This window comes from Diospyros lotus, chromosome 8, assembly GCF_014633365.1.
Source record: "Diospyros lotus cultivar Yz01 chromosome 8, ASM1463336v1, whole genome shotgun sequence".
Lineage (NCBI taxonomy): Eukaryota > Viridiplantae > Streptophyta > Magnoliopsida > Ericales > Ebenaceae > Diospyros > Diospyros lotus.
In genome coordinates, this window is record NC_068345.1 from 26,630,209 (window position 1) to 26,774,387 (window position 144,179).

The following is a 144,179-nucleotide window of genomic DNA, read 5'->3' on the forward strand; positions in this document are numbered from 1 at the left end:
TTGAGGAATTAATCAAAAATAATATTATAAATATTTTTAATTAATAATATTGATAAAAAATAATACTTTTTTTTAATTAATTGAGGAATTAATTGATAAGAAGATTAATTGAGTTTAAAATTAAGTTATAAATAAATATTATAAATAGTATTTGAAACTCATGCTTAATTTTTTAATTTAATTACTATCTTTAATTTATTAAAAAATAGAAGCATTTAATTACTGCTACTTTTAGTAATTAATGCAAATTTTGAAGGAAAAAATTCTTTTACAAACTATCATATTTTTTTATATATAAAGATTTTTAATTAAGATTCCCTTTTGACAACCTTTGAAATTAAAAGCACAAATGTCGTATTTGAAAATTCAATTAAAACCCATATTTACTAAGAAAAATCAAAAAAATATGTATTTAAAAATTCAATCAAAAATTGTATTTACTAAGAAAATACAATTCGTTGGAGATTATTTTGCTTCCATGATTCAACGATAAATTGGAGAATGATTTGCTTTTATGATTCATATGAAATGGATTTCACTACTTACACTATGGATTGATTGACTCTTGTACTTCTGTGGAGATAAATTGAGATTTTACTTGGGTCTAGTCACTGATTAGGTTAATTATTATATTTTTCAAAATTTTCTCTATTTTTTCCCTCTCATATAATCCATTGGTACCTCTTTTCCTCCACTTAAGAGTAAATTTGATATTTTCATTCTTTATTGATTTGTAATAATAGATTATGTAATTATTTGAAATTAACTACGGCATTATGGTTATTGTAATATTATAAAAATTTTGAATATTAAAAAATTAATTAAAATTAAACCTAAAATGGGGTTTGCCAATAATTTTAAAAATTATCGGGGCTTGAGATAAATTTAAAAGGACTAAGGTGAATTTATAAGGAAATAGGGTCTAAGGGTAATTCTTCAAAATTGCTCCAATAAGCTATTTCCACAAAGTTAAGGAGCTTACTAATTTAAACATAAAATTCGACCAAACTGATAACAAAATAATGCTTTTGGATTACATCATTGACTCTCGAATTAAAAGTAATTGAGTTAAAAAAATTGTAGAAAAATTATCCACCAACAAGACAAATAGTCCGAGTAAATCACTTTGAACCCAAAATTTGAGCAAATTCCTTTGTATTGGATTGAATCGTTTTACAATGTTCAACATCATGGAAAAGAACACATCGGTGTTTCTGACACTTATCTTGGACTATAGAAGAACAAGATATTGAAGGTCGAAATTTAGCAAAATAACCAAAAGAAATTAAAGAAACCAATGAAGTACTGTTTGTTGAGTAATACGCATGCCCAATTGAATTTGAGCTTCAATTAGTCAAATTTGATTATAATCAATTACATCTTCAAGAATGATAAAGAACTCTAAGAAAAACTATGAGAAATCTAAAGCAAATCAAGCAAAAAATGGCAAAACTTAGGTTGAAATATGTATATGTATCAAAAACTAGAATTTTGTTTAAGGAATAGTGACTGTGATGGTTAGACATGATTCAATGGCGAAAGGACAACAAAACTATTAACGGAAGTGGTGATCAAGGTGTTAGGCAATGACATACAATGGTGGAGGTGATTAGTGAGGCGATGATGGCGTATTGGGGTCACCAAACTTTTCTTTAAAATTCGAAGTCTTCTTTGATTTTGGATGCATTCACAAAGCAAGTGAGAATGGTAATGAGAGGATAAAAATTGAAGAAACTAAAAGTTCTGGGTAACCAAAAAACTAGGTCATTTGAGAAGATGAAGTGGTAGCGATTGCTTTAGCATTTTTAGGTGACAAAGTGTTGGACAACAACCAATGATGTTGTATGGAAACTTTGACAAAGAAAATGGCAATTCGAGATGGTTAAAGACTGATTAGAGCATCATCAATAAGGTAGCTTGTTGGAGATCAAAGGGGAGTCATGTGTTGTAACGCCCCACTTTTTTAAATACGCAATAACTTAAAATATAATTAAGACATCACCAACGGGCATTATGGAAACCCTTACCAACGGAAGCATTGGATCGAACCTGCAAGCTTAACCAAAGCTAAACAAAGGGGTTTCTACTAGATTTCATTTACAAGTACAAAAAATGTATACGACCTTCAATACTCCATGAAACACAACACATCACAGCAGATACAATTGTAGGACACCCACACATACTCTTTACAACCTTGAGTATCCTAACTACTATTTACAATACATCACTTGGTTACAATGGTACATAATGAAATAAAACCAAAAGCTAGCTACAAAACCCAAAGCTAGCCAAGCACCACATTTTTGCCCTTGCTCGAACCAGAACCTGAAACACCTGTCACTTCTGATAAATCTGGGACGTTGAATGTCCTAGGGGTATGAAATACTCGAGTTAGATAATGACATCTAAGTGAGTGACTTAGAAAAGAAAAGTATGTGCGTGAAAATGCAATAATGTTATTATGAAATTCACCCATGTGGTAGCAATGACAGGGTGTTGCAATCACCCCCATAATCATCATAGTCACATCTGTCTCACCGTAAGAGCACGAGTTCTTCCATAATGGCCCAACAACTAGCCACAATTACCAACACGAACATGATATATGACAAAGTAAAAAGAATATGCATAAATTAGGGAAAATATAACATGTAAACCACAAAAGCATGATATGCAAACCAATATCCACACACAAGTGAAGCAACAAATGCTCGAAATGTTACAAAACATGCATGAATCACTCACATTGACTAATTACCTTAGGAAGAATGGTTTACAATGAACGGGATGGGTTTTCTGACTGCTTGACACGAACTTCGAGAAAGACTCGAAAACTCCGGCGAGACCCGTTCCCCCTCGATTCTCCCACCAATTTTCTTCCTTCTTTTTGCAGGATTCTCTCATTTTTCTCAAGAACAAGATCCTCCCATTTGTTTCCCTCAATTTGGAAGAGATTCTCCTCTGGAATGTTTGAAATGATTTGTGATTAACATAGGCCCCTATTTATAGACTTTTCTAACCAACCACATGTCGCCACCTCAAGGGTCATCATGAGTCCTTAACTTAGCTTCCAAGTAGTCCAATGGTTGCTTGCCATGTGTACTTGAAGATAAAGTTTGGAGACTTTATCAAACTTGGAGACTAAGTAGTTTTTATGGCCAATCACTCGATGTCACCTTAGGGGGTCATTATGAGCCATCATGAGATCTTATCTTTTCTTCCAAATAACCAATGGAAACTTGCCACATGTCTCTAGCTTGGAGACTAAGTAAAAAACTTGGAGAAGACTTAGAAAATACTTGGAAAAGAAATGAAAAAGACTTAGCAAAGACTTAAAAAAAACTTGAAGAAGACTTACTTTAACAAAGACTTGGACTTGGACTTTAAAACAATTCAAAGTTACATTTGATTTGAGTTTGAAATCCAATATATTTTGAAGAGATATTTTAAGGTTTCAACAAACGACGCTTCGACCCAAACTTTTCACGAAATTACGCTTAGACCCTTGCATCTTGGTCTCTAGGCTATTTTTAAATTGCACTTTTTGGTCCCTAAGAAATGGATAAATTACACTTAACACCCCAAGATTTTAGATAAATTACACTTTTATCCGACTTCAATATTTATGATTTTGCCATTGGTTCGGAAATTGAACCTTTGTCTCAAGACTTCTATAATTCTTTGAAATGACCTATTTCCTTAAGTTTTAGAACCTAATAACCTTAGATATCACCTCATATTTGAATTCGAAAATTTGGAGTATTACATGTGTTATTTTTGAAAGTTCTAGCTTTTGTGCAAATAACACTTCCACCCCTAAATTTCTTAGTTATTACAATTAAACTTGCTATGTTTTGTTTGAAATTTACATTTTATTATGCATGAGACTATTTAATTGGCATAAATTACATTGTATTTTTTAAATTTATGCACAAATGTGAAGTTTATAATTATTGTATTAAAACCCTTTTTTAATGGCACACATTCATATATGATCATATAATTATCCTTTACAACTTTGTGAATAAATAAAGGGATATATCATTATAAAAAGAATGATTAGTGTTTCATTATAAATAAAAAAACGTAAGTTCACTTCATAAATAATTGACTAAAAATCTCAAGGGTGTTCTTTGAAAGTTACCCTTTTATTGAATCTAAAAATTTATAATAGTTCTATTTAAATTTATAATTATTTTATCTAAATTTAATAATAAATTCATAAAATAATTTTAATTTATAAAAATTATTTATGAGTAACATTTATGTTTGCTTTTGCTTCTGCCATTGTCCTATCTCTCTCCTCCGCCACAAGTGGGATAGGGGCCTATATGGGCTTGGTTGCAAAGGTGTGGTGTCTATTTTTCAATTTAATCTTTATATATATTGTCAATTTAAAAAAAAAAAAAAGGAAGACAATTTAAAAATATTAAAACCCTAACAGAGAATCACATCACAGCACCAAAATGAATGGTTCCTTATTTCATATATAATAATATAAGATCGATATAGCTGTTTGGAACATTAAGTTTAAGGGTCCACCATAGACCATACCATGCGATTACAAGATCTTTGATGTTTGTGGTTGACGTACTACGTACCACCTTGCTTCTACAACGATCAACCTCTAATCTTGCTTATGCATTTCACTCTTTTTCTTTTCTCTTTATCTATCAAAGCTAGCTACTACAACGTAAATTAAAGCAACCAAAGCTGTGCATGTCTGAGGAATAATCGACTCATCAACCAAAGGTGGTGGTGGTGGTGGTGGTACTGTATTAATTGGAGAGTTCCATAATATACCATCCTATAGGCTTGAGTTTTAATTTTATGTATTAATCTATAGATGGTTTTAGAAGTTACAAAATTCCAGAATTTATTTAGGTATAAAGACTCAAAAGTAAAGTTGTTAATGAGATTCTTTCTAATAGGGTATATATGAAGCTAACTAAACGAGCCACCCACACAAATCCATAATATTTTTCCCTTTTTACAAATTTCTTAATAAAATGAAACTAGTCGATTAGTAAATTTCATCTCGATTTAAGTCATTCTTATAAAGCACTCTTTATTTACATTTTGGGTATCTATGTTTTTTTTTTTCTTTTAAACATATCTTGCAAGAAATTCACATTTTTTTTTGAAAAAAAAAAAGACCCAAAATACTAAAGAAAATGTTTATATGCCTAGTATATGTTATTTATATATATGTATGTGTGCGTTAGTATGAAAAGTATATAACGCTTTCTTTGTGTGTAGTTGGCACGCTGAATTTATTTGTATTATCATAATTAGATGTTGCTCACAATCACAATGATGACAATAGATAGAACAATATTCATGGCCCTTACAAGATGCCAACCATTTGGTAATGTTTATTATTGGCAATAACCCACATATACTTTTGGACCATTGGCTGTCTCTTCTTTCAGGCCTGGCGTCACTATCAACTTCTCCTTCTTGTCATTTTCACGTTTGCCAGAAAGAATAAATCACAGAAAATATCCCCCCAACAAAGAGGAAAAAAATAATCAAATTTTCTCTTGAAAATTCTACTACAATAATATATATGACTAAGATTCTCTCGGAGACTAATTAAGAATTACAAAATTTGTGGGATTAATGTAATGTATATTTTCGTGTTTGAAAGTAGAAATAAAATAGTCACCTCACGTTTGTTTGAAATTGTGATCGATGCGAAACAAACTAAGTTGTAAAAAAAGTATTCGATATATTTATCGAGACGAGTTGAATTATGGGTGAACATAAAATTAAAAATAAGTAGAAATTTTAAAAAGTTAAAGTTGACAGAATTGTGATTTTACTAAACACGAAATATACTGATTTTGAAAATAAAACTTAATTTAACCTACTCCCAAACTCAATCCTAAACGAACACTAATCATTAGAGATTTAAGTTTGAAAGTTTTAAATTTAAAGGAAAGGGTAAGTGGATGAATTATTAACATCTTTCATCAAGCAATATCCCTATCCCTAGTGAAAATTATTAGGAGTCACCTTCTTATCAAGCAAAAATCAAAATAAAATCATTTTTGTGGGTACAAATTGTGTTATTAAATTAAAAAAAAAGACTAATAACGAAATTAATAATAGTCTCTCCAAGATCTTAAGAATGGTTTAATAAATTGAGTTTAAAATTTAAGATTTAGGGCTCTCAAGATCATTTTGTATTGCCTTGCCATATATAGATTTGAGACCAAATATTTCTAATTCCACCAAAGCAACCACTGAATGCTGCCAATAAATGCCCCAAATCTATGAGAATCACACTCACGAGCAAAAGTAGGTGTGATTTAAGTTAATTAGTGATGATAGTTTTTGGGATCGATCATCACGTGTCATCTCTGCGAATGGATCTTGAGAGTCGGATCTCAGATTTAGCGATATTGGACCTCGGTGATAGGACCTGCAAGACAACGGAGTGGCGGGGCTAGGGTCCCTCGGGGTGGACTCCGACGCTCAAATTAGTAGAATAAATATAAATCGTAATAAATGTAAGAGCTGCAGAACTTGGCGTACCTAGTGAGAATTCTTGTCCTTTTATGTAGACCCGTTATGAGGTACCCAAGATAAACCCGTGTTGAGCGGGGGCACGACTCCCGAAAATCTCGGTCAAGGTAGAACGGGTCTTAAGGCCCGGTCCGAATTTCTTGGGCTCCGCTCCGGATTGTTGACTTGCCATGTGTCAGTCTCTCAAGCGATCCACGTGGCGGATAAGATCGTTGACATGTAGGAGTATTTTGGTAATTTTAGGTGATGCCACATCAATTAATTTAAAAAAAAATCGTAATTGAGTTTGACGAATCAATTAAGATGAGAGTAAAACATATATAAACACAATTATATTTACAAAAAATAAAATATTATTTATTATAATTACACTTTCAACTATTAAAAAATAATCAAAACATAATTGATATATAATCGTGACTGATAATTATATATATAATATTAGTTTTGTATTGAACTAGTATTATAATTTTTTTTATTACTCTTGTATTATGTGGTGGTTTCGATATTCTTATTTTAATTGCTAGATTTGTTGAAGTCAATTTTAATTTAATTATGTAATCATTAGTTTAAGTCTAATTTAAGTGTATATTTTTAATTTTGGTTATTAAATTTGTGAATTTATGTGTGTTGTCTGCCCCATTCTTTGTCTTAATAAAAATAAGATATATGATTAATTGGTTATTATGAACATAATTATAAAAATCTAAAACTAATGTCATTATAATTACAATAATAATAATACTCCCATACTTGGGCAAGCTGAGCCTGATGCCATACATCATCATGTCATGTGAAGTGAAGTTATTTTATACAGAGAGAAGAGAACAAGGTGACTGTGACATATGAATGAATAGATGATGGCATGGCATGCAGTACGTGTGCGTATATATATGTATGTATGTATAGGCATAAGTGTATTTAATATAAAATCATAATAATAATAATAACAATAATAATAGTAATAATAATAATTAATAAAGAAGGAAAATATTTTGCTTGGGAAAAACGGCATGCCTGTCTGCTCCTTTTAGTTGCTTTTCTCAGCAGCAGCAGCGGCCGAGAGGGGGATTGGTTTCTTCTGTCTCTCTCACTTCTTTGGCTTGCCTTCGAGTCCATTCGCATGGAGAGAAAGCAGCAGGGCTTCTTTTCGGCGGTGAGGGGCCTGTCCCCGGGGAGGTCCAGGGGCCGCAGTCCCTCCAGGAGCGTCTCTCCTGGCTCCGGTCTTCTGCGGCGGCGGAGAGGCGGTCACCGTGCCCCGCCTCCGGAGATCCTGATCTCGAGATCTGGTAGCCTGAGGCCGGCGGAGGCACTTTCGCCTCTGAAGGAAGGGCCCGATCCCGACGGCCCCGACGCCGGCGATTCCAGGATGGAGCGGTGGGGCCACTGGATGAAAGGCCAACTCTGCAGGGCTCCTTCCGTTTCCGCCTCCTCCTCTTCCTCCGCCGCCTGTCAGCGCTCCGATCTGAGGCTTCTGCTCAGCGTCTTGGGTGCGCCTCTCGCCCCCGTGCACGTTAGCAACAACGACCCCTTGCCTCACCTCAGCATCAAAGACACCCCCATTGTTAGTCCTCCTCTTCTTACTTATAATTCATTCTTCTATTTTGTGGGTAAAATGCAAATACAAGGGTAGCCTAGCCTACATTCTTGAATGTTTCGGGGAATGTTTGATGTTTAGGTTTCCATTCCAATTAAATATATATATATATATGCTTGCTCAATCTGTTGATTTACTTGTGCAATCTGTTGATTCATGGAAATTTCTGTGGGACTGTGACTGCAGGAAACTTCGTCGGCCCAATACATACTGCAGCAGTACACAGCAGCCTGTGGAGGGCAGAAGCTTCATAACGCGGTTCTGAACGCTTATGCTATGGGCAAGGTGAGGATGTTAGCTTCTGATATAGAGACGGCCACAAAGGTCATAAAGAACAAGAATTCCTCCAAGGCTGCCGAGTCCGGGGGCTTTGTTCTCTGGCAGATGAATCCTGATATGTGGTATGTGGAGCTTGCTCTTGCTGGTAGCAAGATTCATGCCGGATGCAATGGAAAGCTCGTCTGGCGGCACACACCATGGCTCGGTCCTCACGCCGCCAAAGGCCCTGTTCGACCCTTGCGCCGAGCTCTGCAGGTATAAGTGTGTTAGAAATAGAATAGAAATGACCGGTAGCCCCTTTTTCACGTAAAAACATTTATTCTGCCCATGACCCTGATCCTAATCAGCTCACTGTATTGGCCATATTATTGGGAAAAAGGGTGCTAAAACTTTGTGTCATTTGAGTTATAAAAGTTATGGCAATAGATAGAATAGAATAAGCTACATACTAGTGTAAAGGCTTGATGTTTGATGAGATTTGACGACTAGTCTACCTGCAGGGTCTCGACCCAAGAACCACTGCAAGCATGTTTACTAATGCAAGATGCACAGGGGAGAAGAAGATCAATGGAGAAGATTGTTTCATTCTCAAGCTTTGTGCTGATCCGCATACTCTGAAAGCCAGGAGTGAAGGGCCAGCTGAGATCATAAGGCATGTTTTGTTCGGCTATTTCAGCCAGAAAACTGGGCTCCTTATGCACTTGGAAGACTCTCACTTGACTCGCATCCAAACGAATGGAGGTGATGCTGTGTACTGGGAGACTACAATCAATTCATTTCTTGAGGATTACAGGCCTGTTGAGGGGATCATGATTGCACACTCTGGCCGGTCAGTTGTCACCCTGTTCAGGTTTGGGGAGACGGCTATGAGCCACACAAAAACCCGGATGGAAGAAGCATGGACCATCGAGGAAGTGGCGTTCAATGTTCCAGGCCTCTCGGTAGATTGTTTCATCCCACCTGCTGAACTAAGATTCAGCCCTATGAGCGAGGCCTGTGAACTTTCCCATGGAGAAAGGATAAGGACTGCTGGGGCAGCTGCAGCAGCTTATCAACCCAAAGTTGCAACACTGGAGAAACGTGACGAGAAGGTGAATAACATTGTTTTGAAGATGGATATTTAGGAATGTGGCAGATTTGAGCAGCAAATATATATCCTAGAATACTAGCTTATCATCGGATGAAAACACTTTTACGTCTTTTGTGATAAAATGGTTACTGAGGAGCTCAGCTGATTGAGAAATTTTGAAGCTGGACGCAAGTCCCTTAGAATTTTTGTATATAGTGCAATGATTTGCCAATTAAGTTGTTGGAACCTGGCTAGAACCTTTTTATATTCTCAATCGGGAGTTCCCTGCTGGTGGGTTTCTGTAGGAATGGAGATAAGGTAGAGTTTTTGTTTTCTTCAATTTGCTTTTTGATGCATATATGTGGTGTAGCTTTGACATATCAGATCCACCTTTGTAAATTGTCTCGTCCCCTTTGAAGATTTAGCTTCATTGCTATAGAGGATGATGATAATGATGCTTAGAACTTCTCCTGTACAATTAAATTCTCATGCAAAATCAATCATCCATGGATTGGCTTCAAACACAATGCCTTTTATTCAGTTTACATGGTGCAGTACAAATTCAAGACCTCAAATCCTGCAGGTCTTTAATTTGATCAGAATTATTGTTATGGGTGATGGTCATTGTCTTTCTTTCTTTCTTTCCCACTTTCTTTTTCTCTTTTCTTTCTTTTTCTGCAGAGAAAGATGCAAGCTTATCATGGGATTCCATCATATATTATGAGTATTTGTTGGAAGAATAAACATGCTTGTATGTATATATAGAGACATTCATTTGGGTGGATTGTTCATGTACATGGTGCCTTTGAAAACTTTAGAACATGACACACAAGAATTTTTCAAGACAATTCAGGCTCAGGCTCAGGCTCAATCATGTGAGGTTGGTTTTGAGTACTCTCAATATAATCCATATATATGATTGAGATACTGGTTGAGTCCTATAAATAGTCAATACCACCTATAGGCGGCCGCTTCTTCCTTTTCTCTTATGAACAGTGTGAGTGTTTCCTAAGAATGTGATAGTAGGGCTTATGGGTTGGGTGGGTGCAATTTCTTACCTATAAATCACTGTTACAAGGACCCACCCCAAAGCTCCATAGAGTGCGATTTTGTTCACCCCCTTTAACGGGGGTGAAGATAACCCCAGTCCTTTGGGGGTTATCTTTCACATAGGGGCAGCCAAACATCAAATCAATTGGCTGTCCCTCTGTGAAAGATAACCCCCAAAGGACTGGGGGTTATCTTCTCCCCCGTTAAAGGGGGTGAACAAAATTGCACTCACTCGATATGGCGCCAACAATGCCACTTAATTTTATCTATTATTATTATAGCTATAAAAGATTCATATTCATAAAAAATATGAGATTTAAGTTGTTCAATCATCCATATATATATATATATTATCCTTCTGGTCTTCTGCTGTAATTTTCAAGGTTCGCCCACTTTTCATTTAGATGGGCCAGAAGTTGCAGCCCAAGTGGTTGGGCTTTGTACATCTGATTGGACCAATTCAGCCCTTTTTTACTTATATTATAATAATTATTAAAACAGCATCAAAGCATGACTCACTAAATAAATATTCAAATTTCATCATTACATTATAAACACAAAATTAATCAAAATTTTCAGATTTCATCTTTCAAACATATACAAATAATTTTTGACATAAACCTTTAATACTTTCTTTCTTTACTTTTCATTTTTTAATCACAAAGATTTTTTTTATTTTATTTTAACACTATTAAAGAAATGAAATCTATAAAAGTGGTAGGCTATATATATAGTTTTGATTCAAAATTAACCTAACCAGTTTATTTGGTTTTACTAATTTAATCCTTTTCTTAAATCAAGTTGATATGCTGATTCCTTTACAATTCAATTGGCCAAACTTTATCTGATTTTAGTAACTATATATATGGTTAAGTGTGAAGAATTGTTTTTATTTTAAAATATGTTGAAAATTGTTGGAAAGAACATGAGTTCAATTGTTATATATATATATAACATAATATAGTGTTGTTACTGATATTATTACTGTATATATTAGAATACTATATATGTAATATCATTGTTGTACAATTGACAATATTATCAATTCAATATTTACAGACGTCACGTGATTGAAAATTTTCTTAGAAAACAATATTTATAACTTTACTATAATTTATTAATAATGGTAATATTATTACACTATTGTTGATAGTTATTAATATTGTTTAGTGGTGTCAATTAATTAAGATAAAAATGTGATAGTATTACATGTTTTTATTTAATAGGCAAACACTATGTACGGCTTCTCCTATGCCATTGCCCGTTGGTTAAAAATAGAAAATATAATAATCACTTTTTTAATCAAATTATTTAGTTATATTTTAGGCAAAGAGTTATTGTCTCCTTATAATAAACCTGGAGTGTGTATATTAATTATTTCTACTTATTGTCACCGAACTACAACAATGAATTTATGTATGGGAGACCGTCTAAAAATGGTACAAGGATGGCTCATCTGGATGATTGATGACTATCTGGAGCAATGGATGACTCTTTCATGGAGGAGCGACAGAGATGAATGACTCACTTAGGAAGAGCGATAGCGATGGATGAGTCTTCGGGATGGAAAAGATCCCATATTTATAACGATGGTAAAGGCTATCAGGTGTTGGGTGGTTTGATCTTCTCAACGAGTAACTTGAAAGTAGTTTTGATCGGGTCGCGAGGGTGATGGCATGCGGATTAGGAGCCTGCTGGTGTGTAGGTGCAGGAGTGGGCGGCTGGGCATGGGCATGGGTGCGCCTATGGCACCCCCTAATGAGGGTCAACCAAGGGTGTTGAGGCAATGGAGCGCATGGGCACGCCCATGGCGCCCCGAGTGAGGGTCACTTAGGGGTATGAGGCGTGTGCACGGCACCCCCCGTGTGACCTCACTTGGAGGCAAGGTCATGGCCTTTCATGAGCACACACACAGCCTTGCCAGGGGGGCCCGCCTTGTCGCACCACCCCTAAGTGATCCCCATCTGGGGATCCAAGGTGACTGCTTGAGTGGCCACATGGCGCGACCTTTTTCCTCCAATTCCTTTGGTTTTTTTTTTGTCGATCTCTTTTATATCTTTTATTTTGCAAGGCATGTCATTTCCAAATCTTAGTTATTTATGTTGTTTGTTTCAGTGACTTTCCTTTCCCTTCCCTTCCCTGTATGTATATATGAACACCTTGCACCTACCAATGCAGTAGACAACTTCCTTCCCAAGTAGAGCAGATCAAAAACTCATTTCTCTCTCTCATTCTCTTCGCATGCTCCGTATAGATAGACAAAGCATTTTCACACTTACAAAGGTTGCTCAACACAAGTCCAAGAAGGATGGTGGTGTTCCTTTGTAAATCTTGTCACAACCCACTTTCCTGGCTCCTCAAACTTCACCAAGAATGTTGCATTGCATCCCTCTTGTGCACTAGGTTGTGGTTTCCTATCTGTTCTAATAGAGCCATAATTACGAGAAAAACATTGCTTGTTAACTCCGAGCCTACGTGCAAGTGTTCTCTCATCAATTCCTAGCTAACGACGTGTTAGTGTTGTGTGCTCTTATGCTAGATTTGGATGACATCTGGCAGGCTTATTTTATGCATTTATTGTAGCTTTGTATAAATCTATAAAAGACAAGGTTTTATTCATTCATATTTTCTCTAATCAATTATATGAATGAGTCACTAGATCTTCTATGTGAGAATCTTATTCTCAAGGTGTTGAGACTGTGTGATAGGATTCTCTAGTAATAGAACTTCTTAAATTATTTCTAGTTCTTAAATTCTTTGGATGGGGACTCCGATTAATTGAGTATGGACTAGCACAAGGGTTACTACCTCGTTCGATATGGGAATATCGATGGGAGAATGGTGTGTCACGCGCCACATAACATGACATGTCCCTAGTAAACCTGTGGGTGGTCGTTAGGGGATGATCAGCCGAATGTGAAGCCGATGATTGACCACATGGTATGGTGAATAATGGTTGAGTCATCAGGTTGTGTGGTGTGTTAATCCTTAGAATTGAACTGGCACAATTGTTTTGTGTATTGGCGTGCGAGATTTATTAATGAGCCAAACCATCCAATTGAAAGGTGGAAACGTTCATCTATGTGGTTCCGTATTGCTGATGTATGGAGACAGGTGTTGGAAATATGATTTATCTTTGTTGTTGGTATTTGATGGGGTGAACGTCCTATGTAATCTATTATTAATGTGATGACAGGACACTCCTTGGTCAGGATAGATTAAAAGTCAAGAAAGTGTTTCTTGATGTGTCATCTGGTCACATTAATGAGATTTGACATATAGTTACTGAGTTTGTGAGTTTATCGCTCCATGACTCTTGCTCAGTCGGGACATTAGGTGATGGAAGAATTATAGCACACGGTAATCGTCAACTGTAATAGGTTTGCTTAAAGTGAGACTTCACTACCACGTATATTATCTTAAACCGTTGTTAGGCGCTATTCAGGAACTCTCAAAACGTCGTCAGGATTTGGAGAAGTTTTAGTGATGGGTAAAGGAGTTGACCGATAGTGAATCTAGAAAGTCACGTACCATATAGTATTGTATTTGATATAGATATCGTGTACCCAAAATATCTCCGGAAGTGATTAGTCAAAAATTGACCCTTAGGCCCACTTGCTAATAGTGTATAATTGAAATGCATAGTGTATAGTTGATTACATAGTAAACTCATGAATAATTGTAGAGAGTTATTAGAAAGTGGGGCTGCGGACGTGAGGCTTGGTTTCAATTTGGAGGAAGATAGAATTATGAAGAGAGAGAGAAATTAATTATTTTAATCTTTCTCTCTCCCTAATCTGCTTCTTTATCAGTTGCTTCTTCTTTTTTCTGTGAAATCCTCTTTTGTTTCATCTTCTTCTTCTTCCTCTACTTTCCTCGAAAAAAATTTCTACTGCCATAAATTATGCTTCTGGAGGTCATGGGTATAATTTTGAGACGTGAGTACTGGTGATACATGAAATCTCTATGTCTAAAATGGAAAGAGGTGATCGGAACTGTACCATTCGACATATTAAGTGTGGACCTACTAGAATCACCATATTTTGAAATGGATTTAGTCTCAGTATAGAAACCACTTATGTACTCCATCCTTACATCCAACAACATGTATGTATTTATTTATATTATTTTAATAAATATGCATATTACTTAAATACCCAATCTATTTATAGCGTATATATTATATTTCGTTGCGTGTATCTAATACACAGTAAAAAATTTATTTTTTTCTGTACCACAGTACATCCAATTCCCTTCACGACACCCCATAATACGCATAGAAAATCCTACCCTTCTGTAATACCCCGAGAGCTTAGAGAAGTTAGTATATAACGAGGATAGTGTAAGAAAGGAAACAACACCAGCTGGATACCTTTTGGGCTGAATGTTGGCAAAGAACTCCCAAGTTAAGCGTGCTTAACCTGGGGTAATCCAGGGATGGGTGACCCCCCTGGGAAGTTCGTGTAGGCCCATCAGGGTAAGTTGTTCCGGATCTTCCTATCGCTCGATGCGGGATGTTATAGGTGGTATCAGAGCTGACCCTTGGCGAAGGCGGTCTGATGAGGGCGGGGAGTGGCGCTGGGGCTTGAGGGCCTGTACAAGGAGCGGCTTCTGGCAGGCTTCTAGGATGGCAGCCCCCAAGGGGAGAAGGTCTGAGACCAGTTGTAAGGTCGCATGACGGGAACGTCATGTGCTTAAAGGGGGGAGAATGTAATACCCCGAGAGCTTAGAGAAGTTAGTATATAACGAGAATAGTGTAAGAAAGGAAACAACACCAGCTGGATACCTTTTGGGCTGAATGTTGGCAAAGAACTCCCAAGTTAAGCGTGCTTAACCTGGGGTAATCCAGGGATGGGTGACCTCCCTGAGAAGTTCGTGTAGGCCCATCAGGGTAAGTTGTTCCGGATCTTCCTATCGCTCGAACGGGATGTTACACCTTCTAGCATAGTTAGCATAAAATGTTTTGGCAACATATTCAAATTCAAATGCCATCCCCATGTATGGTTCTAAAATTTCACCAACTTTAAACGAATTGACATTTCCTTTTGCAATCCACCTGGTTTAGGCATTTTATCAAACATATGATGTATTTGTACAACTAAAACATAAACAATGAACCCAAGTAATAAAGGCAAAACCAATTTAGGACAAAAAAAAAAAAAAAGAATCAATTCAAGACACAAAGATGATTACAAGGAGAAAAAGCACAAACTAGATTGACGTATGTTGAGTCAGATCAAGAGGTGTTCGAACTACCACTTTTGGGTATTGAGGAAGCTGCCGGAGTTGGATTACAAAGGAATATACAATTACCTCTGTTGGTCTTTCTGACTCAAAACGCCTATTAATTAGTTTACTGTAAAAAGAGTCTTGCGAGACATTTGCAATCGACATGGTCGGAGGTGGAGGCCGTGTTCTACAACCGCTGCGTGCGTTGGTGTAGGGTGTCGTCGTTAAAGAATTAATCAGCCTAGATTTGAACAAGTGATTAATCGTGGGAAGAAATGGAAGTTTTGGTTTGCACAAAGGATTTGGATTCGATAGGAAGAAACAAAAGTTTGGATTGACAAAGGATTTGGTTTGTACAAGGATTTGATTTGAGTTTGGCAGGCTAATTTTCATTTAATTTGAATTTTCTAAATGTATATTTTAAGGGGAATGTTTTTCGTTCATTTTTTTTATACTTTTTAATTTTTATTTGAAAAGATTAAACTTATCTTTTAACTACAAATTAATAATTTTGTAGCAAATCTTATTTTTTCACTACACAATTTAGAATAGTAAATAAAACTTTAGTATTAAAAATTTATATTTGGTGGAAAAAAATTAGCTTATTTAAATTGCCTATGATTTAATAATTACATAGAAAAATATCAACTTTTGACTACGAGACTTATAGTGTAGATAAAATTTTGATAGCTAAAAACCATATTTGGTGGAATTTTTTTTAATTATTTTGAATTGTCTACAATTTAATGTTTTGTAGCAAAATGCTAGTATTTTGCTACGAAATTTGTTACGTAAAAAAAAATAATAATAATTGTAGTGAAAATGTTGTTTTGTTATAGTGTGAGGGCTTTGTCTACTTGCCCTTCTATGACCAGCCCTTCCTTGATTTTTTCAACGAGGAGAAACTTGGGTACGAGCCCTTCACATTGAAGACTTTGGTTGATTGTTTTAAGCAGTGGATTGAGAATGAATCTCGAGAGTAGCCTCCTGATAAGAGTTGTTTCCTAGTACCTCCTAACGAGCCCCATTGAACGAAACTATTTTTGATATAAACTTTTTCAATGTGGTTGGCATCAAGGCGCAAGGAACCATACTTTACAACATCTTAGTCATTTCACGAAGGACTTGAATCCTCTCGACATGCTATTGCCACAGTAGATTGTACTTAGCTCAGAGAATCATATGCAAAGTCTGTATACTTGAGCCATTAATGTAATGGGAAAAATATGATCCTGAAAGGATATGTGAGGTGTTAAAGGGCGAAACTTGGAATTGAATCTTCAATAGGTGTGGATGCCTAGGGAATGACAACTGCTGCTGATGAAAGAGGAATTGATGACTTTCACATGGAGACTAATGAGTATGGGTGGAGTTAGCATTTTTTATCTAATGAGGCTTCAAATTTTTTTTTTCAATAGTAAGATTCATTAATAGAATTTTTTTTTTAAGGGTAGAACTAGAATTTTAACAGAATCTGAGAAAAAAAAGAAGAACGGTGGGGGAGTTGGGCTGGGGCTTGGGGGGTTTTTAATAAAAAATATTATTTTGTAATGTTTACGATCTACTTTTTAAAAAATTGGGTGGGCTAAAGCCTCCCTGCCCACCCCCTGCCTCCGCCCGTGCTAATGAGTGAAGGATAGCTGGCTCTAAGAGGACTGATAGGTGAAGGGTAGCTAGCCTCGTGGGAGGACTAATAGATGAAGGTTAGCTATCCCTCACGTGATGCACCTTCACTTCCTTCAGGTTATGCACCTTTTATTTTGTTGGGCGTATAACCGCCAACTCTCAATTATTTTTTTTGTTACAGTGACTTTCCCTTCCCTTCCCTTCCCTGTATATATATATATATATGAACACCCTACCCCTACCAACGCAGCAGACAGCTTCCTTCCCGAGCAGAGCAGATAAAAAACTCATCTCTCTCTCTCTCTCTCTGCGTGCTCCGTATGGACAAACAAAGAATTTTCACACTTACAGAGGTTGCTCAACACAAGTCCAAGAAGGATTGCTGGCTCGTCATCCATGGCAGAGTCTCTCTCTCTCTCTCTCTCTCTTTCTTTCTCTCCACACACACACACACACACACACCACGCCCATGCAAATGCATATGCATAGGATGAAGTATATGCATCTTCAAACAAATTAACATTAATTTAATATAGTTGATTTGATGGCCGTTTTGCGTCTGGTTCGGGCTGACCGAAAATTGCAGGTGGTGAACGTGACAAAGTTCCTGGAACAACACCCGGGAGGAGACGATGTGTTGATGGAGTCGGCCGGGAAGGACGCAACCAAGGAATTTGAAGATATCGGCCATAGTCGTGCCGCTAAGAAGTTGCTCCGCGACTACCAGGTAGGGTTTCTCCAAGGCTACAAAATTGTTCAAGAAGAAGAAGATGCTGATGAGGTTGCTCCCAATAAATCCAAGAGAAAAGAGGTGAAAGCGTTCGTGATCGACGACGATTCACAGCCCAATCACGAGTTCTTTATCGACTTCTTGCCGCCTCTGATCGTCGCCTGCTCCTACTTGGCTTACCGGTACCTCACCGGAGCTGCCCAATTCACCTCTTAATTAGATGGATTTGGAAAGCCTATTAAATAAATCTTCTATCTTAAATTCAAAAATTTCTATAATATATGATTGCTGCTTTGATGATATGATCATACCTTACTATATACATGTCACGAACCTTCCTAAAAGGCATGGGCATGGAGAATAAGAATTTATTTTATAAGGCAATTAGTTAAACAAAACAATATCGATCTCCATCTTAATTGGAATTGATTTATTAATTTCAAATCCCATTACAAGCAGCAGAATAATTAATCAGGACCTTAAAACCCAAAGTCCTCCTGCTAATTCAATATATATCCAATTAATTGTTTCAGTCTACTATCATATATTTCTCCATCTCTGTAAGAATTGCCACAAATTAAAGTCAGGAGGAAATCATTAATCAACTGGCCACCTCCGGCACCGGCGGTCGAGATTTGAAATCATGCATTAAATGACCACCTAATATTAGAGAAGGCATGCACGTGGTTAATACTTCCAAAACAAGACCATGCATGTGCACCTTGTTGCCCCACCCACTCCAGGGCATCGCGACGCAGGGAGGAATATATTCCTGGGAATAGATTCTCTCCTAATTTAGCCTAGCCTAGCCTAGCCTATTTATAAGTTATTACCTCTTAATTTGGTATTTGACCAAAGTGAAAGACCTAAAATTACGCACCTATCAACCCTTAATGTTTGGGTAGTGCTCAATTTAGTTAAACTAATTATTATCCTCCCCGATACGTTGGGGATAAGGATGCTCGCCTTGATCATCCAAGGCTATCCTCAGATTTTTGCCAATTTTGGGCGATCCTTGGTTCCCTAGCAGCTAGTTCTTTCATTCATTCAGAGTGGTCTATTGGATCTTTCACCTTCTACTTTTACTAACAAGTAAAAAGGTGCTTGATTAAAAAATTATTTTTATTGAAATAGTAATATATTAGAAGTGGCCGTGTGGTCCCTTCTCCATCACTGATAAAACTTTTGCAAGTTTTGGAAGTTCCATGTATTCTTGGTACATCTTCCTTCCATATCCTTTAACAGTATGTGATACTTAATTTATGCACAGTTAATTTAGATAAATATACCTTAGTTAAATATGTATATTGTGACTAAAAAATATCGATCTCATAAAGACTAGATTACAATCTCACACCAATTTTAAATTAACCTAAATTGAAGTAATTAATTAATTGTATGAACAAAAAAAATTAACAAGAAAAATTAATGCAAAATTAAATTCTTTCTTAAAAAAAAAAAAAAAAAAAACTAATAAATGAACGCAACTAGAGTTTAGATTTCATTTAATCTAAGTTATACAATTATCTATTCAATCTAATTTAAAACCAAAAATACCCTTAAAATATTTTAAAATTATTTGCAAGTAATGGTGAATTTTTCTCAATTAATCAAAAAACTTTCTCAAGTCATATTAATCTTTTATTAATTCAATTATATCTTCAAATTTTTAAGTGGATGTCAAAAAAATAAATAAGCATTAATTTATTTGAAAATCTCTAATATTGAAAGTAGATTTAACTCGCTAATCTTCATCGATTCTCACACATGAGCTAATCATCTTTTAATACCATAGTGTGACATGTGATTTATATTACCGATTTAATTTATAACAATTCTTTAGTCAGTCATGAATAAATCATTAAAAAGTGTCTAATCTTTTAAAATATTAAGAAAAAGAATATAAATTACTCATGTAAATAATAATTGAGTTTTAAATCTAATTAAATAAATAATAACATAATTTCAAAATTAAAATCCATATAAACCCTAACTAAAAGAATTTAGCTAGACATAACTAAAATAAAATAAAATAAAAATAAAATTTAAATGAAGAAGAGGAAGCTACCTACTCAAATCGCAACAGATCTACTCCTCGCCCGTGTCCTAATAGCTGCTTTAGCCACTTGCGCCTGGCTTGCGTCCGCCCTTGGTCCAAAAGGTGAAATCGCTCACCCCGAACGCCCCCCACACCCGGCCCAACAGAACGTGGGATGAGGTTAATCATGGTGACCCAGCCGGACACAAAGGCTAGACCCGGGCTCACCGCGCACAAGGAGCCCCCCCTCACTTTGGAGAGAGATACCCCCACACTGCCGCTTGCGAGACTCGATCCTTGGTCTTGGTCCAAGATTCACCACGGAAGGCACTTTGTGCCCCCCTTCTTGATCAACTGGGCTGCCCATGTGGGCGCCTTGCGTCCGCCCTTTGCTACTGCTTTCGTGGGCCAAGCCTCATGGCTTGCTATGCATGCACGAGGGATTTGCAGCTGATTGCGTCTCGGTGCGACCTTGTTGTGCGGCTTCTCCAATTCTCCTTTAATTCCAATTCTCCTTCCTCTTTTGTTGCTTTCTCTTTTATATTAATATTCTGCTGCCCTAGTCCTTCTCCAATTTGAATTTTGTTGTTTTGCTCTTTATTTTGATTTTGGAGGGATGATCTCTTGTCAGGGTCGCTCGTCATGGGCTAGTAGAGGGGTGGGTGTGTGCGTCTCATCCCCCTGTGGGGCCCACACTCCCTTCTTTTCTCTCAATTTTCTCGCGTTGGGCAAATCCCTCTATGGGGATGACGCGGGCAACATAAGAGTTTTGTTTACTTTTGATGATGAAAAATTATATTATTTTTATAATACAAAATTTTTCTAAATAGCTTTGTGTTTGGTGCATCTAATTTATTTTTCAAGCACCCAAATATCAATCAAATTCATGAGAATCAATTTCTTTAAATACCACAATCTTGTTCTCTAAATCCAATGCTCAAATCTTTCGATGGCATTTGAAAAATCAAAGTCTTATGTCAAAATAATTGATTAAAATTGTTTTGTCAAAATATTTTTTGGAGCTTTTGAGAAATAAAGCAAGTTTTTAAAGCAGAAGGCCAAGTTGTCGACCGACTATCATAGCATGTCAACTGCAAGCTCTCAATCAAGAGCGATCAACAGCCACTGCATAAAAATTGATTGACTATTTTTATCCTTATCGACCATTTTTGCTTCCCCTGTCGACCGTCTCCTTAGGCCTTACCCTAACCGATCAACCGTCTCTTAACCCTGCCGATTGTTTTTATCGCATATCACTTTAACGACTAGTTTTGCAAATCATTTATGGTGACCAATGACTATTAAATTCAAAAGGTTGGTGAAACCTATAAATACTAGGTTATTGGTGCATTTAATGGTTAAAGAATTCATTATAAGCTTCAAGTGTTGAAATGATTAAGTGCTCAAGTGTTTTCCAATTTTTCTCTGAAAGGCTTTGTTCTTTTGTATTATTTGTTTCAAGCCTTGTATTCAATTGTTGAGAGATTACAAGAGAGATTCATCTCTCAAATTCTCTCTTATTGTAATCTCATTGTATTTACCTAACAAGGTTGCTAAATGGCTTACATTGCAAAGTACACTACAAAAAAATTGATTTTTTGCGATGATTTTGAAAATCGTTACAAAACATGGTATTTTGCAGCGATTTTCTTAACGTTTTGCTACAGTTTTGAAAAATCACCGCAAAATTCATTAAAACATTTAATTTTACAGAGATTTTCAAATAACCGTCGCTAAATTAAGAAAATAATTAAATAATTAAATTAAATTTAGCGACAATTTTTGTGAAATCATCGCTAAATTCAAAAAATAATTAAATAATTAAAAATTAAAATTTGCGACGATTTTGAAAAACTGTCACAAAATTCATTAAAAAAAATCAATTTAGCATTCAAAAATAATTAAATAATTAAAAATTAAAATTTGCGATGATTTTGAAAAATCGTCTCAAAATTTATTAAAAAATCAATTTAGCGGCAGTTTTTGAGAAACCGTCGCTAAATTCAAAAAATAATTAAATAATTAAAAATTAAAATTAAATTAATTTTTGTGGCCGTTTCAAAAATAATTAAATAATTTAAAATTAAAATTAAATTAACATTTACCGCAAAATTCATTAAAAAATTAAAAATTCCTTAAGATAATAATTAAAAATTAAATTAATAAAATATATAAATCTTAAAAAAATTTAAAATTTAATTTAAATTAATCACAAATTCGTTAAAAAAATTAATTTAAAAAATAAAAAGAAATTTAATAAAATTTTAATATTTTTTAAAAAATATATAAAATCTTCTTTTTATTTTTTAATCAATTAATTTGTTTAATTTAACTCAATTAATTTATTTTTAATTTATTCCTTTATTCTTTTAAAAAATAATCAATTAATTAATGTTTTTTAATTTATATTAAAAAATATAAAATATAATTCTGTAAAATATTAGTTGGATTAAACAATTAAAAATTTAATTAAGTTTTTAATTTTTGCGGCGGTCTGCTAAAATTAAAAATTCAATTGTTTTGAAATTTTTTGTGGCGATTCCGAAACCATTGCTAAGTATTTTAAAAACTGTCGCTAAATCACCTATTTTGTGAGAGTTCTTAAACTGCTGCAAAAAATATGACTTAGCGACGGTTATTCCAGGGGTTACTGAAAATCGTCGCTAAATGCTTCGCGACGGCTGATTTAGACCGCCCGCTAAATACAAAAAAAACGGCCGCTAAAAGCCATTTTTTTTGTAGTGGTAGAAGGTTGTATTCCTAGTCTTGTGACTAGGGGGCTACTTGGAATCAAGTAAGAGGCTTTAATGGATGCTTTAAAATTCTTAGTGAGCAAAGGTAGTGGATTAAGAAATTTGGTTAAACAACTCTAAATTGCTTGTGTCTCTTTTGCATTTATTTCTCATTTCATTTATCTTAACAAGCATTTTTCTCAATCACCATCATTTTTTACTAAAACCTCACCATTTGGCAAAAACATTTCAAGTTCAATCAAAATTTTAATCACCCAATTCACCCCTCTTCTTGGGTGTGTGGTGCCATTGCTTAGAAAAATGAAACCACACACCCAAGAACTAAGGATTTGTTACACATTGTGCCGATCAAATTATGGTTGTCTAATAAATTCTACAAAAAATATCTTGATGATGTGACTGATATCTTGGGAATCCAAATCTATAAAGATAGGGTGAAAAGGTTAATAGATTTCTCCCAGAATCTATACATAGAAAATATGTTAAAGAGGTTTAGTATGGAGAATTCCAAAAAAGGTTTCATACCTTTCAGACATGGAATTCATCTCTCCAAGGGGATGTCTCCCAAGACACCAGAAGAGAGACAACATATGGAGAAGATTCCTTATGCTTCAGCTATTGGGAGTCTTATGTATGTTATGTTATGTGCTAGATCTGGTATCACATATATTGTGAGTGTCACGAGCAAATATCAGTTTAATCTAGGTTTAGAACACTTAACCACAATAAAATGTATCCTTAAGTACTTGAGAAGAACTAAGGATTTGTTATTGGTTTATGGAGAAAGTGATCTCCGTGTTAACGTGTTTACTGACTTAGATTTCCAATCTGATATGGATGATAGAAATTCTACATTCAGGTTTGTGTTTGTCTATAATGGATGGGTAGTTAGCTGGAAGAGTCCCAAGTAGGAAATAATTGTATCCACTACTGGCATGCGATGCTGTGAAGGAGACTGTTTAGATGAGGAAATTTCTTGTTGAACTAGAAGTGGTTCCAACCATTAAGTTGTCAATATCTTTATATTGCGATAACAATGTGTCTATTGCACAAGTTAAAGAACCCAAGTCTCATAGGAAATCCAAACTCATAGAGTGACGCTTCCATCTTATTCGAGAGATCATAGCACATGGGGACGTACAACTGCAAAGATCCCATCATTGGAGAATGTAGTGGACCCACTAACCAAAACACTATCATATGTTTTTCTTAATTGCCACCTAGAAAGGATGGGTATTAGATACCAGACGACTCTAGAATAAGAACCTATAAATCAACATTAGTACAAGTGGGAGATTGTTAATGTTAGTGTCCTAAATACTGGATTTAGATGACATCTAACATATGTATTTAGGACTAATGATGTACGTCTTGCAAATATAATAAAATATATTTTCATATTTTAATGGTCATATCTTCATTCATATCTCTCTAATTTATATATATGAATGAGTCTTTAGACACTACAAAAAATCAATGTTTTAGCGACGAAATTTGTTGGCATTAAAAAATTTAACCACATATTTAGTGACGGGGGCTTTTCCGTTGCTAAATTTCAGCGATGAATTTAGTGATAAGGGCCTCTCAGTCACTAAAGATGGCGTCGCTAAATTTTAGTAACGGAATATAGTGACGAAAACAACGACGAGAATATCACTCGTCAGTAATCAGTGATGGGTCTTTACCCGTTGAATTAGCAATGGGCATTTTAGCCATCGTTGATTAGCAATGGGGTTAAGCTTCCTATCGCTGATTAGCGACGGGGCTTGATTAGAGATGGGCATTTTTGTAACGCCCCACTTTTTCAAATACGTAATAATTTGAAATATATTTAAGACATCACATACGGGCGTTATGGAAACCCTTACTAACGGAAGCATTGGATCGAACCTGCAAGCTTAACCAAAGCTAAATAAAAGGGTTTCCACTAGATTCCTTTATATGTACAAGAAATGCATACAACTTTCAATAAACCTAAAAGACACAACTTACTATTTATAGGTACAACTGTAGGACACCCACACACACACACCTTTTACAACCTTGAGTATCCTGGCTGCTATTTACAATACATCATTCGGGTTACATAATAAATCAAAAAAACCATAACAAATCGAAAAGAACCCAAAGATGGAAAAGCTCCACCTCTTTTCCCACGCTTTGAACTGAAACCTGTAACACCTGATACTTCTGATAAAGCTGAGACGTTGAATGTTCCAAGGGTATGAAACACCCGAGTTAGATAATAACATCTAAGTGAGTGACTCAGAAAAGGAAAGTACATGTGTGCAAATGCAATAATGCCATTATGAAATCCACCCCTGTGGTAGCAATGCCAGGGTGTTGCAATCACCCTCCGCAGTCATCATAGTCACCCCTTGGCTCACCGTAAGAGCACGATTTCTTCCATGATGGCCCAACAACTAGCCACAGTCACTAACACAAACATGATATATGACAAAGTAGAAGAAATATGCATAGCCAAGGAAAAATATGACATGTAAGCCACAAAGGCATGATATGTAAGCCAACATCCACACACAAGTGAAGCAATAAATGCTCAAAGTGTCACAAATATGCAGGAATCACTCACCTTGATCGTTTTCCCTTCGACAGCACTGTTCACAGCCCAGTTTCAAGCATTAAGGGCTGTTTCTATAGAAATCATGTGTTTCAGTGAACCAAACCTTAAATATTTTTACATGGGGTTGTAGGTAATTAAAATAGGAGAACAACGGTGAAAATTTCAGGCCAAACGGAGGTTGGACACGCCCTCACGCGCCCTCGGAAGGGTGGCCACGTGCTGCCTCCTTCCTTGTTAAGGATTTTGCAACCTAAAATTAAAAATACTATAACTTGCTTATTTTTGCTTCGATTCGCTCTCCGTTTGAACCTAAGAACTCCTCTTTTCATGCTCTACGATCCTATGAAAAGAAATTTGACTTACCTCTTTGATTTCCTTTCTGTTTTTTCTACTTTCCGACCACGTATCTCTATCTTTCCTTCTTTGCTTTTCTTGATTTTCTTTCTTTTCTTGTTGCACTTGTTTTCTTTCTATACTCTAGCTTTACGTGGCCTCTCCTCCTCCCCTTTATATAGCCTTTCAAATCTCAAATCTTCAAGATATCTCTTAGCCCCTAAGTTACCTCATTTTCTACCCTAGCAATCATTACAATCTTTTATTCTATCTTCCAATGCAAGCCTCCATGCCTTCCAATCCTAAGCCTCCAAATACACCCTCACGTGGCCTTTAAGATAAGCTCTATTATTTTATTCTTTTGCAAGCCAATACAAGTCTTACAAGTTATGTCATCTTAGGCTTTTAAGGTAAAATCAATCATTACAATCTTTAAATATTTCCCTTGATGTTTATCTTCCTATTCAAACTTCTCCTTTCTTCCAATCCCAAACCTCCAAATCTTATCTTCACATGGTTTCTAGGGTAAGAACTAATCATGGCCCTTATCTCTTCCCTTCCAAGCCAATCCTAGTCTTCCAAGCTAAGCCATTCTAAGATTTTTGGTGTAAAATTAATCATTCTTTCATAAGACTTTAAGGTGAAATTCCAAATCCAATCTTATCTCTCCAACTCATGTCTTCTAGGATAAGGAATCATTATTGCAATCATTCCCTTTATTAGGTTAATACCCTGAATCAAAATACCATCCATTTTGCTACTATAATTTTCATTACAACATCCAAACTTTATATCAAATTCTAGGGTATTACAATTTTACCAGTCGCTGATCAGTGACGAGCCCACCCCCTCGCCAAAACAACAAAGTAAATAAATAAAATTATTTTTTAAACAAATAAATTTACAAGAAAAAATAAAAATAAGATTTTTAAACTTAAATTAAAAATAAAATTATTAAAAATTTAAATATAAAAAAATCATATTTAATTAATATTCAAAAAATTAACAAAATAAATAAAAAATATTTTTTAAGTAAATAATTTAAAAAAAATAAAAATAAGATTTTTAAACGTAAATAAAAAATAAAACTATTAAGAATTTAAATATAAAAAAATTCATATTTAATTAATATTCAAAAAAATATTTACATTTTATATTTATTTTTAAAAAATTATATATAAATAAAATTGATGATAATTAAAATTTTAATTTAATTAATTAAATAGAAATTAAAAATATATTTATATAATCATTAATTTAAAAAAAATCAAAAATCATATAAATTTATAAAATAACAAAACTAAATATGTATTTCAAATCGATTAATTTAATTAATAAAATATAATCATAAATATTCAATTACAATCATCATCATTTTGTTCCTCATTATCATAAAACTGATTACTCGGTCCATCTTGAGTCGACGGTCTAGGTTGCTGCTGATAAGGGCGAGTTGACATGCCAGGTTGTTGTAACGTTATCATTTGTTTATTCATCTGCTCTTGCCATACCATCATCTGTTGCTGCCACTGACGCAGCTGGACATTCTCATTTTGCATCTCTGTCACCTAGATCTGAGCGGAATGCAGCTTATTTTGCACCTTGATCACCTGGGTCCGAGTGGAATGCAACTCTTCTTTCATCTGGGTGACCCTCACTCTCATTTGTTCTAATTCCGACGACAACCCATATAAACCACTAGACCTGTTATCAAATCCAACTGGGTAAGATTGCCAATCTTGAGAGCCAAGACCGTAGACATGACCATTATTGTTCTACCAGAGATAGCTTGATAAAAATTGTAACGCTTGTCGACTGTAGGTGGAGAGGACGACTCGCTACAACCGGCTAATGCTGAAGATGCCTCTACACCTAATCTCTCGAACACCTCCTATATAAATTAAAATATTGACATTGTTAATTAATAAAAAAAATCATTAAATTGTACATAAATACAATTACCACGACGACCTTTAATCTATTATCGACCCACACTTCTTGTCCTTGATCATCATTTCGAGTGTGGGTTCTCCTGAAAATCTAAAATTCATTGTACTCGCGGTCTAATTCCTTTGTCTACATGAAAAATATATGAAGTAAATTAAATAAAATATAAACTACTATATAATTTTATAAAATTTACATTTAAGTAGAAAAATAATTGTCATCCTTCTTCGGCTCTCGGTGAAAGGAATGGATCCGCCTGTGTGGACTGACCCACCAATCTCAGAGGTGTGATTCTTTTTATTTTGTTCTACTCACTTCTTGTACTCGTCTTCATCCCACTTTGCTTGCAATGCTTGCCGCACCATCGGATACATCCACTCACCCTTATCAGCACCTCTTTTAATTTTATTCAAATTAGTTTTGAAACTTCTCCGACCAAATTTATTCCAAATGATTCATATACGATCACTCTCATCGGGTTGCCATTTGAACTCATTTTACAAGAAATTAAAAATGAATAAATATGTATAAAATTTTAAATTGAAACTTTTCATAATTAAGAATTGCAATTATACTAATGCTAAATTCTTCCAGCCACATCCGTCGTGTTAATTCTGGCACGTCATCCCAATGTAGCCAAGCTTTAGTGTACCGTCTCTTTCAAATCCTTGATTGTACACCTGGTGGGCCAACCTCAGGGAAAAAAGTATAAAACTAATATTTCTCAAGTAAGAACATACATTTCTGTGTATAATAATCAATTAAAAATAATATATATAAGATATTCACTGATCACAGTTCTGATTGCAGGATAACTCTACTCGGTGATCAACTCGATCGATATCAACTGGCTCAAATGGAGTCGGCTCAACATTCTGCATAGGAAAAGATGACGAAGGATGTGCATATGGTGTCGGCATAAATGAGTATGGGTATGGACCCATTGTGGTGTCGGCATAAATGAGATGGGATAGATTATGGTGCAGTCTCAAGTGGATAGAATGTTGGTGGGATAATATAACCCATAGGATATGGTATAAAGGGAAATGGCTGTTGGGACTGAGTCATGGGAATGAAAGCATGTGGGTGTGATGAATGAGGATATAAAGGAGTAGACGGGACAACATGTGTAAAGACAGAAGGAGAAAATTGTAAACCATCACTACTAGAATTTAGGGAAGGTGTGTCCCTATAGGATCAACGTCTTCCTCTACCCCTACTACCCCTACCCCTGCTTGGTTCGGGAGATGAATGTCCTGACATATGTTTTTGAAAATTACATGAAACATAAAAACATGGTAAGACGTACAAAGTCACAGACATTTAAAAATACAAAAAATATTACATCATAGCATATATAAATAAATTCACATATTCACAAATATATCAATCTTTTTCTACAAATTTATCATTATCTATGTCATCAGACAATAACTCTTTCTCAAAGTCTTTTGATATAGATTCTTCCTTTGCATCATTATTTTCTTCTTACTGAACAACATTTGAAACATCTATTTCCACGACTATCCCATCTAGATCTTGTAAAGTACCTCTAAGGTCATCATTTTGATCAATTTATGAGAGTTCTAGTATTTCATCCTCTTGGAAAGGTTCTTCCATGTTAGCTTCAGGAGCTATTATTATAGCACATGCCTTTGTTTTAATAACAACCATACAATCATGTTTATCATGGAAAGTGTTGGGGTACGACGCATAATACACTTTTTTTTTTTGGTTAGGCAAATATGAAAGAATCATATTTCTTATACTTTCTTGACGATCGAACCTCGACAATACCATACTTATCATGGATTTTGGTTTCCCGATGACTTGGATTGTACCATTCACATTTGAACAAAACTACACTTTTGATTGGTAGGCTTGCATATTTCAATTTAATAATGTCTATAATTTTTTCGTAATAATAGGTCTCTGAGGATCTAACCCCTATCCCAAGCATATAAACACCAAAATTTTCAATAGATCTATTATTACTCCATTCGACGATATGAAATTTATATCTGTTCACGAAATATATTGGCCAATACTGCATGTTTAGAGTTGGTCCCCATCCTATATTCTGAATTAATGGATCTGTAACAACTTGACTATTCGAATTAACCTGATAAAATGTTTGAATTACTTAATGTATAACTAAAATTCAATTTAAAAATAATCTAGTATGAAGTAACATACTTGATGATCGAACCACTTAGGAAAATGTTTCTCGATTTGTTTGTCTATTTTTGCGTTTGTGATATTGGAAGATATCTGACGCAATAGATTGGTGTACATGCTAAAAAATTAAAATGATGTATCAATCAAATAATATGAACCAAGTATGAACTTATAAATATATTCATTTAAATTTTAATTCTTACTCGATATAAGGTTCGACCTCTGGAGCATTCAATAAGACATATAATTTGGCGACTTAAACTCTTTCCCATCCATCTACCTGATTTTCATTGCTCCCGCTGTAATACCCTTGATGAGTTATGATAAAATTGTCAATTAAGAGAATAATGGTATATGAAAATTTTCACAATTGCCCTTGAATTAAAGAGAAGGCACATAATATATAGGATGCCTTAAGAAGGGCAAAACGGTAATTTGGAGTCCCATCCCATAAAAGGTAAATTATTTTGGAGAAAATATTTATATTGGAGAATTGATTTTGAGAGAATTTAATTCTTATTTAAATGCATGGGAAAATGAATGGAAAATGTGGAATTAAAATGGAAGCCAAGTAGGGTAGATCAGTGACATTTGGCAAGATCTCATGGAAGAGATTAAATTAAAAATTTGGGAATAAGAAATTGTTGGATTAAGTGTAAGTGGGACACTTGGCATGATCTTGTAAAGTAAGAGTGAGATTAAAAATAATTCAAAAAGAAAAAGAAATTAGTCTCTCAAGCATTAAATGAGAGTCATTATGATGAGAATTAAAGAAATTCCTTATTAAATAGAAATTAGTCATGCATTTATATGGGAAAATGGTGGATTAAAGTAAATGCAAATTAAAATGAGATTATGTTTTTCAAGAGTGATTTAAATTAAATAAAAAAGAAATAGATATTAGTCTCCATTAAATGCTTGAAAATTTATGGGATTTAAATTAAATGAGAAATGAGGAAAATAGTTAATCTTGAAATTAGTCAATATTTATTAATTTTGAAAATTTGGGAATTATGGGAATTGGAGATTTGATCCAATAGTTGAGGATTTAGCTTGAAAATGATCAAGATCTAATGGCTACAATTGATTCTTGAAAGTGGCATGGATTGCCAAATTTGTAAATTAAATAAATATCTAATAAGTCTAATAAAAGAATGGATGATGGAGATGTGTGTTAGAACAGTAGGTTCTATGGCACACATCAAGAGGGGGGGTGAATTGGTTATTTTAAAAAAACTTAATTGATAGAACTTTGAAATCCTTTTGATTGAAAATAAATAACTCAATGCACGTGAGGATAATGAAATGCTAGCAGCGATAAACAAATAAAAAGAAACATAAGCAAGAGAGAACACAAAGATTTATAGTGGTTCGGCTTAACCCAAGCCTAATCCACTACCTTAGCTCATCACCAAGGATTTTTCAAACCATTCACTATCAACCCCCTACTCAACCCGAGTAGATCCTCTAGTCTGAGACTAGGAATTACAACCTCCCACTCAAATGGGCCCTCTAGCTACACAAGATAGGAAAATAACAACGATACAAATGAAAGAGAGAAGCTAAGAGTTAACACTCTTAGTTACAAGTTCTCTCACAATGAAAACTAGGCTTAAGAATAGATTTACAATGATAGAACAAAGCCTTGCATAGAAAAATATAACAATGAAAGCACAGAGAACACTGTAAGCACGAATAAAATGATTTGTAATATTTAGATCATCTCGTTTCCGTCCATTAGCCTTCTCTTGATCATCCATGACATGTATATATAAGTGTCTCACAAAGTTAAAGAGAAATATAGCCGTTTGGAGCCGTTGGGATTTGAAAAAATAGCCGTTGGAAGCTTTCTGCGAAACACATAGTCGATAGAGAAAATAGGTTAATCGACTATTTTATCAAATAAGACTAGCCATAGTCGACAGACAGAAAAGCATAGTCGACTATCTTATAACACAAAAATCTCATAGTCGACAAATCAAAAATAACAAAGAAAATTTTGAAATTCATGAACAAACATAGTCGACAGATGAAATAGCATAGTCGACTATCCTTACACAATAGTCGACAGAATGAAATATAGTCCACAGAGGCCATATATAGTCGACAGATTAAACAAGCATAGTCGACAGCACTAAACAACATAGTCGACTATCTTCTTGAAAAATCTGAAAACTTAACAGATAACATGTAGAAGCACACTTGATTAATACAAAACATCACCACATATTTACATTTCTTTACTTTAAGTAAATGTCCTCATTTTGTTTAATTTATATTTTACCTTCCATTTACTTTAATACATAAATGTAAATAAGAAAGTACCCCCCATTTGGATTCAATAAAAATATCTAAAAAATCAAAATCCATAAGAATAAAAAAGTAAAATTTGGATTTTAGTAGGAACTTGGGATTTTGCGATTTCACCACCTCCAAGATATACACTTTTTATTTCTTGAAAAATTCTTTAAAAATCATTTTATCACTAATGAATGTTAGATATTGAATTACCGAGAGTTAGTTTTCTAAAAAGGAAATATTTTCATATATGTCTCCTTATAAGGTGCTAGTCTTCCAAACTTAGAAAAAATATTGAAACGTTATCAAAATGAGTTTCAAGATATGATGCATGAACTAAAGGATTTTTCATACGATTAAGTTTCAAGCCAAAACCTTTCATGCACGTTTCAAAATATGAAAGCTTATTTTGAAGTATGAGATTAACATAAATGATTTTTCATACTTAAGATTGGATTTTCATCAAACACATATATGTTAAAGATGGTCTTTTGCCTTAGAACAATTTTAGCTCTATGTTGACCAGCGACTTCAAAGCTAATTTGAAAATCATTTTAGGAGATTCTTTTAAGACTAAATACTTGACTTTGCAAATCTCCAACTAATATAGAAAATGATAAATCTTTTTGGTTTTCATTTTAACAAAGCATTTGAAATTGATTTTTGTTGAAAACAATAGACTTGACTCATGACTTAGGGATAAAACAAGGTATTATTTTTCATCATCAAAACTAAACACAAGGGTAGAACATCAATGTGGTCTCTAGTTTATCATCAAGGGTGGAGATTTAAAGAGGCTAGATGGCAAGTATTGTGTTTCTCTAGAGAGTAGAGATTAGTTCTTTCTAAATCAAAAGGCTAGGATTAAGTTTATCAAAAGCACAAGGACTGTGCTAGTTTCAAGGGTTGAGATTTATTCTTCAAAAGATTGATCAAGGGCTAGTAATTAGTCTTGAACTTGTGAGATGTCAAGACATTATATAAAGGAAGTGAAATCTCTAAGAGGAAGTTTTGCTTGGTGGAAGAAATTAGAGATCAGGGGAGAGTCTCTTGTGAGCTTCCAAAGGAGAAGAAGATAAGCCTTGATTTAAATCTCTTCTAGGAAGAAAGAAAGTCTTCATTTCTCCTTTCATTTCTCTAGTCTTCAAGATCATTAATGCTTTAAGAATTCTTTTCTTATGGTGGTTGAAAGCCAAAGAGAAAGTCTTGACAAGTGAGGGCTTGAAGCTTCAAGGAAAAAAAGAGATAAGGGATGACCCCAAGTGGTGGGGTTTACTTGCATTTGTAATTGTTTTGTATGAGTTGCTTGTAATGGTCATATTTGCATGTTTTGTGTTATAGTGGACCTATGGCCATATGGAGGACTAGTGATGTGGGAGGGGTTGGTTTGTGCCTTAACCTATGTTGTTATAAGGGCATGGAGGACAACCCATTATATGCATTGCATTTGCATTACATGTTTATTTCTCATGTTACATTTACTTTTGCATAGCACCCTTACTAAGAAATGGCTCATAAGGTCCTTTGACCTCTATGTAGGTGGGGAATCTTCTAAAGAAAATAGAGTTTTGGAAGGTTGAAGGTAATGGAGCAAGAGAAATGCATGTGAAGTTGGATGTATTTTGTTGATTTAGTGGATGTTGATCTATTTATTTTAGTTAAATATGTATGAATGCTTAATGTGGATGAATGGTGGAAAACTTAGATGTTTTGGAAGGTATTTAATGTATCTACGTATTCTGAAAAGTTTGAATTAAAAAAGAAAAAAAATATTTTTTTTAAATTAAAAATGGGGGTGGCAGCAAGCTAGGTGCGTGGCAGGCGGCCAACGCGCGCGCGAGGCCCGTGCGCTGGGGCATGGATGGGCTGCCGCTGCCCCCCTGCTGCTGTTTGAATTTTTTTTTATTTTTTTCTGTTTATTTAATTACGTATGCTATTTTGGGATTTTCTGAAATAAAAGCATGTTTAAGTAAATAAATAAATAAGTATTTAAGCCTCTAAATTAATTATTAAATTAATATAAATTTTGAGGCAATTGTGGGAAAATTTCTATATTTTGGAAAATAAATAAGGGAGTATTTTTCTTGGATTTTGAAAAAAATGGATGAGGATGCTTGATGTTTGAATTTCAAAAATTTATTTCCTAAGGATTGGGAATTTGAGGTATTTTGAAATAAATAAAAAAGAAAATCAATGGAGATTTGATAAGAAAAATTTTATTAAATTTTTTTCAAAGAAATATTAATCCAAATATTTTCTAAAAGATTTGAAAATGAGAAAAATGGAATAATAGTTGGGGCAAAGAAAAATTAATTTTCTTATAATTAAGGCCTTATACCATAATTTATATGAAGTAAGTGAGTTAGCTTATTTTGTCGAATCCTGGGAAGTCATCCTTACCTCTTCACTAAGAGCTTGAGAAAGGGTGACACTTTGCGAGGTTTCGGGTTTTATTTTCGCAGGTCGTTTCGATATTTCCCGGATCTTTGAGTGGAGCGAAAGGAGGGCAAAGCCTAGTTCCCACATAGGTCGTTTCTCATTGAAATGTAGCCGTTTCTTCATCTTTGCCCTAGCGTGTGAATAGTAAGCTAATTATTCGTGAGTAACCCCCGTAGGTGGGAGCGGGGCGTTACACCCGCAGCACGGCCTAGATAATTGAAGACGAAATTTTTTGGATATGAAGAATCTCCCCCATCGTCATTTCGAGGGACTCTCTTTCTTCTTGATGGAACATTTGGTGCAAAATAATATGAACCGAATGTGCACGTCTCCTCAATTAAATATGTCTCACATATAGATCCTTCAACCTGAGCTTTATTGCAGACCTTCTTCTTTAAAGTGTTGAGGAACCTAAATCATTCAAATATCTCCTCAATATAGGAAAATTTTATTTTATTTAAAAATAAACAATTCAAATTATATCAGACGTACATTTGAAAGGAATACATCCATTTGTATTATACTGGTCCCCCACCTTTGCTTTGTAAACTAAGTGCATTGGGAGATGCTCCATTGGGTTAAATCATTTGGGAGGAAATACACGCTCTAATTTGCATAAAATGATGTGTATATTTTGTTCTATGACATCTAAGTGTTCAATCCTCAATACTGTTGAATAAATGTCCTTGAAAAACTGGCATAACTCAGTAAACGGAATCCAAATTTTATCTGGTAATGCTGTAAATGCCATTGGAAGTAATCGTTCCATGAGAACATGACAATCATGACTTTTCAACCCAAATAACTTTGTGTTTCTCATATTAACGCATTTACCCAATCTGGAAGCATACCCATCAGAAAACTTAAGTTCTTTTATCCACGTCAAAATACTTAATTTTTGTTCCCTTGTGAATGTGTATTGGGTCTTAAGTTTCCAATGCTTACCCCCACCACAGTCTATTAGTTCAAGTTCTTTCAACCTACAATATTCTATAAGGTCCATTCTAACCTTGATATTATCTTTACTTTTACCCTTTAAATCCATTATTGTATCGTAAAGATTGTCAAAAACATTTTTCTCAATATGCATGACATCTAAGTTGTGTTGGATCATATTATCTTTCTAGTATGCCAATTCCCAGAAAATGCTCTGTTTTTCCAATTGTGCTCCACACCATACCCAGGCATCACACAGTCATGTAGTTGGAGGATAGATGAAAAATTACATACTCTTTGAAAAACGTTATCTCCAGTTAACTGTGATGGTAGAGAAGAGTTATTAACTCTGTTATTTCTAAATGCACTTGTATTTCTACAAAAGGCATGATCCATAGGTAAGAATTGCCTGTGACAATAAAAAAATGACGTCTTTCCACCATACTTGAGGTTGAAAGCTTTATTTTTCTCCATACAATTTGGATATACTAATCTACCCGATGTCATCCAACCAGATAACATTCCATATGCAGGAAAATCATTGACGATCCACAATGGAGCAGGCTTCATAAAAAAATTATTTTTTGTTGATGTATCATAAGTTAGAACACTTTCGTACCACAACAATTTAAGTTCATCAATTAGAGGCTGTAAAAACACATCTATCTTGTTTTTTGGATTTGATGGACCTAGAATAATAGCCGTAAAAAAAAAAAAAAAAACTCTCTTTTCAAACACAATCTAGGAGGCAAGTTATATGGCTTCACAATGACCGGCCAACAAGAATACATGCAACCCAATTTACCATATGGAGTGAACCCATCTGCATAAAGACCAAGCCTCACATTTCTAAGATCGACGGAGAAGTTAGGATATTTTCTGATCAAAATGTTTCCATGCTTCCCCGTCATATGGGTGAGACAATACACCAGGCTCTCTCCAACTTTCATGATGCCATCTCATACTCGCAACTGTAACCGTAGAAACATATATTCTCTGCAGTCTTGGTATGAGAGGCAAATACCACATTTTTTTATAAGAAATTTTTTTAAATTTTTCCTTCCCATTTCTTACAAGTTTTAAATAAGGATGACCGCAAAACTTACAACTCTTCTCGGATTCATCATCCTTATAATAAACACATTCTCCTATTTGAACAGCAATCAATCTTCTGATAACCGAGGGCAAGCTGCGAAACCAACTTCTTGGTATAATAAAAGTCAGTTGGCACACGATTACTAGTTAGCGTTGTTTGATGCATAAACTGCATGATTTCATTATACCCATTTTTGGGAATATTGTAATTAGACTTAATACTCAACATCCTAACCGTAGTATAAAGTTCACTTTTACTTCCCAGTTTGGATACATTGGAGCTTGTGCAGTAAACAACATGTCATAAAATGCTTGTGCAGTTTCATTCAGTGCTTCATCTACTTTGTAAGTCTGATAACCATTTCCACTACCAGTACCTTGCATTATATATGTCGCATTTGATGGTCTGGCCGTATCCATTACCATCTATTCATAGGAATTAAACGGAACCCTAAAATTGTTTTCTCTATAATATTCATTTTCAACAATCGAATGAGTTACAACGGGTACTTCTTCACTATGATGCATCCAATAATAATAACCCTTTATGAATTCATGTTTGCAAATATCTCTTTTCACCTTATTAACTGATTTGAACCTTAGACACTCGCATTTCATAAAAGGGCACTTTAACTTTCTTTTTAGTCTTATGAAACTTTATTGGGTAGACGTAAATTGAAAAAATTCATCGACCCCCTCATAAAATTCTCTAGTAATTCTGCCCCTTCTTGGGTTACACCTATTATCAATTCACTTACGATGCGATGAAATTTATATTTTAAATTTAATAATATAGATAAGACAGAAATTTTTTTCTTAAAAATCCACAAAGTCATCTTTCAGTACTACATACCAACATAATTTTGAATTGCACTTTCAGACGTACACTATTTTAAATTTTTTATCAAGTAACAAAAGTTTTAATCAAATAATAACATTGTATTTATAGTTATAATTTTAAAACTATATTTAATAAATAACTAACTCGACAACAATATTATCAACATTCAACTGTTATATATAAACGTATTGTTTATCGTTAAACTAATCATTTTTTACACCAAACAACTAAACTAGACTACAAATTTTTATTTATTTCAATTATGTATTATTGTTTAATTTTGTTAAGATTTGTTTTCATTAAACCTAGAATAAAAATATCCCATTTAATAGTCAAATTTTTGTATTTGTATTTACAAGATTATTTAACAGCCATGTTATTAATTATTAACTAATATTAATAACATTATAAAATTTTTAATTTTTAGTTTTGTTTTAATTTTTAATTGAAGCTAAACTAAATTTTAATTTTAATTTTATTCAAAATTTTAATTTAACCCCCTTCTTAAATTTCGAAACCCTCCCCCTTAACTTTTAACCCCACCCATTCATTTTAAAAAAATTAGAAAACATAAATTTAATATTTTTAATTAATAGGAGAAATAAAAAATTTATAAAATTAAATTTGTTTAATTTCTAAGAAGAGATTTAATAAAAAATTAAAAAATATTTTTAACAACAAAACTAATACACAAGTTTTTATTTATTTCAATTATATATTATTATCTAATTTTGTGAAGATTTATTTTAATTAAATTTAAATTCAAAATTGTAACGACCCAGATTTTCACTTCAATCTTTATTTACATCAACGGAAGCAAATTGATTAAAATTATACATCTCAGGGGCTCTTACATACATACGATAGTATCAGCTAAACAAATCTAATGAAAACACCCTCATCTGAGCCCTTACTCACACTCACCTCCAAGTATCTTTTCGGTCGGGAGAGCTCCGTACACATGGCTATCGGCAAGGATCCGCCACCACCGAATTTGATCTCGAACTTTTCTTCCTTAACTTGGAATGATGTTAGAAAAAAGTGAGTCACAAGACTCAACAAGCATAATTAAAATAAGGGGAATCAATCACCACAACTAGTATTAACAAAGCTTCCCACATTTGTTCCCCATGTCATGTCATAAGTTATTGCATATATTCAGTATACCCACATCAAGCTTTACAAGTTTATGTGGCACGTATTCATAATTTTGTAAATGGCCATTCGGGCCAAGTTCGTATTATATACCGTGCACCGTCATTCACGTTCTCGTTCACATTACTTTTCTTTACAACATGTATTCTCATGAAAGGTTCCATATCATAATGTAATACATGCACATACTCAACAAAATACAAACAGCCCTTAGGCTCACACATGTTAATATGCTCAATGATACCATATGCAATATCACAACTCATAATATTCATCAACCATCTGTCACTCTCTTTGGCATAGCAGCACACGCCTAACCTGCCCGGACGTCACCGGCATAGCAATAGCAGTGCCCTCGCTCAGAGGCCGAGGAGACAAATACCCATCATAATTCTCACTGAACAATCACATATATACAATGTCATGCATGATCATATGCAACTCACACCACTATATACGTGCAAGGTTATTTACACAGTTGTTATAGGAATATTTATTCTGATTGTTCCAAGCAAAAGCCCATATGTTCCACGTTATACAATCCACGCCATTGAACTCATATTTGTACGTTTCCAACACATTTATGGCATAAGATATTAGCCCATTATTCACAAATCAACATGTTGTTTCATATGATTCTAGGGTCAGGATATGAACCCTGATACGACATAAGTATTTGTACTGCTTTACTTTCAAGATTAAGGACACTGCTTGTTGTTACTCACATTATGAGCGGGTCCAGCGTATTTGACATTATTGAAGATTCGACGGAGGCTGGTCAGTTGACCACCACAATCACATCAAGTCTCCTCGATTCTCTAAGAACCTAACCCATATTGGTTCGGCATCATTCCCAAAGAAGTAGGGGCGATACAAAGCCCCGTGAAGGTTGAAACTAAATATCACCAGGAGTCACATATTTAGCTCTTCGTTCACAGATTCGATAAAAACTCACATATTATAAAAGGGTTACCACGCGTATTTGCATTATTAATGCGTAGTACCGAGTCATGGTAAGGGAGAGATTAAAATACGAGAAACCACGAAGACTCTCACAGGAAATTAAGAACATGAGGAGAGGGTTAGGAACTTGCCTTTACTTGGCCGATTCTTGATCTTTTAGCACTCTCGTTGCGAAGTAAAATGTTCTACAGAAAATAACAAGATTACGGCTCAAATTAATTAAATCTAATCGTATAATTCGCGTAATCTGCATAATCTAACCGTACAAAATCTATAATTTAAATGTATGATATTTCAAGTAATTTTACCTACTTACCTGAATATTTTAAACACCAAATAATGCCAAGATTCCTCATTTTCCCCATAATTTCTCCCTTTTTCGTGACTGCTCACGCCCTTCTTCTTTTCCCTCAATTTCATCTTTGCTCGTGGGCTTAAAGAAAGCCGAAATTGGCCAAAACAAAGGGGCTGAGACGCGGCCACGTGGCAGCCCCTGGGTCGCGCACGCGGCCATTGCCTTTGGGGCTGAAACGATATCGTTTCAACCCTCCTTCTTGGCCAAATTAATTGGCATTTTTCCTCTCACGCGAGCAACCCCCCAAAATCGAACCCGCAACCTTACCTTGCACACACGCACTCCCGACCGTCCGCACCAACTGCTTCCTCATGCATATAATGCACCAATTTTATTTTAAGAAGATCCTCAACTCTTTTTCGAATTTGCACCAGCACTCCCAAAACTTTCGAAATTCACACACACCCCTACATCTCTTTTCCCTTTATTACACTTATACCCCGAACATTCTCAAAAATTCACCAACTTAATTCCATCATTATTTTCATAAATATTCCTAAATAATTTAATTAATTATCTTAATTTCTCATTTCCTCAAAATATCATAAATAAATATTTTCTCTAAATGTCCAAATATTCTCAAATACCGAAATTAATAATTATTACTTATCTCCAAATTTTGGGATGTTACAAAAATATTTCATTTAATAGTAAAAAAATTTAATTTTAGTATAGTAATTATTTAACCACCATATTATCAATATTAATACTTTATAATTAAAATTAAATTAAAATTTTAAATTTTATTTAAAATTTTAAATTAACCACCTTATAACCCCAACTGCGAAACCCCCACTATGATTATTATTAATTTAATTTTAATTATTTATTAATATCTAATTTAATTAAAATTTATTTTAATTTAATTTAAAATAAAAAATATATCTTTTAATAGTAAAAAAATTATTTATACCTTAGAAAATTATTTAACAATTATATTATTAATATTGATAACATGATAAATTTATAATTAAAATTAAATTTAACTAAAAAATTTTTATTAACAAACCCCCCTAACCCAATGTAAACCCACCCACGCCCTGAAACCCAATGTACCCCTCCATGATAATTTTATAATTAAAATTAAATAAAAATAATAATTTAATTAAAAAGTTTTATTAAACACCCCCCCCCCCCTTCCTCCCTAAACTCTCCCCTGAAACCCCACTGTACCCCCATGACAAATTTATAATTAAAACTAAATAAATAAGTAAATTTAATTTAATTTTTTTTATTAACCCCCCTCCCATCCCACTGTAATCTTTTAAATATTATTTTTATTTAAATTGTATAATATATAATGATAATAATGTATACAGAATATATAACAATATGCAATAAATATAATGTAGTTCAAGACTAAATCAATAAATAGTTAATAAGCAATAAACATTAACTGTTTAGAGCAATAAACATTAAATCAATATAATCAGCAATAAACATTAACAGTTAACCAGCTCGAGACTAAATCAATGTAAAATAAATAATAATAAACATGTAAAAAATATAAATAACACAAATATTAAGATTAACAGTTAATCATTAAACAAATATATTAATCAAGTAATAAACAACTATTTACTACTTAACAATTAACCAAATAATATCTATTATGTAAGAAACATTCAATATTGTATTTTAAATCTAAAATGATTAACATCAAAAAATAAAAAATACATTCAATTCTTGATGAGGTTCGTATTTTCTTAATCAAGATTAAATCACAGCAAAATAAAATTACTTTCATGATTTCAAATGAGAGTGAGACAGGAGCAAAACAGTGAGGAGAATAAAGAAATTAGGAGCAAAATAGTGAGGAGAAGAAAGAAATTTGAAAGCATAAATGGAGAAGAACGGAGGGGGAAAAGATCTTTAAAGGGAAAGGAGCGCAAAGTATAAGGATAGGGGGAGGGGGGCATTGGGGAAAGAGGGGCTAAGTGTCAGGAGGAAGGGGGGCGGGCTGGTGCCCCCTAGAATTATGCCTGTCGCTGATGGATAGTGACGAGCACTTGCCTCTCCCTGGTTTTGGCGACGAGCACTATTCGTCACTAAAATCAATTGAATATTTTTAAAAAAAATTAATATATTATTTTTAAAATAAATATATATTTTTTAACTATTTCAAAATATAATTGATTTATAGATATTTAATTTTACAAAATTAAACTAATCAGGAAAGAAAAATTTTACAATCAACTGAGAAGAAAAATAAAAATAATTAATAAAAATAAATCATTAAAAGTATTTAAAGAATAATGACTGAAAAATAAATAAAATATTTTTTAATAATTTATAAATTTATTATTAATTCTAGAATAAGAGATAAAAATTTATTTTTTATTTTTTAAATAATTAATAATGTTTACGTTATAAATAATAATAATTTTATAAAATATTTTACTAATTAATTTATAATTTTAAATTACATATATTTTGTAAACTAAAAATGATAAGTTTTTTAATAGGAAACTAAAATCAACAATCATTTGTGACGGACAGTAACCCATCGCAAATGGAGAATTAGTGTTGAGTGATTGTTTGTCGCTGAATAATAAATTTTTTAAAATTAATATATATTTTTTAACTAATAAAATTAATATAATTATTTTTAGATATTTAATTTTACGACTTCACATTAATTAGAAAAAATAAGTATAAGAGATAAAGTAATAGAAATAAAACACTAAAGAGTACTTGAAAAGCAATGACAACGGAAGAAGGAAATAAATTATCTTTTAATTAAAATATTTTTTAATAGTATGCAAGTTTATTCTTAATTTTAAAATGGGAGATCAAGATTAATCTTTTATTTTTTTAAATGATCAACAGTTTTATGTTATAAATAATAATAATTATATAAATTATTTGACTAAGTAATTTATAGTTTTAAATTATATATATTCTTTAAACTAAAAATTATTTTTAACAAGTACATTTAATGTAGTTCAACCATCTTCAACAGCTTAGAGAGCATTCATTACAAGCGTTCAAGTGTTCTAACTTACAAGTGCTTATATTTTATCTCTCATGCTTTAAATTGACACAATTTTTCTCAAGACTATTGTTGCATTCATTATTATTAGTTATTTATTAAACCTTGTATCAATTGAGAGATATTATAATTGGGAAGTTTAATTCTCATATTATCTCTTTTGATTGAAGCAAAATTTTTTGTATTACTTAACAATAGCAAGTGTTATAGGCCCTACAAGTATTGTAGGAGGTTGTATCATCTAGCATTTTTACTAAAAGGCCTATCTTGTGGATAAGATAAGTCTTTTAAAAGGAAAACAAAATGAATAATCATCTATTTAAAAGTGTTCTTTTTGAGATAAAGTTGAATATCATTTCATTGATTAAATTATAATTTTTTTATTATTATTAAATGAGTAAAACAATATAGATATAATATAGTAGCAAAATAGACTTTGTAGTCTTACTTTTATATTTTTCACTAAAAATATTGAAAATATTATAAAAAATTATTATTCATCTCAATTATACAATTAATTGGAGTGTAGCATAGTAAAAAATATAGTTACCTAATTAAATATATAATTTTAGAATATATAATATTATAATTAAAAATATGTATCCGTTAATGCGCACTTCCTATATCAATATTAACAAAAATATGTACCTACTATTGGGAATTATTATTTTTCTAGCGAACGAGTCATTCTTGCATTTTCCAAAAATTGAACATGTTCCTCTCAGCCTCTAAAAACTTGCACGCGCATGTTCGACCAACTGATCAGAATGTCTCCTTTATTTATTATGCGCATAAAATATTTTTATTGTATTTCTGTTTAAAATTTCCAGAATTACATTTGTACCCCAATATTTTTTAAACTTATTTTCAAAATATGTTTGACAACTCATTTTGAATTTAATTTGTAATTTCATATTTTATTAATTTACAACTTAAAAATAGAATATTCCCTCACCAATTTTGAATTTAATTGAAATTTTTATAAATTATATATTTAACTATGAAAATTTTCATTTTCAAATCAAATTTTAAATTTGATTTAAATATTTTATGAATTTCACATTAAATTTTTATTGATGTTTTGTTAAAGGTTAATTTCAATAACATTATTAAGTTCCTATGTAAACTCCTAAATTATATAGCGTGGTATCATATAATTAATGATAAAATTTAAAACAAGTGAAATGTATCATCTAAACATCGTAGATATTATTTTTATTCTATCTGCATATTATTCATTTAAAAATATGGGTATTCGCTAAAAGATAACATATTACTAAATAATAAAGATCAATATTTTTAAAAGATGTATGCGTATATGGGGCACATCTAGATTTTTATTTATGTACTATTACGTTTTTTTTTTGTTTAGTCATTTTAATTTTTTGTTATTTAATTACACTTATTTATTTATATTTTTAAGTTAAATTTATTTTTATGTTTGTATTTTTAATTTAATTTAACCACTTACTTTAATGTGAAAAAAGAAGAAGATAAATACAAGTACAAAGATGTAATCAAAACTAATTCAAATAGAAATGACATAAATTATATTTATAACATTTTCTTCCAAACTTTCTAGAATTATATTTTAAAAATTTTCTTTCACTTTAATTTAATTTTTTTGTTTTTAGCGACGGCCATATCTCGTCGCTAAATTTTAAATTTATTTTTTTTATTTTTAGCAACAGGTGTACAATCGTTGCTAAATTTTGATTTTTGAATTTAATTTTTTTTTCTTTTTTAGTGACAGGTTGACCCAATTGCTAAATTTTGAATTTTAAATATAATTATTTTTTAGTGACGGTGGAACCCGTGTTGCTAAATTTTGTATTTTAAATTTATTTATTTTCTTTTTTTAGCAATGGGTGCATACTCGTCACTAAATTTTGTATTTTAAATTTATTTATTTTTTCTTTTTTTGCTACGGGTGCACCCCTGTCACTAACGTTTTTTTATTTTTAATTTATTATTTTTTCTTTTTTTTAGCTACAGATTTTTTCGTCACTAAATTTTTAAATTTATTAATAATATTAAAAATTATTTAGTGACAGATTTTTTTGTCGCTAAATGTAGTGACAGGTCTTTTCATCACTAAATTAAAAAAAAAATTTAAAAAAATTAGCGACGGAAATCTATCGCTAATTAGTGATGAATTATGTCCCACCGTTAAATAGTTTATTTCTTGTAGTGAGATTTCCTTATAACGGTCTTATTCTTAAGTATTAAGAATATGTGACAAAGACTTTTGAATTAAGGATATCTTAAAGTAATTCTCATTGCATAGATTTCTCAGAAAATGACTATGAGTAATCGATTATGGATTAACAAATGGGCTACTACTTTTAATTAGTATGAGATACTAATAATTAAAGGATGGTAAGTCACATGCCATAATTAATGAGATAGATATAGTAGACATGTGGGTGGATGTTAGTTGAACATCTATTGAATATGATACAAGTAAAGGATCACATGACTGAGAGGATTTATGATCTATCACCGGCTTTGATTGTGTTATTGGTCCTTAGACCGGAGGCAACATAGTTATCTTGTATGTTGGTACTAGAGATTTGCCATTGCTTCTAACCACCCAGTTACCGCTGTGGGAATATGCACTATGTGGTTTCTATGCAGTAACGTATGGAGATAGGTGATTGATAATGGGATCCATTGATCTCCAATATGAGATGAACTTCCTATGCGATCAATGGTGGTTTGTGATTGTATAAACCCCTGGCCAAGGTATGCATGATTGGAAAGGATTTTCCAATGTTAGAAGGAGTTCTAATATGTTATTCCAATCATACCACGCTAAGTCTTACCATAGCTATCGAGTTAGTGAGTTTGATCAGTCCGTGACTCTCACTCAATTAGGATGTTAATTGATGGAGGAATTGTAGTACATGGTAATCGAAATCCCAAATAGGTTATCTTGAAATACAACTGTATAGGATCATCCTAACATAATGCTAGTTATCACTCAGGACCCTTTGGGGTATATCAGAGAGATGGAAAGATTCTCATTGTAGACCAAAGTGTTTGACGTGTCTCGATTGCTACTTAGTGGTAAACTTAAAAGGTCACATGCATATCTGAGTATAGTGGTACACTAGTGATGAAAAGTTATAATTAATTAATGATTGTCATTAAGAGTTAATGATAACACCGTTAAGAGTTAATGAAACGCATTTAAATTAATTGGAGCAAATAAGAGTTGGTAGGCATGTTGTTAAGAGTTAATGAAGGGCTTTGGTTTCATTACGAGATAAAATTGTAACAAGCTTTGAGTACTTGGGCCATCGACACTTACGGGGAAGCATTAAGCAAGGCCATAACCATAGAAAGAAACCTCCTACGAGTGAGATTGATGAAATATGAGGAAACAAAAGGAAGCATGGAGCATAAAATGCGGAATAAGAATTTTCAAGGCAACAGACGATACCCTCGATGTAAGAAGAATCACCCAAAGAGAAAATGCTCGTTAAGGCCTATCAACTGCTTCTGTGTGTAGGGAAGAAGGGCACATGGGGAGAGAATGTCCCAAGAAAAAAGAAACGCCTTATGCGGGAAACTAAGGAAAGATTATATGCTACAAATGCAAGCAACCCTGTCACATCGCACGAGATTATCCGAAGAGGCAGAAAGACAGAAACTAAAAAGATGGGGGAAGCTCGTGAGACCCACCATGGATGTATTTTTAACTTGACAAAGGAGGATGCAAGGGCAGATCCTGCAATCATACAAGGTACACTCTTTATACTAAAAACCCATGTGCATGCATTAATAGATCCAAAATCTACGCATTCTTTTCATTTCACATGCATTGGTTGGGAGTGTGGAGATGGAAACTAAACCTTTAGGGTGTCTGGTGATTATCTCAACTCCTATGGGAAAAACCATGGAGACCTCGAGACTAATTCAAAGTTGTTTGGTTAGCATAAGTGGCAGTGAATTTCAAGTTGATTTGATACTGCTAGATGTGAACGACTTCGATGTCATCTTAGGGATGGCCTTTTTGTCCAAATATGATGCCAATGTGGATTGTAGGAGAAAGATGGTGACCATAAGGAGGGCTGGTGGAGAACTGGTCAAATTTCGATGACAGAGTAACCCCAAGAAAAGGAAAATGATTTCAGCACATAAAGTAGTAAGATTAATGAGAAATGGGGCATATGGATACCTAATTAGTGCTCAATTAGTGGAAAATGAGACACCAAGGGTCAAGGAGGTGCGAGTAGTACAAGAGTTCAGAGATGTGTTTCCAGATGATCTACTAGGATTATCAGCACCTAAGGAGATCGACTTCTCTATCGAGTTGAAACCCAAAACTCGACATGTATCTATACCCCCATACCGAATGGCATCGATAGAATTAGGAGAATTAAAGAGTCTGTTGTAGGAGCTGACTGATAAAGGATTCATTAGGCCAAGTATGTCACCATGGGGCGCATCAGTATTATTTGTAAAAAAGAAAGATGAAAGTCTAAGAATGTGTATCAACTACCGTCAATTGAATAAGGTCATGGTGAATAATAAGTACTTGCTCCCACAAATCAAAAAATTATTTGACTAACTGTAGAGAGCGAAAGTATTCTCGAAAATTGTTTTAGATTCGGATACTACCAATTGAGGATTAAGCCCAATGATGTACCAAAGATGAAATTTCGATCTCGATATGGATATTATGAGTATTTAGTAATGTCGTTTGGTCTTACCAACGCACCAATCGCATTTATGGATCTCATGAACAAGGTATTTCAGCCCTATCTGGATGAATTCGTAATTGTGTTCATTGATAACATACTAGTATACTCCTCAGATAAGAATGAGTATGAGGAACATTTAAGGATAGTATTGAAAACTCTTAGGCAGAACTAGTTGTATGCCAAGTTGTCCAAGTGCTAGTTCTGGCTATCTCAGGTAGCATTTTTGGGACATGTAATATCGGCCAAAGGAATCACGATGGATCCAGCCAAGACTAAGGTTGTTCAAGGGTGGAAGTAGCCGACCAATTTAACTGAGGTGCAAAATTTTCTAGGGTTGGCAAGCTATTACAAAAGATTTGTGAAGGGATTTTCAAAGATAGGCACACCCCTAACAAGGCTTATGTAGAAAAGAGTCAGATTCGAATGGACTGTTGAATGCGAGAAAAGCTTTCGAGAGCTTCAGGCTAGGCTAACCTCAACACCTATCCTGGCTATGCCAAGTGGGTCTAGAGGATATGTTGCGTATACTAATAGCTTGAATATGATTGGGTTGTGTATTAATCCAACATGGATGAGTAATTGCATATGGGTTACGACAATTGAAAAGGCACGAAGTGAATTACCCGACACATGACTTGGAACTGGCAGTGCTCTAAAGCTATGGAAGCACTACCTATACAGTGAAACATTTGAGGTGTTCACGGACCACAAGAGTCTGAAGTATATGTTCTGGCAAAATGAACTGAACCTTAGGCAACAACGGTAGATGGAGTTCCTTAAGGACTACAACTGCACCATTCAATATCACCTGAGGTGTGCCAATGTGGTGGCTGACACTTTGAGTAGGAGTGTGCCTACTGTTATGGCTGGGTTGATGGCCTATGAGTGGTGATTGTTGGAGGCTTTTAGCCAACTGGTAGTGAGTGCAGTACTGAGAGGATCGTCCATCTTTATCGTTGGCATGACGGTACAACTAGATTTGGTGAATGAGATACGAGAGGCCAGTGTGGATGACAACACATACGTCTATCAGTAGATAATCATGGCCAGCTCAAGAATATCGAATTCGAAATACGGGATGGTATTCTCAGGTTTCGGGGAAGGATATGTGTGCCTAATCTTTGGTACTTGAGACAAAGGATTTTAGATGAGGCCCACAGAGCTCGATATATAATACATCCTGGAGCCACAAAAATGTATAGGGATCTTCAAGAGATTTATTGGTGTCTAGGATTGAAAACTAATGTGACAAGAAAAGTGACTCGATGCGATACGTGCCAAAGGGGTAAGATTGACCATAAAAAACCATCAGGGCTAATGAAAGCCCTAGATATCCCTGAATGGAAGTGAGAACACATCATGATGGACTTTGTGACAGGGTTTCCAAAAATTTGGAAAGGCAACGATGCAATCTAGGTCACTATGGATAGACTAGCAAAGTCGGCTCATTTCTTGCCTACACGAATGGATAGGTCAGTACAAAAGTTTGCAAAACAATACATTGGAGAAATAGTCAGACTCCATGGCGCACCAGTAAGAATAATCTCTAATCGATATCCAAGGTTCACCTCGAGATTTTGGAAAAGCTTACAAGAATGCATGGGGACACGATTAAAACTTAGTATAGCTTATCACCCATAAACCGATGAGCAATCTAAAAGGACCATTCAAACACTCGAGCATATGTTAAGGTCTTGTGCCCTAGATTTTAAAAGAAATTGGGAAGAGCACCTGCCGTTGATAGAATTTATGTATAGTAACAGTTAACGCAACAGCATTGGGATGGCACCTTACGAGGCTCTATACTGAAGAAAGTGTTGATCGCCTATCTATTGGACTAAAGTAGGAGAAAGACAAATATTGGGACTTGAGCTCGTGCAGCAAACCACGAAAAAGATATAGCTAATTCAGGAAAAGATTCGAGCCACACAAAGCTGACAAAAATCGTATGCAAATAGGAAAGTGTGAGATCTGGAATTTGAGGTACGGGTTCATGTGTATCTAAAGGTTTCGCCTCCATACTTGGCGACGCGAGGGGGAAAGGGAGATAAATTAAAACCGCGATATATAGGACCATATCAGATTATAAGACGAATTGGGCCTCTAGCTTACCACCTTGAACTTCCACTTAGTTTGTCCAACATTCAAGATGTCTTCCATGTGTCTCAACTTCAGAAACATATACCTGATCTAACCCATGAAATTCGGGTAGAGACAATGGGGTTGAGAGATAATTTGACCTATTTGGAATCACCCGAACGAATCCTGGGCCATCACGATCAAGTCCTAAGAAATAAGGTAATTCCCTTAGTAAAGCTTCGGTGGAGAAATCACACAGAAGAATAAGCAACATAAGAGCTCGAGATTACTATTAAGAAGAAATATCCCCAGTTGTTAAGAGAAAGGGAAGTAGAACAGAAATTTTTTTACAACTTTTCTGGGAATTGTACCAAAGATCCTTGTGAATAAAGAGATATTTTAGACAATATGATCAGATTTTACAAAAATTGCGTGTATTAGGCAAAGAAAAATTTCGAGAATGAAATTTCTTTAAATTTTTGTGTATTTGAGTGAAATTTTTGCAGGTTTAAGTGTAATTTTATTGGGGCAAAAGTGTAATTTTTTAAAGTTATGGGGCTAAAGTATAATTTTTTAAAACTTAAGGACTTGAGGGCAAGGGGCCAAAGTGAAAGAGGGCAAAAGCTGAGGGACCAAAGTATAGATAGTAGTGTGAACATTGTAAACAGTCGTTGGTCGCATTGTGGTCGTTGGCAACACGTTAAATCGATGTCCAAGAAAGGGGCTAGGCCATCAAGGCCTAGGGAAAGATAACTGGTGCAAGGAAGCAGCCAGATTGGCCAAAAAATTGACTTGAAATTCCTATAAATAGCCGGGGCTTTGGCCAAGGGTTTCATCAATTTTTAGTGAATAAATCCGAGCATTTGGGGATAAATTGAAGGATAATGATAGAGTGGTTTTGATCTCCAAAGGAAAGGGAAAATTTTTGAAATGTTTGAGAGATTTTGGTGTAGATTTAAAGGTGTTTTGAAGCCTCACTAAAAAATTGGGTATCACCGGAGCCAAAAATTAATTTACCAAATCGAGCGTGTTTTGACCAATTTTTAAGCCACAAGTGATTTCATTGTGTTCGAAAGGAAGAATAGAGCAAAATAGAAGAAGAAAACCAACCAAAGAAGATGACCGACTTTAGGCGCCTGGGAACACATGCAAGGCACATGGGTGCGAGCGCGTGAGGTAAAGAAAAATAAAAAAAGAAAAAAATGGGAAAAATTATGAAAAATTTTCAAAAAAATTAGGGAATTTAATTTTATTAATTTTTTTCTGAAATTTAGTAAGCAAAAATATCAAGGCACGAGTCTCAAGGTAGGGCACGAATTTCAAAAAAGATTAAACAGCTAGAATAAGGTGAGTGGTTTACCCCAGAAATTTATACATGATATGTTTTGCCTGAATAAACATGAAAATCGCGAGGGATTTTACCAAGTCTATGTGATTTACGTGCATCTTGTTATACATATGCATATTCATTTTATTGATTCAGTAATTGTGATATTGCAATGGGCATGAAATTATTGGCATATCTATAATTTTATCATCTATGTTGAACATGATGGGATGAGATGTTACCCTAGTAGCGTGACCTGCATTTTCCTAAGTGCATTTTGCCGGAATGACCATAGAAGACTGTCGAGGGTTCTGTGTCGAGACTAAAATGCTAACAAAAGCTGCTTTAGGGTGTCAATTCATTCATGTCCATGCATTATAGATTCATGAAAATTATTTTAAACTCTCACTTAGAAGATTCATCTTCTAATTTGGACTCTATCCCTAAAATATTCAACTTTCTAGGTGGGACAAGCAGTAGAAAGGGAAATGAGGTTGGGGAAACATGATTTCAATTGTATTTCTATCCGACGCCCATAACAAGATGAGTCGTGAGATTTCTGATAATGTTAGGCATGTTATTATTATGTTGATTTGTCTACTAGATATTGTAATTTTTATGGTTATTGAGAACAATATTGTACGGTTTGAATTCATTTACGATTATAATATCCCATCATGTTTCGATTCTTCTTCCACAAGTATTTAATTTACCATTCCTCAACTTATCATTTGAAATGCTAAATATATATGTTTTAAGGGATTTTTATGGACTATGGTATTTTGGGAATTTAGAAATGTTGTTACAAGGAAAAAAAATCCCATAATAGTGACATGCCTTGGGAGGATAGGTTGTTACAACTTTATTGCATCATAATATTTCTAAAGATATTTTCATTATTTGTAAAAATAGTCAAAACACCCAATTTACCTCCTTCTTGGGTAATCTTTCATTCTCCAATATTCTTGGTGGAGCAGGATTTGCTGATACCCTTGAAAGCATCCCATAAGTTCATGAGTTAACATATGGTTTGTGCCATCAATAAAGCATATATTCTTGGCAAAGGGTTATTATCCTTTAGGCATGCTTGGTTTAGGTTAGTAAAGTCTATGCACAGCCTCCACTTGCCTAACCCTTTAGATAATAGAACCTTGTTTACTATCCAAGCGGGATAATCTTCCTCTAGAACATACTAGATTGCCATCAGCCCTGGCCTTTACTGGGGCAAAGTTTCTCTTATTTTGCTTCACAAGTCTACTGCCTAGCTTCATGTTGAGCTGATGAGTGATGACGTTAGGGTTTATCCTTGAAAAATCTTAAACTAACCAAGCATAGACGTCTGTATATCGATGGAGTAAAAAGTACAACATAGTTTTCACTAACTCTTTTAGTTCGACACTAATAGCTACAACTCAATTAGGCTACTCTTCCCTTAATGGCACTTCTAATAGCTTATCAACTAGCTCTGTTATCTTAAGTTCCTCTATACCCTTGAAGATAAAGCTGGTGGCCATATTTGGCTATTGTGGCACTTCAGGGATCTTCCCAAGCTCTTGGTTTCTTCCATATCTCGACTCAAGATTAGTTTTGGAAGCGTAAAGGGATGCCACATAACATTCCCAAGTTGTTCTTTATTATCCTCGTACTTCCTCATTCCCATTAAAAGTAGGGAATTTCATGTGATAGGTGCTCGGTCTAGGATGGGGGGGCAACTAAGATTAGATCACTACAAGATCATATTGTAAGCCAAAGGGATATTAGCTACCAAGAAATCAAGTTTCACTGGTACCTTTCAAGAGCCACTACTTATGGGTAAGGGTAGATGGAGATGCTTCTCAATTCCCATTTCTCCATCATAGCTAAGATGCTTCCTAGATCCATTAATATCCTTCTCAATTCCCATTTCCACAACATAATTGAGATGACCAAGGGGTCGTTATAGCTAGGGTGTCTTATTATGTCCTCATTGGTGAAATAAATTACCTCATTTTAGCATGATCTCTTAAAGCTTAATTGATGGGAATAATAACTGTTTAGGGATGCTCTCTCTCGGCATGGTTTTGACCGCCAAGGTGTAAAGGATGAGCGATTGTTTCTACTTATCCATCGGTCACTTCCATTCTCTTCTTCGTGGAAATTGGGTTGATTTTTACTCTAGGAAGGGCCTCGTGGCTTGCAAGGGCTTCTCCCTTTATTTTTCCTGGCCTTCCAATGGTGTTCACTTTCTTCAGCCATAAATTTGCTAAAGACCCTTGATCAATCAATGCAAAGATATCTTACACCCATGGTCACAGTGGATATGATAATAATCATTCCAATTTCTTTCATATGGGGCCTCTTGAGGTTATCTTTTCCTTCAATAGCAACCAAAATAGATTGAGCTTTTATGGGTATTGGTCAAGCCCAATCAGTCTTGAGTTTTTACCTTGCAATTATTAGTATAGTATACTTTAATGCTAGATTTAGATAGCATCTAGCATGCTTGTATTAAATGTTTATGTTGTATGTTTGTATATATTAATAAAAGACAAAGTTTTCATCATTCATAAACTTTTCAGTTTGTGATATGAATGAGCCCGTAGATCTTCTGTTTGAAAATATTATTCTCAAGATGTTGAGATTGTGTGACAAGATTCTCTGGTAACAGGACTTTTTAAATAATTCGTAGTCCTTAGATTTTTCGGATGGAGACTCTGATTAATAAAGTATGGACTAGCATAGTGTTACCACCTTATTCAGTATGAGATACTGATGGGAGGATGGAGTGTCACATGCCATATGACATCAAGATGTCTCTGGTAAACCTGTGGGTGGTTGTTGGAGAATAATGCACTGAATGTGACACCGATGATTGACCACGTGCCATAATGGATAATGGATAATGGTCATGTCGTTTAGTTACAATGATGTAGCTGATCCTCGAACTTGAACTGATATTGTTATCTTATGTATTGATGTGCAGGATTTGCTAATGAGTCGAATCATCCAATTGCAAGATGGGAACGTTCATCTGTGGTTTTGTATTGCTGGTATATGGAGACAGGTGTTCAGGGATAAAATCTGTTACCCTTGTCGTTATTGATGGGATGAACGTTCTATGTGATTTATTGTTAGTGTGACAGGACAATCCCTAGCCAAGATAGATTGAATATCAGGAAAGGTGTTTATTAAGGTGTCATCTAGTCATACTAATATGATTAGACACATAGTTACTGAGTTTGTGAGTTTATCGTTCTATGGCTCTCGCTTAGTCGAGATGTTAGGTGATGGAAGGATTATAGAACACGGTAATCATCAACTGTAATAGGTTCACTTGAAATGAGACTTCACTGCCACGTATATTATCCTGAGCCACTACTAGGCGCTTCTCAAGAACTCTCAAATCTGTTAGAACAGGTAGGTTTTATGGCACACACCAAGAGGGGGGGTGAATTGGTGATTTTAAAAACTTGATTTAAAACTTTGAAATCCTTTTGATGGAAAATTCGATGCAAGTGAGGATTATTGAATTGCTTGAAATAATAAATGAAATAAAACCACAAGCATAAGAGAAGAACACAAATGATTTATAGTGGTTCGGCTTAACCCAAGCCTAATCCACTACCTTAGCTCCTCACTAAGGATTTTTCAAACCATCCACTAAAACCCCCTACTTAAACCAAGTAGGTCCTCTAGTCCGAGACTAGGAATTACAACCTCCCACTCAAATGGGCCCTCTAGCTACACAAGCTAGGAAAATAACAACGATACAAATGAAAGAGAGAAGCTAAGAGTTAACACTCTTAGTCACAAGTTCTCTCACAATGAAAACTAGGCTTAAGAATAGATTTACAATGATAGAACGAAGTCTTGCATAGAAAAATATAAAATTGAAAGCACAGAGAACACTATAAGCTCAAATAAAATGATTTTCAAATTCTAGATCATCTCGTTTCCGTCCATTAGCCTTCTCTTGATCATCTATGACATGTATATATAAGTGTCCCACGAAGTTGAAGAGAAATATAGCCGTTTGGAGCCGTTGGGATTTGAAAAAATAGCCGTTGAAGCTTTCTGCAAAAAGAAATAGTCGACAGACAAAACGAATAGTCGACTATTTTATAACACAAAATTTCAATAGTCGACAGACACATTCCAATAGTCGACAGATGCTGAGATATGAAGAAATTTTTGAATTTCATGAATAAAAATAGTCGACAGATCAAAAGGCATAGTCGACTATTTTTACTCGATAGTCGATAGATGCTAAAAATAGTCGACAGATGCTTAAATAGTCGACAGAACATTAAAAATAGTCGACTATTTTGAAGCATAGTCAACAAAATGATCCTGACAGTCGACTATTCTTTAGAAAAACTTGAATTTTCAATACATCCTTATTCGATTCTTTAAAAACTCATTTTGATTATCTTTAAAGCAAGTTGAGATTATCAAAAGTATATTTTGAAACAAATCACTCTCAACCATACTCAATATTTCTTCTATAAGTTTTCATATCTTGCTTCAAAGCTTATATACTAAAAATTCATTTTCTCATTCATATAATCCACATAGTAGAAATTGATTTTCATATAGACATTCATCAAAACCATTTCATTACTAAGAGATATTAGATATCAAAATACTAGGAGATAGTTTTCTAAAATGAACATACTTTCAAAAACATGTTCTAGTTGGTCTTTTGCCTTAGAATTATTTTGACCAACGATTTCAAGGAGATTCTTTTTAGATCTTAAAACTTGTTTATTCTAATCTTCAAATAATATAAAAGATCATAGATCATTTTAACAAAGCACTTTGAAATTGATTTTTGTTTCCAAACCATATGCTTTAATTGAGAAAAAAAAAATACATTTGAAATTTTTCATCATCAAAACTAAACACAAGAGTAAAATATCAAAATCATCACCGAGATATGAAGAGATTTTTGTAATAGGTCAAGGAGTTGGTCGGTGCCAAAATGAGTTTTGGTGTTATTTGATTGCTAGTCGGTAGTGAACCTAAAAAGTAATGTATTAGTGTTGCGTTTGGTATCAACATTGTGTGCCCAATATGTCTCAAGAAATAGCGGGTCAAACATTGACTTACTAGAGCAAGAGAGTTGACTCCCAGTGGTCAAGAAGTCGACTCTCGCATCGCCCTAGCCAGTAAAAGTGCCATCCATGTGGCAACCAATTGGAGATAGGTAGGGGTTATTCAACAGAATCAATTTAGACGGACATATATATGTGAAAGGCCATTTTTACTACATGCTCACTCTCTATAATTTATCTGCTTCTGTTGTTTTCTTATGCTTCTATTTAGGTGCATGACAATTACGTGGGAATTTTGAGACACAGTTGTTGGTGATACAAGTAACCTCTGGTCTAGCACAAATAGAAGAGACACTACAAGAAAAATAATTTTTTGCGACAGAATTTAGTGACAAAATTATTCTGTCGCTAAAAGGGTTGGCAATGGTTTGGTTTGGTTTCGATTTTTGCCAAAACCATAACCAAACCAAACTTAAATTACTAAAACCAAAACCAAACCATTACCCATTTGGTTTTAAAAATTTAAAACCATAACCAAACCATTCGGTTTCGGTTCGGTTTCGATTTAACCATGGTTTTTTTAGTTTAATCCATATCAACAAACAAAAACAAATAGCATTCATAAAATTTTTTGATAATTTCACAACAAACAAAGATAAATTGTAATAAAGTTACCTTATTCTTGCATAAAGTTACAAAACTTATTGGATATAAAATCACATTTCCAAACCTACAATTGTTAAGATCAATAAATTAATATGTGCATAATTAAATTGTAATTTAAGCTAAAAAAAATTAGCTACGAAAGTTAATACCTTCATCAACAACATTAATATATTCTTCGTAAATTGATGTATATCCATCTGAAATGAATGAGCCAACTCCATCTAACAAAATTATAAATATAAAAAATAAATTAATATGAAGAGAGATGAGGCAGAGAGCGAGAGGCAGCGAGGGTGAGAGAGATCGAGGGCGAGCGAGAGCAAGAAGGGCCGAGCCCTAGCGAGAGCAAGAGAGATGCAGAGAACGAGGGCGATTGGCGAGCTCGCGCGGAGGAGCAAGAGAAATGAGGCAGAAAAGGTGAGAGAGATTGAGGGCAACCGAGAGCAGAGGCCGAGCCCTAGCAAGAGCAAGAGAGATCCAGCAAGGGCGAGCGAGAGCAAGAGACATGCAGAGAGCAAGGGCGAGGGCAGGCGGGCGGACGAGCAAGAGGCAGCGAATGTGAGAGAGAGTGAGAGTGAGGTTGAGAGAGGAAGGAGAAGAGAAGGGGAGAAGGATTTGCAAGCAAGGCAATTGGGTTGGGGTGGGCTAGCCTCAGGTGGGATGGGCTCAAGTGGGCGGGGTTGTATATAATATATTATATATATATATATATTCAGTTTAGTTCGGTTACCCACCATTCGGTTCGGTTTCGATTCGGGTTTTGGTTCGGTTTTAGTGAAAACCATAACCAAACCATACCCATTGAAACAGTGTTCGATTTTTCTCCAAACCAAACCATTACCCAGTCAAACGATTTTTAACCGCGTTGACCAGTTTGGTTTCGGTTCGGTTCCCCACAGTTTCGGTTGCAATTGCCATCCTTAGTCACTAATATTTTTAAATATTTTTTTAATTTAGCGACGAAAATCCTGTCGCTAAAAAATAAATAAATAAATAAAATTTTAGCGACAGGTCACACCAGTCGCTAAAAAATAAAAAAATAATAAAAACTAAAATTTAGCGAATGAGACATACCCATTGCTAAAAAATAATAAATAATTAAACAAAAAATGAAAATTTAGCAACGGGGAAACACCCATCGCTAAAAAATTAAATAAAGTTAAATAAAAAAATTAAATTTTAGCGACGGGATCACACCATCACTAAAAAATTAAAAAAAAAAATAAATACAAAATCAAATTTTAGCGACCTGTCGCTAAAAAATAAAAAAAAAATTAAAAATTAAAAATTAAAAATTTAGCGACCAGAACGTACCAGTTGCTAAAAAATTAAAATAAATTAAATTAAAAATTAAAATTTAGCGACGGGAACACACCCGTCACTAAAAAATAAAAACAATTAAATAAAAAATAAAAATTTAGCAACGGGAAACACCCATCGCTAAAAAATTAAAAACAGTTAAATAAAAAAAATTAAATTTTAGCGACAAGGTCACACCCGTCGCTAAAAATAAAAGAATTTAAATAAAAATCAAATTTTAGCAACAGGTAACACCCATTGCTAAAAAATAAATAAAAATTTAATAAGAAAATTAAATTTTAGCGACGGGGTCACACCCGTCGCTAGAAAATTAAAAAAAAATTTAAAAAAAATTAGCGACGGGTTAACACCCGTCTCTAAAAAATAAATAAAAAATATAAAATTTAGCAACGGGGTCACATTCGCTGCTAAAAAATAAAAAAAATAAATAAAAATTTTTAAATTTAGTGACGGGGTCATACCAGTCGCTAAAAATTAAAATAAAATTCAAAATGAGTAATCGAATATTTTAAAAATAAGTTTGAAAAATTTTGGGGTGCAAATATAATTCTGAAAAGTTTAAACAAAAATACTATAAAAATATTTTATGCACTTGATAAACTAAGAAGTGTTTTAGATCATCTGGTCGCGCATGCAGGAGGGAGATTGGAGGTCCAGGGTTCAATCCCTGGGAAAGGCAAGAAAAGTCTTCATGCCGGAAAATAATTCCAGCACTAGCACCGCCATGTGGCTGTTGGTGGGCTCGCCAAGTGGCGGGCATAGGTGATGCCACGTAGCGCCTGCTCAGAGTGCGGGCGTCACTTTTATTTTTTTTCCTGGTTGATTCAGCGACGGAATTGTTCTCGTCACTGTTCAACTACGGAATGATATTTCGTCGCTGATTCCGTCACTAAATTGCTCTGTCGCTAATTTTCGTTGCTAAAATTTAGCGACGCCAATTTTAGCGATGGATTTCTGTACGTCACTAAATTATTTAATGACGGATTTTTCCGTCACTAAATGTTTGATTTTTTGTAATAAGACTGGAATGGTCCTAGATAGTTAACTAGGTGTGGACAGCCTAGGGTCACCACAATGTGAGGTGGAATCTGGTCTCAGTACAAAAAGCATTTCTGTACCCCACCTTTCAATCCTCTCAAAACATTAAGGCTGCGTTCTTTTTACTTTTTAATTTTCAGTTTTGAGTTTTGAATTCATTTTCAGTTTTTTGTTTTGATAGTCTGTTATTAAAAAATTGAAAACGCATTCTCTTTGTAATTTTGAAAAACTATTTCTCAAAACAAAAAATTAGAAAACGTGTTCTGTTTGAAATTTTGAAAATAATTTTTTAATAATATTTTATTCAATAAATTTGATTATTTAGTAAATTATAAATATTTAATGTTAATATGTTATTAAAAAATATATACATTTTAAAGTTAATGAATTTTGTAATATTTTTTCCCATTACAATAATAAAATATGAATAAATAAACAAATAAATGTATTTTGAGTTTAGAGTTTGTTTTGAATGAAACACTCAAAATAACTTTTTGTTATTTTGAGTTTTCTTTACAATTTTTTTTTTAATAATGCATTTTTAAAAACAACAAAGAGAACGCGTTTTCATTATTTTAAAAAATTGAAAACTAAAAATAACTTGAAAACGGTAAAGAGAACGCAACTTAAATGTTCAAGAGAGAAAGAAATGCTAATAGTGTGCCAAGAGAGACCAAGAGTGCCAAGAGTGTTTCCAATGGGTTTATGGTGCTATTTATAGAGCGCCATTGAAAACCCTAATGTGTTAATGGGGTAGGCTTCATAAACCCAATCCAAATAGTGCTATTGAGTCAAGCTTAATGTGCTAGCAAAAATTTCAACCCAATTATGAATAATTAAGTAACTATATTCATAATATAATGATTTAATTATTCTTATTTATTCAATAAATAAAGTCACTATAATTACTAATTTATCTTTCTTCTCTTTGAAAGTGATTTCATTTGTGTGAGACTTTCTAGATTCATAATTAAATTGGCAACGAGAATAATCAACTATTGTTATACCCTCAAGATCAGAAAGAGAAATAATGGCCTCGGGCAATGAGGGAGGTTCTTTCAGAAAGCCCTTTCTAAAAGGCAATGATTCTTTCAGAAAGAATCCTTTTGGAAATAACTTCCTTTCGGGAATGAGGTTATTCTTTTTGAAAGAAAGCATAACCAAGCGGCACGTGTACCCCCAGATCCATTGACATGTGATATCATGATGATTCTCAACATTTGAGCCCTATAAAAGTCAAGTTACAGTATTCAGAAAGGGACTTTTTTGGGTAATCATCCACTACCCTAACTTTTCTTTCCAAAACTTTAGTTCTCTCTTTCGGTAACACATTTTCTCTCAGTAGCTAACTTAAGCATCAGAGGGTTTTCGCAAGTGAAAATCCCTCACAAGCCTTCTGTTCTTTTGTTGGTAGTTCGCAGTCCTTTCTGAAAACCTGTTTCATCATCCTTTTCGAGAGAGGTCCCAAACTCTCTCCGAAAACGTTTTACTTTCTTTTCGAGAGAGGTACTAGTACAAGACCATCTTTTCATAGATCCTTTTGGAAAGACTCTTTTCGGGAAGCCTAGATCCTTTCGAAAAGACCCTCTCATTCGGGTGACCTCTAGCTGGTCGACTTCTGGCAATACCAGAATCTTCCATTGCAGTTTTTTTCGCTTTACACAAATTCTAATTGTTGTATTTTTTGCAATAACAACTATTAATTCTCATAAATCATAAGTGACGTCTAACAATATATCATGATTACCCAATTTATTATGAAACGGGTATTGTGAATTTCTTACTATAATACAATGCAATATTATCCTTCTATCATCCTATATCCCTATAAGATATGAGATCATGATCAATAGGTCAAATTTCTTGATCTCGTCATATGACCAAATCCAAAATCAATTTTAACTAATGTGGCATAAATTTATAGAACACTTTCCATTGTCATATTACCTTGGCGAATGATTAATCGTCAAGTGATTATTGGATCGTATAAAATATTCTCCTTATAAATCTCAAGATAATAGATTTCATGTCTGATGCACACATACCTCATGTATTACTGAATTAGACACATAAATATACATGATTGCTCCTAATTAGAACAACCATATAATATTGCTAGTATCCTAATCCACCAATACATAGATATCCATGTCATCTCAGGTCTAAGGATTAGTTGCACATCCGTAGCTAATATTGAATCATTGACCCGTGAGATATAACCCATATGATTCAATGTTAATAGTCTTGTTCAGTAAACTCGTTTTTGTAACGAGCACCCATTCATCTTCCTTCTATATATATCTCATACAGAATGGCACGAGACTCACCAACCTTATCTTTTAGTATCTCATACTCAACAAGGAGGAAGACATTGTGTTGACCTTTACGAGTTGTTACTGTCCAGATTAGAAACTCTATAGTCAGGAATATATTTATAGTATAACGAATTGTGGATTATCCAAAACTCGTATTCTTAACACTTAAGAATGGTATCCACTCCTTATTATATTGGTAGATATATGTTTTTAATTTAAATCAGATTGGAATTTAAATAAAAACATAAACTTGTCATTTAAGTAATATTTAAAGAATTACAAGATTGAGTTCATTTATGTCACTAAAATTGGTTTTTAGAGTTCATATCTAACAATTATGTGCCAGATTGAAAATTTCAATGAAGGTTCTTCGAGGCATCTTAGTCAAGAGATGTATGAAAGTTCTTTCCCTGAAGCCATTCTAAAAAGCCATCATGGCAATCCTTTGGTCAAAGTCCTTGATTCTGGCACTTCTTAATTGAACCAAGCCACAAAATCGTTTATTGACTCCCCCTGATTATGTTTAACACTAACGAGAGCCATCGAAGACTTATGGTGGCACCTCAAATGTGCAAAGTGGGCTTGGAAGTATGTCTTTAGTTGTTCAGAATTGGAGATTGAGTGATGTGGCAAGTTTAAGGACCACGCTCAGCTATGCACTTCCAAAGTTGTTAAGGAAGTTAAACACCACATGGCATCTGTGGCTACCTAGATTGGCTTGTGGGAAGAAAAGAGTTCTACATGGTCGATAGGGTTGGTGGTTCCATTATAAAGTTTGATGGTTAACATATGTATGATGGTCAAAATATGGAACTTGTTTAAATGGACCTTGGTCATAATAGCTCAACTTAGTGGTTGGCTTGGTCTTGTGGACTGAGGTTTCTTAGTCTTCTTTTTCAACTTAACAATTTTCTTTCTAGCAGTTGGAGCTGCCTCCCATGCTACAGTCTCACCTTCTTGGGAGGGAAGTGTGCTAGAGGTTTTCCGTTTCTAGTGGTGTTGTTTTTGGAGGTGTCAACGGTTCGGATTGGTCCGGTTCTATAAGAATCCAGTAAGTGAACCATTTTTAACGGTTCCAAAAAAATAAGAACCGTAACTGAACCATTATATATATAAAATCAAACCATGACCAATCTGTCACACCAGACCGGTTTCGGTTCTATTCAATTAATATTTAGCTTCTAAACATTTTTGCAAAATATGAAATTACAAACAAATTTGTTAATTAAAATAAACCCATAACTTCATTAATACTTCAAGTCTTAAAGTAAAAATAGAATAAAATAATTCATAGACTATCTCATCAAATGAAATTACATCGACCATTTAGTATAGCAATAACGCATGAAAGTCTAGAAATAAAAGAATTCATGAATAACAATAACCAACAACAAAATAGAAATAAACAAAAACTAGCAGATTAAAATTGAAGCAACATAATCGAAGCAAAGTTCCCACTACCACCAGTAAGCAATATAGCATATGTATATATATATATACCCAAGAAATTATAATATATATAAGTATAATATCTGTTTCAGTTCGGTTCGAACCACGGTTTGAAAAAAAAAATAGTAACCAAATCAAATATATCGATTCTTAATTTTTTAGAACTAAAACCTAACCTTTGAACCATAGAACCAATCCAAAAGGCACGGTTCGGTCCGATTTACCGATTTTTGGATATTTTTTGACACCCCTAATTGTTTTTACTTGAAAAGACATGAGTTTTGGTTCCTCTGCTATTGCTACTCATTTTGCTAGTGTTGCTTATCTTGCTGGTGTTGCTACTCATTATGATGGATATACCCCACAAGCAACTCGACTAACTATTGGACATAACCTTACAACTAAGTAAGATGGTCAAGTGGTGAAGTCGAGTTTTCCAGCAGGGGCTGATTCTTCAGGTTATTTCCACTAGTCTGGTTTCGAAAAGGTCAAGCTACGATGGTAGAGCAACTAAAGGTTGGGAGGCTCGATAGTGCACTAGGAGGTAAAGAAAAGTTGTCTCGACCCCATAACAGACGCTAAATGATGATGGAATAAAGGACCAAGTTTTTAATAATTTTCAAATAATATATTTAAATTAGATATGTGTAATATTGAACCTAAATCACAATAGTTCTAAATAAAGTTAAACCTAAACAAAATAGGATTTAGGTGAAATTTTGTATATTCTTTTTTAACATCATCAATAGTTTGACCTAACAAAATAAGCTATTTGAAAAACATCATAAGGATCTCAAATATTAAATTTAAATTATATGTGGTCTCCATAAATATAACGATATTTAAGGATATATTTAACTATTTCTAGGTGAAATTTAAGGATATGAATATATAAATATGTTAACACAATCATAACTATGTTTAGTTTCACAAAATTCAGTAAATTAGTGGGAAAAAAATGAAATTTTGTTGTAAGATTAAACTAAATCCAAAGCTTGACGTAATATTGAAAAAAATGAAAGTTAGTAAAAGAATTGAAATAAAGCCAAAAAATTATCATTTTTTTCTATAATTTACCCAAAGTTTTTAATTTCAGCGTTACCGATTTGTTCATAATTTGGTCATAATCCTCAAGAATAATATTATTGTTGCTTAAATGTGATTCTATACTTTAACTCCTTTTTATAATTAAAAGTAATATTTAATTATGCAATGCAATAGTAAAAATACTTTTTTATTTTAGTGGTGTTTTTTAATAAATCGAAGTTTTTGAACACATAAAAATACAAAAATAATTTTTTTAGATAAGATTAAAATTAATTAATTTTTTGATAAGCTAAACTAATTTCGTTTAGAATATATATATATATATACACACACACATTCAAGTAAAAAAGTATAATTTTTTACCTTTTGGTGGTTGTTAGTTGCAATTTAGTTTTTATTTTTTAGGTAAATTTAAAATAAAGATAAGTCTTGATATAATGATAAAATTATTTTTAATTTTAGGTTTAATTACATTGACCTATCATAAGATTTAATAAAATTACATGAGGTACTCCTATATTTTCACAAATAATAACCATCACCATTGACTTTATTAAACTTATTGTGCTAGTTAAACTTTTGAAAATACTCAAAATGCCCTCAAATTTTCCATTTCTCTCTCCCTTTCCCCTACCTCGTTTCTAATCACTAATGGAACATTTTTTAGCTCTTTCCTCTCATTCTCTCTTACTTAGGTCTCTCGTTGGCCATGACATTTGAGAACACCAAAACAATGGGTTTGATCACCATAACTAACCCTCTTTTTCTATTTTTTTCTCCTTCTATCTCTTTTTTTTTTTTTCATTCTTTCTCTATTTTCAAACATGTTTAAATGAAAGAAATAATAAAGATAAAAGGAAAAAAGATATATATATATATATAGAGAGAGAGAGAGAGAGAGAGAGAAAGACACAAACACACATAGAAAGTGGCTACTAGCAATCGGAGTTGACAATAACCTCTATTACTAAAGGATGCAAAGAGAACCCATGTCATTGAAGACAAGAAAAAGAGTAGAGAGAGGGAAATAAGAGATAGAGATAGATAAGAAAACTTACTAAGGCTAATGTTAGAAGAGAAAAACAAAAAATATGCTAAAATGCAGAGAGAGAGAGAGAGAGAAAGGAGAAAAAATATATGTTGGAAAGATAAAAAATATAATATATAAAAGTCTTGAGCAAAATATGCCACTTTACTAGATTTATTAACTGCAAAGAGATCGTCTTTGTCAGTTTTAAAAATACAAAGACACCACTTGTTATTCCATCCAACTTCAAGAGTAGTCAATGATTTAGAGATTACGAATTAAAGTAAATAAGCAACTTTTATTATTATTATTATTATTATTATTATTATTATTATTAATGAAATATATAGAAAATCACTTTAGTGACAAAATTTTAAATATAAAACAAAATAATTATTTATAAAATAGAATAGGAATCTCACAAAATTAAAATCATTTATTATTTTCAAAATTATTATGTTGTTATCGGGCAACATAAATTTTACTCAACGTAAATAAAATCAAAGCGGGACATGGACCCCACCCCACTCCTATATATCGTGTAAGTCTAACTCAATGCAAATAATAAAATAAATATTTTATTATTTTTTGCTATTTTCCTACCTAATCACAAAAGATGGGAAAATCGCATTCTTATCTCTAACAACTGTATTGTTGATGGTTGATGTGAATTGCAAGAGCAGGGGAGACGCCCGCTGACGCCTAGGCCTCATTAATTCTTGTGGGTGCTCCACCGTTCAAATTTCCAACCACAACAACCAAGTCTATCTAGAAGCAGCCCTAATATATCATTAACGGCTAACCCTTCACCCTCAAATCAAATCAAATCATGCCATGTACATCTTGTTGTTTTGTAATAAATATTGGAAAATTTTCATACGTTTTTGATATATCTTGATGTTAAGGAGGCTGAAATTGGAATTTGATCATGTGTTGGGGCTCCTTCATTTGACTAAATTTCAATGTTCTTTCATTTTTAAACTACGAAAATTGAAATTCTTTAGTTAATTTTAGTATGACATTTATTGGATACGACTACATACCAACTATTTAATGAATGGTAAACAAAATAATCAATCACGATAAAGACAAAGATGCTAACCTGATAATTATATAATCATATAATATTAAATATATAAAAAATAATTATTTTTATCCTTCGTTACGAAAAAATAATTATGTAAAGAAGAGTGAAATTCAATTGTTATATCTGGCAATGGAAGAGTGGAAGGGACGATTTGTAGCATTTGCCACTAATAAAAGAAAAGAAGATGGCTTGCGATGGTGCCGACTTTAGAGGAAGGGCTGATAATGGCGGATGAGAATGGCCACACTAGCAGATGATCAAAGGTGAAAGAGAGGCTAGGTTGGGGTGTTGCTAGTGGCGAATAAGACAAATGATGGTAGTGGTCGATGGTGAAAAATAAGCAATTGTGAGCCATTGATTTTCAATAAATTTGGCTGGAGGAGATGGAAAGTCTAAGAATGAGTGGTTTCCAATGACTTCGGTAGAGGAAAGAAGAGGTTGGGTTGCGATGTTGCGAGCAAATGAGGAGTTGGATAGTAGTGATGATCAGCAAAGGAAGATAGGGATTTCGAAACCTCCTATTTCTAGAAAATCTAGCTAGAAGAGATGGAAGATTGTTGAATGGGTGGTTTTCGACAACCTTCTCATGGAGAAAAATGGGAGGTTTGGTTGTGATATTGTTAACAGTACTTAAGGAGGCAGACAATCACAGTGGGACTTTCATCAATCTTCCTTTCATTTCCTTTACTTTGCCCAACCCAATGTTTTGAATACAACTTCTTCCTTATTCTCTCTCCTTCTTTCTCTTCTTTCTTCATTTCCCTCTTTTTCTCCAATAAGCCTTTCGTCGCCTTCATCTTGTTGTTGTCGTCGTCGCCTCGCCTCTCACGTGCCAACTACCATTACATCCTCTCTCGCTATGGAGAAGGGGGATGGAGCAGCAATCAACGCTCGAGAAGCAAGGCAGAAGAGAGAAAGAGAGAGATGATCGAAATGAGTAAAAGGTCAAAGACGTAGTCACACGGGTGGTGCAGAGAGAGAGAGAAATGAGCGAGTATTCAAAATATTGCATTTCTCCTATTGTTTTAACCAGAGGGTGATGAGGGTTTCGTTCACCCCCATTAAAGGGGGTGAACAAATTCACACTCTAGAAGATAGAGGGGTTGGGTTGCGAAATGCGTGGTTTTTGGTGACCTTGCAATGGCAGTGAACAAAGGTAGGTGGCAACGATGGAGGCAAGTGGGAATGTAACACCCCTCCCCTAAACGAAACCAATACCCAGGAAGCCCAGGAAAGAAAGCGTTAAGGAATGATAAGAAATTTCACATTCACACAAGCAAAATGAAATTTTATCCCAAACACAAATTTTCATTTGATCTTTCATTCACCAAAAAACACAAGACATACATGGAAAATTTATGTCATTATATCAAAACATTCATCTTTCCTTTAGGTCACATACAACATTTGAGGAAATACCGACTTCACAAACACATTCCCAAGATCTTTTGGGTTGAGAGTGCCTCGGCACACATATTTACCCATCAACTTTGTTAGGACACCCTTCATCAATTACTCCATTGCCCTTACTTGAAATGGTAAAGAGTACAAGTATGAGTCACAAGAGTCATTAAGTATAAAGTTTTGAAACATTTTAGCTGAGTATGTGACATAGAGAATACATGATGGGTGTCATTCGTTATACAGAAGGAAAACATTTATTTAACAACCACTCACCTACGCAATGCACAATCATGTCATACACAATACATGCACATGTTAGTAAAACACATTTGACTATTCAATCTCACATAATTATAATACCTACCGACCTGAGTTTGAATACCTGCAACCAAAGAAATAGTGAACATATCTCTGGATCAAATTCTCTCCCGTCTCTTGGTTGTCACCAGGTGAACGTAATCTCACCCCTAGTCATCACCATGAGAGCCTAGAGCTAAAGCTCACCAACAGTCAAGCATAAGCCTACTGAGTTTGGGAGATATATTTCTCGAAATTATCCGTTACATGCATTAATTACTAATACCATTAACCATTTATGCAATACCACATATTAATGCTCACATACACGATGAGTCGTGCACAACAGTTATAATTCGTGCTCAATGCTCACTCATGTCACAAGATAACCATATGCTTACACGACTTCATGCCCATAATGCACGTTTAAGATACATTTCTAAACATGACATGGCATTGTTTATACTTTTGGGGTGTCATAAATACTTTTCCCCCTTTAAGAATGCCAATTTCCCTTTTCAATCCACTTAAGCTTGGGGGACATGGAATTATGACGAGAATGGCTTAGGGATTGATTCAGAACATCTTTTGAAATTTTTGACAATGGAGTCAACTCTTAGAATTACGAGACCCAAAGATGAAGCAGAAAACCAAGCATGCAAGAAGGCCAATTCTTGCCATGCATTATCCCTAACCAACAAATACCATTCCTTAACAATTGTGGGGAGAATCAAGCCCCACTTTGGCTAACAACAAAGCTCCACAAAGCTTAAAATCCACAAAAACCAAGATTTAGACAAATCAAAGCCAAAATCCTTAAAGGCAACGAGTTTGATTTTCTTTACCAAAATCAGTTCAAATGCATAAAATCTACTTTTAACCATTGTCACAGAGACATGATTCCACTTCACAAGATCATAAATTTGAAGACCTATCAAGTAGCAAGAATTCCCCAAATTAACTTAAAAATGGAGATTTATGCACATAAATGAAGAGGAAAAGAAATAAATTGCCTTAAATACTTCTTTTCTTAATGCTTGATGATTCTAGAGCCACCAGAAAAATAAAAATTTAGCTGGAAGAATGGTGGAGAAGATTAAAATTTGAGAGAGAAGAAGACTATCGAGAGTCCTTGTCAATTTGCCTTTTCCTTCTCAAATTTTCAAATTCATACAAATATATATTTCTCTAAAATTTGTTTAATTATCCACCACAAAATTATACACTTTATCAAGTTATTAAACATATTTTTCTCTCTGATTTTCAGCTGGTTCCAACCCCAATTTTCAGCCCCTCAACCTTCTAAATGTTCTCCTCCCCGCCTCAATTGTTGATTTTAGCTTCCAATCCCTTCTAGCTTCTAGAAGACTTTCTCCAATCCCCCATAGACACATTCGATAACTTCTCTTTCAATTCCCCCTCACTTGCTATTTTGACTTTTCAACTTCTCTATTCACTTGACTTTTCCACATTCTCCACTCACCTCCTTGATTTGGACTCTTCAACTAACCATATAACTCACGCAGTTAGGCTTTTCAACCATGCTTATACTAACTCTTAAATTATCATATCTTATTTTGCAAGCATAGATTATTGAAAGTGAATGAAACATGAAAACAACACACCCAGCTTTTCAGCACGGAATTTATGTCTCCTCAGCGATTCATCAAAAATTTTCAATTCTTGCCAATAAATAAGTTAAGTCATAAAAATTAGATTTGCTGATGATTAACATGCTAATAACGGGACGTTACACGTAATTGCAGAGAGAAACTCTTGTGAAATAAAATATTAAAATTGATGTGTGGGCATTATGCATGTGGTATTTTATTAATTAAAAGAATTCTTTGAAGGTAAAAAAATAATTATGTCACCTATTGCATGTAATGAGTGAGTTTTCCATCGATTTTATGAAGCAAAGATTTTCATCATTTTAATGATATAATTATTTTTAGGGAATGAATCATTCCATTCCTTTTAACGACTAAACAAAGGAATGTCTAAATTTCTTTTTCCTTCTTTTCTTTTTTCCCCTATTTGATGGCATCAAGCATAGCCTGAAAGAACTGGAAAAATTGCATCTTGATTTTTCAACACACCTAAGTATCCTTTTATAATATTGTTGGTAAACATTATATGATATGTTACATGAGTATTTCCTAAAGTTGCAAATGAGCCGAATGAATTATTTGGTGTTCGCCTTAACAAAAACTTGTTCAAGTTGAATGAAACAAACTTAGGACTAATTTTTAAGTTCAATTTGTAAACGATCCAAACTTAAACTCAGCAAAACTCTACTCATTAAAACTCACGAACGTGTTCGATTTGAGACTCATGAATATTAGTAGATTCGATTAGAGACTTGTAAATATACTCGGTTAGTACTTTGCAAATAGATCGTGAACAAATTAATTTATAAATACATTAATACATTTATTTATAATTTTGTAAATATATTATTTAATAGAAAGTTATCAAACTTTTAAATTATTTTAATAATATGTTTAAATTAAATATATTTAATATTATTTAACTTTGTTTGAGTCATTGTCCCATGTCTCATCATTCAAGTTGAATGATCGAAACTTTTCAAGACTCCAGGTCAACCCAATCCAAAACTAAAATTGGAACCAAAACCAATATTATCGGGTCAATGTATAACAAGTACCCATATACATGAGAATACTTAATATATCTACTGTGATACATGTACATACATATATGAAATATAAACTAATAAACATATCTGTGTGTAAGAAAAGGAATAGTTGTAGAAAGAGAATCTATCGGAGAAATATTGGGGACTTGCCAGTAGTTGTTAGTGACGAAGGGTTGGAAGAAAAAGCTAGTGACAATTGTGACTATTCATCTTCTTTGATGACAGTTTGCAATTTCGTGTTTGCGACCTTCCACTTTCTCGATGAGGGCAACTGCCTGAGAAAGCAACCATTCGCCTTCTTTGACCATCTACATTTGTCGCTGTTGGTTTTCCACACAATCTGATTCTCGGCTAAACCACAAGATCAAGCATACATCGAGAAAAGAAAAGAAAACAAGAACACAAAACTTTTACGTGTTCAGATCAAAAGATTCTACTCGCGGTAGAGGCTCTGCCTCTAGTCAATCCACTAATAGCTTTCGATTACAACCGGATTACAAGATTACAACAAAAACAAAATGTATTGCAAATACATAAACTAAAAACAGAAAACTCACAACTAGAACAAGTATAGGATTTGTTCTTTTGATCTCAAGATCGTGTTAAGAATCTGATCTATCAGTTACATCTAATCTCTCATGCCTCAATCGATTCAACAACAGAGATTAAACAATACCAACACTTACCAAGTGATCTAACCACAAACCGAAGCCAATCGAACAAGAGAAGGATTTACAAGCAAGAGAGAGTCTCACTTCATGTGTGCCGAACTAGGGTTTTAGAAAATGAGAGAGTAAGCGATCTGTTGCAATTAAGGCATAAAGTTGCCCTTATATAGGGGCAAGAAACAAGCTGAGCTAGAATGAGTTGGCTAAGGTAGCGCGCATGGATAACTCGCTTATGGGCCTCACGAAAATGGGCTTGCACTATAGAATATCACGACCCAATAGAACTTGGCCCATATAGGAAAAAACAACAGATTATATGCTCATTTAAAAATTCATTTAAATGACAATAAGATGAAACCCAAATGCATATATCAAAATGCAAACAAAATACACATAACAAATATATGAAAATATATTTTGAATAAAAAATCCTAATAGTCGCCAACACTATTGTTTGTTGTCGCTAACCAACGGGCGCTTGAGCTTGACACTTAAAAATTGGCTCACTAAGCCAAGTCTAAACTCAACGGAAGTTAACTTGGATCAATTTAATCGCAACACTAATATTTTCAAACATTTAAAAAAGACTTTGAAATGAAATCACAACCTTATCTTCACACTCTCGCCACTAAGTTACCTATCTATCTTATTAATAAATTTTGATGAATATATATATATATGTATATATCGCATATATTGTTATCTTTATAATGATTTTTAATTTGTTGGGTGATCTGATCTGTTGATCAAACATGGTGAAATTCTGGAAATACCATTTTAGTGTCATTATGTTGACCTATTAAAATCACTTATTATTTAGAGAATTTAATTATGTCGAACACTAAGTATAATAACCTAAGACGATTATGCGTATTTTAACAAAGCATTTTTTTGGCCAAGTTTGAGCTTTAAGCTTTCTATTGAAAACTTGTAGCATTTTTTTTTGGGGGGGGGTGGGGGGTCAAGTTTGAGCTTTAAGCTCTGTACTGAAAAGTTGCAGCGTGTTTGGCAACCATACAAAAGCTTATAAACTACGTAATTTGAAAGTTTTTCTACCAATACGTGTCTAGCCTTATTCCAATAGTTCTAAATACATAATTACCTAAAGAGGTCTATTCTATATTTGATATGGCAAATTGTAAATAAAATATTACTTGTGATTAACTGTCAAATGACTAAATCTTTATTTATTAGAATATATATATTATATAATTACAATATATATATATTTAAATTATATAAAATACATTTCAAATACAAGAATATATATATATATATATCTACATATATGTGCATATCAATCTTCGTCATCCTATTCTTCAATTTTCTCCATAATCATCATCACCATTTTAAGAAATTCGATTCCAATTCTTGTTTATCTTGTTTGCCCAATCTTCTGTTCTCTCTTAATCTATCATCTTCGTTATCTCTCAATTCTCATTTTATTTCGATCGGTGCATTGATTAAGCGCTAGGTTCATCATAAGATGGGCCAGAGATGTTGGGTTCATCAATCTCTATGAACACAGTCGCTAGGTTCATCGGATTTGATGAGTCAATTCATCAAATCAGATTAACCCAGCAAAGATAAAAGAAGAACATCGGCAAGAAGAAGAAGAAAAAGAAGAAGGAAGATGAGGAGGAGAAGGAGGAGGTGGAGGAATCTAGGAATGATCGATGTCCAATCTGAGAAATCGGCGAAGCCTGTCGAAGATGGTGGAGGTGGTCGGTGGCGGTAGCAGTAGCAGTGGTTCCTTGGAGAAGAAGAGGCGTAACTAAGAGAGAAGAGGAGAAAGAGTGGGGAAACAGAAAAGGCCGTCAAGGGGAGAGAAGAGAAGCGTTAACTAGAAATAAAAAAAAAAGAAAAGAAAAAGGAAATCCATTAATCCCATTCTACCCTCCCCAGATAATTTTACACCTCATTGTTAAACTGGTAAGTAATGAGAAGAATAGAAAGAGGGGCTTCACCTTTTTGCAGACAATAATAGAAAGAGGGGCCGTTGGAGGGTAGCCTTGTCTTTATCCTGATTTTACACCTCATCAGTATATGATCGGCTGATGAGGATGGATACGGACGCAGAGGATCACCGGCACGGCACCGCACTTGAATCATCGCTGGAAATTGGAATGTAAATACAATCACGAAAAGGAGCGCTACAAGGCCGGGCCCACGGCCCCAACTGAATTGCCGAAAGCAACCCCCAAAAAGAAAAAGGCGAATATGCTTTGCCCAGCGCAGAAAATATGCGCCAAACCCAAACCCAAACCCAAAGCCGTCATCAAGCCATCAATCTATTATATACTTCTCTGTTTCCGTATCATTCATTCTTGCTTGCTTCATCATCGTTTTTGAGTTTTGACGCGCACTCTCTCTCTCTCTCTCGTTTTTGTCTTCTGTCTCCACTTCTTTGGTGGATTATTATGGAGCTTCTTGATCGGGAGCTCCTGTTCGCAACCTTTGTTACTCTCTTCTTCTCCTTCATTCTTGCCAAGCTTATATCTCTAGCTGTGGCGGGCAGTGGCGATGAGCTAGGGTCAAAATCGACGGAAACTGCTGACAGTGCTGAAAAAGTTGTGGAGGATATGAAGTTCGTGGGAGGATTGAGAGTTCAGCGTTCTGAAACCAAAAACCGAGTGCAGTTCGTTGAAGAAGCACTTGAAAAGGTAGATGATTTTGGGGGCGAAACATCGGTTGATGCGTCGGATAAGTTGCTTTGTGGCCAGGAGTTTAAGGAGAAACGGTGTGATTCGGCGGGAGACGTTTCTGATGTGGTTGGATCGTCCGAGAAGTCGCCGGGGGGAGGGCTGAGCGAGGACGAGGTCGCAATGGAGGTATTGCGCGGGATTGGTGTGGAAGGACGTAAGGAAGAAAATGTATTTACCCATTCGGATGGATTGGTTGTCGATTTGACAAGTGAAGGAGCAGAGGTGGATGAATTTGACGGCGTTGACAGAGAGGAAAGAATCACTGGTTTGGTCGTCGAGGAAAACGCCGTTGAAAATACAGAGGCTGATGATGAGATGGTCGCAAAACTGGCGAGTGGAGAGAATCAGCGGAGTGGAATTGAAGAGGAACTGACAAAAGAAGATGAAAAGAAGGGAGGATTGGTTGATGAGGATGAGGATGATTGGGAGGGGATCGAGAGGAGTGAATTGCAGGGGACCTTTGCTGCAGCAGCTAATTATGTTGATCAGTTACCGGACCTTGATAGTGATGTACAGATGCAGTTATACGGACTTCACAAGGTTGCCACTGAAGGGCCTTGCTATGAAACTCAACCGATGGTACTTAAGGTCTCTGCACGTACAAAATGGTACGGAATTTTCCTATAAATTTCCTGAATAACTAGACTTTCTTGCTAAATAGCTTGATCTTTGTATACTCGTTAATTTATCTAGAACTGTCAAAACTTGGTTCAATTGAGATGTAGTAGGTGGCTAGAGAGAAAGGCGGAGCCCAAAGTAGTCCCTGCAAATGGGCAATATTAGACTACATATGTATGGGGTTTGCAACCAATTGGAATGGAACCTAATTTAGTACATAGACTTCGGTAACTCTCTGAGTTTTTGAAATAAAGATAGTCCAAGGATAAGAAGTGAAGAGGAAAAGGTGAAACACAAAATCATAGATAGGAATATATGGATGGACAGCCGAGAAATCTTGCAAGCTGTCTGCTTGAGAATGATACATCAGCTTTTTCAGAATTTCTTGTTTCCCATTGTTTACCAAAGGTTACTCCCAAGCACCCATTCGCCACTTAAAATTGATGCAAAGCTGAAATAATTGAGTTCAAAATGCCCTTAATTATTCATAGGTGGTCTGTAATTGACGGTTGTCTACATTTTTTAACAAAGAGTTGAAGAATTTTCACTGAAGCTGACACTTGAAAGACCATGCCACACTCCAGTTTCCTATATTTGGAACAATTAAGTTTGTAGTGACACTAATGGCACCATGCACTATTCTCTAGATTTCAGACAGTAAATCTCTGAGTGGATCTTGACCATGTTTTTGTGTTTTGTCCATACAACTTGGTGTAACTTGGAGTAGTGGACTTAGTGAACAAGGGCATCAGGGATTAACCATGAACAAGTTTCAGAGTATACCTTGAAAGCTAGTTATAATAATAACAGGGTTCACAGCTGCTATGTTTGAGTGATGGAAAGCACTTATTACGTGATGCAAGGAATTCATGGCAAAGGCTGGGGAACATGAGTCCGGAGGTTGCTATGGAGCAATATATCAACCTGCTTTCAGATAAAGTTCCTGGATGGATGGAAGGCACAGCTTCTGTAAGTCTTTTTCTATTTAGAGGTAGATATGTGTCTCTAATTATTGGTTGGATTGAAAGTCAAAGAATGAGTGGCTCATTGAACTATTTGGATGTATTCTACAGGATACTGGCAATGGATATTCTTTAGAGTCTGCAATATGTGGTGCCTCGTGTCCTGACATAAGCACAGACCCAGTTAACCAACTTAATTCCACCACGGGAAGGTAATTCATCTTTCCTATTAGTCTCATTTCATTTGGGATGATCTGCACTTAAGATTGATCAATCTGTTTGTTTTTTTTTTCCTTTAGTTAAGATTAAATTTCTCTTGTCCTTACATTTTCTCCTCATTATTTTTCCTCCTTTAGAGAATTAGAATTAAAGTCTGTTGCTGACGGAGGTGATCTGACTTGCTGCTCAAAGTCTGTAATTAAGGAATAATTGTAAGTCCACATATACTTTCATGGTTTTCTCATATAACATAATACACTTTTGCCATGGCATCTGTTGCTGCACACAATTCAACCTCCACGTATCCTGAATATTCGGAGCCAATTACTAAAGTTGGCTTTTTTTTTTTTTCCTAACCAAGTAATGCTAGGGTAAACAAGGAACTGTGTCACGACCTAGGAACTGTGTCACGACCTAGCCTTGGGATCGTGACCAGCATGGATCCCTAGGAGGATGATGGGCCCGCTAGGCACTTGCAAGCATCTGGATGAAACTCACTTGCATAATCTATAAAGAACAAGGATATTACGATGTACATCACAAAACGAACATATCAAGTGTCAAGATTGATCGAACAATCCATGTCTAATTATCTTTGTCAATAAAACAGGATCAATCATCTCAATCTATTCCTATGAATAAAAAAATACAAAAGACGGAGCAACTCTGTTTGTACATCTTGGAACAGGCCTCTACAATGCAAAATGGGAATGAAAATAAGATTAATCACCAAAACTTAGCTACTTCACCGTTGAATAAGACATCTCTGCCCAAAATAAATCAACCAAAATCTGCAAATTAGAGAACATTTACATATGATGTCTCACTAAAACACAATGAGCAAATAATATGCTAAGATGAATGGAAGGCAAGCCAATGTAAGTATAAAAGGGATTAATGCTGGGAAAACCTTCACTTATGATTTTGAAAGTAACTGTAATTGAAATAGCATTGTGGGTTTGAAAAGACAGTATGAAAAGTGTTGGTGTAGACCTTGTAGCACATGTAATTATATTTGGGAGGCACAAGCCTAAAGGTTTGTATCCTTGTAATTTGACTCATACAGTACCATGTGGATCACTGCCAAGTGTTGGTTGACAAACAGGGTTAGCAACTCTCAGCTAACTAGGGTGAACTTGGTGCACCAGTGGCTGACATTTCTTGTTGTTAGCAAGAGTGTTCTAAGTAGTCTTCTCTCAAGTAAACTACCTATGTATATATGTGGATGTTATATGTATGGTAGGAAAATTGGTGTGAGTAATAGAATATGTCTTTCTGTTACCATGATCCATAATCACATCACCACATCACGTATCTTGAGAAGGCTAAGGTTCCAATAATAAAAGTTCATCATCTATACATCCGTTTCATATAAAAGCATCTAACCATGTATTGCTGTCAAGGTGTATTGGGATTACAGGCCAAGCATGTATCAGTTTGACCATATCACATATACTAGGTAATTCATGTGCACTTCTTTCCCTAGCTTTTAAGAAAAGTACCAAGCATGCTGAGAATAGGTTCATGACAAAATGTGCAAGTGTGGCATAAATGCATACAATACTAGTTAAATACATGCTTGATGAAAAAGAATTAATAGGTAAATCCTAAATGAACATAAACTATCTATTCACAGTGCTATTATAGAATGTGCATTCAACTGGGCCCCACTGTGGGTGTGTCAATGCAAGAATAATCACAATGTAATTGTGTTAGTGGCTGTCAAATCCATACCAGATAACCTAGTTCAAGTCAAGTAACTCAGGTCTTAATCCTAATCCCTAATGCTAATAATCACAAATGTTCTGTCCTAACTTGACTAAACTATTCTAAATCATATCAATTTCTAAATGCATACAATACTAGTTAAATACATGCTTGATGAAAAAGGATTAATATGTAAATCCTAATGAACATAAACTATCTATTCACAGTGCTATTATAGAATGTGCATTCAACTGGGCCCCACTGTGGGTGTGTCAATGCAAGAATAATCACAATGTAATTGTGTTAGTGGCTGTCAAATCCATACCAGATAACCTAGTTCAAGTCAAGTAACTCAGGTCTTAATCCTAATCCCTAATGCTAATAATCATAAATGTTCTGTCCTAACTTGACTAAACTATTCTAAATCATATCAATTTCTAGTGAAATTTGGATAGACCCTAACAGAAATTGAGCTAGGTATGAACCAGAATAGGCAGAATGGGCTAGGTCAAAGAATCTGGTCAAGATCCATGGGTCAACCAAGTTGACATGGTAACAGGTCCACTCAGTTCATCTATCCAAAAAAAAAAAAAAACAGAGGTCAGCTCAGTCAACTTTGGTTAACTTGGATCAGGCTTGTGCTGAACCTGGGTTAGGATCTGGACATACTAGGTTAGCTGGGTTCCGCCTGGGCTTAGTCTTTGGTTAGTGGGGCCTCAGTCAGCTGGGCTCTAGTTAGGTGGACTGGGCTCTAGCTAGCTAGCCCAGTCTGGCTTGGGCCTGGTTTTGGGTCAACCTGCCTGGGCTTCGGTACTGGCTAAACTGGCTCACTGAACTTGAGCCTCAGCTGGCCTAGGCTCTAACAGTCTGATTAGGTCACTGTTCCAAATTGGGCTTAGCCCAATTGGGGATATCCAATTAGGGCAAGCTATCCTATTTGGGGTTAGGATACACTAGTCTTGGATTGGGGTTATCCTATCAGGTGTCTGTTTATTCATTTATTTTTTTTAGTTCTTTGAATTGCAAGAATAGTTTTATAGGATTGATGGCTGCTGGAGGTCTAGAATTCAAAATTGCCGACCCCAGTCAGTCTTTAGGTTGTTGTTGTTGTTGTTGTGAGAATAGTTTTATAGGATTGATGGATCAGGGAATTTATCATGTGTCCATCTGTAGGATTAATGGCAGTAATATGGATCAGTTAAAGATCAATATTTATTTTTACACTTGATTGCTGAGCAACTGTAACTAAAGCACAGCTGTTCTAGTTATGCACATAGATATTGCTGTTAGTTAGAGAGCCTACTTTTCAAATGAGCAGTATGTTTATTGAAAAGGTGATAGAAAATAAAAATATATAATTAATGTTTATTGCTGAGAATTCTTTAGTAACTCAAAATTAGAAGTTAGGCAGTAGACAGTTCCAATAGCCATGCTTATGGGCAATAGAAAACCCGAAACTGAGGGTGCATTTGCCTCCTTGGCTGCATTTTAAATTTTGTGATTGCATACAAGTCCAGTGAACCAAGAAGAAAAAATGACAAGTATAAGTCAAAACCAATCCACCAAATTTACTTTCTAAAACTCAGAAAAAGTCTGGTCTAAACCTGCAAAACAACTTTCTGATTATAACCAAACAGTCTCTTATAGACTGGCTAGCTGGTCATCATATAGCCACTGAGACCACATCGCAAGATATAATAATTAAAGAGCGTAATATCCCAGCATGCACACAAAATTCAAATCCCCCAATAGCTTGGAGCAAAATCAAGTCTTTCTATGATTCATATACTCTGATAGAAAGGTCAAGTGGTTAAATATTTATGAATAACAAGTCTCGTCGAAGTCTAGCAGCAGGAGAGGTAGATTTCACCATTTAACATCACATCATAAGGTCCCACAACCAATATATATTTTGAATATATTCTATATTAACATTTGACAACTAAAAATATATTTTGGCAGACTCCAGAAGAAACAATCATGTAGAACATGAGTCGAACTAGAGCAAGAGCAGGGTCGACTTCACAGGAAGATATTAACATCTGTCCAAAAAGATCATCAGAGATAGAGGTACAAATTTGACTGTATTTGTGTCTATGAACATGTCAATAGGTTGATCTTCTATGGTTTTAGCTATATATGCTTATTTTGATATTTGCACTGCCAGTGGATCCTAAATGATCATTTCTGAAGCAATTTGAAAACTTTTTCCTGGTCATACTTGTTGCAATTTTTCTTTTTGTTCTTCAAGACTTTCTTTAAGTTAATTATATTCTAACACAAACTTGTTTGTCTGCATTGAAAGAGCTGCTTTTGGATAAAAGTTTTCTTGTCTTCTTTTTATCTTTTGTTTTCTGGGTTTATGCCATGGGTATGGTTGTGGATGGAGTTTCCTAGAGGTCTGGAATTCATGTAGCCAATCCCACCTAGTGGGATTAAGGCTTGTGATTATTATTTAATATATTTCCTTTTCTGGGTGATAAAAAAAAAATGATTTTGTTTACACGCTGTATTCCTCAGTTAAGCATGTAGCTGCTTTTGGAGTAGTATTTTATTTTTTCTTGCTTTGGATGATGAAGGAAAGTGATAGGACCCTTGTTAGTCACATGTATCAGCAAAGAAATAGGAGGGAAGAAGCAGGGGGCCAGAATAGGATATTAGGAGAGGGGGGAAAGTGACAAAAACAGTTGAAAGGCAAAAAGGGGAAGAGCAGCCAAGGGAGCATGGCTGATAGCTGAGGCCGTTGGAGGGGAGTGTCGCTGGATAACAAACTATAAATAAGAGAGGTTAGGAGAATATTGGGGGGGATTTTGGTATTGAGTTCTTGGGAGAGTTAAGGGCCTCTCGAATGCTCTGGGTGGTCTTATTCTTGGCTGGAAATTCTGATAGTTGTTGATAATTGCTTACTGTTTGAATTTTTCTAATTTGGTTCCTATCAATTTGGTATCAGAGCAATTTCGATCCTAATGGTGAACTTGACTGATCTAGTCGGTGATTTGGAGATGAGGGTGGAAGGCATTCCACTGGGAGATGATGCCATGAGGAATGCGTTTCAAAAGATGGAGAGACACCTAGCGAACCTGCTAGAGCTGTTCGCGAGGATGCGAGCGAGATGGGAAGAACAGGAGCGGGCGAGCAAGAGCAAGAGGAAGAACGAGGAGAGACGGGAGGAGCAAGAGAGAGAGAGAGAAAGGGGGAGCGAGATGAGGAAGACCAACCTGCGGGTTCGCCCTTGTCAAGGGAGGGAACACCAGTAGTTGGAGGGAAGTGGCGAAGGGGGCGATTGGGTCGATGGTGTCGGAAGGCAGCAATACCGTGGGAGACACTTGGAAATACCCATCTTCGAGGGAGATGATCCAGATGGCTGGGTCTTTAGGGCTGAGTGCTACTTCATGGTGAACCAGCTGTCCGATGCGGAGAAGTTGGAGTTAGCGGCCTCATGCTTTGAAGGAGCGGCTCTGTCGTGGTTCGAGTGGGAGCAAAGACGACGACGGGTGAGGAGCTGGAAGGAGCTCAAGGCGATGGTTGAGGGATAGGTTCAGGACCGCACAAGAAGGCACAGTGGATGAGAGGTTCCTTGCGCTTCGACAGTGGGGGTCCGTCAAGGGCCACTTTATCAACGGATTAAAGCCGGTCATCCGAGCCGAGATGAGGGTGTCGAGGCTGATCAGGCTGGAGCAGATGATCGAGGATAAGATGGAGGGGATGCAAAAAGGAGTCGACGCCAGAAGAGGGGAGATGCAATCGACGGAAAAGAAGGTAGCAATCATGCTGGACCAGTTCGCATACTCGAGGACAAAGTGGGCGAATCAAGAGCGAGAGCGAAAGAGCAAAGTGAAGGAGGGAGATAGACCTTCGGAATTTACCTAGAATTTCAAGGGATCACCTGGAATCGAAATGGGCAGGGAGTTCAAGGGTGGAATTGGAGGAAATTGGCGGCTGGAAGTGCGGGGAAGAAGGCTGGAGAAGCTGAATTTTGAAGGGAAAAATCTGAATGAATGGATTTTTCGAACCGAAAGATATTTCTCTATCAATCAGCTGTCCAAGGAGGTGAAAATCGAGTTGACTGCTCTGTGTTTCGAAGCAGGGGCTGTGGCGTGGCTTCAATGGGATACTCGGCAAAAGGGAGTTCGAAATTGGGAGGATCTGAAGATCCACCTAAGTAAACAATTTTGATCTTCACAGGAGGGATCAATGGAGGGGAGGCTGTTAGCCCCCAGGCAGGATGACTCCAAGCAGGAATACCGCCTCCTCTTTGAGACTTTGGCAGCCCGGGTGGGAGAAGTTTCAGTGGCCATACTGGAGGGCACATTTGCTAACAGGTTGAAGCCAAAAATCAGGACAGAAGTTAGGGTATTATGGCCATCGGGTCTATCGCAAATCATGGAGACAGCCCAACGAATTGAAGACAAGATTCACATACCCCAAGCCCAAGTGGGTCCTGGACCACCTGGGAGCCCTGCGATTCAGCAACAATTTTCTACTTTTCACCTTGAGGACAAGGTGAGTTTCATGGGCGGAAGTAATGATAGGACCCTTGTTAGTCACATGTACTAGCAAAGAAATAGGAGGGAAGAAGCAGGGGGCAGAATAGGATATTGGGAGAGGGGGAAAGTGACAAAAACAGTTGAAGGGCAAAAAGGGGAAGAGCAACCAAGGGAGCATGGCTGATAGCTGAGGCCATTGGAGGGGAGTGTCGCTGGATAACAAACTATAAATAAGAGAGGCTAGGAGAATATTGGGGGGGATTTTGGTATTGAGTTCTTGGGAGAGTTAAGGGCCTCTCGAATGCCCTGGGTGGTCTTGTTCTTGGCTGGAAATCCTGATAGTTGTTGATAATTGCTTGCTGTTTGAATTTTTCTAATTTGGTTCCTATCAGAAAGGAAATGAATGTTCATGTTGTCTGGCTTACATTGGACTTATATAAATTGATGGCATGCATGGTACAAACCCTGGTATTTGTAGTAGCTTTAGGAAATTTATTAAATCATGCTTTTGATTGTTTGAATCTAGCTAAAGTGTTTGGATTGTTTGAATTGAGATATTTTCTTTTTTCTATATGTTATATGACTTGGAGATTATTACTGTAAGATGGGATTTAGAGTTTTATGATTTTTACCTAAGCTCTTTGTATTATTTTTCTTTTTGTGCGTGTGTGGTGTGGGGAGGGTATGTCTTTGCCTCATCTTCGTTGTCCATATACAATTTTTTTCTTGTGACCATTGATTGTGTGAGTTGTCTAGAACAACAAATTTAATGATGTTTTGGGTTTTTATTCTTAGGAATTGAGATATTTTGTAGTGTAATGATATTTTTAACTGTTGGGATTATGACAACGTCTTGTAGATTTTGGATGTTTGGATGCTTTTATTGATAAAATGGCAGTGGTTGGAACTTAGGTATAATGATGATTTTTTGGAAGCTTTTGGATATGTGTGTACCTCTCTTAAGGTATTAATAAAATTATGTTTTCTTGAGCTTTGACAAGTTTGAATGTGTTAGGACTTCTGCACGGGTTTTAATTTAGTAGGAAAGAATTTACAATTTTTTGAGAAATATAAAATTCTATATTTTAAAGTAACATTACCAACGTTCTACATCACCAGAAAACATATGTTCTGTATTTAAAACTACCTATCCTGGCATCTCTTAAATGCCAGAAAAGGTATAGAGCATGTTAGTTTCCAGTAATTTTAAATGCTGGCAAATAAATGCCAATAATTTATAGAAGAAACCAGGCTTTTACAAACCTAGTGAAATTGCTAGGAAATGTTCCAGCGTTATAAAGATCAGAAAGTATTCTTGACAGTTAATCAGTTACTTACACTGGCCTTCTGATTAATTGCCAGGAAGTCCATTGCAAGTCAAAGTTCTAGGGTATTTCTCTGGACACATACCGGAATTTTATATCAATGCCAGGAAAAGCCTTTTTCCTTGTAATGTTGTTAGGTAAAGACCTTTCTCACAAATGACAACTTATCATTTGCCTTAATCCCACTAGATTGGGTTGGCTACATAAATTTTAGCTCATTAGTCATCTCTATCTATGACCTTCTCACAAACAGCTTGTATATTTTTCTGAGATAGTGTTCTAGCTAAATCAATCCTGTCAATAATGGTATGGGCTGTTGGAATAATGCTTTGTATGTAGAGCTTCATCCTGGTGGCATAGAGTAAAAGATGTAGCTTGTGCCAACACTCTAGATTAGTAAAAGTTGTGATGTCTCTTTGCTTACCACTGATGATCTTAGGATAGAGGATAGTTCTGTTTCCATCATTCACAATCCACTAGAGGAAAACATATTTATTTAATGTGCAGTGCTTTCTGGAACATGGCTGTCATACACTCAAAATTACAAATTGATGGGAAAAATTTTAGTGTACTCAACCTATTTATTATGGGATTTGTTTCCCAATCTATTTTGGCTGGCTTGAGATGGGATAGTTGCTGTTAGCTTGTTTTTTCACCATTCTGATTTCATACTCTGGTCTTCGCAATTGGAGTGTAATATTCAAGATGAAGATGGACTCCATTTTCTTTCCCTTTTTTTTTCTTTTTTTGACTTCCTTCTCAAATGAATTGAGGATAAGATGTTGAGACGTTATTAAATTGATCTGGTCATGCAAGAAGAAAACTAAGAATTATGAGGAGAGGTGAAGGAAGACCAAGATAAACTTGGTGGAGAACTTATAGGCATGGCATGGATTATAACGTGCTTACAAAGAGATTAAGGAAGACTAAGAAAAACTTGGTGGAAAACATTTAGGCATGACATGGATTATAATGTGCTCACAAAAGATATGGTCATAAATAGAGATGATTGTGAGTTAGAATCCATATAACCAACCTCACTCAGTGGGATTAAGGTTTGATGTCTTCTTGTTTCTGATCATCCTCAAATGGAGAGAAGGTAATCAAATACAGGTGGGTATGACTTTTGCCAAAAGAAACTGCTTCTTTTATTTGTTTGTTTGTTTGTTGTATAAGGCCCTCTATGATGGTAAGAGAGAATTTTCCTCAAAGATTTAGTAGAGGTCAAGAGCCTTTCCCCAATTGGCCTTATTAGCATGGACAGTCATTGGATTCCAACCTTGGATAATTTGAAGGAGCAGGGTCTTGTATAATTGATTAGCAAAATATGTCCAGGTGGGATAATGATCATGCGAACTATTTGCTTCTTAATTATCTAGTAGAATGACATATCGATCCATTTTCTTAATACTTTTTATGCATAGTAGTGATGACAATATTGGTGTTTGAGTTTGTGTTCATGGAGGTGTGCATGCTGCCATTGGAAGCCAAGTTGAGTTTGGAGGATTGTTACTTATTCTCTCTTGTGGCAAATTGGTGGAGCAGAAGATTAGAGTTTTTGATGATTTTGAGATTTTCTGTTTCTTGTGGGAACCATTCTCGTTTCCCTACTATATATATATATATATATATTGAGCTAGAGAGGCTCTTCTAGATAATTGATCTGTGTACGTTTTGTACAGAGTTAGCCGCCTTGAAGGTTTTTCCCTTTATATGGTTCCATTCAAGAAAACGTGTCAGCGTGTGAAACAAGAAATCCGTCCTACGAACTTCACTTGATAGGGATTTTACATTTATGTGTGACAACAGGGGAAAAAAAGAAGATTATGGAGAATGTCCCACGTGAATGAGCCAATACTGAACAAAAAAATCATAGGCTTTTATTAGATGGCAATGGGGAACAATTTCATAATATTTCTTCATGAAATGCAAAATAATTAAAAATTACAATTATCAAATAACAGTTAACAATTTAGAAATGACAAGATTAACCAAAATTAATAATAAACATATAAAATAACAAAAGGAAAAAAAGAATGTTTTGCCTGTGAAGGTGACAGCGGACTCTTTACTTTAGATGGTTGCTCAGAGCCTTGGATTCTTCCTGAGTTTGTTAATTTTGACTTACCTTTGATAGGCTTTAACCCTTCATTGCTGGAGCTTTTACACAAAAAAATTGGCAATAATTCTAGCATGATCTTCGCATAGACCCCTTTCTACTCAGGTTTAATAAACAGCTATGGTCTCTGCTTTTGATGCATGGCTAAATAATGGCTCTCTGACAAATTGAGTAAGAGAGGTTTCTGTTTTGGAAAAGTCTTGAGAGACAAAGAGGCTTATTGAGCGCCTTACTGAATGAGGGCAAAATGACGAAATTCCTCTCGCTCACTTTACAAATTTGCAAAGCGAGCCACTGCCTCTGCTCTCTCCTCTCCCCTCCCATGATCACGCCTCGTCGCGGCGCCTCGCTGTCGTCGCCTCCCTACCATCACCGCCTCTCCTCCCTGACTGTCGCTGGAAGATGCATTGACGGTCAGCGAGGTGAGGACAGCAGCGAGGCGAAGGCAGCGGAGGCGCGGCCATGAGAGGGGAGAGGAGAGAGCAGGGGCAGTGGCTAGCTTTGCAAATTTGCAAAGTGGGCGGGGTAATTTTGTCATTTTGCCCCCATTCGATAAGGCGCTCGGTAGGACTGTCTGGCCCTTGTAGAATGACTCTTCTGTTTTTGTAATCACAATCTGTTGTCCATTTTCTTCACATGCCATGTTTGTGATAAAATAAACTTAATGGAGACTACACAACACAAGCTATTATGTGTCTTGGGTTTGTGTGTTATTTCAGGACAATAAAGACTAGAAGCGCTTCGCTTGGGTGTGTGGCTCAGTTCAGGAATTGGAGGCCGTCTTGCTCACTGTATATATGCTATTATTTATTGGTACTTTAATTATCATGGTGTGGCATGTGCAATATGGGTATGCGTTATGTCTATATAAGCTATCTATGTTCCAAATATTCACGCTCTAATTAATTGCAATATTGCAGTAAATAAATGGCGTTTTCATGTATCCAATTCTTTTGATTACATTTCTCTTTAAATAATTGATAGTTAGGGAAGGTTTGGTAGTATTATTAATTGATAAGGTTACTCTTTTGTGGTTGGAAAGTCATGTTTGAGTTGTAAAAATATTTTTTTTGTCAAATAAAATTAACATTGCATGTGAAAATAATAAGAGTAAAATTACATATAAAATTAATTCTCTCAATGAGTTTTATGCACTTAGAATGTTTTTTGTTTTGAAAAAATGTTCTCGTTCCTCTTTTTAAGTTTGGTCTAAGCGTAGGTGTAAGTATAAACTTATGAAAATAATGACGCTTTATTTTGACTTTACAAATTTTGTAAACCAACCCTCTATCATTATTTAATTTTAATTAATTTTTTAAAATAACTTAAATGTCCTTACCTTTCCATATTCTTTCATTTATCTATCTTTCTTTGTCTTCCTTGACTTCTTTTTTTCTCCCTTCCTCTTAAGCTATGGCAAAGGCTAAAAGTTTGCCATAAAACTTGGTCATAGATGCAAGAAACAAATCGATTTTCAAAAATTAAACAAAGAAATAGCAAAAACAGATCTTTTTGACAAAACATAATGATATCAGCCATATGCATATGAGAAAACATCAAAAGAAATACTTAATAGGTAACTATTACCTCTAGCACGAAAGAGATTGAAGCCAATTGCTTTTGTTGCATTTCTATCTTGAACCTTTTCGATCACTTGTCAAGTTCTTACGAACACTTCATGAACCAATTTCTTGTTTGTTCTCGAACATGTCTTTAGTTGACCACGCCACCCTTACACACGTAAGGGACCAAGTTAGTTCGCACCTAAAAAGCTACCCAAACCCGTTGTTGGACTTTGGTGCTAGTTAAGTCTCGAGCAAAGGTGATGCAAGGTCATGCTTTGGTTCTTAAGGATGGAGATGATTGTCACATGGCCTTAAGATCAGTAAGAAGAAAGGAGCAAGAAGAGAAGAGGAACAACAAATTGGAGCAAGGAAGAAAAAAGGCAGTGTAGTGAGAAAGTTTCTGCACTTGGCCTGTAAGAGACACGAGAAGGAATGGTCAAAAGCGTGAACGAGACTTTCTCGTTCCCTTTCTTTTATCTCCCTTTTCTCTCTCCACAATTAATGCATTAATTAAAATGGTGACAAAGCATTCATTACTCTATTGTTAAAAGCAATAGAAAAAGGCTCACGAATTTGAATTCCATGCACATAAACGCTTGATAGTTTGAGACAACCGATCGACTGTTTTAGCCACTTTGGCAAACTGATCGGTCATTCAAGAAAATCGATCAACTCTTTTCTTACTTCCATCATAAGTTTTGACATATTGCATCAGGGCCCGCTATTAACTCTTAATAGCCCTTCTACTAATTCTTAATAGAACCAAGACATCTCGTTAACTCTTAATGGTGTACTCGTTAACTCTTAACACAATAACCCATTAACTCTTAATGGTTTCCTTTTGTTAACTCTTAACAACATACATTATCATTAGCTCATAATGATGATTGAGAACACATGTCAGTGAAACATCATTAATCCAATGTTATGCCTAGTTTGTGTGTGACCTTCCAAAACAACCATGTAATAATTAGGGCACACCAAACTTTTTAACACTAATCAAACACTTTAATCTATTATAAGAAACTCTCAATTTCCTCAAAATACCCTAAAAGGTCTTGAGCAATAACTAACATCACATCAAGATGATCCTAATGGCAATGAAGTCAAACTTCAAGTGAGTCTATTAGAGCATTTGATTACTCCTTTCATTAACTAACATCCTTACTAAGATTAAGGGTGTGTAAATAAGATTTTGATGACAACAAAAATAGTTGTATGATATAAATATATTTTATTAGCCTCTTGTAATGTAAAATATATGTTTTGATGATAACAAAATTATTTATCTATTAGAGATATATTTTATCAAATTCATTGTGTTGAAAAATTGTGTGCTGAAATGGTTAAGTATTTTGGGTCGATCGAAGTATGGCATATTGTTTAAATCTCATCGTATGCCATTTCGGTTGACCGAAGTTGACCAAAATGTTGGCCTCGTGTCTTAAGTCTACTTAAGCTTCGACCGAAGTTGTGACTTTGGTCACTGGACAACTTTGGTCAATCGAAGTTCAACAATCATTTTTTAATGTTATGATTTCTGCATGTTTTTCTATTACTCGCGAAGTGTATAATTTTTCAAATTTAATTTTGTCTTGTTCATCAAAGTAATAGATTGATTCTCTCTTGTTAATTATATAATCTATTGTTAGAGAATAATGTTTCTTCAGCCCTCACAAATTGACTTTTGTGTAGAAATCTCTTAGCTATGTTCTAAGTTGTTAACAGATGCTAGCTAGAGCTGAAGAATCTGAAGATTTCTTTTGAAATTTAAATATTGCTTCGTTCTTTCTATGTAACAACTATTTTCTCAAATATTATGTATAAATAGAATGAGAGTATGAATGAAAGAAATATATACAGACAGAGAAATACAATACAGTGAACAAACTTGACAGAAACATTCAAACAAGGGTGAGAAGGTTCAAGTGTTACAAGTTTGTTGGCTGGTGGAATTCTCAAATTATTGGTAACTTGTTTGAGATTGCTTTTGTTGTAAGTTTGTTATTATTACTCACCTATTGTAAGGAGATTGTATTTGCTAGTTGTGTGCTAGTGATTCTTACTTAAGACAAGATATTGTATGTTGATTCTAGCTCCAATTAAAATGTAGTGTTGGTTTTAGCTCCAATTAAAAGCTAGAGTTGATTCTCCCTAGTAGAACTTCAAGTCAAGTCTTGAGAGCCTCAAGTTTAGTCTTGAGAGAGATGACTAAGCTCTTTAAGAGTTGAACTACTATAAAAATTCTCTTGTTCCTTGTGGTTGATTGTTTTAAATTTTCATATACTTGCTCAATCACATTTTATTTAGATCACAAAAATCAAAAGTTTTCAACAAGAGCAAAATTTAGTAATTTTTGAAAACTCAATTCACCCCCTCTCTTGTTTTTTTATTTGAGCAACAATTTGTAACGGCCTCCCAGAACCCCTGCTAGTAGAGAGGATCCGTGAGAAGGTCATCAATAATAATGATACAAAAGCAATTTGAACAAAGATAACCTTATCATACAATCATAACACATTTGGGAAACACATAACACAGTAACACCCATGATTCCTCTTTTGCAGTAACCCACATATACATCTATACAGACCAAAAGATACATAAATGTCAGGCTACCATTGATCATATTACATTAGGTCAAAGATACAAAACATACTTAAGCCCTCAAAACACAATAGTCTAAGTAGCTCTTGAAACACAACAAAAAGACTCACAAGATCTTTCCTTTAGGTGAGCTCTGTACACGTCAAATCCATTCGCTAGACTCGCCCTGAGCCTTAGCTTTGCCTTTACTTGAAATGGTGTAAACAAGAATGAACCACAAGACTCAACAAGTATAATATGGAATGGAAGAGTATAAGATGAAGGACTACAACAATCAATAAGCTCAAGAAAAACCAAACTGCTAGCCACAATAAATACATCCATGCCATGCATCATTTCCACAGGTTCAATGAATAAAGTGCGTTAATCTTAAAAACACATAAACTTATATAGAGAAATATCAAATGATTGTTGGGGTTCTTTAACTCAACCCAATGTTTATGCTTTCATGTCGCATACGCTCATTGGGGCCCATTAGCTCAACCCAAGATCTTACCACTCATACGTCACAAGGTCTTTGGACCTCATTAACTCAACCCAATGTTTATGCCTTCATATTGCATACACCCATTAGACCCCATTAGCTTTACTTAAAGCCTTGGCACACATGTAATGTACATAACATAATATATGAAAACATGCATTTGAATTACTTATCAAGCCAAATCTCCACATGGCTCAACCACAACTCTCTTTCATGCCCATGCATGTATATTAAATCCCTAAATACATTTACCCAAGGAATGGAATCAAGAGGAAGACACTTAAGAAGCAGCTTGATTTTAAGGCAATGGAAAGTTGATTTCTTGCTCTTGGCCTCAAAAGTTGACTCCCTACATATTCCCTACACACGAAAGTCAACTCCTGCCCATTGAAAGTTGACTCTTCGAAGACAGAAATGCAAGACACGAAAACGGAGACAAAACCAAACACACAAGATCACCAAGTCTTGCTTTACTATTGATCCTAACCAACAAAAACACCATTACTTAGACATTATAGGGTGGCACAAGCCCTATTTGACATTCCAAAAGACTCCAACAATAATCATCAAGTAACAAGGGAGGTTTACAATCATATATACATAAACTTTTATTGCAAGAACGCTTCCAAAAACAAGGGGAGTTTTATGAATAAATCACATAGACACCAAATCTCAAGAGTTATAAGGAGAAAAAAGAGATTAGAACTTGCCTTTTTCTAGCTTCACCTTTGATTTTCTTAAAAAAAATTGCCACAAGGTTGAAGTCTCCCAACCTCTACCAAAACAAGAAAGACCAAGTAAAGAAGAAGAAGGTGAAGAAGAACACTACCAACTTGCACAACCTCTCTTGGATCACCAACAATCAAGGGAAGAACAAGGAGAAAAGGAAGAAGAATAAGAGAACCCTAGCCTTTCTCTTTTCCTCTCTCTTGGCCACCCCATTTCAATTTCCACCCTTTGCCTTCTAATTTCTCCACATCTCCCCTTTTATACTTAATCCCAACAATTTCATTAATTCCCTATATATATATATATATATACATATAGACACAATCCTCTTATAATAACTCAATAAGTCATATTTCCACACACAATTCTCTATTGCCACAAATTCAAAACTATTTTTAGAGGTGTATACCTTACTTCCTCATGACCCTTCCACATGCCAATTACACAATCACATAATTTTTCTCAACAATTATTGTCCCCCAAAGTGGCCTAAGCCCACAAATAGGTTATTACAATTTCTCTTCCCCTTAAAAAAATTTGGTTCTCCAAATTTTTACCTAACTATTCAAATAATTGAGAGAAGAATTGTTTCATATCATCCTTTAGCTCTCATGTGACTTTGTTCAATCCATGACGTTGCCATTGAATTTTCACATAGGGAATAAACCGATTTCTTAACACTTTTTCCTTCCGGCCCAGAATATTTATAGGGAATTCTTCATATGATGCATCTTCCTGGATCTCAAGAGAATGATAATCAATAACATGGTGAGGGTCTGGTATATACTTCCGCAACATTGATATATGGAAGACGTTACATACACCGGCTAACTGCGGAGGCAAGGCTAAGCGGTAGGCTAAGGATCCTACTCGTTCCAATATCTCAGAAGGTCCAACGTAATGTGGACTCAGCTTCCCTGAAATTCCAAACCTCCACACATCCTTCATAGGCATGTCTCTCAACCACACATGATCTCTTATAGCGAACTCTAGGTCATAGCATCGTTTATTCGCATAGCTTTTTTGTCTATCCTGAGCTACCTTCATTTGGGCTTGAATAAGTCGGATCTTCTCTATAGTCTACTCAATTACCTCAGGCCCTAGTAAAGCTTTGTCCTTTGTCTCCTCCCAATAGATGGGCAACCTACACGGCTTGCCATAGAGTGCCTCGTATGATGGCATCCCAATATTGGAGTGAAAACTATTATTATACGCAAACTCCACCAATGACAAACGGTCATCCCAACCATCATAAAAATCGAGCACATATGCTCTCAACATATCCTCTAGGGTCCGAATAGTAAGCACTAGTAGACTTTATAGTTGAATGCAAGCCTGCTAGTGAATTTAAAGCTAAAAGTCAATCAAAATGGTCAATGTCATAGATAGAGCCGCTAGCTCGCAAGGAAGCGAGGTCTGGATAGTTCTCATTCCCTCAGAGGGGGATGTCTTGGAATATTCCTTGCGATTTGCATTTCCCAACTCAAATAATGTAGCAAAGTATGAGGCATTAATTACTGGAATGAGGTTAACTCAAAAACTTAAAGTAACCCAATTGACAACCCACAATGATTCTCAATTGATTGTTCAACAGTTTCATGGTCAATGAGACTAGGGATTCAACAATGGCATAATATCTGTAACACCCCCCAGCTCAAATATCACATGAAAACATACACATAACTGCCTAAGGGGTGTTAGAAAACTCTAAACAACAGAAGCTATGGATCAAACCTGCCAAGAGAATTGAAAGGGTTCCCTAGGCTAATATAAACACATACAGGCCTTTCTTTTAGGTGGTGTTTAAGTTTAACAATAAGTAGTACAACCATCAAACTGATACAATGCTTTTTTTACAACTCGAACAAGACTACACATTAAGCCACAAGATAAAAGGAAAACATTAAGTGTCCATAATTTCCTTGCCACTCGCCTTGCTTGCTTCCTCGATTCCTGACACGTCAAACATACCTGGAACGTGGAACGTTCCAGGGGCATCAACCCAAGTTAGATAACAACTATCTAAGTGAAGTGGTTTCATGAAAGAAGTAAAACATGTATGTAATGCACATATGCAAAGTGAAATCTCCCTTTTGTAGAAGTCATGCCAAGGTGTTGCAATCACCCCCCCTCCCGCGCACGCCATGCTCACATCAAATACAAATATGTGACTTCACAGAGCCACCCATGACGGCCACTAACTTGCCACAACACTTCATGCTATGTAGTGAAGTAATAAGTAAAGAAACATGCTAAACAAGGAAATCAAGTGAGTAGGTTCATATCCAACACAAGTGATTCAACAAATAATCAATATGTAGCAAGAAAAATGAAAGAAACCAATCACCTTAGCTGCTGGCCTTGTCAGGTTACTGTTCACAGGGGTTTCAGTTCTGTCTCGTTGCAGTTTCACAAATTTCGAGTTACCAATCTAAGATATTTTTACATAAGATGATAGGTAATAAATATAGGAATAAAATTGGAAATTTTCAGGTTAAGAAGGACCCTCACGCCCCCTCATGCGCCCCTAGACGGTGCCCCACGCGCCCTCACTCGCGGCCAGCAGCGGCGCGTGTATTACACGCACTGTGTCTTCTCCGGCGACAGTTGCGCAGTAGCTCTGTTTTTCGGGCTTTTCTCCTTCGTTTTAACTCCAATTTGACCCCCGTTTGTTCCTAAACCTCCATCTCTCTTCCCTCTATAGGATTATAAAATTAAACAGAACTTATCTCATTGTTTTCCGGCAGTTCGGACCCAGATTCTGGCGACGCGCCATTTTCCCGATGAAGCCCGTAACTCCTTCGTTTCTTCACCGATTTGCTTCATTTTTCTTGCAAATTTTCTCCCTCTCTCTCAAGAATAGACTCACATCCCTCAATTCTCTCTTATAAAACTCTCAAACCCACAAAAAGTTGGCCCGATCTCACTCAAATGCCTTAACTTTCTCCCAAAGGCTTAATTTATAAAAGCTTCCAACCAATCAAATTGTAACACCTAGGGGAAGCACTTGGCCATTCATGATTGCCCCCTGGCTGATATTTTGTTACTTTTGTGGTTATTACAGTTTGATCCCTCAAAGTTTCCATAAATTGCACTTTTTCCCTTTATAACTTTTGAAAATCTCATTTTGGCCCTCAAAATGCTATCCCTCCATTCCCAAGGATTCTTATAATGCTCCTTGCACCTTTGGGTATCATTATTGACTCCGAAATGATCTCCAATTAGTTTTGAGAAATTACACTTTTGTCCAAAATCTCCTAAAACATACTATATTTTGCCCGAAATCCACCTGTTCTTTCTTGAAATCTTGAATCCAAATCCATCTTATCTTCTTTAAAAAAGATCACTCCTATAAAAATCATGGGTCTTACAATCTACGAAGAGTTAGGGCCCTTACAAAGTCATTTCAAAACTTTCAGTTGGTGCAGATTAATCGATCTCTTAATAGCCACGCGGATACCCTATCCAAGTTAATGTAATCAGTGATTGGAGAATTCCTATCCACCATTATTTGTCCGAGGGAGAATTACTAGATGTTTCGGTCGAAGCGAAGAAAATAAAAACTCGAGAAACACATTTCACTATTGTTGATGGGGCGTTATATAAGTGAGCCTTTACCATGCCACTCCTAAAATGTTTGGGTCCCCAAGATGCAGAATTTACGCTATCTAAAGTTCATAATAGAGCTTGTGGTGAGTATTTGGGGGCTAGAGCTCTAGCGACAAAAATTATGCGTGCATATTTCTTTTGGCCTACTATTCGGCATGATGCATTAAGAAAAATTAAAGAATGCGACAAATGCCAATGGCACGCTCCTATACAATCTGCCCCAATCTCAAAACTACAACCACTCTTTCAATTGATACCATTTGCATAATGGGGTTTGGATGTTCTGGGCCCATTTCCTCAAGCTTCGGGTCAATGAAAGTTCTTCCTGGTAGCAACGAACTACTTCACAAAGTGGATTAAAGCTGAGGCACTTGCCACCATCACTGCCAAGAAAGTTGAAAATATGATTTGGAGAGACATTATATGTCAATTTGGGATCCTGTGAATTATTAATACCGATCATGGAAAATAGTTCGATTGCGATTCATTTTGGAGTTTTTGTGAAAATTTAGGAATTCAGTTACGAATTGCCTTAGTGGTGTATTCTCAGGCTAATGGCCCAATTGAAGCTAGCAACCGCACTATTCTACATGGCCTGAAAACCCGTCTTGAATGAGCAAATGGAGCATAGGTTGATGAATTGCTAACCATATTGTGGGCTTATCGTACCACTAGTCGTGTGTTAACAGGAGAAACACCATTTAAACTAGTTTATGGAATAAAAGCCCTGATTCCTATAGAAGTGGCCATTGGATCCCCAAGACTAAATGCTTACGAAGGCAATCCAAATGCCAATAATTTTGCGTCGTTAAAAGAAAATCTTGATTTGATTAAGGAGCAAAGAGACTAAGCTTCCATTCGATTGGCCACATATCATAGGAAGATTTCCAACTATTACAATTCTCTAGTAAGAAGTAGGCCGCTAAAGGATGAAGTACTCAGAAAGTCAGCTATTACTATAACGTGCTCCGAGAACAAGGGAAATTGCAAGCTAATTAGAAAAGTATCCAGAAGATGATTGAACCCAACACCTACATTCTTCAAATGCTCCAAGGTGAAAGTATGGGCAAGACTTGGAATTTAAATCACCTCAAGCTATATTACCCCACTCGAGTATGAAAGGTAAACATAGTGATTGTTAATAAAGGTGTTATCCCCATGTGAGGGTGCAGATGTATGGTGCACTGGACTGAGTTGTAGAAAAATATTTGTCTACCTTTCTCCAATGCATTAATATTATTTCATTTTAGTTATTCATCTATTATATGCAAGACTCGTTGTCCCGCCTTTGGCTCGACAATGAGGTAGAAAACCAAGATTCGTTGTCACACCTTTGGCTCGAAACAAGGTAGAAAACCAAGATCCACTGTCTCGCCTTTATCCCGGCAATGAGGTAAAAAGTCGAGGCTTGTTGTCCTGTCTTTGGCCCGACAACGAGGTCGAAAACCAATATTTGTTATCCCGCATTTGGCCTGCCAACAAGACAAAAAGTTGAGGCCCGTTGTCCCGCCTTTAGCCCAGCAACGAGATAGAAAACCAAGGCCCATTGTCTCGCCTTTGGCCCAGCAATGAGGTAGAAAACCAAGATTTGTTGTCTCGCCTTTGGCCCGGCAATGAGGAAAAAAGTCGAGGCCCGTTGTCCCGTCTTTGGCCCATCAATGAGGTAGAAAATCTAGATATGTTGTCCCACTTACGGCTTGATAATGAGGTGAATACGAAAGATTTATCACCCTGCCTATAGCCCGACAACAGGAAGAAGAATGAATTTGTTATCCCGCTAATAGTCAATAGTAATGAGAAGACAATCCCATTACCCTGCCAGAGGCATGATAATAAAGAAAGATAGTTTCAATACCCCACGCCTAGCTCGACAATGAATAAAATCAAACATTCCATTTGAAGTTATTTCCTACCAATCCTCCATTATGGTTTTTACTACAAAATTTCATATGAAAGAAAAAATATTATGATGTGCACCACAATGACAAAATTTTAACTTTTATTCAAAACAAAGAAAATTGCAAAGCCAACAACAAAGAAAAAAGAAAGAAAGAAATAAGATACAAGTAGTCTAATCTTGAGCATCAATGTTTGGGATCTCGCATTCTTCTTCTTTAGTAGTAGCATGGGGAGCATGAGCGTCATCTCTAGAAACTCCCAGATGTTGCAAGGCCTCAATCATGTTATCCTTGTCAGGCTGGAAATCATATGGCTCCCAGGGACCCATAAAATTCTCCAAGTTATCCTTGAGCTGAGATTCCAGATAAGAATTAGGACTCAACGGAATAGGGTCATACTGACGCCAGTCCAGGGCCTCAAAGTTCTCTACCTCGCGGGTAAATACCAATTCTGGAAATGTCTCCCCTAGACGCAGGGATTCCAAGTATGAACGAGCCAAATAAAATCCGTACCTAGTAAATCTAGTAGCATACTGACCTTTCCTATATCGACAATCCTTAGAAAGGCGATAGGCTTTGATGGCTTCGGCACAAGCCAAGGCTTGCTGATTTTTAAGCTCTAGATTCTGTTTTCTACTCGCTGCTAATTCCTCTTGACTTCTCTTTAGCTCTAAGATTCTCAGAGAATGCTCTTGGAAGATATCTTCATGGGTAACCCATAACTCGTTGTTCTCACGTTCCATTGCAGCCTTCTTCTTGCATAAGTCCCGGACTTCCCCGTGAAGGTTGGAGGTATCGGCCTGAGTTTTAGCTAATTGCGTATGTAGCCCCTTCATATCATGTTCATAGCATCTCATTCGTCCTTTTAGCTCTTGTTGCTCGTCGTCCCAATCTACCTTTCTATCTCTCCACCGGGATAACTCGTCTTCCATCCATTCACTGTAAGCTCGCCCTTGAGCATTCGAAGCCATAATTCCTTGAACCGCCTGAACAAGAAAGAACAAAAATAATAAATATGAAAAGACAACCAAGAAAATACCAAATGAAGATTAACTTACATTCACAAGTTGTCGCTTTGGCTCGTTCATAGTTTGGGAAAATTCGAGCTAAAATGTTGATGTTCATCCCGGGGAAGAATCATAAAGTAGATAAGATGCCTACCCCTAGATCTATAACTGAATCTGACTCCAAAACCCCCAAGCTCACCTGAAAATCCTGGGGAAAGACCTTCACGCCATTGGCAAGAACAAACGAACCACGTGTGGGGTTGTCCATAGGAGGAAAAATAGGAGGGTGTGCCATAGAATGCTCTCCTTGCAATCGTCGTCTGTCAATGTGGTGGGGGACAACAGGGTGACAACACTCTTCCTCAATTTGCTCCATATCCTAAGAAAAGAGAGAAGAATAATCTAGAGCCCGCTTGAGCTGGGAATGGGAGAAGGAAAATCTTGCACGGGGACTTTAATAGAAAAAAAGGGATGTCCTGGGTTTCTTGGTTCGGCTCGACATCCCTACATCTCTAATGCTTGCGACAAGAGTCACAAGACCTCGATGAAGATGCCTTCCCATGTCTTTAAGGGCGAGGGGGTGAGACCCAGAAAAAGGAGCCAGATGAGAACTATGTGAAAGATCAGGTTCCTGGGAAGGACGGGAACTCAAGGAAGAGATAGCCCTTCAAGAAAGGCGTGAGCTTGAAGAAGGGCCAACTCATTGAGAGGAGCGAGAAAAACCTCTACCCTCGTGATCAAATCGCCATCCTCATCCTACTAACGACAAGTGAGTTCCTAGAGCAAATTCATATCTGCAAAGTAAGAAAAACCAATCAGCTAGTTAACATGACACATAAGAAAGCAATATGAGTATTGTGAAGAATCTACCCTCAGGAGAATCCTTCTCAAGAGTTATGAAAATATGTGGTGAATGCTCGGGGACATCTTCATTGCCCCCCCCTCTGCTTCTAGAATATCCACGTTATTTTGCTCTCCATGTTGGAAGACAGAGGGAGAGGGATGATCCCCAAGCACAAAAACCCCTTAACTTGCCTCTTGGATATCCTCAACGGAAAGCAGACTTGACAGTTCCACTAGTCCCTCAACTATGAGATTGTCTATTATCCTCTTATAGACCCGATAAACGTCTTTGGTCGGAGGCAACCCCCTCTCGCAGGCGTCTTCATAATTCCAAACTCGTGGGCCATCCGAACTTGATGGCAGAATGACTACAAACCATCTCAAGTCGAATTTGTTCACTTTATTGGGGAGGTTTGTCAAGAGATCTAAGCCCAACACCTTCTGTAAAGTATATAAACGCTTCTGCTTGTTAACCTTCCTAAGTCGGTAGAAGCAACATAAAAGATGGAGCGAGGGAGCCACACCTCTTTTATGGCACAGAATGGAAAAACCCACCAACTGAGCCCATTAGTTGGGGTGAATTTGGGCTGGAACTATTTGGTAGTGACGGAGCTAGTCCATGATAAACTCGAGCATGGACAATCGGAGGCCCATCTCAAATGATGCATAATGGATCCCCAAGCACCCCTCGTCTACCTGAGGGAGATTGGGTTCATCCATCCAAGGATATTTGGACATAAACTTTGTTTTTGCATCGATTGTAGTCCAGGCCTTCAAAAAATCTCTCATTCAAAGTTAATTTGGAGAGGTACCATCTGGGATTAGAGCAGGGTTGGGGGGGCCCGGCATGCTTCATGTGCACCATTATAGGATTTCAAAAAATTACCTTAAAAAATTCAAATAAGTAGGAAGCACCAAGATTTAGCGCAAAAGGCATGAAGATTCCTAAAAAGAGAAACATATGAAGGAATTAATATAGTGATGAGTTAAATCAAGACAACAGGGTATTTAAAGACATATAAACCGAGTGGCTACCACTCAGGGGAATCGAGTGCCCCCCTACTTGGTGGAACCGAGTGTCTGCCACACGGTTTGGCTTAAGAAGGCCACTCGATTTAATTGATGGCACATAAACATGCGACAAAGTGGCTGGTCGGATGAGAAGAACAAGGCCACTCAGCACAACTGAGTGGCCCATAAAAATTGAGTGGCCCTAAGTGTGATAACCCAAAAAATGAGAGAAAAAACCTTGCAAAGAGAAGATCTTGAAGTTAAATGTTCAAAATGAACTCCAAAGTCCTCTATTTATAGGAGTGCGAGAGAACATAAAAACACGGAAAAATGTGCACGGTCATAGAAAATTCAAAAAAACAATGCTAATGAAGTCAAAAAAATTATAAAAATCAAACAAGAGGTGTTCGCTAAATTTGCAGAGCATAGTACTTTTCTGACCAAGGCACTTGGCCAAAAAAAGGTATGGAGCAATTGATATACTCGACAAATATTAGAAAATAAATACGGGTCAAACACACAAAAAAGGCAAAAGTGAAGCAAGAAATGGGAGAGCAAGTGGACGCCGAGAGACCCCCAGTCGTCTCAACTAAGAGACTCTCGGTTCTCGGTTCAAATGTGGCCACCCAACGACCACGGTTCAAATATGGCCACCATTGGGTGGCCACAATCGAGAGTCTCTTGGTTGGGAACCGAGAGACTCTTGGTTCAAATAGTGGCCACCATAGGGTGGCCGCAACCGAGGGTCTGTCGATTCTAAACCAAAAGACTCTCGATTTAAATAAGGCCCATCTGATGGTAGCCACAATCGAGACTCTCTTGACTCGGAGATCCTTTAGCACTTATTCAAGCCCTCGAGTCAAATATGATGCGAAATATGCTAAGAATATACTAAGAATATGTCATTCAAGAAATTCAAGATGGCTACCACGTGTCCCCTTCTTCATTCTCTATAAATAAGAGGCTTACCTCTTCACTCAAGTATGATCACTCATTTGCTGAGACTCCATTTTTCTCTCAAACTTGCACTGATTTAAGCATCAGAGAGTTTGCACAAGGTTACCCGTGCCTCTCACCGTTTGTTCGTTTTCTAAGGCCAGTCGGTTCTCCAGGGCTAGTCAATTATTTCAGGGCTAATAAATTATTTTAGACTCCTATTTATCAGTATCAACAAGTCATCATCCCTCAAGACCCCTTGGTTATTTTTCAGCCTCTTGATTATTTTTAAACTCTTGACAATCTTTATACGTGGACGTCAATCTCATTTTCTCATATTATAAATTTATTTTTATAACTTGACAACAACAATAATAATTTGATAACAAAATAATTTGACATTGATGCAAGCAAAATGTTAGAAAATAACAATATTAATATTTTAAATCAACTATTTTAGTACATTAAATAACAAAAAAAAAATCATATTAGTTTATTTATAACAGGAGAGAGAGTGTCAAGGCAAATCATAATTAACTTAAGTTTTAAGTTGGTGAGGACACGTTTAATTTTGACTTTTTATAGATATATGAATTTTAATACATAATTAAATAAAATAATATATAAATATTAAATAAATAAAATTATTTTTAATCCAGACTATACTTGATTTTTGCAGTTCAAATTATAAACTATTTTAAAATATTTTTGTAACCTAAACCACTAAAAATAAATACCAAAATAAGATATAAAAGGAAATCAACCTTCACCTCGTCTCTATTTGCGTTTCTCCTTCTCTCTCTCTTTCTCTCTCCCCAGTAGTAGCACCGGCGTCCTCACTAGTAGTAGCACTGACGTCGAACCTCCGACGTCCCCCCAACAGTGGTGTCTCTCTTTCCAATGCGTCTCATTTCCATCTGCGACGTCTCTTTATTCTCGCCATTTCCTGCCACGCGGTCGACTACCATGGCCATCGCTCCATCTCGATCCCGCGACCGTTGTCGACATTTGCCACCGTCGCCAACTCTTCCTGCTTCGGTTGTTCCGAACATTTCCACAGCTAAGCAATTCTGATTTTCAAATACAGGAGATTTCATTATTGCTTTGGTTCCTTAACCATGTTCGATCTCCACACTGCTCTTTTTTGTTACAGTATGTGCAAATTAAAAATTATGTCTGTAAGAAACTATAATTATTTTCTATAGTTAGGATTTATTTATTTATTTTTTTAAACTAACTCACACACATAGTATTATCATGTTACTTGTAAAATTAATTAATACCTACACTAAGGATATATTGACTTTTCAGAAAAAATATTAGATGTCTAATGAAGTAATGGGTAACAAGAAGCTGACTTGAATGTATGTCTATCCTAATTGTAGAGTACTTAATTAAACTTTTAAAAATTATAAGAAATAAGAAAGAATGTAGAACTTGCCCAAAGCCTAAACTATATCCTCTTAATTCCTATTTATCATTGGATTACTACTATATGGGCTTATGTTCTCTACCCTTTTTCTCTTTCTGCTTTCGAACATCGCCTTAGTATGTTTCATCTAGATATCAAATTCATAACTTATTCTCTTTGCAACCATTTGTTGACTGTTATCAATCTTCTTTCACTAGCACTTGAGAACATTGTATGATTGTTTGTGATTATAGTAGTGCTATTCTTTTAAGTATCAAGTGCTTAAAAAGTCACAAATGCAGTTTATCTCATTGTTTTATTTTCTTTCATTTGCTTAAAACATATAGCCTAGTTTGTCATAGTTAAAGACTTGGATTTTAGTAATGGATGCAAATATCAGTAGTTCTTGTGAAGGAATGAGTATTCAAGACTTGAATTTTAGTGATGATAAGAAATGTCCTATGAAGATGATATAAATCACAAGGTAGACCCAAAAATTGGAATGACATTTGACATAACAAAAGAAGCATATGATTTTTATAATACATATGCAAGGCGAGTTAGCTTCAATGTAAGGATATTAAGAACAAACAAAAATAGATATGATAAAAATAAAATCCAACGACAAGCACTAGTTTGTTCATGTGAGGGCACTTCCAAAAAAATCATGACACCTAAAAAAAAAAAGAAGATATTCGGTGATTTAATTGTAAGGCAAAATTTGTGATTAAATGGGTTCCCGATGATAAGTATAAACTAATTGAGTTCAAATCAGAGCATACTCATAATCTTGTCCCACTTCAGCATTCCCATTATTTGAGGTCCCAAAGGAAAATCGATTTTTCACAAGCTGAACTTATGAAGAAAATGCGTTCCTTTGGAATAAAACAAGGACAAATTTTCTCTTACATGTATGAAGAAGCTGGTGGAGCTCAAAACCTTAATTTCACAAAAGCTAAGGGAAAACAAACTTTTTTTTTTTACTCTTTTCGAACCCATGAAGATGGTGAGATATGCGGTGTATTTTTTTGTGATGCAAAATCGAGACGGAATTATAGGATATTTGGTGATGCGATATGTTTTGATACAACATTTCGGACAAACAATTATGATATGTTATGTGCACCAATTGTTAGCATCAACCATCATGGGTAAACATCATTTTTTGGATGTGGTCTACTAGATGGTGAAACAATTAATGTGTTAATATAGTTGTTTACTACTTTCTTTGAGGCTATGGGAGGAAAAAAATCGAAAAGCATATTTACAGGTCAGTCTGTAGCTATATCAAGTGTTGTTGATGCAGTATCGCCTGAAGTCCATCATGGATTGTGCTTGTGGTATTTATGTCAAAATGTTGCAAAGAATTTGAGTAATAATGGATATAAAACATTTGCACCCCAATTCAAAGCTTGTATTTACAATCTAGAAACAGTTGAATTTGAACAAAGTTTGGACAAATTACTTGAAGATAATGGGCTAAGAGGTAATGATTGGTTGCAAATAACATATAAGTTGAGAAAGAAATGGGCTCAAGTGTATAGTCATGCTCACTTTTGTACTGGCATGTCTACTTCATAGAGAAGTGAGAGCATCAATAAGTTTTTGAAGGATTATTTTAATCATGGTAGAATTGTTCTTTGGGAGTTTGTAAGTCTATACTCTAAGGCCATGGATAATTGCCGTGAAAAAGAAAGGGAGGCTGAACACTTAACACAACAAACAACACCTAATTTTATTTGTAATTGGTCTGTAGAGCGTGAAGCAGCAAAAAAATATACAAAAAAAATATTTTACTGGTTTCAAGAAGGTATTAAGCAAACTATTGATTTGTCATTGGAATTGGAGAATGATGATGGAACTATTCATACTTATAGAGCTAAAGAGATTGAAGGTCGAAAAAGGATTCACACACTTACATACAACCACTTGGAACAAACAGTGTTATGCACATGTAGAAAATTTGAGTTCGATGGAATCCTTTGTTCGCATGCATTGAAGTTGTTTCGCCACTTCAAGTTCAAAAGTTTACCTCCTGAATACTATTTGAAAAGATGGACACGGGTAGCTACATATGAAGTTATTTGTGATCCTATGGGAAAGATAATTCCAAATGACAACGATCCAATGCTAACAGCTCATTATAGTGAGTTATCACATATTTAACAAAGAATTGTATCCAAGGGTTCAAGGTGTATTGATGTTTTTTCATTAAGCAAATCACTATTGCTAGTAGTGGAAGCAAAGATTGAGGCCTTTATATCCATGTGAACAAGAGTATTCCGATTGACACACATCATAAATCGGTATCAAACATGCAGCTGGAAGCACAATTGAGAGAGCCAACAAAAAGACGCTTTAAAGGCCAATCTAGCAAAAGAATTAAAGGTCCATTGGAAAGTAAATTATGAAAGAAGAATTCGCCAAAAGTAATGGGTCAGTTGTTAACCAAACCTACTTGTATACTTACATTAATATATTCATTTACACTCATCTATGTATGTGACAAAGAAAAATAACATGATATCTTTTTAAGATGGCACGACAGGTAATAGGGATGCATCCCACATCATGACTGGAGGAGCCTTGAACTCTAATCATGTTGTAGAGGCGATAAACAACGATCTTATTCTTATAAAAGGAAATGTTTGTTGTTAATTCTCTTTTTAATTAAGTTGTTTTATATGAATGATCAATATTTTTCTTTTATATTTATGTAGGGGGTGTTTGGAATGACGTAACAAGGATATTGTAACAATAATAGTTGGCAATGGATGCATCCAAGAAGCACATATCCACATGCAAGCTTACCACTTCAAGGCATGTTTCAACCGTGGAATGTTACAGCATCTCAACAAAGAGCATTCCTCTCAAATGATTTCTTAATGTCACATGAGGTACATCAATTTTATATGTATTAATAACCTATTTTAACTTGTAGGTCTCTATATTGAGAACACTTTCTAATAAACTTGTTAACATAACCCATGATATATATACATATATAGGCTTCTTCATTACAAATGTTTGCATCTCTGACAATAATTACAAGCCAACAAGTTGCGAGTTCGTCAACATCAAACATCATGAAGTATTCGACATTGTAGAAAGTAGTGGTTCATTAAATGTAAGTTACTAAGTGTAAGGTTAGTTTGTTTGAAGACTCAAAAATTCCTTAAAGAATCTTTCTTTAGCTTTGGTCTTATTCAGATTTTGAAGTTGCTAGTGTAAACTAAACAATGCATCCTAAGCTCAATTGGGCGAGGCCATGAAAGAAGAAACCTTCTTCTACCATGTAGCCTAAGCCCATGCCCATCCATAACTTGTTTGTTACAAATTTGTCATATGAAGCTAGGGTTAAGGATCTTAAGGAGTTTTTCAATTCTAAAAATGCTAATGTTGTTTTTGCGGAAATTATATTTCATGAAAACCCAATGAGGTCTGTTGGGTATGGATTTGTATCCTCCAATTCCAATGAGAAGGCTGAAGCTACTCTCACTACTTTTCAAGGAAATGTATGTTTTGGAGAAACTACTCGTGCTTGCTTAATTTGTTTTATAATTTGTCATTTCCCTATACTATGCTGCTTGTCTTCTTTTATTTATTATTATTATTATTGGAGGGGGGAAGGGGTTGGATTGTCAGTTCAAAACATGTTAGACTTTGTCTGTTGTGCAAAACTTTTTTCTTAAACACCTGTTTTGTAACAGTTATGTATGGGAAGACCAATTTGAGTGGCTCGTAGCAGAAGATTCTTAAGACAAGCAACGAAAGCGAGTACTCAATTGGAGAATGCGTTAAATAAACCAAACCCTGATGCTGAACAAGCAAAAGCCCTTGAAGCTTGATAGTGAATTTTCTGGGACAGTTTAGGTTTTTCAATTTTTTCTTTTAAGGGGTATACTTCCATGTACTGCCATTAACATTGAGCATGTTAATTGAAATCTCATATAATATTTTGTCTAGATTGAGTTAACTTTCTTTTTTGCTTTATTATTAGTAATTTGACATATGGTGTATTTTTCTATTTATGCTAGAGTTTGTCAAGTAGTTTGGAACATTAATGCATCACAAATGCACCATTTAGCTATTGTTTCATGTAAATTTAGAGCAATAGAAGTTTATTGATATATCCTAATTTTCCATTGACAAACCTAATCTAACAATGCTGATATAGACTTTCAGTCTTTACTTTGACAATACTAAATGCAAGAAAATAACTAGCTTAGTTTTTGCAAAAATTGAAAAAGGCCAACGCATCCAATAAAGGCAATGACTTCCATCTCCGATAAACTGCTCCAATAAACATGAATGCTAAATATTCACTAATATTCTAATGGTAAACAAATTGAATCAATGTTCTTAAGTGTAAACTTGAATGTTGAATAGGACTTCAAATTTTAATAACTAATTAAAAAGAACGAAATTACGTATCTAATTTTTCTATTAAGTCAAATTCAGCAATCCATAATTTCTATTCAGAACTACAGTAAAATCTATTTATCTATTTATGGTCATAACTCATAACTATGCATTTTCACTCTATATATGCAAACACAAATTTCAAACATTCTAATAAACTATCAATATTCAAGCTCTATAGAGATAGCAAATCAAAATATATAAGAAAGTTGAATTAAACATAATTCAAATCAAATTAAATTAAACATATTTACATTCTTCTCACAGTAGGAAGTATAATCTTTTTTACGTAGACAAAAGCTATATAAAGGTACATTCAAACACAAAACTGTATACAATACCTTCCATTACTTAAAAACTATAATCTTCCTTGTAATATTGTCCATTAATAGAGATATTAGACTGTGCTATGACTGTAAATGGATCATTTGTCTGCATAGTAAGAATGAAATCAGTCAGTTAAAAATTTCTCAATTCTAAAGTTGACTAAAACTAAAGGAGCATTTACCTGAAGAAGCAGAAGCAACGGAGTGTGGCTGAAGAAGGGTGAGAATAGAGAGATGTTGATGAAGATGGAAAAGATGCGGTGGAAAGAGATGGTGATGGTAGAGAGACGATCTAAACACCGACAATCAAAGAAACCAAACATAGATCTCAGCCATTTACTAACAAAAAACAAGTGAAATAATGTAAAAAATATTCATTCAAAGATGCACGCAAGCAAATCATTAATAGAGAACAGAGAGACGTTGGAGCATTTCCAAACAAAAAACGAAAATAGCATTTACATGAAAAAAGGGTGAGAATAGAGAGACATTGCTGAAAATGGTGATGGTGGCAGATGTCAACAACGATCGTAGGATCGAAAGGAATCAACGGCCACGATAATCAAAAGCAAGGTAGGAAGCGATGAGAATAGAGAGACGTCGTGGAGAGAGAGGAGACGTCGCTGTTGGGGGACGCCAGAGGTTCAACATCGGTGTTGTTGCTGGTGAGGATGTCAGTGTTGCTGTTGGGGAGAGAGAGTAAGAGAGAGAGAAACACGGATAGAGACGGGTGAAGACTGAGAGAGAGAGACCTAAATAAAGATTTCACTGGGTGTGGGGGTAATATTTGACTCCCTTCTTTATTAAACTCCGTTAGTAGAAAGGTGAGTTTTAACGAACAAAATCGCACTCGAGGTATATTAGCTTCCGACGCTCCGCTGCAATTTCTTCACCAATCGCTAAACGTAGGGTAGGGTTTTAGCCTCTAACAAGGGGTTCGAGCGAGCGCAGACATGGCGGATGAGGAGCTGCTCTGCGAGGCCTCAAGAAATGGCGACACCAACAAGGTCAGAGCTCTCATAGACTCCGGTACCGACCTGTCTTACTTCGACAGCGACGGCCTAACCCCTCTCATGCACGCCGCCAAGCACGGCCACTCCGATGCGGTCAAATCCCTCCTCGATGCTGGCGCACCCTGGAACGCCCTCTCCCCTTCCAACCTCTCCGCCGGCGACTTCGCCATGGACTCTGGCCACCAGGATGCCTTCGACCTCCTCCTTAATTCTGGTTCATAACGTTGCCCTTACCTTTCTCTTCTGCTTTGATCCATCGCCGTGTTTTAGATGCATTTATCTTTCGTTGATCGCGCCTGACTATCAGAATTCAGGATTCTTTTAGCTCATCCTACAAATTGTGAGAAACCGAAAAGTAGTTTGTAGAAATTTACAACTGAACGAATATTGTTGCCTTGCTGGAACGTTAGCTCAAATATCATTTCCAACGCAACAAATAATGCCGACGTCAAGTTTTTTCTTTTCTTTATCCTGGTTAAACTGCAGGGTCTTGTAAATTTCTTGAAGATTGTACTTAATGTAGGTAATGGGGACAAAGGATCCACAATTTATGGGATCCCACAAATTGAGGATTCATGTTTCCATGTTTTCTGGCTTTGCTTTCTCTATCTTTTAGTTTGAATAATGGGAGATTTAGTGGGTTAGTTTTGTATATAAGATGTTGTAGGTTGATTGTGTTTGGTGTGTGAAGATGTCATTATCATTTATCTTGTAAGATTATATGATATTAGAGCCTAGGTCAGCCGCCTTCGATTTGCCATTCTTCTAGTAGACGAGTTGGCGTTGTTGTCAAAACGCCAGGAACAGAGAAGCTCCGACGTTCGTCGTCGTTCCGGCCTCCCACAACCATGGTTGATCTGCCACCATTCTAGCAGACGAACTCACCGTTGTTGTCAAGTGCCAAGAGCAGAGGTCTCTTGTTCGTCATTTTCAGAAGCTACGTCGTCCATAGCCTATCATTCACGTTGGTCCTCCACGACCATCTCCTTGTGCTAACCATTGTCGCTGCTTTCTCCGATCGCTGGCAACAAGGTCATCACCAAACCTCCATCGTGGTGCAAACCTCGAGTGTCCGCCATCAACGGCTAAGGCTTGCCTGCCATCGCCGGCCAGACCTTACAGCAGCTAAGCATCCAAATCTCGCCTGCTGTTGCTCAAATTACTCCTTGAAGATCTTCCAGTCGCGCCACCACCACCATCACCGTCGCCGCCCTCAGATTGGCCAAACCCCAAGAGCCCAACCGTCGGTGAGCTCCCACGCGCCACCCATTGAATTTGTGCACATATTGTTTTTTGCTTCAATCTCTCTCTTTAGTGTCCCAATTGCAACATTGTTACCATCGTTGGACTCGTCTCACTCAGCCCATTTAGATCCCAGTGGTTTCGACCACTGTCGACTACCGTCGGTCACCACTCATCATCGTCCAACTTTGTCGGTTCCACCAGCGAACTTCTGACACTGCTCCCTACACTTCCTATTTCAGTCCTTTTCTTCATGGTAGCCTATTAGACATCGATCTCAGATTTGATTTTCACAATCTCAGATCTGGTGTGCAGCGTCCCTCTGATTTCATACCAGCAACCACTGTTACCAAAAAATGACCAACTCCGGTACATCTATAACAAAATTGACCAGTATCTCGACTGTCTCCAACTCCTAATTATCCTTTGTTCTTGGTCATTCTAAAAATCCCGCAATACCAATTACCTCTCATAAATTGAATGGGAACAATTTTAGAGAGTGGTATCAGTCAGTATTGCTTGTGATCAAGGGAAGAGGAAAAATGGGATATTTGATAGGAGCAACTGCAGCAGCTCCATCAAATTTTGTCACCTATAGTGTATGGAAAGCAAAAAACTCAATTGCGATGACATGGTTGATAAACTCAATGGAGCAAAAGATTGGGTGTCTGTACCTATTCTACCAAACAACAAAAGAAGTGTGGGATGCAGTACAAGAAATGTACTCAGACCTTGAGGATACATCACAAAGTTTGGAGGTTCGCTTTAAGATTCGAAACACTCGACAAGATACATTATCTGTCACCGAGTATTTTAATACGCTCTCAGAACTGTAGCAACAAATCGATCTGTTTCACAATATTGAATGGAAGTGTATTGATGATGGAGTCTTTTATGCAAGGATTGAATCAAGAATTTGATGATGTTCGAGGACGTATACTTGGCACGAAACCTTTACCCAACCTAAAAGAGGTGTTTGCTGAAGTTCGGTGAGAAGAAACAAGGAGAAAAGTGATGTCCTCTCTAGTACAAAGCTCATCCACCTAAATAGTAGTCCAGGGATTTGCTTTAGCAGCTAAATGAAATGAAGGGTACAATAAAAAAGCAACTCTTGGAAAGGACAAGCGGATGTGGTGTGAGCATTGTAAGAAGTCCAATCATACCAAAGATATGTGTTGGGATATTTATGGCAAGCCTTCAGATTGGAAGCCACGAAGCTAGAGAAAAAAGAATGTTTATGTGGTAGAGATTACAACTGGTGCAGCCTTTCAATCATTTACAATAGAACATATGAAAATGCTTCAAAAATTGATGACTTCCTTATCAATGACTGATGCCTCTAGATCTGTCGCATCAACTTCTACTAGTTCTGCAGCACTTACATCACATAAAGGTATCGTTTCCTAATTGTCGTATAAGGACTCATATGATACTTGGATAGTGGACACAGGTGCTTTGGACCATATGATAAGCTCCAAAATAGGATTCGGTAACTATCAACCTTGTAAGAAAAATGTTGGTATTATTGTAACAGATGGGTCATGTACACAACAACAGGGACAGGAGATATGGAACTTAATGGGTTGAAATTGAATTCAGTCCTTCATGTTCCAAATTTGCAGTGCAATCTACTTTTTGTGAGTAAATTAACCAAAAATTTGAACTGTTTAGTAATGTTTCTTCCTTCTTATTGTAAATTTTAGGATTTGTCATTAGAGAGGACGATTGGGAATGTTAAAAAGCGAAATGGTCTCTATTACTTGTCAGGTATTGGTTCTTCTTCAATACCAAAGTTACCTACTATTTTTTCTTGTTTTTTAATTCCAATATTTTGTTGTGGCATCATAGATTAGGTCACCTCAGTTTCTTTTATCTAAAGCATCTGTACCCTCATCTATTCGTTAATAAAGATCCTTCATCATTCTGGTGTGATCATTGTACTCTTGCTAAACAAACACATGCATTTTATCCACCTCACACATACAAACATTCTATTCCATTCCATTTAATTCATAGTGATGTGTGGGGACCATCATAAGTGTTAAATCTAACCAGGGAACGATGGTTTGTTATCTTTATTGATGACCACCTGGGTATGTTGGGTTTACTTGATGAGAGAAAAATCTAAAGTGACTATCATTTTTAAACAATTCCACAAACTTGTCACAAATGTTTTCTAGTTGTCTATCCATATTCTTCGGACAAATAATGGTCGAGAGTATTTCTCCTATGAACTGAATGAATATCTTCGAGAATATGGGATATTTTATCAAAGTTCATGTGCATATACTTCTCAACAAAATGGGGTTGTGGAGAGAAAAAATCGTCACTTACTGGAAGTTGCTCAATCCATCATGTTTGCTAGCCATGTTCCACACTCTTTTTGGGGTGAAGCAATTCTTACATTAGCATTTCTCATCAATTGTGTTCCCTTCAAAGTCCTTTAATACCGAACACCCCTCAATGCATTGTTATTTGTCTTTCCTTCCTCTCGGGTTCATAGTTCTCTTGAATCTTGTGTGTTTGGGTGTGTGGTATTTGTCCATAATGTTCAACAACCGGGGTAAGTTTGATCCTAAAGCTCCGAAATGCATCTTTCTTTGTTACTCCATCACACAAAAGGACTATAAGTGCTATCATTATTCTACGAAATGGTTCCTGATCTCATGTGATGTTTCCTTTGTCAAGGATCAAACCTTCTACCCCCTAAGTTTCTCTCTAGGGAGAGATTAATTCTCAAGGAGACAGACATTGGGAACCCAATTTCTTCAAGCCCTTTCCTTTAATCTCCTCATCCTTTCCTTCCCAATCCGATTCTATGTCCAAAAACAATAATGATATAGGTCAAGGGGGAGAATCTAACACTATTGACTCAAAACCAATTCTGGTTTACTCTAGGAGACCACAAACTCCAATGCAAACTCAAGAGTATGAACCGATGGCAGATCCCATTACAACGGATAATCAAGAAAAGAATGAGAAAAATGTGCCATGTTGTGAGGAAGAACCTACCAATAACATTGAACTTCCAATTGCCAGAAGGAAAGGGGTAAGGTCTGTATTAGAAATTCCAAGTATCTTATATTGGATTATGTTGCATATACTAAGTTGTCAGGAAATTTCAAAACTTTTGTTGCAAAGATCGATGAGATTCATGTTCCTAGAAATGTTCAAGAGGCACTTCAAGATCTAAATTGGAAGAAAGCTATGTTAGAAGAAATGAAGGCGTTGAATGATAATGAGACTTGGGAGATGGTAAAGTTACCAGAAAGGAAGAAACCAGTTGGCAGTAAATTGATCTTCTTAGTGAAGTATAAACCAGATAGAACTATTGAACGGTATAAGGCAAGACTAGTAGCACAAGGTTTTACTTGAACCTATGAAATTGATTATGAAGAAACATTTGCACCAGTTGCCAAGCTTAACTCCATCAGAGTTCTATTATCCATTGTTGCTAATTTAGATTGAGAACTACACCAGCTAGACATCAAGAATGCTTTTCTCAATGGCACATTAGAGGAAGAGGTATATATGAGAGTTCCTCTTGTATTTGAAGCAAAGGGAAATCCAGATAAGGTATGTAAGATAAAAAAGGCCCTTCATGGTTTGAAACAATCACCTCGGACTTGGTTTACATGGTTCAACACTATTATGAAGGGTCTTGGATACAACCAAGGGTAAGCTGATCACACCTTGTTTGTGAAGAAAAATAAGTCAGGACAACAAGCAATTCTCATTGTATATGTAGACAATATGGTGATCACAGGTGATGATGAAATGGAGATTGGAAATCTCAAAAAAAGACTTCAAGTTGAATTCATGGTAAAAGATTTTGGGGAACTTGGATACTTTCTTGTAATGGAGGTTGCAAGAAGTCACAAAGGGATCTTCATTTCACAAAGAAAGTACACACTTGACTTACTTAAAGAGACAGGAAAACTTGGATGTAAACCTTCTAGTACGCCCTTAGAACGTAAATGGAAGCACAAGGTGTCAAATAGTAATCCTCAGGTGAATAAAGAGAGCTATCAGTATTTGGTAGGAAAACTCATCTACCTATCACTCACAAAACCAGATATTGTCTTTAGTGTGAGCGTGGTACGCTAGTTCATGCATGCTTCCACAAAAAGGCACATGGAGGCAGCAAACCAAATCCTGGGATATTTAAAGGGAAGTCCTGGAAAAGGGTTGTTGTTTAAAAAGACTGGAGTCAGGGATATTATTGGTTTTTCATATGCAGATTGGGCAGGAGCTGTTGATGATAGCAAGTCAACCATAGGGTATTACACAAAAGTTTGGGGTAATCTAGTGATATGGAGAGACAAAAAACAGTCTGTGGTTATTCGAAGTAGTGCAAAAACAGAGTATAGAGCCATAGTTCAAGGAATATGTGAACTCATTTAGATATAGAGATTGATGACAGACTTAAACATGCTAGTAACAACTCCTACGAAGTTGTTTAGTGACAGTAAATCAGCTATTAGTATAGTTCATAATCCAGTTCAACATGATTGAATGAAATATGTGAGGATTGGCGGAGACTTTATCAAGGCAGAGATTAAGAATGGAACTATTGCCTTATCCTACATTCCTACCAAGTCTCAAGAAGTTGATGTTCTAATCAAAGTACTTCAGAAATCAAGTTTCAATATCTATATTTGCAAGCTGGGAATGACTGACACTGACATCTATTCTGCAACTTGAGGGAGAGTGTAGGTAATGGGGACAAATGATCCACAATTTATGGGATCCCACAAATTGAGGATTCATGTGTCCATATTTTCTGGCTTTGCTCTCTCTATCTTTTAGTTTGAATAATGGGAGATTTAGTGGGTTAGTTTTGTATATAAGATGTTGTAGGTTGATTGTGTCTTGTGTGTGAAGATATCATTATCATTTATCTTGTAAGATTATACTTAATATTTGGAAAACCACTCTCCAAGCCCAACTGGACACAAGTTATGATCCATGGGGACAACTCCCTAATTGCCTCTTGGCATGCACATGACAGCTTCATGAGGTGGGACTCAGCTTACGGAGCCCAGCAGCTGTGGGCTTGCCATACCCAACTCCCCAAACTGAGGTGGCTCGAGCGCCATCAGCTAAATTGCAATTGCCTCTAGTGAAAATATTGCCCTCACCATTGCTTTGAAAGACAGTCTTCATAGCAGGTTGTCCATGTCTTCACTTCCCTTGAATCAGGGATTCTGGGGTTGTGTTTGGTGTTTGTCAAGGAAAGTTCCTTCCCTCTGATGCGCTTACCTTTAGAGAGAGATTGTGCACTGAGGAAAGAAGTCCCCAGTTGGACACTTGAATTTTAAGCCTACTTGTTGGATGTCAACAAGATGACATCTTGATGCCAGGAATGCTCCCCAATTTTTTTTTTAGATAGAAGGGTGTGAGCTGCCTGTCTGATGATGTGAGGGACCTTCCTTTTATTTGCACCAAGAGGTCCCATAAAAGCTTCCCTCTTAGACAGCAAAGAGGATACTCATCCTCTGGAAGCTTTGTGCACACTGCCAACTCTCTCTCAGGGTCATTGTATCCTTCCCTACCCAAGCCATTTAGTCCCCCAGGCAGCTTGATGTTACCATTGCATACTAGATCCCCTATTCTCTCACACTTTTATTCCATTTGGTGAACACCAGTCTGTTGTCATTCATTCTCACACACAACTAACTCAATGGACATGAGTGCATTTATTGTTATTCATTCTTATATCATCTTCAACTTGAATTCCACTCACTTCTTTTGAGTCAACTTAGGCATTAAATAGCTATCAATTTAACCAATATGATAGTTTGCTTGCATTTATTTTTTTATGATATCAGTTTCCATTCTTATGTATGCATTCTCATGACTATGAAGGTGTGTTCCTGGTTGTCTGCCTAATACTTTCTTGAACTATGATTATACTTGCCCTTCATTTATTAAGTATAATTCTACTCATTTTCTTGCACTTCCGTTGTTTAATAGTTATGCATTTCACGATTCAAGCCTGAGATCCAATTTCTGGCTGATCTCTGGCTCAAGATGCAGTGTTGCTACAGGTAGCAAAAGCACAAATGACTTCGTTGTCCAAACAAAACAAGGTCCATAATAGAGTAGGAAGTCATTGAATAAAAATGAGTATGGGGGTGTCCACATGAGTTTGTAAGCAAGAACATATAGCTCATCCTAGTGTTTTAAAAAGACTCTTTTAGCCCAAAGCACAAAGCGCAATTCCTTAAGAGCTTTTTGTGGACAAAGCTCAGTGATGTAAGTTGAGTGCTGTCAAAACACACTTTCGTTGCGGTTTTATCTAAGTTGTGAAGCACCATAAAGTGCTCTTTAGTTGCAGTTTCATATGAATCGTGAAATGCTATAAAATGCACTTTCAATATAGACTGCTGGATTTTTTTAAATTTGTGTTATGGTGTGGCTGCTTTTATGGAATCCTTACCAAGAAACAGCTGTCATCAGATTTTAAAAAATATCTAAATAAAATCAGTAACAAAGAATGCTCAAGAAGAAACGCGCAGACTTCTGATGGAAGATGAAGACTGTGGATCTTTCATCTTTTCAACGAAGAATTCATCATATTCAATGGACTCCAGATTCCTAGAAATCCCCTCATTCTTATTTAGTTTTCCTTTTAATGAATGCTTTTTAATAAATTATTTTTTTTATGCTTATTAAAGTGTATACCCTTGATTTTGTTTATGTGCACTTCACTTTACTTAAGTGTGTGCTTTGGCTTTGCACTTAAGCTCCATATGCTTACTGCATTTAAGTGCAATTAGTGCTTTTGAAAACATTGGCTTATCCTGAAAACAATTAAAATATAGGGTACTTAATTAAAGCATGCTCATAGGGTTGCTTTATATATGATATACAATTCCATATTTGAGATACTAGAAATAACTTTAACCTATGATCTCTTGAAAACTTGGTTCTCTCATGCAGATGGTTTTGAAAAGTTGTATCATTCAGATCTATGAAGCATGTACACAAACATGGGGACACGATATTTTTCAAAAAAGTGGGACATGACACATTCAATATAGGTTAATTAATAAAATAGTTTTTATGTTTTTAATGGCATAATAAAGTATCAAAACTATATTCTAAACTTATAAATATGTATTTAAAATTTATAAGCCAAAATTCTAAATGAATAACTTCTAATCTATTAGCAATCAACTCATAGTCCAAACATCTTTGCCCCTCACAATCCAGTTGATATTTAAAGAGCTAGAGAATAGAAGTAGGAAGAGTACAGAAACTGAAGAGTCATGCAATCAAAACATGGAGAAACAAAAGAATCATGCAATTACCAAGTCAAAAAACTGAAGAGTCAAAAAGAAAACCCCTTACTTTTTAGTCTTAAAAGTGTCTACATAGGGGACAGAAGTGTCCTACGCATGTCCCCTCCCCATATCATTTTAAAATTTTTAAGAAAGGGTTGGGGCACCGCACATGGGAGTGTCCGACACATTGTTGACTCTGGTACAGAAACCGTTGGGAAGTGTTTGTGCTTTATAGATTCAGATTGATTTAGCACCTGACCAATTTCAATGATTTAGTATATGCACCTGAACAATTCATTTCTAATGTTTTCACATCGATTTAGCAGTAGCTCTGCTTTCTCACAAATATAATCTTCATTCCTATTTTAGTTTCAGATATTTTATTTCCCCACTTTTTTGTGGCTCTCAGTAAGTGTAATCTATAGGGATACAAGCTGAGTTGATCCTGGGAACAATTGCAAGAAGAGCAAAGCCAACTGGCAACTCCGATGGTGACTACTTGGAAGATAGGATTACATTTAGTGAGGATAAGCTAATGGACTCCAATAGCAAGGCTGTCATGATGGCTTGGGAGAAACCACTGATGGAGGCACATGCAAAGGCTGTTTGCTCAGGAGGTGGGCACATACTGAACATTGGATTTGGAATGGGACTTGTGGATGCTGCAATACAGCAATATGCACCTAGTACCCACACCATTGTTGAGGCTCACCCTGAGGTCTATGACCGTATGCTTCGTGCTGGTTGGGGTGAGAAGGAGAATGCAAACATAATATTTGGTCGTTGGCAGGATGTTCTTCCTCAACTCAAATCTTATGATGGTAAGACAAGATTCAGGAGCAGTTACATTACATGCTGAGCAGATGAATATCTGATTAATATTCACCCTTACTTTTGGCTTATAGGAGGTGTAAATATGACTAGTAATGCTAGTCTGTTTAAATAATGTTTGGGGTATTTTTCACTTGAAAATGCCATTTGAAGATTTTTCGTGATAGAAGTTAAAATTTTTCAAATTTGTTAATGGAAAAAATGACTCCTAGCTCAGATTGTTACTAGCAATTGTGTGTTCTCTCATCCACTAAGGTGTTAAAGTGGCTTTTGTTGTGTTTAGAACTACCCCCACCCCTCTTTTACTGCCCAAAACAAGAGTTTTCTTATGTTTTGTATTTCAGTTGCACATGAATTTCTTTTTCCTCCCCACCTTACTTTTTTCTCATGGACATTATATTTATAAATGGAATTCTGGTAAATTGTGAAAAAAAAGAGAAATGTAATGAAATGGAATTCTGGTACTTTGGTTTGAAAACACCTTTTACACTGGAGATATATTATTGGAGAAATTAAAAGGAGAATGGACAATGGAGAGTTCCAAAAGTCGCGGACAAGGAGTGGATAGAAGTGCACCATTTTTCTTTGCACCTCTACTGGGCTTCATGATATCTGCATGGACTTCTTTTGGATAACCATGAATTAAACAAGAAACACCTTATTGAACTAGATTTATACAACTTCCACCTTTTATGTTTTTAAAATGCCACTAAAGATTATATTTATATCTAGGACCCGCATAAGGTAGGATGAGACACTTGTATGGGATGTCCTAGGAATGTGGAATTCTAGCTCATTTCTGTCATTTTCTTTATACCTGATCGTATTATTATCAAGTGGATCTCTTTCAGCTTCCTAGCTGTATTGTTTGTCATATTTTGTCAACAATCTCTGTATATATATGAAAATGCTTATTAATATTTGTAGCTGTAGATACTTGCAGAATCTTTGATGAAAAGTACTTGTTTAACAAATAACATCCTGTTCAACCACTCAAACAACCTGACTACTGAGCAAGTATATGGAGACAAAAATAGCATTTTGATTATGTCTCAAGTAATTATGTATTTGAGATTAGTTTTTCTTTTTTACTCATTTTCCTACTTAATAGGAAATTATTGCTAATTAATTTAAATAGCAAGTAGTATCAATGCATTAACCCATGCTCATTCTTTTGATTTTTTCAGGTATTTTCTTTGACACTTATGGGGAGTATTATGAAGATATGAGAGAATTCCACCAGCATCTTCCTTCATTGTTGAAACCTGGTGGCATCTACTCATTTTTTAATGGCCTTTGTGGAGGTAATGCCTTCTTTCATGTTGTATACTGTCAGTTGGTTTCTCTAGAACTGGAGAGTTTGGGTTATTCCACACAGTTCATACCACTACCTGTAAAGAATTGTTTGGGAGAAGAAGTTTGGGAGGGTGTGAAACACAAATATTGGCAGTTGGACACATATTACCTCCCTGTTTGTCAGTCTATACAGGATTCTGAATAATACTTTGGTTCAATATTTCTTCTTGATCTTTAATATGGTTAATCAGTGGAGAAGTCAGTATCTTTTACTGTTCATGTCATCCTTTGTTAGAATTTTGGATGGTTAGGGATTATATAGAATTGATCCTTTATGAATCTAATGCTTGTGGCCATATTCTTCTTGAATGTATGAGCTTGTGAATTTTATGCTTGCTGGTAAGCTGAGACTTGGTTTTAACTTTTAAGTTCCCCACCCCCAAACACTTTTTCACTTTGTTGCATGCTCTGTACACATGCTCTGAAGTTATATAGCTTATGAGCAGTGAATGAGATTTGTATGTGCTTTGGTTTGCCTGGAAGGAACCCCATGGAAGAATTTAATCATATTGTCTACTTCAACAATGTTTCCTTTTTTTTGTGTGTGTGGATGATGTCCTCTTAAAAGGAATTATCATTGTTGGACTTGGGTTATTTGATTGACCTGTAGTCATTGGTGTTCAAATGCAAAAGTACTTTTTCAGCCCATTCAAACAGCAGTCATATTTCTTGTCTTGGAAAATTGGGGCTCATGTATTGTATATACATGTAGCATACAATAATTACAACATAAACTGGAAAGCGAGTTTCAAATTTCTATTGTTTAATTTGATGTGTGTTGATGTGAGAAGATCAAGAAGAAAAGGAAAGCAGCGTTCAAGGAGAAAAGGAAAGAATCCTTTCACCTGTCTGCTTCCAGAATACTGTGCTTTTAGGAAGTTTCTAAAATTCATCTAAATCTTGTTCTTTTGGATAGTTTCCTAATCTCAAATTAGGATACTTTCCTAAGTGTATTTTATTGTAATCTTCTTTGTTATAATCTTTCCTAAAGCTGTAAATATTCAATCCTATAACTAGGGCTGTTTGTGAATAAGATTGCTATGCTTTTGGTCCAAATTTACATAGTATCAGAGCCACGATTCTAAAAGAATTCCGGCCGTCATTGCCCTTCTAGCTTTGTGTGTGCATCTTTTTGTCTTCATTGCCATTCCCTCAATTAATACCTACTGTTCTGTCTCACTGCACTTCTTTGCTCCATCTATTTCTTCGAAATCATGTCGGAGATCTCTGAGATTGCTCCATCAGTGACCTCGGGAGAAACTAACACCTTTGATACTCCGCTGGGAGGTCTACCTACCGGCGATCTACTTGGAATGCATCCATCTTACTGGTTGGATGGACTAAACTATCTGCAGCGGGCTCAACTGGTAAAAACTTTTCTAAAGGGAAGAGGAAAGCTCAATCATCTAACTGCTCCAGGCCACAGTGCATCGGATCCTGGATTTCCAGCATGGGATATAGAGAACTCTATGATCATGTTGTGGTTATGGGAGTTAATTAGGCGTATGTTGAATCTAGGATCAATTATTACACAAGAAATCACACTCTCACAGCCAAATCTCACCCGATAGAAACAGTAATAGACAAACAAATATTAGAGTGAATCAAAACAATAACAGAAAAGTAAAGAGACAAGAATCTTATCCTGATTCAGGCATGAAATGCCCTACATCCAGATTGCTAGTGATCGAGATAGACTCCACTAGAAAATGATCAAGAATACAACACTCCCTCTCACACACTCCTAGCTATGAACAATAATCTCTCTTCCTGAGAATACAAAGGACCGAGCAATGCTCTCCCTTAATTCTCTCTAGACCCCGTGTGAGATAAAACAAGAAAACTGAATGCTGAATCATGCCCTCTCGAGAACCTATCTGCCTCTATTTATAAGAGATAAAGGCAGTTACAACTGGACTTATATGCAAATAGAAAGAAATAAAAGGACTACTGGAAATAACTTACAGCAAGTTATTTCCGTTATATTTTAAACACAAAATATAAACATACAAAATTATTCCCAACTACATACTAAAGCCCTCTACCGAGACTTGAAAGCTTAACTAATGCAAATCATAACAGTGTATCTATTCTAAAGTCCAGGATGATTTGATTATTTTTTAAATCAAAATGAAATTGAGTAATACTTAAGTAAGGGGGTCTTACTGTTACTGAGTATTAGAACAAAATGAATGGCTATTGGCTGGAACTTGACCACTACCAAAACATTAAAATGGTATGTGGTAAAGATGTAACCACTCTCAATTCTATATAGGGTTGGCAATGGTTCGGTTACCAAAACCATAACCAAACCAAACTTAAATTACTAAAACCAAAACCAAACCATTACCCATTGGTTTTAAAAATTAAAAACCATAACCAAATCATTCGGTTTTGGTTCGATTTCGGTTTTAACTATGGTTTTTTTAGTTTAATCCATACCAACAAACAAAGACAAACTCTTGCAAATAACATTCATAAAAATTTTTGATAACTCCACAACAAACAAAGACAAACTCTAATAAAGTTATATTCTTTTTGCATAAAGTTACAAATTAACTTCAAACTTCTTGGATAGAAAATCACATTTCCAAACCTACAATTGTTAAGATCAATAAATTAATATTTGCATAATTAAATTATAATTTAAGCTAAAAAATTTTAGTTACGAAAGTTAATACCTTCATCAACAACATTAATATCTTCTTCGTAAATTGATGCATATCCATCTGAAATGAATGAGCTAATTCCATCTAACAAAAATATAAAAAGTAAATTAATATGAAAATGTTAAAGTCTTAACAATAAAAAATAACTAGTAAATGAAATAAATTCACCTTTTTCCACTTCATTTGACAACCAACTTTGGGCACACATCAATGTTTTTATTGTCTTTGGATGAAGTCAATTACAATGAGGACTCACCAGTCTCCCACTAGAACTGAATGCCGACTCCGAATCAATAATAGATACAGGAATGACTAATGTATCTCTTGCAATAGTTTGCAAGGTAGGATACTTCACCCCATTCACTTTCCACCAAAGTAAAATATCAAATTGACCATTATCAACTATAACATCTTCATCTAAGTAAAGGTCTCCAATTAAGTTCTGAAACTAGTAACCTTAGTAGTTTTCCTCTTTTTAAGAAAAGATTGATATTCATCATCAAAAGAAATGAAAATCTCTCTTGGAGTGACGCTCCCATCCAATGTACATTCTTGGTTATTCACATCATTCACTTTGTTCTTTTTAATGTGATATTCCTCCATCAAATCATAACAAAGGTACTTGATGCTGCTAATTTGTTCATCATAGTCATAAGGATAGACCTTAGGAGAGTAAAAGTCAAGAAAAATCATCTTATACCTAGGATCTAACATTGTAACAACACCCATCAACTTATGAATCACATTCCAATATGCATCAAACTTATCTGACATGCTTTTTGCCATTGTACTAATCACTTCATTGGGAGACTTGACCCACTCATTTAATGTCAACTTAACCTTACAAATTATTGGAAAGTACATATTAGCAGTTGGGAATTTTGTCCCAGAAAACAACTCAGTTATATTATAAAACAACTCTAATCTATCACAAACATCCTTTGCAGTTTCCCAATCCTTGTCACTTGGCACATTCTTGTACTGTGATTCAAACAATTTAAGTTGAGGAAACACAGACTTATAAACCAAAGCAGTTTTAAGCATCAAATAAGTAGAGTTCCATCTAGTAGGACAATCCAAACTCAACCTTTTAGTATAAGGCACTTTCATTTGTCGACAAACGTCCTCAAACTTTTCTATTCTTTTTGGAGATGCTATCCAAAAAACTACACGTTCCCTCACATTATCAATGGATGCTTAATCACATCTAAACCAATCTTAACAATAAGATTCAAGATATGGGCATAACAACGCATATGCAATAAAGATCCATCATTCAAAAGACATCCAACACTCAATTTTGCTTTAATCTTACCAATCATACTATCATTGATAGAGCAATTATCCACTGTAATTGTGGATAATCTTGAGTCCACATTCCACCCAAGCATAGCATCAATTAACACATCGGTCAACACATCACTTGTATGAGGGCAAAGGACATAAATAAACCTAAATGACATACAATTATAAATTATTAGTAAACTTAAAGTTTAAAACTACAATTATCAAATTTAACAACAATAAAACAATATACTAAGTTAAAAAATACTTGTCATTCCTCAAAATTTTGCTATGCAATGTCCAAGACTTATCAATGAAATGTGCTGTAACAACCATAAAACCCCTTTTTTGGTTACTAGAAGTCCACATGTCCGTTGTAATAGCCACCCTATTGTCAATGTTTTCAATCAAACTCATCACTTTATCCCTCTCTTCACTGTAAATCCTCATGATATCATTCTTCAAAGTATTACGAGGACACTTGAAAAGAGGTTGAATGGTATGTCAGATTCCAGATCTGATCGGTTAATCCGAGAACAGCGAGGGAAGGGAAATAGAAGACTTGAGAGAGATGGGAGGGAAAATAGAGAGAACTTTAGGAGGGAAATGAATTGAGGAGGAAACTGATTTCCTGATTTCATTCAACATGTTCAAATAAGGCGCCTAGATCAGTTTATATACTGATCAGAATCAATTAGGCGCCAAAAGCCGTTGGCTCGCCCATGCGAATGCACAAGTGGCCATGTGCACTTACAAGCGGTCTCCGCGCGTGCTGAATATGCTTTCATACGATTATGCATGCTGGGACAGTCTCCCCAACTAAGGACAAGGATTTATTTACATTCTATTAGTGCAATTATACTATTATTTCTACTAACAACTAGTTAGCGTGACATGGTACTTGTGAAATCTTTGAATCCACTATGCTCCACCATCAAAAGAGAATAATCATGCATAATGATCATCTTTCCTAATTTCTCTCTTCCTTTTTTTTCATCATATGGACCAGAAGAGAGCTCTTCTTTCAAATCAGGTTTTATAAACATTTACCTTATATCTCCTACCAATCTTCTCTTAGGACACCTATTGAGATGTTGCTTCATAGTTGATGTACCATTCGTTGATTTACTTGCAAGTAATTTCTTACAATAGTTGCATTGGGACTTAATTTCTTTATTAATGATCACTCTTTGAAAATGTTTCCATACATCACTTCTAGTCCTATCACCAATTTCCTTATAAGAAGCATTCACCTCTTGAGAACTCTCCACCGGTATTGATTGATGAGTTCGTTCACCGGACAAAGATCCGCTCACAAAACATTATTGTCTTGCCACTTTGCGAGCATGCCATATTCTGTAAAAACTTGCTAAAAAAAAAAGCAACTTCAACAACAAATCAAGCATAAACAAGTAAAAAAAATATGGCCGAAAAATAGAAAAACTATCTAGATTTAGCTGTCAATCAATCGAGAGAATCAAAGAACTGAAAGAAGAGAAACCATACCAGTTAACGGATCTGGGCTCGAATGAAGCAAATCCAGAAGTTGGGGGGGGGGGGGGGGGGTGAAACGAAAACCTGAAACAGAGGTAGCGAGCAAGGGCGAGGCCGATTGGCCGAGCGAGCGTGGGGGAGAGCCGAGAGGCAGAGGGCAAGAGGGGTCGAGCGAGAGCAAGAGAAAAGGCAGCGAGGGCCGGAGGCCAAGCAAGGGCGAGCGAGAGCAAGAGAGGCAGAGAGCGAGGGCAAGCGAGAGCAAGAGGGACCGAGCCCTAACGAGAGCAAGAGCGAGCCAGTGAGGGCGAGTGAGAGCAAGAGAGAGGCAGAGCGAGCGTGAGCGGACGAGCAAGAGAGAGGAGGCAGAGAGTGAGAGGCAGCGAGGGTGAGAGAGTGCGAGAGCGAGGTTGAGAGAGGAAGGAGAAGAGAAGGGTTTGCAGGCAAGTGGGCTGGGTTTCCCAGCCAACCACTCTTATATATAATATATATATATGTATATTCGGTTCAGTTTGGTTCGGTGATCCACACATTCGGTTTGAGTGTTGGTTTGGATTTAGTGAAAACCATAACCAAACCATACCCATTGAAATATCGTTCGGTTTTTCCCCAAACCAAACAATTACACAGTCAAATAGTTTTTAACCGCATTGATCGGTTCGGTTCCTCATGATTTCGGTTGTAATTGCCATCTCTAATTCTATACTTGAAAAAGAGATAGGATTGTAGAGTACTTGGCTAGACTCAACACTGAATATGACCAAGTGAGGGTTTAAGTTCTTGGAAGAGAAAAACTTCCATCACTCAATGAAGTGTTTGCTGTTGTCCAGAGTGAAGAGAATAGGAGAATAGCCATGTTGGGGGAAATCAGTTCCATAGGATTTGCCATGTTAACTAATAGAAGATAGGGATCAAAGTTTAGATTTCAACAAGGGTGGGCAAATGGGCAATCTAAATCACAAGGGAAGGAAGGTCTATGGTGCTCCTATTGTAAAAAACCTAAGCATACTCGAGAAACTTGCTTCAAGCTACATGGAAAGGAGACTGTGCTACAAAAATAGGAGGATTCAAAAACATACCCTCCCGGAATCAAGCATACCTCTCCAACAAGCAAGAAGAGGTTGTAGAAAAGACAGATGCAATGGCTGAACAAGAGCTTCATCAACCAAATGTTGATGAAATCAACAAACTTAAGGTAGCCCTTCAGGTAACAACTTTCAATTTTATTCTTTAACTTCCACAAAAACTACTAAGGATGACATTTGGATTCTAGACTTAGAGGTTATAGACCGCATGTCCCATAATCCCCATGTTTTTGATACCTATACAACTCTTGAAACCCCTAAACAAATCCTCATTGATAATGGGACATCTATACCTATAAAAGGCCAGGGAAGGGTTACTCTTAGCCCTACTCTTTATGTCAAACAGGTTTTGCATGTTCCAAACTTATCAACCAACTTGATTTATGTCCATCAATTCACTAAAGACCTTAATTGTTGTGTCATTTTCTCTCCTACGTGTGAGTTTTAGGAAATGGACACAGGGAGGATAATTGGTGCTGCTGAGGAAAAGAATGGGTTGTGTGTTCTAAAGGGGAAGACTTTGCTGCCTAGTGGGACTGAGCTTAAGCTAGCCTGCATATCTCGGTCTCATCCAGCTCTCCCTTTAGTTTGGCTTCATCACTATCGGCTAGGACATTCACCTTTTCAATTACTGAAATCTATGTTCCCTAACTTATTTAAGTAATTAGATTCTAGTACTTTACACTGTGATGTATGTGAAATCTCCAAGCACCATAGGGTTTCTTATCCTATTAGTAATAAACTATCTTCACACCCTTTTGCCTTAATACATTTTGATGTTTGGGGGCCATCTAGGATTCTTAATTGTTCTGGGACTAGATGGTTCATCTCTTTTATAGATGATTGTACTAGAATAATTTGCATATTTCTTCTAAAGGACAAGGCTGCTATTAGTACTGTTTTGCCTCATTTTGACTCAATTTGGCACCCCCATTCTGAAAATTAGGACTGATAATGCGAGGGACTATTTCAACCAGCATTTGCTTTAATTTTTCCAAGAGAAAGGGGTAATCCATGAGTCTTCCTGCATCAACACTCCACAACACAATGGAGTGGCTAACAGGAAGATGAGGCGCCTCTTAAATGTCACTAGATCTCTCCTACATCATTATCATTTCCCTAAGAATTTCTGGGGGGAAGCAGTCCTTATGACAGCTTATCTAATCAATAGAGTTCCTTCCAAACTTCTAGGTCATCAAAGCCCTATCCGGTGTCTTTCCTTTCACTTTCCTGATTTCAGTCAGCATACATTTCTTCCCCTTCAAGTCTTTGGTTGTGTAGCCTTTGTCCACATTCCTAAGCAAAACTGAGACAAGTTAGATCCTAGGGCTCTTAGATGTCTCTTCCTTGTCTATTCTCCAACCCAAAAATGCTACAAATGTTATCATCCTCCTACTCGAAAATTCTTTGTTTCCAAGGATTTCACATTTGTTAAGACTTAATCCTTCTTTAGTCCCTCATCCCTTGGTCTCTAGGGGGAAACTCAATTGATAGGTGACCAAGGCTCATCCTTCCCTAATCTGGACTTAATTCCTCTTGAGCCATCTGTACCTAATACTTCTACAGAAGTAGATCCTATCCTTGACCATTTTGATCAGCATACTACTGATCAGAACAACCATCATCACAGCCTTGATCAAGCAGGTAAATCCGAGGCATAAACCCCAATCAGGTTCAAAGGCTCTCCCTTTGTATATCATAGAAGACAACAACCCATTTCTCAAGCCCAACAAGGATTAACATATGATTCCTAGCCAAAAATCGAAGCTTTTTCCCCCTTAATGCCTATTCATTCTAATCCTGATTCTGTTTCTTCTAACCTGAATGATTTGGACATGCCTATTGCCCTTAGAAAAAGGGTTAGATGTTGCACTCAACATCCTTTAGCCCACTATATATCCCTATCACAAGCTGTCCCAAAAACGTAAAAACTTCCTGACTTCTCTAGATACCATTGTCATCCCTAAGTCAGTGGATGAGGCCTTAAAAGATTAGAAATGGAAGCTGGCTATATAGGAGGAAATGAAGGCATTGGAGAAAAATAACACATGGGATCTGGTATCGAGACCAAAAGGGGTAGTTCTAGTGGGCTACAGATGGGTTTTCAACTTGAAATACAATGTAGATAGGACTTTGGAGAGGTACAAGGCTCGATTAGTGGCTAAGGACTACACCTAAACATATGGTATTGACTAGTTAGAGACTTTTGCTCCGGTCGTTAAGATGACTACTGTGAGGATTATCTTATCCCTAGCAGCCCACTATGGATAGAGATTACAACAGTTAGATGTGAAGAATGCATTTTTTCATGATGATCTAGAAGAAGAAGTGATTATGGAACAACCACTGGGATTCAAGGAAGGAAGAGCAGGTGAAGTATGTAGACTTAAAAAGGTCCTCTATGGCCTTAAACAATTACCGAGAGCTTGATTTGATAGGTTCTCCAAAGCTATGAAGCTGATGGGCTACCAACAGAGTAGAGGAGACCACACACACTTTCTTAAACACTCAATGCAAAGGAAGGTGACTGCTTTTCTAGTATACGTAGATGATATCATTGTGACAAGGGATGACATTGAAAAATAGAGGGTACTTAAAAGTCAGCTGGCTCGGAACTTTGAGATTAAAGACCTGGGATCACTCAAATATTTTTTTTGGAATAAAGGTTGCCTACTCTAAAGTAGGTATCTTTATATCCCAACGTAAGTATATATTGGATCTCTTAAAGGAGATTGGTTTGCTAGGAGGAAAAGGAGTGGCCACTCCAGGGGAACCTAATACTAAGTTAGGAAAAGAAACCAGCAGTCCACCAGTAGACAAAAGGAGGTATCAAGGGCTAGTAGGCCGGCTGATTTACTTGTCATACACTCGGCCAGATATTGCTTATGCGGTGAGCTTGATAAGCCAATTTATGCATAATCCTAATGAGAATCATATGCATGTTATGAGAAGGATATTATGCTACTTGAAAACTACCCTAGTCAAAGGATTTTTATTCAAAACAAGTGGTTGTTTGGATGTACAAGGATATATAGATTCTGATTATGCTGGACCATTGGTGGATAGGAGATCTACTACCAGATATTGTGTGTTTTTAGGTGAAAGCTTGGTCTTTTGGTGAAGTAAGAAGCAGAGCATAATGGCATGGTCAAGTGTTGAAGCCGAATTCAGGGCTATGGCACTCGGCTTATGTGAGTTGCTATGGCTAAGGATTGTTTTAGAGGACCTAAAGATTGTTGTTAATAAGCCAATGAAGTTATTTTGTGATAACCAATCAACCATAAGCATTGCTCATAATCCTGTACAGCATGATAGGTCTAAGCACATTGAGATTGACCGGCATTTTATAAAGAAAAAACTTGAGGTGTGTGTAATTCAAGCACCCTATGTGCCATTTGAGAAATAGGTAGCTGATATTCTAACAAAAGGATTGGCAACTAGAAGATTCAGAGACTTACCATTCAAGCTGACAATGATGGATATTCATTCACCAGTTTGAGGGGGAGTGTTGATGTGAGAAGATCAAGAAGAAAAGGAAAGCAGCGTTCAAGGAGAAAAGGAAAGAATCCTTTCACACATCTGCTTCCAGAATACTGTGCTTTTAGGAAGTTTCTAAAATTCTTCTAAATCTTGTTCTTTTGGATAGTTTCCTAATCTCAAATTAGGATACTTTCCTAAGTGTATTTTATTGTAATCTTCTTTGTTATAATCTTTCCTAAAGCTGTTAATATTCAACCCTATAACTAGGGCTGTTTGTGTGAATAAGATTGCTATGCTTTTCGTCCAAATTTACAATGTGAAATCTCTTTTGTTAGTAAAATCCACTTATGAGACATCCAACTGAGAAGGAAGAATGTGAAAAATAATCTCATATCAAAGGAAACCTGTGAACTTGAACGACGGGTTCTGCAAATATAGTACTGAAGCAATATGTCATGTAAAATGTCAATTTCTGGTGGCCCACTGTGCGTGGTAGCCTGGTCAATAGAGCCCTGTGTGATGTTTATGTCTTCCACTCACTATCACTTAATAGAAATTGACCAATTATCTTTTCTCTGTGGGGGTAATTCTCTTATATTCACTATCACTAAGTTCTACTCTTCTACTGTTTCCTTGTAGTATTTCTTGAATGAAATGCTCCATGGTACAGGGTAAGACCTGGTTACATATCCATTATTCGTTTCTCTCCAATTGAATATGGTGATGGTATAATTTGACCAAAATCTCTTCAGCTTAATCGCGTTTCATATTATAGTTGTGTGACAATGGTTTCATCTGCTTGAACAGTTCACAGAATACAATCTTATTGCAAAACACAAACTATTTTTATTGATTAAAAAGTAAAACACAGGCTTGTTATACATAATCTAGTTATTCTTAAACAGGGGAACTATTTACAGTTTGTGGGTAAGGTTTATAAGCGTGCCACTTGAATATTATTATGATCATGTCCAGCTGAAAGCTATTGGACTTCCAACAATGTATTTTCCGTCTGACCACACCAGACGAGCAAAGCTAGTCGTTCCTGATGGCATTGAACTAGCAGTGAATGTTACTGTGTAAGTCTTTTTCTCATTAGCTTTGCTGAAAGTCAGTGATTCTGGCTCAACTGTTATCTTCACTGCCTGTGTCTCCGAAGACACTGAGACCTTGTATGTTGCTGGAGTGCCAACGTTACTCAAGGTTCTTGTATACTTGTGAACAGTTGCTGCAGCACTACTGCCACCACCTTTGCCATAGGCTGTGTTCAGAGGAACAGCAAAGGAGGGGTAGTTAAAATCTCCCAAGCTGTGCTTCCCCGTATCACAGCTATAATCTTGCTTTGTGATAACCTTGATCTGACTTGAAGTATAGTTTAAGGCACAAAGGAAACCTATGTAATCATCAACGGAAGCATCATAGATAAGGCCTGGGTCAAGGGCTGAGACCGGGTTAACGTGTCCAGCACCATAATCAAATGGTGTTGATGGTTTCCCAGTTGAAATATCTTGTATGGTCTTGCCATTCTTGTAGGCGGTGTAGGCTGTGGTCATCAATGCGGACTTTATAGCTGCCGGACTCCAATCTGGATGGGCTGCCTTGAGTAGCGCTGCTAGCCCAGTTACATGTGGGCAGGACATTGACGTACCGGAAATAATGTTAAAGTTCACCCTTCGGGTATCGTCTGGCAACCCCGTAGGTCCAACTGCACTGGTCCAACCAGCTAGGATATTTACACCCGGTGCTAGCACATCTGGTTTGAGTATCTCTGGTGTTATTGGGTTTGGACCTCTAGAACTGAATGCAGCCACCACCGGTGATGGCTGGACACCCAAATGGGTCCCTCCAAACGCAATTTTGGATGTTGGATTGGGATCTGAAGTTGTATATTTCTTTATTGCAACACCTGTTGTCATGCCGACCGCTACTGTGGGTATGAGATGTGCGTCAGCCACCAGTTCTTCACCATAGGAGTCAGTGTTCGTTAAGATCATCCCTACACCACCAGCTTTCTTGACCACGAGTCCCTTTTGGGCCCTAGCATTCCCCCCTCTATCACAGATCACAATTTTCCCTGCAACTTTTGCTGGGATTAAACTGCCATCCATGCATAGATTGCCGCTTGAGGAGTTGCTTGCATTGGCAGCATACACTAGCGGCACCAGGGAATCAGATAGTGGCTTCCCACTGTAAAGTGATGCTCCCGAGAAATTATTTCCATTGCCAAGACTAACGTACGCGGGGAAATCGCGGTCTAGAGTTCCAGCACCTACAGTGGTTATCCATGGTGCGACGTTGGACAAGGTCATGGGAGAAGGGCCGCCGTTTCCAGCAGAACATGATACAAAGACTCCCTTGGACATTGCCCCAAATGCTCCTAACGCTATGTTGTCTTTGTCATAATCAGAAATTGAGCCACCAATTGACAAAGAGAGTATATGGACGCCATCTTGAACGGCCTTGTCCATTGCAGCTAGTATGTCACTGCCAAAACAGCCACCAAGCCAGCAGACCTTGTATGCAGCCACCCTGGCATGGGTGGCCATACCCCTTGCCGTCCCGGCAGCATAGCTGAAGAGGCTGGCATCAGCTACTGCTGATCCCGCTGCCGTCGTTGATGTGTGTGTTCCGTGCCCATCATCATCCCTTGCTGATTTGGATTCCAGTTTCTCATCTATAGGCCCGTAGGACGCTTCATACCCACTTGAAAAGAACCTCGCCCCGATTAGTTTCCGGTTGCAGCTTGATAAGTTGAAGTTTTTACCGACCTCACACTCACCCTTCCAGCTACTAGGCACTGGACCAAGCCCGGTGTCATCAAAGCTTTTTATCTCAGGCCAAATACCAGTGTCCAACAGCCCGACAATTACGTCGCTTGCTGCACCAGAATGGGTGGAGAGGACTACAGGCTTGTTGAGCCCTAGGAACTGTGGTGTGCGAGTAGTATGTAGCTCATATCTCACTTCTTCCCCGAGAGAGAGAACTCCGGGTTGGCGTTTGAGTAACTTGGCTTCTTCAGCTGTTAGCCTCGCAGAGAAGCCATGGAGTATTTCGTTGTAAGCATAAAGAATGTTGGCTGAACCAGATACTGACTTTAAAGACGAGTCATACCACTGGCTGTGGTCGCTGAAACCCAGTGGTATGGTGGATTTGTCCATGTGGACAATGAACGTCTTCTTTCGTTGAGCATGGCTCTGTACAGCCATCGCGCAGCGGGCAATCATAACCAGAATTGCCAGTGTTAACAGTGACTTGATGAACCTTGAAGATTTCATGCTTACAGTGGCTGTGCTAGCCCTGAGCTTGAGAGATGAGAGTTTCGAGATGTGAGGTTGGCTCTGTTTCTCTAGCTATCTTTTGGTTATATATACAATATATTCAGAAGAGGAGCCTCTATATTTAAGAGACAAAGAGAGAGAGGGGCTCGTCTTGGCTCTAGGCTTGTTTGTTTTCGTGTGAATAGAGGATTTTAAGCATTGGATGAGGTCACCAACTTTAACTTAGTACAACAGTGCACCGCATTAGGCTCTCCTGCTCGTTTGTCTTCCAAAGATCTCACTAAATTGATTGAACACCCCCACTAAAATGACAATAAATAAATTGCAACACTTGATTAGATTCGAATCGATACGGAAAGAATCTTTTTTATGTGATTCTGTGATAATAAAAAAGTATGTTGTGTGCCTTGTGACACCCAAAAAAATAAAAATAAAAAGAAGCTCATCTTTACCTGTCGAATGGTCCCATTAGGCCACAGCTTAATGGTCTCTCTTTTGTTTTGGTATGCCAACCTTGTGAAAAATAATTTATAGAAAATTTTTAATGGGTCATAAAATTAAGCTGTTGCATACGAATCTGGAGAAGCTTACCCATTTTCCCCTTTTATCTTTGTGTTGATGAATCTTGTAGAATATTTTGGGAAGTTTGAGAGTCCAATTCAGTATAGATCATGGAAGACTGGGTATCAAATGGATGGAGAGCTGTCACTTTGTATTTTGTTTATTAGTGAAGGATGTGTGCTAGGTTTTACTTGTCAAAAATATGAGGAAGCAATGGTTTTGTCAAAAATGTGAAGCATCATGGATGATGAATAAAGCATTTGATCATCGGTTTTACTAGCTTTGATTTCCCTCCTAACCCACTAGTTGGTGGTGGAATTGTGTTTATGGAACTTGTAATGATCCTACATATTGCTTATGGATGGATCATCATTACCCCATAATAAAATCACCACTTCCCTTCCCCTATTTCTATTTTCCCTTTAAACAAAGGTTTCCTTAATTTTAGATAATCGTAAATTACGACTAATTTATGAGATCGTACTATTCTTTAATAAAAGAGGTAAATATTGAATTACGAAAAATAGAGATAGTTTGGGCAACGGGGATATTATTATTTTGCATGCCCATTAATCCAGGTTTGAACTATGCATCCCTCGCTCTCCTAGTGGCTGCCAACTAGCCAATAAGCTTAGAAAAAAAAAACAAGTAAAAAAATTATCATGAAACGATACTAGATGGACATTGACGTGATGTTTATAATTTTTAAAAAATTTATTGCTTTTTAATTCCATTGACTGAAATTATGTGTGTTTTATCTAAGAGCCGTCCTAGTTTGTGTGCACTAAGGCATGGTGGGAAGGCAATCATAATATCACCAAATAAAAAAATAAAATAAAAAAAAAACCTTAAATAGTGAGACAAGATAGGAATGGGGTCGTAAGCCCCCTTTTTAATAATGACTGCTTTTGGTTAACCCATCTGACAGACCATTATAGCAATCTTAGTGGACACTCAGCTCCACAATTCTCTAGCTATTGTTTTTAGAACAATTATTGGTATTTGGTTCTTGATTTGACCCTGAATCGTTTAGAATTATTAAAGAATAAAGGAAAACAATAACCAAAAAGAGAGATGCTAATGCTGATGAGAAAGGGACGGCGGCTTGATTGTCTGTGTAAAAGCTTGTGGCTGTTGGGTTTCCTTTCCTTCCACTTTATCAGCTCTCTGGTGGCAATTAGCTGGAACGGCCCCCCTCTCCCTGAATGGCTCTTTGCTACTCATTTTCTCCACCACCACCAACACTATCTTCTTTGTGAAGTTATCTTCTCTTTTAATTACTTCAGTGGACTGGAAGAATTATTCATGCATTTATTTGTTGAAATATTCACAACCATCTTATATGATCATGTAGAAGCCAAATTCTTTACAAAATTTTCATACAGAATGATGCGACTATTGGTCATTTTTTTCACTTTTAAGGCCAACAATATTCATGCAGAAATTTTTATATAGCGTTGGCTCTGTTAAGCTGATTGATTCTTTGCATATAATAGAGGGTTTGTTTTAACTTAATGTGCAAATGACTAGGAATGGAATAATGCTATTTTCGTTCACTTCGTCTGAATCTGTGAAGAAGATGGTTTAGGCAAGATAAAGTCTCGACGTTCAATTTGTCTCATTGATAGTCTCACTTTGCCCTTGTTGGCGTAGCTAGCTAGTTACTCATCATGAGATCATCTTGGATTTAAGAAAAAAGATATTAATGATGCTACTATTCAAGTCTAGTAAGAGATATGGTAGTCCCATTAACATCAAGTATCTGAGTGCAGTGGAAAAAGATTATCGAAGACTTTTAACACCATGGGGACTATAGTTATTGGATTAGAAAATAGTGCAGGGAGCTGTGCATTTTTGAGGTCATTTGGACACGAAAATATGGGTTCAATGTGCATCATCAGCTCTAGTTTGGGTGTGTCTTGGCTGCTGCTATTTCAGGCAAGTTGGGTGGCAGCAGCTTCCGCTGTCAATTGCACAGTGGTGTTACAAAGCAACAGCAATGTGAATTGTGATGGCTTGGACCAAATGCACATATATGTTATCTTTTTCAAGTGGTTGTGCCATCAATTTCAATTATGTTCGCATGATACTGCATAAAACATAAAACAGAGGAAACTCCTCTTCTGAAAAAAAAAATATATTTTTAGTACCTCAAATAAATTAATTACATTCTATAGTCATTTTCTTTTTCAAGAAATGTACACCTAAACTAGTAAAAAATTGACAAAGTTAAAATATTTAAATAAAAAGGTAGATTTGTAAAATTAGTTGGCAAGTCAAAAACTGGTAAAGTGATTATAGAATGCATTTAATTTGTTTGAGGGACTAAAAATGTTTTTTTTTTTTTTTTTTTTTTTAGAGAAGAGCTTCAAAACGAATTTTTTTATTTAAAATATGGTTAGTTTTTGTAATTTTCACATAAGGAAAGCAAAAGTGTAATTACTGGGATTTTAGCTGCATGCATGTGGCTTGTAGCTTAGGTATGGAGAACTCGGTGGGCCGCTAAGTCGGCCTCGTTTCAAGAGCCCTGTCGAGATTCTTTTTTAATTGATTTCGACATAAAGGCTTAATAATATATTATTATAAAAGAACATAAGAAGTATTAGCTTTTAGTGGGACGTCAATGAAATATTCAGTGGGCACAAATTATTGTATCTTAGGAAAAGAATTATTTTATGATTAGCTGAGTAGGAAAATTTGGCAACTTGTGTTATTACATTAATTGTTGGTTTGATTGCGGGATAGGCATGGGCTTCCCAAAATGCTTGTGGCCGAAAGGCTGCGAGGTTGCTGTTGGGGACAAATTATTGAGAGCCCTTAATTAGGTCCCATCACAATCTATGCGGGGCTGCATTCCCCTGGAGATAATGAGCCCCGGATGGGATTGATTGTTGCTGTCTTATGAAATAATGTTAGTAAAATTATTATTATTTGATAAATAGAGGGAAAATAGTAAAAAAAAAAAAAAAACTTGAATCGTTTTACAAATTTATAAATTTATTCAAACATTCTAATTTTATCGATTGTAACTCAATTAGCTTAATTATATGTAATTTTATCTAACATTTGAAATTAATTTGGGAGACGTGTGTCATTGTTGATATGGTAAATTATTTGTCATAACAAAAAAAATGCTAAGAGTTTTTTTTTTGACAGGTGTCTTGCCATGTTAATAATGACACACGTCTTTCAAATTGATTTTAAGTGATGGATAAAATTGTTAATCTAGTTTGCCCGACAGAGCTACCGAGGGGCTTATCGAAGGGTGTCAAAAAGACCAAAATATCCTCGCCCCAATTGCAAATTTTCAAAAGCTACCACTGCCTTGCCCGCTGCTCTCTCCTCTCTCCATGACCATCGATGCAACCATCAATTGTCGTTGCCTTCGCCTTGCCGCCTCACTGCTGTCGCCTCTTTACCATCGCCTCGCCTCGCCTCACTATCATCACCTCGTTGCCCGCAAGGCGATGTGATGGCAGCGAGGCAACGATGGTAAGGCAACAAGGCAAAGGCAGCGGCGGTCGGTGGTTGCATCGATAGCCATAGAAAAAGGAAATAGTAGTGGCAGTTTTTGAAAATTTGCAATTGGAGCAAGGGTATTTTGGTCTTTTTAACACCTTTCGATAACTTCCTCGATTGATCTGTCAGGCAAAATAGCACTGCTCTAAAATTACATCCAATTGAAATACAATTATCAAAATTAAAATATTTGGATAAATTTACAAATTCACAAAAAAAATTGGGTTTACTATTACTTTTTGTCCATAAATAAATAATATATTAACTAAGCATTTTAAATGTATATTTTATATCATGTTTTAAGAAGTGAATTAAATTGATTTGTCATTCAAGACTAGTTCAACTGAGAATTAGTTAAGAAATCAATTTAGTTTATAACAAAAAACAGTTGTGTTTTTGCAAGAATCACGGCTGTCTTGCTGAACTAGCCCAACTAGCCTAGTTCAATCAGTTGAAGCAATTGAAGATTTTTTATTTTATTTTTAAATATTAAAAATGTGAGAAATAGGAAAAATAAAACTATAAAATGTCTTTTACATGTGTGGTACAACCCTATTTATAGGGTTAGTAATTTATACTAGCTAGAGGAAAGATTATATTTGTGTTAAATTAAGAAAGATAGGTTGTATAGAAAAATAAGAAAGGTTGATTGTACAGAAAATAAGAAAGTATTTAGAAAAGTAGGGATTAATTATTCCTTAAAATCAATCTCTAAACTAGGGATGACTTGACCAATCAATCTCTTAAATTAAGAAATGATTCCAGTCAAACATTCTTTATATTTTTAGTCGAGAATCAACACTTTCCCTCAAGAAAGTGAATGAATGTCTTTCATTCCTAGCATGCACAATAACTCAAATCTTTTTGTAGACAGTCCATTTGTCAATACATCAGTCAACTAGCTTTTGGATGGGACACAAGGAATACAAATTAGTCTAGTTTCCAACTTCTCTTTTATATAATGTCGAATTATCTCAACATATTTTGTTCTATCATGTTACACTGGATTATGTGCTGACTTCTTATCACAAAATAACTTGATTAGTTCATTGTTAGCAAGCCTTAGTCATCCAAAACAATCTTCAACCATAATAATTCACATAACCCAAGGGTTATAGCTTAAAATTCTGCTTCAACACTAGACCTGGCAATGATGTTCTGCTTTTTAGTTTTTCGAAACATTAGATTTCCTCTTGAAAACACACAATAACCAGTCGTAAATTGCCTACCAACCAGAGAACCTGCATAGTTTGCATTTGTATAGCTTGCAACAACTAGGTCATTCTCTGATCTGAGCAGAATTCCTTTCCCAAGTGTGGACTTTAGATAACATAGGATTCTTCTGACTGCCTTCATGTATTCTTCAATTGGATTGTATATAAACTGACTAACTAGGCTAACAGCAAATGCAATGTCAGGTTTAGTATGAGATAGGTATATTAGGTGACCAACCAACTTTTGATACCTTCCTTTGTCCACAAGTTGACAATTAGGATTCTCAACTAGTTTGAGATTTGGTTCCACTAGTGTGCTAGCTGCTTTCCACCTAACAACCCAATTTCTTTCAATAAATCTATGATATACTTCATTTGAGAAAGGAAGATTTCTTCTTTGGAGTAGGCTACTTTTATTCCCAAAAAATACTTGAGTTTACCAAGATCTCTAATCTCAAATTCTCTTGCAAGGCTTTCTTTTAACTGTTTTGCTCTACAACATTATTTCCAATCATTATGTTTAATAAAAAGGGTATGATCTCTCCTATTTTGCCGGTATCCTATCTATTTCATAGCTTTAGAAAATCTATCAAACCATGCTCTGAGAGATTGCTTAAGCCTATAGAAAGCCTTTTTTAGCTTGCACACCTTGCTTGAAGCTTCTTTATTAAATCCTGGTGGTGGCTTAATAAAAACTCCCTCATTTAAATTGCCATGGGAATGCATTTTTTGCATCAAATTACTGTAACTGCCAACCACAACATGTAGCTAATGATAGGAGAATTTGGATAGTTGTCATCTTTGTCACTGGTGCAAATAGCTCCAAATAATCTATTCCATAGGTTTGTGTGTACCCCTTAGCAACCAACTATGCCTTACATCTCTCTAATGTGCCATCTACCTTATATTTTAAGTTAAACACCCATTTATAGTCTACAGGTCAAACTCCTTGTGGTCTAGGCACCATATCCCAAGTTTGGTTCTTTTTCAAAGCTCTGATCTCTTATTGCATGGCCTATGTCCAATTGTGATCCTTTAATGCATCTTGAATTGTTTTAGGAATGAAAATGGCACTAAGAGAGGACAATAAGATTTTATGCTGGGGTGAAAGCCAATGATAGAAAATGTAATTGGCCAACGTACATCGTTTAGTCCATTTTCTAATAGCAATAGGTAAGTCTAAATCACTAGGAATTGAATTGGAATAAGTAGGTGAGTGAAGGATTTCAATACCTAGACTAGAAACAGATGTTGGCTTAAGATGGGAATCTAGAATGGGCTGAGATCTTCTCTTAAAGACATAGGGAGGCTTTTAAATATGATAGGAGGTGGCAAGAATGGCTGTGTTGTAGGAAAGTCACCCTATTCTCGTGTGTCCTACTTACCAAAACTTGAAATTGAGGAATCAAGAATAGGGGGGTTTGAGGCATGCTTAGGTTAAAGTTCAATTGTGGCTGGCTCTACTTTTGGTTGTCTCAAAAGGGTCAAATCCAAAGTGGGAAGGTCACCATTGACAGTCTTCCCCTATGACCAAGAAGAGAAGAATCAAAAAAAGGTTGAGTTTCAACGAAAGTAACATCCTTGGGCACATAGAGTTTCCAAGGAGGATAATAACACTTGTATACTTTTTGCGCAGGAGAATAGCCAAGAATGATGCACTTAAGGACCCAAGGATCAAATTTGTCTCTATGTTGTTTAAGAATATAGACAAAGGACACACAACCAAAAACTTCGAGAGGAAGAGAGGTATGAAGATTGATATTTGAAAAATGAGAAGAAAGTCACTACAATGGACTTTGGTTTTGGGGAATTTTATAAGGAATTGGATTAATGAGGTGGGCAACAATTAAAACTGATTCTCCCCCAAAAAAATTTGGGAACAAAATGATGATGTAGGAGGGCTCTAGTAACATTGAATAAATGTTTCATTTTTCTTTTAGCAACCTCATTTTGTTGAGGGGTATCAATGCAGGATTATTCATGAACAATACTTTCTTGTTCAAAGAATTGAGAAGATGTTGATTAAAATAGTCTTTTGCATTATCAATACGAAATATCCTAACAAAGGACCTAAACTGGGTAGAAATCATCTTGTCAAACAATGGAAGAATTGTACTAATGGTCGCCTTATCAAAAAACAGTTGTGTTTTTGCAAGAATCACGGCTGTCTTGCTGAACTAGCCCAACTAGCCTAGTTCAATCAGTTGAAGCAATTGAAGATTTTTTATTTTATTTTTAAATATTAAAAATGTGAGAAATAGGAAAAATAAAACTATAAAATGTCTTTTACATGTGTGGTACAACCCTATTTATAGGGTTAGTAATTTATACTAGCTAGAGGAAAGATTATATTTGTGTTAAATTAAGAAAGATAGGTTGTATAGAAAAATAAGAAAGGTTGATTGTACAGAAAATAAGAAAGTATTTAGAAAAGTAGGGATTAATTATTCCTTAAAATCAATCTCTAAACTAGGGATGACTTGACCAATCAATCTCTTAAATTAAGAAATGATTCCAGTCAAACATTCTTTATATTTTTAGTCGAGAATCAACACTTTCCCTCAAGATGGTGAATGAATGTCTTTCATTCCTAGCATGCACAATAACTTAAATCTTTTTGTAGACAGTCCATTTGTCAAAACATCAGTCAACTAGCTTTTGGATGGGACACAAGGAATACAAATTAGTCTAGTTTTCAGCTTCTCTTTTATATAATGTCGAATTATCTCAACATGTTTTGTTCTAACATGTTACACTGGATTATGTGCAATATTGATGGTTGACTTCTTATCACAAAATAACTTGATTAGTTCACTATTAGCAAGCCTTAATCATCCAAAACAATCTTCAACCATAATAATTCACATAACCCAAGGGTTATAGCTTAAAATTCTGCTTCAACACTAGACCTGACAATGATGTTCTACTTTTTACTTCTCCAAAACACTAGATTCCCTCTTGAAAACACACAATAACCAGTCGTAAATTGCCTACCAACCAGAGAACCTGCATAGTTTGCATTTGTATAGCTTGCAACAACTAGATCATTCTCTGATCTGAACAGAATTCCTTTCCCAGGTGTGGACTTTAGATAACATAGGATTCTTCTGACTGCCTACATGTATTCTTCAATTGGATTGTACATAAATTGACTAACTAGGCTAATAGCAAATGCAATGTCAGGTCTAGTATGAGATAGGTATATTAGGTGACCAACCAACTTTTGATACCTTCATTTGTCCACAAGTTGACAATTAGGATTCTCAACTAGTTTGAGATTTGGTTCCATTAGTGTGCTAGCTGCTTTCCACCTAACAACCCAGTTTCTTTCAATAAATCTATGATATACTTCCTTTGGGAAATGAAGATTTCTTTTTTGGAGTAGGCTACTTTTATTCCCAAAAAATACTTGAGTTTACCAAGATCTTTAATCTCAAATTCTCTTGCAAGGCTTTCTTTTAGCTATTTTGCTCTACAACATCATTTCCAGTCATTATGTTTAATAAAAAGGGTATGATCTCTCCTATTTTTCCGGTATCCTATCTATTTCATAGCTTTAGAAAATCTATCAAACCATGCTCTGAGAGATTGTTTAAGCCTATAGAAAGCCTTTTTTAGTTTGCACACCTTGCTTGAAGCTTCTTTATTAAATCCTGGTGGTGGCTGAATAAAAACTCCCTCCTTTAAATTTCCATGGGAATGCATTTTTTGCATCAAATTACTGTAACTGCCAACCACAACATGCAGTTAATGATAGGAGAATTTGGATAGTTTTCATCTTTGTCACTAGTGCAAATATCTCCAAATAATCTATTCCATAGGTTTGTGTGTACCCCTTAGCAGCCAACTATGCCTTATATCTCTCTAATGTGCCATCTACCTTATATTTTAACTTAAACACCCATCTATAGTCCACAGGTCGAACTCCTTGTGGTCTAGGCACCATATCCCAAGTTTGGTTCTTTTTCAAAGCTCTGATATATTATTGCATAGCCTATGTCCAATTATGATCCTTTAATGCATCTTGAATTGTTTTAGGAATGACAATGGCATTAAGAAAGGACAAGAAGATTTTATGCTGGGGTGAAAACCAATGATAGAAAATGTAATTAGCCAATGGATGTTGTGTACATCGTTTAGTCCATTTTCTAATAGCAATAGGTAAGTCTAAATCACTAGGAATTGAATTGGAATAAGTAGGTGAGTGAAGGATTTCAATACCTAGACTAGAAGCAGATGTTGGCTTAAGATGGGAATCTAGAATGGGATGAGATCTTTTCTTAAAGACATAGGGAGGCTTTTAAATATGACAGGAGGTGGCAACAATGGTTGTGTTGTAGGAAAGTCATCCTATTCTCATGTGTCCTACTTTCCAAAACCTGAAATTGAGGAATCAAGAATAAGGGGGTTTGAGGCAAGCTTAGGTTGAGGTTCAATTGTGGCTGGCTCTACTTTTGGTTGTCTCAAAGGGGTCAAATCCAAAGTGAGAAGGTCACCATTGACAGTCTTCCCCTATGACCAAGAAGAGAAGAATCAAAAAAAGGTTGAGTTTCAATGAAAGTAACATCCTTGGACACATAGAGTTTCCAAGGAGGATAATAACACTTGTATATTTTTTGGGTAGGAGAGTAGCCAAGAATGATGCACTTAAGGACCCAAGGATCAAATTTGTCTCTATGTTGTTTAAGAATATGAACAAAGGACACACAACCAAAAACTATGAGAGGAAGAGAGGTATGAAGATTGATATTCGAAAAATGAGAAGAAAGTTACTACAATGGACTTTGGTTTTGGGGAATTTTATAAGGAATTAGATTAATGAGGTGGGCAACAGTTAAAACTGGTTGTTCCCCAAAAAAATTTGGGAACAAAATGATGATGTAGGAGGGCTCTGGTAACATTGAAAAAATGTTTCATTTTTCTTTTAGCAACATCATTTTGTTGAGGGGTATCAATGCAGGATTATTCATGAACAATACCTTCTTGTTGAAAGAAATGATGAAGATGTTGATTAAAATAGTCTTTTCCATTATCAATACGAAATATCCTAACAAGGGACCTAAACTGGGTAGAAATCATCTTCTCAAACAATGGAAGAATTGTACTAATGGTCGCCTTATCTTTTAAGAGACACACCCAGGTTATCTGAGTACAATCGTTAATAAATGAAATGAACCATCTAGCCCCAATACAATTAGGGACCCTAGATGGTCCCCAAACATCATAATGCACCAAAGAAAAAGGAATGGAAGAAAGTTTATTACTAATTGGACATGACACTCGGTGATGTTTGGAGAATTCACAACATCACAATTAAAGCTAGAAACATTTAAACCCTTAAATAAAGAAGGAAACATAGTTTGCAATAAACTGAAAGGAGAATGGTCGACACATAAATGATAGAGCCAGATTTCGATCATGGTAGGTGTAGTTTATGATGAGCAACCAAGAATAGACTGGTCCCCTTTAGAGATATCACAACCCCTTCTCAGATAGCATTGCCTATTTCATTCATCAGCAACCCTAATCATCTTCCCCGAGCCCAATTCTTGAAAAATACAATCATGGGGAGAGAAAACAACATGACAAATAAGGTTTTTGGTCAGCTAGTAAACAAAAATAAGGTTGGTAGAAAGATTAAGAACATGAAGAACATTTTGAACAAGGAAGTGTGCATTGAGTATAACGCTTCCTTGACCAACTATAGGAATTGTGTGACCATTGGCTATAGTTATTCTTTTAGAACTAGATATAGATTTATAGGTTTCAAAAATAGTTGAGTCATAGGTCACGTGATCAATAGATCCTGAATCCAGAATCCATAAGCCATTTCTAACAGTTTGTAAAGCATTAAAATTCTCAAAATTAAGACATGTACTTGTCTGTGCTAGAAAGAAACAACAAATTTGAATAGTGTATTCATAATTCCTAATTCTTAAACCCACCCATTAAACTCACTTTTCACTTCTCCCTCCTTTCCCCCCTCTCTTTTTCTCTCTCTCAAAATCTCAATTAAACCCATTTTTTTCCATTCTCTCTCTCTCTCTCCAATCTGGGTCACTGACTCACTACATGTTCTTCTTCTTCTCACTTCTCAGTGTCCCCCCCTCTCTCTCTCGCGCTTGCTTGCTTTAGTGTTTAGGCTTCAGACTCAGTTTTTACAAACTCATAGTACGATTTGCATGTCTAATTTATAACTAATAATTTTAATAATTGAATTAATGTAAATCTACCAATAATATTTTTTTACCCATAGTATGAATTTGATGTTGAATACAAATTTAGTAAAATTAAACGATGTTTTCAATTTTTTTTAAAAATTAATAAATAAAAATAAAAAATGACATCAATTATGTAATTTATTGAAATAAAAAATTAACAAATTTTGTAGGGGATTGAACTTTAACTTTTTTTTTTAATTTAATGAAATGATGATTTTTTTTTTAAAAAAATATGTGTTATTTATTTTTTTATAAAAAAATTAATGATCTTAAAAAAGTCTCAATTTTTTTTTTTTGTCTAGAGCCCCCAAACTAGTTGGGCCAGCTCTGGCCATAGGAGTGGTGGTTTTGGATATTTTTGACATGGTACAGTAGCTAGTAGGTATATTACGCATTAAAGGCCAAAAAAGATTAAAGCAATGAAGGCAACACTGTGGCGATGATGGCACACAATAATCAAACAATGAAGGCAACAAGAAGAATGAAACTAGGGCTCTAATGCCATGTGAGAAATAGGAAAAATAAAATAGCATATTTTCTTTTACATGTGTGGTACAACTCCATTTATAGGGTTAATAATTTACACCATAGGAAAGATTACATTTGTGCTAAAACAAGGAAAAATAGACTGTACTGAAAAATATGAAAGGTTGACTATACAAAAAATAGGAAAGTATTTAGAAAGATAGGTTGGTAATTACTCTTTAAAATCAGTCTCTAAACTAGGTATGATTTGGCCAATCAATCTCTTAAATTAAGGAATGATTCCAATCAAACATTTCTTATATTTTTGGTCGAGAATCAACAAAAATTAATGTAATAATAATTTTAGATAATTAAAAAGAGTTGACATCTATATTATTTGAATACAATCTATCATTTCATTAATACATGGACGATATTTTTTTAATTTTTGATTTATAATTTAAATATTTAATCTTGAGTTTTATTTTATTCTCATCATATATTTGTATTAATATTATTGTATAAAATTTCTCTAATTATAGGACAATGCTACTTAAGACACTTCTAAATTCATTAAATATTATACAAAAAAATTTATTTTCTAAAAACTTGCAATCATAGTTTGAATTAATATATATATATATTATATAAAAATACATTCTTATTCGACAATTGTCTGACTATTGAGTTGGGAATCTCTTCTTATTTTCAATTTAATTTTTTAGTGTTAGGACAGCAAAAAAATTTGAGAAAAATGTAAGCAAAGGCTGTCAGAAGATAAAAAATTAAGTAAAACCACTAGCAGCACCACTAAATTAATTTGGTTTTATTCAGACAAAAAAAAAATTTAATTTGGTTTAGCCTAAAAAATAGTTAAACAAGTAGATATTTGTTTGTTTGTGTGCCACGTGTGAGTGATGTCGAATCATGTTGAATAACATATCTTTTTTTGACAAATGTAAGATCAGATTTTATTACATAACATTTTTATATAAAAGTAACAATGATTTTTCATTATATTCGAATATGTTTGAAAGTGTGGGTA

General features: G+C 35.7%; 5 protein-coding genes across 13 annotated transcripts; 4 read left to right on the forward strand and 1 right to left on the reverse strand.

Moving 5' to 3' along the window:
- Positions 1-7,553: 7,553 nt before the first annotated feature.
- LOC127807127 (uncharacterized) lies at positions 7,554-9,903 on the forward strand. The gene is made up of 3 exons (XM_052344769.1): positions 7,554-8,098; positions 8,318-8,659; positions 8,905-9,903. Exons 1-3 carry the CDS (start codon positions 7,658-7,660, stop codon positions 9,532-9,534), a joined length of 1,413 nt encoding a protein of 470 aa, XP_052200729.1. The 5' UTR covers positions 7,554-7,657; the 3' UTR covers positions 9,535-9,903.
- A 7,711-nt stretch (positions 9,904-17,614) lies between these two features.
- Positions 17,615-18,416, forward strand: LOC127807302 (uncharacterized). Its single transcript, XM_052345019.1, has 2 exons — positions 17,615-17,788; positions 17,971-18,416. Exons 1-2 carry the CDS (start codon positions 17,705-17,707, stop codon positions 18,328-18,330), a joined length of 444 nt encoding a protein of 147 aa, XP_052200979.1. The 5' UTR covers positions 17,615-17,704; the 3' UTR covers positions 18,331-18,416.
- A 54,970-nt stretch (positions 18,417-73,386) lies between these two features.
- On the forward strand, positions 73,387-105,330 carry LOC127807395 (acyl-CoA-binding domain-containing protein 3-like). Of its 7 annotated transcripts, XR_008024676.1 has the most exons (7): positions 73,390-74,459; positions 75,333-75,438; positions 75,543-75,643; positions 75,788-75,862; positions 79,320-79,427; positions 104,109-104,285; positions 105,099-105,330. XR_008024676.1 is itself a non-coding variant. In XM_052345210.1 (5 exons), exons 1-4 carry the CDS (start codon positions 73,390-73,392, stop codon positions 75,858-75,860), a joined length of 1,350 nt encoding a protein of 449 aa, XP_052201170.1. In that variant the 5' UTR covers position 73,389; the 3' UTR covers positions 75,861-75,862; positions 83,207-83,822. The 7 variants fall into 7 exon arrangements, 4 of the variants coding, with proteins under 4 accessions (XP_052201172.1, XP_052201171.1, XP_052201170.1 ...); XR_008024675.1 differs by lacking the exons at positions 104,109-104,285; positions 105,099-105,330 and adding an exon at positions 86,008-86,231; XR_008024677.1 differs by lacking the exons at positions 104,109-104,285; positions 105,099-105,330 and adding an exon at positions 83,207-83,822.
- Positions 105,331-106,959: 1,629 nt separating this feature from the next.
- Positions 106,960-118,176, forward strand: LOC127807396 (protein arginine N-methyltransferase 2). 3 transcript variants are annotated; one of them, XM_052345214.1, is made up of 4 exons: positions 107,089-107,363; positions 110,095-110,158; positions 116,106-116,501; positions 117,699-118,176. In XM_052345214.1, exons 1-4 carry the CDS (start codon positions 107,238-107,240, stop codon positions 118,010-118,012), a joined length of 900 nt encoding a protein of 299 aa, XP_052201174.1. In that variant the 5' UTR covers positions 107,089-107,237; the 3' UTR covers positions 118,013-118,176. The 3 variants fall into 3 exon arrangements, with proteins under 3 accessions (XP_052201173.1, XP_052201174.1, XP_052201175.1); XM_052345215.1 differs by lacking the exon at positions 107,089-107,363 and adding an exon at positions 109,226-109,784; XM_052345213.1 differs by lacking the exon at positions 110,095-110,158 and having other exon boundaries at positions 106,960-107,363.
- Positions 118,177-128,699: 10,523 nt separating this feature from the next.
- LOC127808390 (subtilisin-like protease SBT1.7) lies at positions 128,700-131,328 on the reverse strand. The gene has a single exon (XM_052346916.1). It carries the CDS (start codon positions 131,149-131,151, stop codon positions 128,842-128,844), a length of 2,310 nt encoding a protein of 769 aa, XP_052202876.1. The 5' UTR covers positions 131,152-131,328; the 3' UTR covers positions 128,700-128,841.
- Between the last annotated feature and the right edge of the window lie 12,851 nt (positions 131,329-144,179).

Excerpts from the sequence above, each read along its gene's own strand:
- LOC127807127 (XM_052344769.1), top strand. The coding sequence starts at position 7,658 with ATGGAGAGAAAGCAGCAGGGCTTCTTTTCGGCGGTGAGGGGCCTGTCC. Across the intron at positions 8,099-8,317 it reads GCATCAAAGACACCCCCATT|GAAACTTCGTCGGCCCAATA; the intron begins GTTAGTCCTCCT and ends CTGTGACTGCAG. Across the intron at positions 8,660-8,904 it reads TTCGACCCTTGCGCCGAGCT|CTGCAGGGTCTCGACCCAAG; the intron begins CTGCAGGTATAA and ends CGACTAGTCTAC.
- LOC127807395 (XM_052345210.1), top strand. The coding sequence starts at position 73,390 with ATGCGCCAAACCCAAACCCAAACCCAAAGCCGTCATCAAGCCATCAAT. Across the intron at positions 74,460-75,332 it reads GTCTCTGCACGTACAAAATG|GAATTCATGGCAAAGGCTGG; the intron begins GTACGGAATTTT and ends ACGTGATGCAAG. Across the intron at positions 75,439-75,542 it reads GGATGGAAGGCACAGCTTCT|GATACTGGCAATGGATATTC; the intron begins GTAAGTCTTTTT and ends TGTATTCTACAG.
- LOC127807302 (XM_052345019.1), top strand. The coding sequence starts at position 17,705 with ATGGACAAACAAAGAATTTTCACACTTACAGAGGTTGCTCAACACAAG. Across the intron at positions 17,789-17,970 it reads GGCTCGTCATCCATGGCAGA|GTGGTGAACGTGACAAAGTT; the intron begins GTCTCTCTCTCT and ends CGAAAATTGCAG.
- LOC127807396 (XM_052345213.1), top strand. The coding sequence starts at position 107,090 with ATGGCGGATGAGGAGCTGCTCTGCGAGGCCTCAAGAAATGGCGACACC. Across the intron at positions 107,364-116,105 it reads CGACCTCCTCCTTAATTCTG|GGATACAAGCTGAGTTGATC; the intron begins GTTCATAACGTT and ends TGTAATCTATAG. Across the intron at positions 116,502-117,698 it reads TCAACTCAAATCTTATGATG|GTATTTTCTTTGACACTTAT; the intron begins GTAAGACAAGAT and ends TGATTTTTTCAG.
- LOC127808390 (XM_052346916.1), bottom strand. The coding sequence starts at position 131,151 with ATGAAATCTTCAAGGTTCATCAAGTCACTGTTAACACTGGCAATTCTG.